Consider the following 144,179-nt stretch of genomic DNA (forward strand, 5'->3'; position numbering starts at 1 on the left):
AATCCCAGATCAATATTTTTAGAATTATTTCTATTTTTGTTTTTCAAAACAATTAGATATTATTTTTGTATCACTAACTTATCAGAAAAACATATTCTGTCCAAAAAATAATTAGGATTAAGAATAGTTTGTGAGAATCAACTTAACGTATTTTGTTCCCATACAAGTTGCCTTCCTCTAATCACTAAGATAGGATTTATTTCTAAGTTAGGGCAAAGGAGGCAAATAAGGCTGTCAGTCTCATGAGTTGCGTGTGTGTGTTTTTTAAAAATGATTGGGTCATTGTAGCTAAAAGTAGTGTGAATCACATATACATATGTGGATGGTATCTGTAGAATGTTTTTGTTGGCATTACTGTGTTTCTAAAGAGAAAAATAACAGGTTTTAATTTGCATTTTAAATTCATAATTTGATTTTATAAATTATTATGGGAAATAATAATGCAGCCACTGGCACACAGGAGCTGTTCTGGCCTGGACAGCGGGTCTGGGTGTTCTTCTGTTGAACACAACCAGTCTTACATCAGACAAGCTTCAGCTGTGGCCTAGATGGGTCAAGACAAAACAGTTTCAAAACAAGACACAAACATGAATATTGTACAAACCACAGAATGATTAAATGTCCTTATCCTGGCTGACACAAGTGACTTCCACCTCTTTATCAGTTATAGCTTTAGATTTTCTTTATTCCTTCCACCTGGGTGAGGGTATAGCTCAGTGGTAGAGTGCCTGCCTAGCATGCATGAAGTCCTAGGTTCAATCCCCAGTACCCCCAACAAACAAATAAATAATCCTAATTACATCCCCCTAATAAAGTCACGTCTTCATTCTTTCTATCCCATAGATAAAATTTATCAAGATACAAAAACATAGAATGGTCTCCATTTTCTGACAGCATACTATATCATGCAAACTCTGATTCTTTGAACTCTTCCTCAAATTCCCTAACTCCTATAATGAATACTTTCTAATATCCTGTGATCTTAGACCATGATCTACTTCATTGCAATGAGTTATAAACCCAGCTTCTACAACGACAGATGTGTACTTGATAGTCTTTGAGTGGAGAGCAATGACAAATTCAATTAAACTTTTTTCTCTGGTGCTTTACTAATCTCCCACCCCCGTCTCCAAACGCCGGTTGCTATGGCAGCAGTGTGTCATGTTTGGCAGTGAAAAGAGCATCAGGCTAACAATAATTTTGAAGAGTTATTTGATCTCTTCCTAAGCCTATTTTTACCCTCTGTCTTAATTTTAGTAAATGTACTTGATACTGTGGAACATACATACATTTATATTTAACTGTGTTTATTTATTTACTCCTAAAAGGATTAATATAGTCACCACATGATACATTAATATTGATTTCATAGTAGCCATTATAAGTTAATATAAGCCCTTGGTGTATAAATGCCATTGTAATTTTCAGTAAATATTAAAAGTTTCTTTATAAATATTTGGCTCATACTTTGCTTCCACTCCATTAAGGTTAAAACTTCTTAACATTCTATTCCACTGATCTTTGAATTTTTAAAGCACTGGACTATTTTGTTTGTACTGGGCACACTATCTTACCAATTGAGATAAGGTCTATTGTAACCTCCATTCATTAAAATAATATGACTGTTGTCTTCTCATATCTTATTTAGTCAGCTTATGTCTACCAAAATATAAATTAGTTGATCTATTTATTTTTCTTTCTATAATCTCGTCTATCTTATTATAATAATTTCAGTAATTAAAGCAATCATTGTCTCCAGCCCTTTTTAGTACCACCATTAATTTCTCATTATTCAAAGATGAACATTTTTATTTGCACATGTCTATTAACCAAACATATTATTCGTATTTGCTTAATCTACAATATAGCACATATTTTTCTAATTAAATATATTAAGGTCATTACCTCTTTAATCATTTTTTATTCCATATTTTTCAATACTTTAAAGTGTGTTCAATGGAAAGAAATTAAACAAATATTTACAACCTAATATAATTTTGGAGTTAATAAGAAAAAGACACTGTTCTTTTTCTAAAAACAACATTAAACAAAAACATGTGACGTTATTAGTGACCTGTCCTAATTCTTGCTTCACTCTTTTTTAACTATTAAATGTTTTCTTTGATAAAGAACACTAGTGTTTAAGAATGCTAGCATGCAAAGATATCCACTCTCATTGAATTATAGTGATAAAATATCTCATCACTGGAGGCAAAAAAAAGGTTATATTTACTTCTCAGAAAAGATATATGTATATTCTCAAACGGAATATGTTGTAAATGGGGTATGGTGTATGCATTTCTCAGTGTGGAAATGTGGGTGTGGTTGTCCAGGACTGAGTATGCTCTGCAGTTCTAGAAGAGATTCAGAAGTGGAGACACTGAGTCGAAGGAGAACGTTTCCCTCTGGGGTCACTCCGGTAAAGTAGACCGATCGTCCGCAAGGAAACCCTGTCATCTCTCCTTCATAATCCTGGGAAGATCACATTAAACAGCGGTACAAACTAATTAAAGCTGTAAATGGGATAGCCACCTTTTTTTTTCTTCTCTGAGTTTAACTCCAAATTGTACATGACATCAGATGGCGTGCTTTTTAGCATCTCTGAAATTTCCCTTTCATAAAATGTCATATTCATTTTTACAGTCATAACTGAGTAGAAGTAAATAAATATCTTTCTACTAGACTTCAGAAAGCCTAGCAAAATGGTACCACCTGAAAACAGCTTACTTAAATCTAAAAACATAGAGTTCAGAACGGGTGAAATGACCCTCTGTTAGCTGAATGATGGCGACATAAAGCTGGGAAGGAGCCAGATCGAAAAGCATCGGTGATACACACGCAGCGCACTTGTTCCATTTCCAGTCTCAGAAATGATTTGTCTGATTCCTGTCTGATTTCCCCTGGCAGTCTGAGGGGGGAGAGCGTGCTGGTCACACCAGCAAAAGCATCTGGTTCAGCTGAATGTGATGTGTCGTCATGCATTGCTATCTGGTCATTACAGTTTATGCAGCCTTCTCCCGTCAGATTATATGCTTTGAGCTTAGACCCAAGACTCTTCTCTTAGTCTGTTTTCTGATCATGTACAATTCAGGGACTCATTCAGGATCATGATGATTTTATCCTCAGAGACATCATCTGATAAACATTTATTGTGTGCCCTGTCTGTGCCAAATATTATACAAGGGACAGAGCAAAAGAGCATTGAAGAAAACATACCACAATTCCTGCCATCATAGAAAGGAATGTATCTTCACGCTTTTGAGCGTGAAGATACACCTTCCAGGAAGTGTACGTGGTAGTTTTGTTTCTGCCTAAGTCCCATATGCAAGACAACATGTGAGACAATACTTTGAAGAGAGTAAGGGACGGAAAAACCCGTATGTTCTGGGGAGGAGCATTGCAGACAGCAAGGGCAGCTTGCTGAGGAGCTATGGTGGCAAGAGGCGAGGTGTGTCCAAGGCACAGGAGAGGGACTGAGGTGGCTTCAGAGAGTCAGCAAGGGGAGAAGAGGAGGTCGAAGAGGAGAGGGAGGTAACACACATCACATGCCACCGTGAGCGCTTTGGTTTTTATGCTGAGGGAGAAGGGGTGCTGTTGGAGGGTGTTGAGAAGAGGAGGGATATGCTTTAGAAATGTCACTCTACCAGTTTGTGGCGGATATTGTAACAGGACAAGTGGGCAAGCAGAACAGCTAAGAAACAGTATAATGACAGAGGGAAAATGGTAGCTAGACCCTAATCGCTAGAGAGCCTCTTGGGGACCTGCCTAATGGCAGCCACAGAGACCTGCAAATATGACAACATATCTTTTTAATATTACTAATCCAATCTTTTAAAATTTTTAGTCACATCTGGTCATTTTTCTCTTTCATTTCTTTCCTCAAGTTTTCACTGTGAAACCTGACTTTCTCAGGTTTTCTGTGTTCTGGAGATGTTTCATTCTTTGAGCAGCACTGTCCAGTAGGACTGACTCCAGTGATGGGAATACTGTCTTTTTTGCCCAGTGCAGCAGCTACTAAGCACGTACAAGCACTTGGAATGTGGTTGGGGTGACTGAAAAGCTAACTTTTAGACTTATTTTAGTTCATATTAATTTAAATTTAAGTCCATTTACGGGGTTCATGGCATCTATTGGACGGTGCGTTTCCTAGAACATAACAGCTAGCTCCAGGGTCGGGGAGGTCATCACCGAAGAGTTAGGTGTTAGAGGAGGAATTTGGGAGACCTAGCAACTATCAATTTTCAATCTGAATGATGATTGCAAGAGGTTAACATTGTAATTATTGGTCAAATATACCTTTATGTTTCATAGATTTTTCTTTATTTTATTCTCTCTCTCTTTCTCTCTCTCTCTCACACACACACACACACACACACACACACACACACACATAAACCAAGTTAATAAAAAGAATGAATAGGTAAGAGCACATTAATTCTATCCATCCATTAACCAAAGGAAACCAAAAGCTCTACAATTACATTTTTGGTTTTTTTGCCTTGGGAAAGACATAGCATGGTTTTTAAATCAATGTAAACTGAAAGGGCTCAGCAATATGTGTGGCTAAACATATTTGATTTTTTTTTATTTTTGTCTTTATGTGGGAATCAAGTTTGCCCACAGCTGTCTTACTGACATCTAAATTACAAACTCTTATATTAGACTATCGACCCAGAAAGCAGACAGTAGGAAAAAGAACTAATGTTAACCACAGGTGGAAAATATATTTTGATGAAAAGGCCATGAATTAATAGAAAAGTATAGAGAACTCTGTTACTGAAAGATTTTCTGCTTTTAATTTGGTAGAATGTCTTTTGAAAATTATTTTGCTTTTTTGCCTCTTTTGTTCTCCAACTTTTAATTTATTGCTCCTATATTCCTCCTTTGGAATAATAAACTTGGAAGGGCCCCAGGTTTGGAGGTACCTGTGTAGTTCACCCCCAAACACACACTGAGTCTACACTCAGTTTGAGAAAATATCAGCGCTCTCTCTCGCACAAAAAGCCGTAGTTTTATAAGTCTTAGGATGTGCAAAGAAGGTATTTTGGGAGATCATTTAAATCAGTATGCAGATTATCGGTCAATGGAGCTCAAAGTGATTAATCAGACACTTTTATATCAAAATGTTTTTATAGTCTAGAAAAAGAATTGTTTTCAATCTTAGGAGTTAAATATTACTTTACTTAGACACAAATGAAACTAAAGGAATGAACAATAACAAAAACCACACAAAATTGCTTTAGCCTGCTCATAGCACATTGGAATTTCTTTCCTTCATTTAATAACTGATTTTGTAAAAATATTTTTATTTACATTATACTTTTTATATTTATACTATAAAACTTAGTAGCTACCCATGTCAGCTGGAAAATTTTTATCTTAGCAGGTGAAATTCATATTCATATTCACTGATGCCCCGTTTGCTTTGCAACAGTAACACGTGTTTCTGTGTGTTGCACCTTATGGTGTTGCCAACACAGCGTTGAACGGAATTAGCCACTGCTCTGAGATCAGTAGGGGATGACGCTCGTAAGCATCTTGCACTCGAATACAATATTATCTGAAGTAAAGCAGTCAAGGTCCAGATTTGCTTTGGTCTTCTGTTTTTTTTTTTTTTGGTTACTGTTGTTTGTCTTTCCTCGGCAAATAAGAGATCATTTTAATTAAAGAAGCAATCACATTCCTATGTGCAATAATATTCTCTAAAAAAATTCATTTAGTTTCAGAAGAGCTGTTACGGCTCATACAGCAAGTCAGTGCTATGCAAGTAAATTACCTAAATATAAACAGGGAAAATGCCTAGTTATCAGACTGTGAGTATATGGGTTATACGGTGTGTTTAATCTCGAGATCATATTGAGTATAATTCTTAGTCGGGATGTAATAAGGTGAGATTAATAAAAAAGAAGGAAGAAAGAATGCCTCTCCCCTAAAACAACTTACAGCATCTGAGAATCTCTATGATTAATATCTTGATTACTGCTTATGATATGAGGACTCAGTGATGTGTGAAGACAGTGTTAACTTAAATCAATGAAATGCAAGAGTGAATTTAATTGTCACATGGTATTTGCTATTACTAGCATATTGATATGGCACATTTGCATAATAACTCCTTTAAGCAAACACACCTTTCTTTTTTAATTGAATGGAGCGGCTTCATTATTTTCCTAACCTCTGCAGACTTTTAAAGGATGTACCTTTATTTAGCATGAGAACAAGTTGGGAAGATGGTTGCCTACGGTTGCTTTAAGCAGTCCAGGAGAAGCCAGAATAGTTTACTATGTTTCGCATTGATTTTACTTATTTATTCAACCAATATGCTGCATTGTGACAGCAGTGGGGAAAGAGAAGTGAGCAAGACAATCTGGTTGCTGAATTTACAAGCACCGGGTCAAGTGCTACAACAGAGAGTGACGAGGTGCAATGAACCCACGTGCAGGGAGACCTGAAGGAGGCTTTTTTGGGGAGTGATATTTAACATGAGCTAAGGAAAGAGATGGTATCCGGGTTTGGCTGCAGAAGACAAATCAGATGACACAAAAGATCTACACTGATGAGGCAAATGTCAGGTGTAGCTGAAGCTTAGGGAGCAGGGAAGAACTCTGATGCTGAGGGCAAGGGAGAAGGCACGGGAGGGTTTACACTTCTGGAGCAGGAAAGGGCATTAAATAAAAACTAAGCGAGTTTGGACTTCAGGCATTTATTTGTGTTGGTTTATTCATTGTAACAAATGTTCCAAACTAATATAAGATGTTAGTAACAGGGGACACTGGATGTGCAATATATAGAAACTCTATATTTATCCTCACAAGTTTTCTGTAAATCTAAAATTGTTCTAAAATTTAAAAAAATTTTAAAAGAAAACAAGAATAACCATCTAAAATGTAAATCGTATATGATCCTCCCACAATGAGAACTTTGCAATGTGACTTGTCTTCTCTGTATCTTTCCATTCTCCCCCTATGGTTTTGCTCTCCCTCATTCTGTTGATTCTTCAGGCCTCCGTTGTATCTCAGGATCTTGGCCTCTTTCTCATCTCTTTGCCTAAGGAAAATACTTTCCACATCGAATTTCATGACTGTCTGTCTTTACTCAAAACACCACTTAGGTGCCATCTTCTCTTAGAGCTTCTCTGAAATAAATTAAATTGCGTCTATCTCTTTATTTCTTCCTTTCCTTGAATAAGTGGAGCCAGAAATTAGAAGTTCATTAAAGTTCACATCTAGTTATTTCCAGTAAAATGTTGACTCAGCTGTGAGCGTTGGAAAGAACAAGACACCAGCTCCTACCCCAGATTACTGACATGAATAACAAACTTAATGAATAAGTCATGAAATACTGAGATGAAAAGTCTGGAAATTAATGGTGTTTATAGATTATGCAGAAGTCATGAGCACAGCTTTAATATATTCACTTAGATATTGAAAGTGGACATATCAAATAAATATTTGAGTATGCAGATGAAGAGATAAAAAGATGATATTTGAAGCCATAGTGATGGGATGAAATGGTCTGTGGTTAGAGTGTCGTTCAAGATTAAAAATATGAAAGACCCAGGATCAAACTTGAGTAGCACAAATGATTCAAGGCCCTACAGAAAAGGAGACACCGAAAATAACTGAGATACAGGAGCTGAAAAGTCAGAGGGGAAAAGCAGTGAATGCAATGTCCCGTGAAAGGAATTTTTTGAGGAGGGTGTGGTCAAGTCTGTTGATAGGTTAAATTAAGAAGAAAAGAGGTCTGAAAAAGCAATTGGAGTTAGGAACTGTCATGTGATTTGAGCAAGAATAGGTTGATAACGCGTGAAATAGTGAGGGCTAAACTCCTACAGATTAAGGTGATCAGAAAACGGAGCCAGAGTGTTTTGTCTTATAAAATCTGACCACTAAAAACTTTATTCGAGAAGAATGAGATCCAGAGGAAATATATTTATTTTTGAAATGGAAGAAACGAGAGTATGTTCTCCACACTGATTGGAGAGATCTAACAAAGAGGAGGAGGTCTAGAAATGGGAAAGGAGGAATTTTTGGAGAAAGTACCGAGCATGAACATGAGGGGTTTAAAATTTTCTTGTCCGCATTTGCAAATGAGGAGTGTGTCTTTTTCAGTGTTCAGATTCAATCCTTCTTTCCTGGGAATGTTTGAAATGCTCTTTCCCCCATGCACACCTCTGGGTCTCAGGACATTTAAGAGAGAGATTCTGGGTATGAAGTCTATTTTTCAGATCCAGTCTCTCTATGGGACAGGTTTTCCTAGGAGAGGAAATAGGCAAGCAAATTGTGGTCACTTCAAATTTGTATTTTTCGGCATCACTTTGTCATTACTAGAGGTACTTTGAATTCTGTCATTTAAATTCTTGCATCTTGCATCTCAATTTATTATTGGTCTCTGCAATACTTCTAGCTATAACATTACTTGATTGTTAATTCCATTCATACAATGTTTGTAAATTTCATCTGTTCAAGGTGTATATATATATATATATATATACATACATACATATGACTATTGCAAAATATTTTTAATAATTAAAGTGGAGTGTCTTATGTTTAGATTAAACCCTAATCAGCTATTATTGACTATTTTTTTTTTTTTTGTAGTGACCACAAATGTAAGCAGACATTTATTAGTGAGAGATGGCTAGGTCACCTGTTTGCCACTCTGTGTTCATTCTCCAGCCTTCTGTGCTGTGTGCACTCTTTGTCCTGGGGCCTGGTGGATGTAGACAGCGTCAGTGGGCTCTTTTGTCCTGTGTCTTCTCCTTGGTTCAGCCAATGGCCAGCACAAGCAGGAACTGGAAAAGAGGAAAGACAGTGTGGTTGGGGTGCTTATTCCCCAGTTTCGTTTCTGTAGGATTGCTCCAGAATGGCGAAATCCCTAGACTGATGGTCCAGCTCCTGCCAGACGGCTTTCTCTAAACAGACTCCTTCTTGGTTCTAGTGACGGCTCCCTTCCCTCACCGGTTCACACCTGGTTCCCAGCTTTTGCCCTTCCTAGTCACAGGGCACTGTACCATTCATTGTGGATTCCTCGCACGTCAGTCATCTCGTTCACATCTTACACAAAATCTTATTTTTAAAAAGCCTTCAAATTACCCAATTTTGCCATATGGGCAAATCAGAAGATATAGCTAAGGGTCAATGTGAAGAAGAAAAGTTAAGGAAATTGGCAGATCAGTTGAGTACACTGTGATTCTTTCTTGTTCATTTAACAAATATTTATGGAAAAACTACTATATGTCAAGAACTCTTCACGGTGCGAGATACACATTACTGAACCAAAAGGTCATGGGATATTTGCCCCTCATGGAACTTCTGTTCTCAATCTTTTACCAGCCTATACCATCGGTTTTTGTTTTAGTTTTTTTTTTTGTTTTGTTGGGTTTTTTGTTTATTTGTTTTTCTTTTCCTAATAGCTGGTTTTATTCACAAACTTCTAAGGTTTGCTATTTAATACCATGAACAAGTTGGGATATACTAAACGCTATAGCAAGTTGTTCCAAAACTACACGGTATCTAAAATAGCGCAGAAGTTTGCATTTCCTCGCACAGCAGTACGATGACGTCAACAAGCCCACAGGGCAGCACTGTGCCGTGTGATCCATCTTTAACTCATGGCTTCAGATTTACTCCAGAAGTTGTCTTCAGTTGAGCCAGCTAGAAAGGGGAAGGAGCCCTGAGGAGGTGTCCACGGGCCATTTGTGAATGTGGCATATGACACTTGCCATGTTTCACTGACAGGCGGGCACTCAGTCCCATGGGCCCTGCCAGCCTCAAGGGAAACTAGGAAGTGTGGTCTAGCTGTGTGTCCAGGAAAGAGAAGAGAATTTAGATTTCAGAGATCTAGCCATCTCTGTTGTCTTGCATATGGTGTAAACGCACCCACACACATTTGTGTTCTACATTCACGCATGCATGTCAAAACATACATACGTGGAGTTATTTCTATTTATTTATTTTTATGTCTATATGGAGAAGTTGTTATTTTGTACACTATGACTGCAGGAAAAAAAAACATGGAAATATTTTAATTTCTTTTATGATTTATCCCTGTAAGAAGATTGTACTCTACAATGTTATTATTAATCAACCTAAATGAAGCTAGACATTTATTGACCGTTTCTAAACCTGCTTTGAGTGGAGATGAGATCATAAGAGTAATAATGCCCTGTTCCTTGAGCCTCCATATTTAAACAGTTTTTTCCTTGATTTTGATGTCAGCTTTATGTTCTACGTGAACTGTATTATGGTCAGGCTCACCTAAGCTGATTGAAAAGAAGAGAAACTCCCTCAGATGTGGGATTTTATTGTGATAATACGCCAGAGGAATGAGCCGTGGCTTGAAACAGCATGTAATCAAGGCTCAGGACCTCCGAGGTCTTAGACTCTGACCGCGGGCGCCTGCTGCTCCCTCGGGGGCCGGCCGGCTTCCCCAGCACCTCCTCCTGCACGGGCGAAACTGAGATAGTTAACCACCGGCAGGGCACAGCCTCAGTCGGTCAGGACAAAGGCTCCAGGCTTTAGGACCTTAGCTCCTGGATGTTGGAGTAGCCAGGGCAGCTGGTGGTGAGGGATGGATGAGCAAAAGCCTCAGAGAGACAGCTATTTTCCAAGCATTTTGAACTTATTTCGATATTTAAGTGACAACATGGCCACGCCAGCGTGTGCCAGCCGGGCGGCAGCCCTGCGCCGCTCACCGGGCTGCTCTCGTGATGTGGCTTTTCTGTTTCTCTTCTCTGACTCCATCTGATAACACTTCCAGTGGCTCCTCCTTCCTGCGCTTTTCCTGCTTCAGGATATTTTGTTGCTCACAGCTCCTATAACCTCATGCCTCCTATGGTTTTTATTTACGCCCTTTATATGTGTTTCTGCACATTTCGTGTCCAAACTCCCTGAAGATCAGGTTGTTCTAATTAGTCACAATCAAAATAGGGTGTATCTTCTGGCCAGAGGGTCACATCACCTTATTTCGGCTTCTGAAGACTGCCCTTTAAAGACCTATCATGGTTCCCCGTGACCCAAGTATTCTGGTCACATGATTTAAAGGACTGCACCCTATGTGTAAATAATCTCTGGTGGCTGCTCTCTTTAGCAGGGGAGCTGAACACATCAGGCACAACGAGTACCAGTTTCTTGTCCAGATCAAAAATGGTGCAGTGCTCTGTGGAGCTCAGAACCTTACATTCTTACAATATTACTTATTATTTTCCTTCTGAGAAATCAGCTACAAAAAGAAAATAATATTCAGGGATTTCAGCAAAAAAAAAAAAATTATTAAGTGCCCTCAAATTTCCTCCCCTAAATTACTACCACGGGCATGCCTAGGCAGAGATGACTGTGGAGGGACAGGAAAAGCCAACAACAGCCACAACCAAAACAAGAATGTCACCTCCATAATGCTAAGCAGGAAACTCTGTTAGCTATTTTTAAATGAATGATTCACTTGGGAACTTCCTGAAAAAAATTAATTTACTGTGACTATGAACAGTCATCACTGCTTTTCCTACAACACAGACAGATTCATCCTTGTCTGCAACATCCAACGTTGTTGGAAAACTAACAGACAAGAAGGCATTAAAACAAACCCCAAAGGATCACTGAAATGAATTTATAGTTTATGGCCTCATGCCTACATTTTCAGACTGTCGCTAATGGGACAATTACACTCTAATGACCTTCCGCTAAGTAGAAGCCAAAAATATAATTCAGTTTTGTATAAATTAAAAGAAATGAAATGGCTTTCAATTTAGTACTGCTGACATCTCTCTTCAGAGACCCATTTTTAGAGTAAAAATATTAAGATTATTTAAGGGAAAAAGTATATGCAAACTTAATTTATTATCTGTCAGATTGCAAGGGCCATAAATTCCAAACAGAGAGATCCACGTAAGATTCTTAAAAAAAAAAAGTGGACTCTATTTCAAAGACAAGAGCTATGAGATTCACTTTCTGTTACTAACTAGCAGTTGTCTGAAGCCAACCTTCTTTAAATTAATTTAATTATATTTTCTCCTTTAAAATAAAGTATCTTTGTATATTTATATATTAACCTTACATAAATGAGTATTTATATTAGGTTTTTATAACCAGAACACCTAGATTTTCTCAATGATCTTATAAAGAAATAATGGTTTGAAGTTTCCAGGAATCATCTTGGCCATACTTCCAAGGGCTGAGAAGCCTCTGAGTGACACGTATGTTACATGAAGAAGAGCTTTCCATTTCTTTAGCCAAATTTTTTGCTATGGCACTCATGAGGTGGTGACATTTGTATCCTTCACCCTGTGCTGACTCTATTTACTTAAATATGCGTGATGATTTTTTTCCAGGCACTTGCTACCAAAGAGTTTTTTTCACTCTCCTCCTGAAGGTCTCATCCGGCTCCTGTCATGTGGTGGTTTGATGTGACTTCAAATCCCCTTGTTCATGGCAAAAATGAAGTCGTTTCATAAGTAAAGTTGTTTGGATATAAAAGGCAGACTGTCGTCAGAACCTGGTCCCGGATGCCTGTGGTTGCCGACAAGCACTCGTAGCTCAGCTGCTGAGGTCACCTCTGGGGGCTTCGCGATAAAAACATATGAAGAAGCAGCTATGACCAGGGGACCTTTGAGCTATAAATACCCAGTTTGTGGGGACGATCAGAGAGGGTTCGGTCTGGGCAAAGCAACTCTCTGCCGAACTAAGTAGCTCTTGGAAGGCCTTGGGGCATTAGCTCCTGCCCAGGCGAGGAGGCTTTGTACCGGGTGGTGGTGAAGACCATCCAGTGGCCTCGTGAAGGAGATCTTCTTGCTCATCAAACCACTGCCTTCCTGCCCTAGCAACCTGCTCCAGCATCGAGGGGCCCTCACTCTTGCTCTGGCAGCTCTGGGTTGGCTGAGCTGTCTCTCTGGAGAACCAGCTCCTGGAAAGGTTCACCTCGAAAAAAACCTGGACTTTATTCCTTTCATCCTCCCTGGCCTGGAACTGTAGTGTGATGAATCTATCATCGGTTTGTCGTCTGCCATGTCTGTATTGCTTACTAAGAGGCATTAGCCTGGGTAGTCTTGGCTTGTGAAATTATTGTCATTCCTGCAGTGAACCTGTGTTCAGTGAAACTCTGGCAAAGACGATCTCAGTCTCCGAGCCACTTTCTTAACTGTCAGGCTGATCTCTCTTCTCACACCTTCTCCAACAGCCTTCTTTTCTTCCAAGTCTTGACTTCTTTGAGGGCTGTTCACAGCTCACAGTGCCCAGCGTCTCAGGTCTTTCTCACTCTGGTATAAAGACAGTGTACGTATCAAAGAGACATTTAACCAGCAATTCGCCTCAATGAATTTCCCTCAGTTGTTTTCACAGGATTGGCACATGTTCTTGTTCTAAGTTTCTGGGTATCTACTTACACTCTGTGATACTATACTGTACTATTTAATACTGTTCCTCCCGGTTAAGCTTAATTATGGAACGGACTTACTTCCAGTAAAAATATTTTGCTTTACAATAAAACTTTTCTTCTGCTTATAAATGTAGTCCCATCTGGTAGGGGAAAAAAAAAAAAGACAGCATGCGAGTTGCCTAGTAAAAAATGTCACCAACCTTTAAAATAGTTATTATATTTTGTATCTTTTTGTTCACACATATGGGCTACAAATTTGAGATCACTGTCATCTTTAACCTGAATACAGAAGCCTCGATTCACTTATTATTACTGATTCTTCAAAAACATTGATGAAGTACCACAATGGTTGAGAAGACCAAGGCAAAGTGAAGTTGATGTTATAATCAGAGCAGGGCCTCTGTGTCTGTAAACAGCAAGAACAGCAAGAGAAAAAACTATATTAAAAGTCCTGTTTACCCTTGGCCGTTTCCACATGTCAAGAAGTCCATCATCTGTGAACACGTGGAGTTGGTACATTGTCACGAGGGAAACATGGTGCATCAAGACCGATGATACCCTGATTTCTTGAGAAATTTTCTGTTGTCATACAGGGAGGACAGGAAAACCTGCAATGTTCTATCATGAGAATTTTTGGGTGCGTACTGTCTTGTTATACAAAACTGTGAGAAAACAATGAAGCAATCCTCTCAGTGCCCCAGATAAGAAAGAAAAGTTTGTAAAATATCAATCTTCTTAGGCATAGAAGAGAGAGGCAGGTCAATGAAGGGAGGAACAGCAGTGGCTCGGCATTGCTCTGCAGGCTGGGTAATTGGCAAATCGTTTTCGTCTAGTCTCAGCAGGCAGGAGAGATGCGGTTGAGGAGGGAGGAGGGGCTCCTGTCCTTCAGTAGTTCTGAGGGAGATGCCTCCTCAGTGGAGGAGGACCATCTCTACTTGATTCTTTATTTTTGTACCTAGTATTATCTGATTGCTCCTTATGTCATCAAGGGTAGGAAAACATGGACTCTATTGAAAATTCCCTCAGGTTGATATCTGTGACTCAGAGTTCTGAACCTTTCCTTTAGCTACTCTTAAGAATATAATTAAAAACTAATAATTAATGTGGGATCTGTTAAGAAGAAGCTGAATCTCCCCTGATATCTACACCAGATTCTCCTGAAACATGTGGAAAAAGTGGTATTTTGGCTGATATATACAGATTAAATGAACTCTCTATATTATTCAAACAAATTGAGTAATTTAAGGAAAAATGAAGGCAAAGTTCCAACTGTGAAACATATATATATATATAAAAATCACATTTTATTTGTATTATACATGTATATATTATACATATATATTTCTATATTGTGTATATTCATATTATATATATTTATTGTGTGTGTTTTATAAATAATTTCAGAAGACAAGAAGAGTCTCATTCACCATCAAATCTGCAGGATTATTTTTATCCTCTTCCTGTGTAGTATAGAAAGTGACCCACATCTAATTAGTGTCTCGCTGTTTCTTTTATACGGGGTCCAACCCATTCCATCTTTTCAGGGGCCTATTTCTATTGCTTATTCTTTCCTTCATTGTCAGCTTTCTTTTTCTATTGTCTCTTTCCCACAAGCATTTACTGCAGCTTTTATAACTCAACATCCTTTTAAGTCCAGCCCCTGATCCCGAACCCCCCTAGCATGCCCATCCACCTCTCTAACTCTTTCCACTTGTAACTCCTTTCTTTCCTTCCTCACTTCCCCTTCTTCTTCAAACTGCTCCATTCTACTTTTTATTCCAACATCCCCACCAAAACTCTTCTTGCTTTCTTTACTAATTACATCCATAGTGCCAAACTCAATAAGCAAGTTTTAGGCCTCATTTTTATTTGAATTCTCAGGATCACACCACGTAATTATTAAAGGATTACTTGAAACACGCTAGTTCTTGGCTTCCATGTCAATGCGGACTGATACTTTCTGGCTCTTTCGACTCTTTTCTGATTTTTCCTCATTCCTTCTGCTCCACTGAATGATAATAATGGAGCTTTCAAAACCAGGTTTTGGTCTCTGTCTTCTCTTCCCTACCATTCTCTTCATTTGTTTAAATACCACCTGTATTCCAATTGATATTTCCGTATGTAACTGCCAAACTGACAACACTATTTATGTATCTCAAAGGGCATTCCAAGCTAATGTGGCCAGAATGAAACTCTTGATCTTGCTTCTTAAGTCTCTTTCAGTTTCGCCCAGTGAAGTACATTTCAATTTCATCCTCCTAAGTGTCTGTGATCTGGAACTCGCCATCTTCTTCATCCTGAGCTCACTCTCACCTCCTGGCACTGCCTCTCCCTGCCCTCAATGTCTAATCCATAAACAAGTCCGAAAATGTATACAGTTAAGATTTACCATGAATCTTTCATTTTCATCTGTATCAACTGCATTGTCCTTGTTCAAGCCAACATCATCCACCTAGACTTCCATAATAGCAACTCTACTGGTGTTTCCAGCTTCAGTCTTGCCTCACCTCTGCTCCTTTGTCTTAAACTATCTTTCCAGAGAACCTAAAGCAAGGTGCTTAGTGTAAAAAATAAATCATAAAACTCCCCTCTTGAAACCCTTTAGTCACTTATTTTTTTTTCTTAGAATAATATGCAAAGTTATTAACATGGTCAACAGGATCCTATACCCTCCATTCCTGTGCAGTTTGCATTTCCAGCATCCTATCGGGCCACCCAAAGCCCAGCAGCCACGCTGACATCCCTTCCCTTCCTTAAATAATTTTGCACCCTCGTGGGTTTTGAACATGCTATTTTGTCTCCTTGAAAATTATTTTCATAGATATTTGCTGTTTCAATTCTACTTGATTCTGTGTTTCATGAATTTCACTCAATGGGACCTCCAGTAGTTTTCACCTAATTTCAGTGTTCCTGTTGAGAGTATCTATCCTAAAATGTCCTTTCACAGTGTCCATCATTCACACTTTTTCTTCTTTTCCTAATTACCTAATTTTGTGGCTATGTTAAAAAAAAAGCCCTGTACTTTCTCTTATTTCTTCAGTTTCAGATATCTGGGGCTGTTGTTTTTTGCTGTTGTTCACCATGGTATAGTCTCAGCAAGTGATTCAGAACCTTGATTCATAAAAGGAGCTTAGTCACCAAAAAATGCATGCATATGTAAATAATCAGATGGATATATTTATGAGGTTAATTCTAATATAACTCAATAGTTAGTTAAGACAGGTTCTTAAGTAGTTAAATGGGATGGTTCTCCATGGAAAAGATGAGCCTAGAACATTTTAGTCATTCAATATCACAAGGCATTTTTTTCCACATAAATGCCAGCAATAGTTTTCCTGAAATAGCTCTAAGTGTACTGTTGTAAGATATAAGCAGCAAAGAACAAATTCAACATTAGAATATGTTTAGTTTATGCTTAACATTAATAGTTTTCCTTTTCTGCAAACTAACATAATTACCAAAATATTTCAATATTCATCACAATCTTAATCATTATTGTTAGAACACAGACCATATCAAGCCCCTTAAGACAAGAAGGCGGCAAAAAACCGTTTTCTCTCTTATTAGAATTTCTGCTTTCAGATTCTCAAATCCTGTGTTTAATAATAATCCTTCAATGCACATAAAAGCTATGCCCCCTAATTTTTGTTATCAGAATTTACATTGTGAAAAATGATGGTTTAGGGGGATATGTATATATATATATATACACACGCATATAGCTGGCCCTAAGCTCCTCCTGGACCCACAGGGACAGCTGTAGCGTTGGGGCCAGCCAGGTGCGGGGAGGGGCTCTGGCAGGAACGCTGCGCGGGGCGGAACCACCCTAGACTCGCACGGGGAGGGGACTGCGCATGCGCATGGCGCAAATCTGCGGCCGTCCGGAAGCCCCAGGGTAGCTGCGCAGGCTTCTGGCACAGAACACCGGGGGCCCGGTCTGACCTCCGCCAAGTCCAAGGCCACAGCAGCCCTCGCGGCCTTCCATTGCACATCCCCGGGGCCAGTTCCTCCTGGCAGCTTTAAGGTATCTAGAACTCGTCCCGGAGCCCGTGAGCTCTTCCTTGGGGGACCAGCCCGCCCAGGACACTGCTCTCCCCTTCTGACCCAGCCCAGCGGCCCCACCCTGCGTCGGGGGAAGCTGTGCCCCTCACCGAGGCCCCTCCACCGGGAGATGTCCCAAACACCACGCGGGACGCCCAGGCCCCGGGGCGGGGCCTGTTCCGGTGGGTGGAACGTGGAGTTTTCTAGAAAGGCCGGCGGGGTGCAACTGGGGCCCACAGCTGGCTTGAGTGTGTGGGGCTGATAAGTGTGGGTCCAGGTGGAGGAGCGGGGAGAGGATGGGCTGGGGTGTGGTGCAGGTCGGGGCAGCTCAGGGAATCGCTGAAAGGGCGCAAGTCTCTGTTGCCAGCGACAGCTTGGAGTGAGAAAGGAGTGAAAATGATGCGGGTACCCCAGGTGCCCCTCGCCGCACACTTGGCTGCAAGGACCCATCATGCAGACCCCATTCCCGGTCGACATCCCCGCCCCACCCCCAGACGTGTATATATATATATATATATATATATATATATATATATATATATATATATATATATAAATTTAGCTGATAAACGTAAAATATATTTTAAATTATTTATAGTAAAATGTATTAAAGTATTAAGTCTCTAAATTAATAGTAAAGTGAATCAAAATTAAAAGACAGCATATTTTCATCTACTATAACAGAGGATATGTGTTTTATATGTGCCGGTAACAAGATGTTATATTGGCTTTGCGAATTCTGTTGCTCCGTCCCTTTTCTCTTAAATGGTGCCCTATGTATTGATTGAGCTCCTTCCCTATACTGGTAGATCATGGGCTCACTGAGACGTGTTCCTGCCCTTAAGTATTACAGATTGCCGCTTTAGGAAAGGAACTTGGCAATAGGTAGAATGAACTTCGAAAGTGGTCACTAATAATTCCATTTGCAACGGTACTCTGTGAAAGGATGTGAAAATAATTTAAATATGTTGATAATGCCTTTATGTGAGAGGAATTTTGAAAAAAAAATTTAAAAACGGTTTATAAGAAGATGGATTAATGACATTTGATTAAGTACTCTGCCAGAGCAACCACAGCATTTAATGGGGCTGCAGGTCAGATCATCCACACCGTGAGGGTAGTTATGTAGACATCATGATGTTTATGGACAGTGTTAATGTTGCAGGAAAATACTTATGAAATAAATATATTTGATCCAGAATTAACACAAAAAATAAAAACTATAGGAAAATGCTGGAGGGCTATCAACTCAGCAGGCTATCTTCTGATTTTAGAAGTGAGTGATGTATTTATTAGATTTTCTGTGTTAAAATAAGATAGTATTTCTAAAATTTCTAAATTATGAAAGTAAAAGTTTGCTTATATTTTCTACTATGAGAATATGTAACATTTCTCTGTTTTAAATATTTCTCTTTTTTTTTCATTTAATAAAATATTACTTGGATAATAAAGTAGTAACAAGGTCAAGACAAAGAAGTCAGTTGGAAAATAACAATTACATATCCACCACATACAGTGCACAGTGTAAAACTTAAAGAATTAGGGATACTTTTGATATGGTTTTTATTTTTAAGAAAAATTTTATAAACAAAAACCTCACCCATTCTCAAAGCATTGTTTGGCTTAGTAAGGTACTTCACAATGGGCTTTTATTGTTAAGTATATTTGCTCATTGTGTACCTGAAGTTAGTTTCAAGGAATATTAAAGAATTTTACAAGGACAGCATAAAATGTGATTTTTCTTGAGTAACCTTTTCTGGGAAATAAAAAAAAAAAGAATGGTATGCTAATTACTATAATTTTGATGTCAGTCACAGTAATTTTATATTTCTTAATTTTTTTTCCATCCATTTATTTATTGTTGGTCATAACAGAATTTATTCTTAAGCAATGAAAGAATGTTTTCATCTTTAAACATACAAAACTAATGGAAGTGTGTTAGAATTTCCTACCTATTTTGTATTTACACTTTTATGTTTTACTGAAAGCTCCCTACTCCTTTTATAAACATTTATCAAAACTGTATAAGACATCATACTCCTTTCATAACACATCCTAAATCTTGATCAATAATACTTTTCTTTCCTGTTAGTAAATGTTCCTAGACTGAAAGAACCTGAATGCATCCAGGCCCCTGTAACTCCTAGATTCCCACAGTTTGAAATGCTAAATTATCCCTGAAGGCTCTGCCCAGTTCCCCCCATGATGGGCTCTGGCTGGTGCCTGTCCAGTACAGCCATGCAGCAAGTCTTTGTCCAGTGGTCTGGCTGTGGTTACTACTGGACCACATGCCATATCTGTTGTGACTGACTTCTTAGGTAAATCCTTGTTGTTTTATCTTATCCCCACTTTTCCCTGCAGTTGCGATAACAACACCTCCTTTGGGTTTTCTTTTATTTTTGTTGATAGAAAAATGCAGATGCTAAGACCCCTGCCTGATAACCTCTGATGGACACCAGAGTTTGAAAGTCACTGCTTTATCTTCACTCTGATGAAAGAAAATACATTTGACAAAATGAGTGCATTCTCTTCCAGGAAAGGTAGGTAAAAGTTTTTGTGATTAAAATCCTACCTCATTTCAGAGTTGATGTGATTGCCAGCGAGCTGACCATTAGAACATAGTTTTTATTAAACGATTTTTGTTTTTTTTTTAAATGTTATTTATACTGGTGTTCTAAAAGATTATTCAACGACAGAGATTTGATTACTGACACAGCCATTAGAGAAATGAGGTTTATTGCCCAGGAACCAACATGAGGAAATAATAATACAAAATTGTGACACAGGTTCTGTTTTTCAACAATCTATATAGTCAGTGGAATTTAATATTCCATGTGTTAAAAATATTTCATGTACTGAAAATATTCTGCATTTTAACTAAACCACCTAAAACCTAAGCAAAAACCACACCCTGGCATTTAGTTACTGGGACTAAGAAAATTAAATGCAATAAAGATTCAGAACAAAGCATAGACTGGTATTTTCCCAGTCTGTGTAGATAAGCAGCAGTCACAGAGTTCTTGCACACTAGGGCTTGAATGACTCCTTTATGATTTTTTAAAAATTTGTATCGAATTAACCAATTATAAGATGATTCCAGAGTTGTCTACTTGATATTGCTAAAATAATGACTTTTGAATATTGCAGTGATAAATCAGTGTTTTATGAAAGATACTTACTTGACAGATACAAAACCCAAACTACTATTCTTACGAATTTTTTTGTCAAAAAACTCTAGTCCAAAAATGTAGTGAGTAGGCTGTAATTGAGGTAATAATATTTAAAAGTTGTCTACGGGAAGTAAATGTTTCCAACATGATTCTTGATAAGCATGCTGCCATGTTTTTATACACACACAGAAACACACACTTCCCTCTAGTTGTATAGTGGACCTGTTTGTGTAATAATTGTATCCATTAGTATACTTTTCTGTATTAATAGTAGTTCAGAAGCATGACATTTTTTAACATCATGTCCATAAATTATTATTAATGCTCCTGTTTTGGCATAATCACATAATTTGGGGGATGTTATTTAAGGGAATTCATTATGACCTTGATATTTTACTATCCAGTAAATCTTAGCTTTGTAAAATCTCAATTATTATAAATTCTCTTTTTAATTAAAAACACCAAAATATGACTAGTTATGTCCATAGGAAACATCATTTACACAGCTTCTTGAAGGTAAAAGTAAGTTTATTGACACCTTTAGCATTGTTTCTATATGCTAAATTCATAATGCTGATAAACATGTTATCCTATTTCATGATGAGTATGTTCTAACCACACACACATGTATATGCCTAGATGGTTGGCAGGATGGATAATAGATAAATTGGTAAATAGATGACTATAGATAGATATTCTGGAGCAGAATCTTTTTTTTTTTTTGGTGGTTTAAGGAATCTATTTTGCAAAATTTTCAATAATGACAATTTCATGATAATCAACAGGAAGCTTCAGCATAAAGGGCAATAATATAATCTGTCCATTAACAAAAAAAAATGCCATATGCCATTTATATTTTATCAGAATGATGTTTTTGAGAGAGAAAAGCCATTTTAAAATTTACATATATGTGCTGTTCATTGTTAAAAACAGTTGAGAAAGAGCTTTAGCTTTTTAAACATACATGGTTATCAAAGGAATAAAGCCAACCACAAAATAAGAATCAACAGAAGGCAGTAATCCATCATAAGGGACAGTCAAATGTGCTTACACATGTTCAAGAAGTCAGTCATCTGAATGATAAATAGTAAGTAGTTTGTGTCCTTTTTTTTTTTTAGATTCCACATATAAGTGATATCATATGACATTTTACTTTCATTTTTCTTTCTATTTCTGGCTTACTTCACTTAGAATAATGATCTTCAGGCCCATCCATGTTGCTTCAAATGGCATTATTTTATTCTTTTTTATGGCTGAGTGGTATTCCATTGTGTACATATACCACAAGTTCTTTATTCAGTATCTGTTGATAGACATTTGGGTTGTTTCCCTGTCTTGGGTGTTGTAAATAGCACTGCTGTGACATTGGGGTGCATGTATCTTTTTGAATGGTATTTTTCTCTGGGTATGTGCCCAAGACTGGCATTGTTGGATCATATGGTAAGTCTACTTTTAATTGTTTAGGGAACCCCCATACTGCCCTCCATAGTGGCTGCACCAATTTACATTCCCACCAACAGTGCAGGAAGGTTCCTTTTTCTCCACACTCTCTCCAGCATTTATCATTTGTAGACTTTTTAATGATGGCCATTCTGGCTGGGTGTGAGGTGATACCTCATGGTAGTTTTGATTTGCATTTCTCTAACAGTTAGTGATGTTGAGCATCTTTTCATGTGTTTGTTAGCCATCTGTCTGTCTTTGGAGAGATATCTATTTAGGTCTTCTGCCCATTGTTTAATTGGGTTGCTTGTTTTTTTTTTAATATTAAGGTGTATGAGCTGTTTGTATATTTTGGAAATTAGTCCTTTGTTGGTCACATCATTTGCAAATATTTTATCCCATTCTGTAGGTTGTCCTTTCATTTTGTTGATGATATCCTTAGCTGTCCAAAAGCTTTTAAGTTTTATTAGATCCCATTTGTTCATTTTTGCTTTTATTTCTGTTACTTCAGGAGCTGGTTCAAAAAATATATTGCTATGATTTATGTTCAAGAGTGTTCTGCCTGTTTTCCTGTAGGAGTTTTATAGTATCTGGTCTTAACATTCAAGTCTTTAATCTGTTTTATTTTTGTATATGGTGTTAGAGAATGTCCTAGTTTCATTCTTTTACAGGTACCTGTCCAGTTTTCCCTGCACCACTTTTGTAGAGACTCTTTTCTCCATTGTATGTTCTTGCCTCATTTATCATAGATTAATTAACCATAAGTGTGTGGGTTTATTTCTGGACTTCCTATCCTGTTCCATTGAACTGTGTGTCTGTTTTTGTGACAGTACCATACTTTTTTGATTACTGTAGCTTGTAGTATAATCTGAAGTCAGGGTGCGTGGTTCCTCCAGCTCTGTTCTCCTTTTTCAAGACTGTTACGGCTATTCAGGGTTTTTTGTGTTTCCATACAGATTTTCACAGTTTTTTGCAGCTCTGTGGAAAAATGTCATTGGTAATTTGATAGGGATTGCATTGAATCTGTATATTGCCTTGGGTAGTATGGCCATTTTAACAATATTGATTCTTCCAATCCAAGAACAGAGTATATTTTTCCATTTGTTTATGTCATCTTCAGTTTCTTTCATCGACGTCATATAGTTTTTGGAGTACAGGTCTCTTGCCCTCTCGGGTAGGTTTATTCCTAGATATTTTATTCTTTTTGGTGCAATGGTAGATGGTACTGTTTTCTTAATCTCTTCTAAGTAGAATCTTGAGTATTTTTGAAAATTCCACATTAATCATATGATTTCATTACGTGTTGCTTTTCTTTTAGCCACATGCACAGGCACTATTTGAAATAGATTTTAAAGAGGAGTTGAACATGATAAATGATGTTGGTACGTGATGACCAGAGGAAGAAGTTGCTGCTATTCCTAGTTAACAAAATACTGAATATTTCAACAGCAGTTGACATGCTCTTTTGTATTATGTAGCAGCTTGCTCACTTTGTCTTTCGTACGTAAGTTAATTCAGTAACCTAAAATGCATTTATTAAAAAGCAACAATTTATATAGGTATTTGATTAGTTTTAGTCGACTTAAAAGTCATACGAGAACCTAAACTAAAATCAGAAATAAAGAGACCATAAACTTTAACAAACTAAGGGATACATGGAATGTTCAAACTTACAGAGAGATGTAGAAATAATTGTTTAAGAGAATTACTAATGACTGTCGGATAAGACTAACCAAAAAATTACATAATGATTTCAGTGTTTAAAGATCATAATGAAATTGTTTTCTTTGATGAATCAGACTGAATTATGCCATACTTTTTATCATTGTGTGAATTGCTATCAATTTCCTGCTGGATATTATACATATACGTCTTTAGAAAGAACACTCCTATAATTTATTGAGTAGTATAAAGCATGCTGCTTTCTTTATCTTGAGATATAAGATTATTGTTTATACAATTACTGTTTTTCCTAATTTCTAAATAAGTTTCAAAATTACTAGAAGTTCTTTGATTTCAAATTATTTTCTACTTACCATCCCCCTAAAAAAACCCGTACATATATATATGCATGTGAACACAAGCTGAGAGATTTTTCTGAGTTCAAACGTAGGGAATGTCATAGTCACTATATTTGGGGAATATTACAATATTTTAATAAAAAAATTCAGTGTTCAAAAGCTTTAGGTATAAGCCATCATGATAAATTGTAACGAGATAGTTTAACCAAAAGCTAATAAAAGTTACAGTAATTTTAATTGCAAAATACCAAGTTTTAATGAATACTAATGCATTAGATCACTACAAATGCTAACAAAAATTAAGATTTTTAAAATGAGTATTTATGTGGTATGACATGTATTTAAAATCTACTTAGATGTACTATTAATAATACTTAAAGCTGAGCTGAGTTTCTGGAGGGCTGTTTTATTACTGAGAGTATACTTAATAACTGCTATCAGAAAACCCTGCTGCCTGTGAGATATTATTCACCGTGTCTCATTTATCGCTATCTGTTTTAATTACAATTTGGAGAAACCTAATCAAGTGTTTTCCCTAACTAAACAAACCACTTCGATCAAACTGCATTTCTCCTTCTCAACAATTTACTATCCTTCCAAAAGCTGCAAATGGATCTTTAAACTTCAAATAGAGTTTATGCGGGAAGGTCGATCCTTATTGATTTACCCTGATCTTCCAGATGGTCCTCTTACTTACCAGATAGGCCTTCTAAATTAGTAAAGATGGGTCTTAAACATTCTGTGAACTCTCTGTAACGTGTGTATTTCTTAAGCGAAATAAAGTCTGTGTTGTGCGTCACAGAGAAAAATCAATTTGATCCAACTATATTTTAGTTTCCTTACACTAATTGGATCTAATCAGGAAGTTTTGTTTTTCAGACCACAGTCAATAAGAATCCACTTACCCTGGGCTTGAGAAGTAGAAAATCTGCATAATTTTTTTTTCCTCCAGAGTGAAGTTGTGGTGAAAGACATTCTAAAGAGTCTAGCACTGTTAACACATTTTCTTTTTTTCTCTGAATACAGTTTCGTTCCCTTTAGACCTCTTCATTATGCCCAATATTAGCCAGTATTTCGTATGGGAATTGCCTGTGCTTACATATCTAGTCTTTTTTTGGCTGTAATAAATACAGGAATGGTGCTTTAGGAATAAATGACTTATGTTGTTACATTAAAATGTGTTGAAGAGGACCCTTTGTGGGTTTCACGATAATTCATCATTCTGTCATTGCTGTAGGAATTTACTGTCACCCTTGGATTACGTGTAAATGCTCCACTTACTCTGCTGTTACTGTTCTTCAGTTCACTTAAGAGCACATATTTTACTCCACAAACTATCTGAGAACAGGAAGCCCGGAGCCAGTCCTGGATAGTGAGACTTCAGTTGGCTCTGGGATTACTTTCTGATGCAGAGCCGCACCTCTGTGTGTCTGTTCAAAGAATGACTCAGAGAAACAGTGTGGAACCTGGAGAGGTCGCTTGGTTTGGAGAAGGATGAAATCTTCCACCCTGACTCATTTAGGCCATAACAAAGTTCTCTTTTTCCACGTAGTTGGAGAGCTTTAGAACTGCGAGGAGAGCACACAGCCAGTAGGTCATGTGGTGCGTAGCATCTGCAGAGTGCAAAAATATTTTATCCCGGGAAACGTTGCCCTGAGGATTGAAGTGGTGTTTGGGATTCCCATGGCACAGAAATCACTAGAAACAAGTTGTTCAAAGAGTAAACCTTTCTCCATGTTTATGAAAACGTGGTCAGGGTTTTACTCTCCTGAGGGACGAAATGTTTCCTCCATCTTGCAGTACCGGCAATTTCAGATAATTTATATGACACCACTTAGAGGAAGCGGACAATAAATTCTGAGGCTGGGAATTCAGGAGATGGGAATATTTGGAAGTACCTGGAGCAGAAAATGAAAATTGAAAGAGAAATGATGAGTGTTCTGAAGATGGCTTGCAGTGTACCTTATTTTCCTTTTCTCTCTTATGAATACGAATTTGTTACCAGAAGCCTACCTGTATGTGAAATTGAAGACAGAGAGCATACTTCTGAAAACTCACAAACAGTTTTAGCAGGAACCAAAGGTGAAATAGCCTGTTGAACTTCAAATAAACCAGAGAACGAGGACCAATCATCCAATCAGAAAAGCAGGGCAAAGAAGGACAATTTCTTGCCTCCACATTTGAGATAACTGACACACAAAAACGTTTTAGTGTTAGGAGTCCTGTTTTCAGATTCAGTTTGCTATCTAATCTATTTTTGTGTGTGTGTCAATCAAATCTTAATATATAGAATATAACAAAAGTTTTTTTTTTTTATTCAAGAGTAGAACATTACATTTCAACGTTCAGTGTGGATAATGTGATTGAGGTGGTGGACCTTCTGTTTAAGTTATGGTTCATGTGGCAGAGGGGGAGGGAACCTGAGAACAGAAGTGTCCGAAAAGGGGTGATGTCAAGAATGAGTCTTCAATACAACTTTTTCATAAGTCTTGAAAAATCTGTTTTGATATATCCTGGATAAAGGGTTTTTTTTAAATGTTTCTTTTCTGCAACTGTCATTTCCAATGAGAAAATCTGATTCTTGAAATATGAACAGTGATTTTTCTGTTAATAGTGGAACGCTTTGCGTTCATCAAGACTGTAGCCTTAGCTGTTTCAACTTTCCTCAGTCACCTGAAGATTAATCCTTGGGATTATCATTTAAGGTTTCTGTTACCAGTACTTTTTTCTCCTAGATTATCCCATTTGTGTTTATTGAAGGCCTAAGTGTTACCTCTTCTACTTGAATCTGTCTAACTGCTATCTGCTAAAGAAAAGACATGGCTTTTGAATTTCTCTGAATTCTGTCTAAATCATTTATACCCATTGTTTCAAAATTGCAGAACTAATTTTGATGTATATGGTGGACTTCGCTTAACATCCAGTCACATATTTATAAGACAGAGTCAAAAGTTATGTTTGCTAATTGTTTTAAATATTTTGTCATTTGTAATTCTCATAAAATCAGATATACATAATGTAAATTACTCAACAAGATTGAGTTTCTTTTTTTTTAATAGTGCTCATTCCGTTCAGGAAGGAGTGAGAAGATAATTAACAAAATAATTCTGCTCTTTTAATTATTGCAATAAAGAGTCAAGAATAGTTCTTTCAGTAATTGGTTTGAGCAGTAAGTATTTTCTTTTTATCACTATGATTAAAGTACATATTGGAAAAACAAACCTTTTGCCAGTTTCTTAAAAACACTGAGGAGTGGAACACAGTATTATTCAATGCTGGGAGGTTTTTATGATCACTATATAACCCTTACATATAAAATATTAATGAAATTTAAAATAACTAAAACATGATCATCTACATTGCTATGAAATTCCTTTTGACAAATCTGTCCTCAGATTGACACAGTTTCTCAAAGAAAAGAAACAGATTATAATTAAATTCATCTGCTGTATTCTATTTGATATATTAATGTAGATATGTCTGCTTTACAGATATGAGAATTAAGTATTCTCATATACAACCTCTGTATATGAGGTTGTATTGAGAAATATTTTCCTATGAACTATAAGATAAAAATATCTACTTATGTAAGTTAATTTTCAGAACTTGATTATTAAGTAGCATATTCTTTGGTTATTAATTATGACAAAGACCAAAATGCAGTTATGTAACCTTTCTATTAAATATGTTTTTGAAAATAAGTCAATGCTATAGGCTGACTGTTTATGTCCCCCCCAAATTCATATGCTGAAACCAAATCCCCGGTGTGATGGTATTGGGAGATGGGGCCTTTGGGAGAAGATTAGGCCATGGGGGTGGAGCTCCTCTGAGTAGGATTAGTTCCCTTATGAAAGAGACCCCAGGGAGCTCCCACCCCTCTTCTGCAGAAGCTCCCTCCCCACTTCTGCCACGTGAGGACACAGCATGAAGACAGCTGACTGTGAACCAGGAAGCAAACCCTCACCAAACAGTGAATCTTCCTGCACCTTGATTTTGAACCTCCCAGCGCCTAGAACTGTGAGAAATTAATTTCTGTTGTTTATAAGCCACCCTATGGTATTCTTTTAGAGCAGCCCAGGAATAAAAACATTTAAATGATTTTATTTCTTAATTTATCTCTGAGACTGCTAACTGAAAGTTAGACTAGTTTTACTAATTGGAGATTCTACTGAGCATCGATGTTTCCCGTGGGAAATTTGAGATACTTCTTTAATGGTAATTTAGAGTTTTTCCAAAAGTAAATTCCACACATGGCCATGGGCACAAGTGGTAAATTTGAGGGGTGATCCCTGAGTGCAGGTGTCTGGGAGAGAGAGACAGAGAAGGGGGGACAGAATAAAGGGTTATTGAACTCGTTACCATTGAGCAACTAACACACAATATAATGCTTCTGAATTTTACCCCAAATGAACCTTGGAATTGCTTCTCCAAAGAGTAGAAGGCTGGAAATTTATTCACATTCTCCTGCCCCTCACTGTTTGAGAATTGACCTAAGGAATATTAAGCTCTGTGCACTTCATAACTTGAAAAAGCTTGTGAAAACTCTGTGGCAGAAAGCTGAGTGATGCAGCATGTGTGTACTGTGGGAAGCAGTCTGTGTTTACAGGAAGCGTCCGCCCAGCTGTGGCTGAAGCCCCGGCGTGGGCACGGGGTAGAGAGCTGCACACACAGTGGGCTACTGGGCTGAATTTGGGGCGTGATTAAAGTAGTAAAAAGATGGCAGGAAGGAAAGAAAAATAGATTATAGATTTTTATATGTACTTCCTTGGAAAGATGGGCTTTTAAAATTATTCCTCACTAGAAGAAAAGTGTATGTTACATATTCCCTTTATTCTCATAGTTTACTTTTTAAAATGTAAAAATGTACCTTTTAAAATGTATTGTATGCTTTGGAGTGTACCCTTTTGTTTTAAGTCACCCTCAATTTTTTAACGTGGATTCTTCTTTATGGATTGTTTTTGCGAATTCAGTCGTTGTCTTCTCCCTCGTGATGGTAGCAAGAATTTTATCATACAGTTGGCTATTGAGCACTACTCCCCTTTAATTATTGCAAAGTTTTAACTTTTTGTTTTCAGTCGTGGTTATTATTGTGTTAGTCATTGCTGCGTTAAAAAATGCCCCTAGACTTAGTGACTTAAAGGAAAAACATTATCTCAGAGTTTCTGTGGATCAAGAATGTGGGGGTGGCTTAGGTGCATGCCTTTGGTCCAAGGTCTTTGAGGCTGTTATTCTTGGCTGTGGCCTCATCTGAAGGCTTGGCTGAGACTTACCTGCTTCCAAGCTCTCTTGACAGTTGGATCCATACGTGGGGCAGCCTTATAGCACAACAGCTGGCTTTGTCCAGCGTGAGATGCAGCCGAGGGCAAGGGAAAGAGGCCGCGGAAGACAGCAACCAGTCATTTCTGTAGCCTAATCTCAGAAGTCACATTCCATCTGTCATGTTAGAAATGAGTGAAAAATTCCAGCCCACACCAAAGAAGAGGGAATAGCACAAAAAACCATAAATACTGGGAGGAGGAGACCCTTGGGGGCTATGTTAGGGACTGCCTATCTCAATAATTTTAACTAGATATCATCCAGATTTTAACTTAGTTGCCTCACAATTTTATCCCTTTTTTGTGTATTTTGTATGTTTTATCTAAGTATACATTGCTACCTTCTGAATATCCTCCTGAAATAGTTTATGAGTTGTAAAACACTGTACCTTAATGTGTCTGGAAATACCTTTATCTCTACTGTTGGTAGTAGTTTGGCTTAATTAAATTTAGTTACCATCTCTTAAAAGTATTCGATCTACTGTCATGGAATGGGAATCTGATGTCAATCTACCTGAACCTTTTTTTCCCCCAGATATTTTGTCTTTCCTCTGGTTATTTAAAAAATATTTTTGTTATCCCTAAGGACCTGTAATTTCATTGTGGTGTATTTAGTTGTTCGCTTTTAACTTATCTTGCTCATTACTAGGGAGTCATCTTTCAGGAAGACTCATATTTGCATATCTTTTGGAGAATATTTCAGAGATCATTCCTCATTTTTGATAGTATTTTGTTTTTCCTTCACAATCTCTCACCCTTTCAAACTTCACACTTTTGTTCGAAAAGTATTCATTGAGTGCTTATTCACTAGTTACCAGGAACACTGAAATTAAAAACAAACGAAAAAATAGACACAATCTTTACCTTTAGTTTAATTAAAGCTATTCTTTCATTAATTTCTATGAACATCTTACACATGGTTATTAATAAAATTATTTAAAAATTTTCCTGTAAAATTTGTTTTCTCTGGATTGACTTCAAGTCCACTAAAATGAAATTTGCACAAAGCCTGATTCCTTGTGTGATGTTTTAACTGTAGTTTCTGGAACAATCTCTGGCACATTTAGATTCACAATGAAGAATTGTTAATGACTGTTGATTTTGTTGATCCTCTTCCGTACTAAACTCTCTCTTCTTGTGTTCTGAAATTTGGGCTTGCTAGACCATTTTTTAAAGATTTTATTTTATTGATGTATAGATGACTTACAATGCTATGTTAATTTCTGGTGTATAGCATAATAATTCAGTTATATAAATATGTATATATCTCTCTATATTTCTCCTTCTTTTTCATTATAGGCTATTATAAGGTACTGAATATAGCCCCCTGTGCTGTACAGTGGGACCTTGTTGTCTGTCTGGTTTTGTGAAGATTTTCCCTGTAGCTCCACTTGTACAAGACCTTCTGGCAGCGTTCAGTAGGTCTCCTGTGAGAACCGTTCCTCATGTAGATGTAGTTCTGATGTGTTTGTGGGAGAGGGTGAGCTCCGCGTCCTTCTATTCTGCCATCTTAAAGCCCCTCCCTCAAGATTTTATTTTTTTTTTAAAGCAGTTTTAGACTCACAGCAAATGTGAGAACAAGGTACAAAAATATCCTCTATCGCCTTTGCCTTCGCACATGAATAGCCTCCCCCATTTTCAGCATCCCCCACCAGAGTGGTACATTTGTTACAACTGATGAACCTACACTGATACATCATTGTCACCCAGAGTCCACAGTTTACGTTGTGATTCACTCTATGAACATGGACAGATGTGTGATGACATTTCCATCATGCCAGCCTCATACAGATACTGCCATAAAAATCCTCCGTGCTATTCACCCCTCTCCCCACCGGCAGGATCAGTTTTCTTTGGAAATTTTTTTATCTTAATTTCCTTTATGTGTCCACTTTCAAATCTCCTTTCCTGCCTGCTCATTTACTGCTTTCCTCATTTAGCACCCTGAGCTTCCTCTATAGAGTAGCATCTCATCTTTCTGCGCCAGAATGATACTGGGGATGTCACAGATCCAGGTGTCCAACCGCAAGTGGCTTGATTCGGTTCCTGAACGGCAGTACGAAGCCTTTGTTCTCTGCTCACTACAATCGTGGCTGATTGTTGAGCCAGATCCCAAGGACTGACTAGTAGTAGGTTTTTCGTCCCCATACAGCGCCTGCTTTCAAGGTGTGAGTCAGTCCTAGCCGCGTTTCTGGAGAAGAACAGCCCCCCCCCCCCCCCCCCGGCCGGCTGCCTGTGTCTTCACCCAGCGGCTTGGGCCGTGAATTTGCATTTCTTCTGCTCTCTGTCCTGCACATCCGTATCTCCTTCTTCTTCTGGGTTTAACTTCGCATTTCTGGTTATTTCTTTTTTTTATAAATGTACTTCACCTGTTTTTGCAGTGTGTGTTAAGAAAACGTTTCCCAAACTGTGATTCACTGTGTAGATGTGTTGTGAATCAAGAAAGTTGTGTCCGGTGCGGTGTGTCACAGACTGATGACCTCGGAACACGGAGAGGCGTCCTGGGCTGAACGTGTTTTCACATGGCTGCTGTTGGCGCCGAGGAACCACTGACGGGTTAGAAGCAGGTAACCACGGTAACACGAGAGTGTTCTGCTGCAGACAGAGACTATATTAAAGGGAAAGAACAGTCGGCGGTAAGAGAACGCGGAGGCCGACACAGCCAGCAACACAGCAGCTGATACGGCGCCCAGTCAGGGGGTGGTGCGGGTAGCTGGTAGAGTGTGGACTTGAGGGTGCTTAGGAGGAAGAGAGGAACCTCAGGAGAATATTCAAGTTGATGGGAATAAAAAAACCCCAAAAAACTGTGTCATGTTCGCTTTCAGTCATGATGAGTTGAGAGAGAACACTAGCCAGTTGGTGTCAGAAGCCTTGGAATGTGTGTCACTTCCATAGGAACCTTTGAAAAGCCCCTTTTAATTAAATGCTTAAGTTTATTTGGAATAAAAAATGCAACTTCTACTCTCTGGCCATTTTCACTATTAGAAAAATAATTGGAAACTTTTTTATTACATCAAAACACTTTCTAAACTTTATAATTCCATAATGAAAGGGTTTTTAGAGGGCGCTGAAGATACAGCAGGGAATTTGGCTGATTGGAGATTTTCATATTATTTTGGCTCAACATTTGTTGCACCTCCCCGTGGTCATCTTTAAAACTATGGGTTAACATCCAGGGGTTTCTATTTTACTTCGGCTTCACAAAGAAAATTAAGTTACGAAGTCTTATATAGTAGAGTTTCCTTTGAAATACAATTCTTGATTCACAAAAAGATCAACTTTATTTTAGGTTATTTCGGATATACACGTGAACTCCAGAAATGTATACCTGTTCATTTTTTATCCTCTACCTAATTATTTTCTCACTTAGATACTGGTTCTTTTACATGCTGGTTTTAGGAAGCTGAAACTAAACTGTTATTTATGATCCTTACTAATAACACGTTTTATTGCACATCAGAAAAGGTTTCCTCTATTTATGTTTAATTTTTGGATGTGAGGCAATTTCAATTTCTTTTGATCTTTCTTTCCTTAAAAGTAGAACAGTGATACCTACTCACCATGGAAAAATGCATCTAAACCACTAGAGGATCGTTTTAAGAAGGGGGAGGGGAGGCAGAGTGTACTTTTACATTCTGTTGAGAAGAATGTTGAAATTCAGATGAGAAATTTCCTAATTTCAGAAGGCTTTTTTATGAAATTTGATATGTCCCTTCCCATTCAGTTTTACTGAGAGCCCCTTTATAAAGCTCTGTGGCCTTTTATTCTTACTTTCCCCTGTTCAAGCCTCCAGGAGTTTGACATCCTCAAATGCAGATCATTTGGATACCAATCATTTAAAGAAATATTTTTTAATCTAAAATTTTTTTTTATTCCATGTTAAAAAAATAATTCCTAAGTGTTGTATTAAGATATTTGCTGTAGTTAAGAGACCTTAGATACTCAAAGGAGATTTTCTTTATGAAGATTTTTTTTAATTTATCAGATAACAACAGAAGTAAGTTTTAAAATGGCAGTTCTAAAATGCTTGATTAGTTTATCCTTTTACAGTTGACTCTCTATGACATTTCATTAACACTAATAAGCAATATAATATATTGCGTGTGATGTGTGTTATAACATTTGTAAAGGATGCCTCTTGCTGCATTTTAATAGGGGTGAATCTTAATATGTTTACTATACGTGAAAGTAGCAAACAGGATTTCCCACTGCAAATGTTCCTTTGCCTATAAACGTGTTTTCTTTGAGTATAGCTATAAACATTTATTTTTCCTTCAAGCATATGGCTACATTGCCTAATAGAGTTAGTTAAATACCACTATAAACTAAAGTTGTAAAGTTGTTTGGACGGTACTGAAAAATTCTAGAATATGTTGATAAGGAATGGAGTGAACTGAAAGCCACTTAGAAAACCTGTCAAACTTGATAGATGGGTACAGTGTGCATACGTGCACACATGCATGTAAACATACGTGTGTGACCCGTCAGAGCATGCTCGGTGCAACACGAGGCACACCAGACATGCCCAGTTTCGCCAATTAGTAAAAAAGGCCTGACCTGCCAGGAAACATCAAGCATCGACGCTGCATTTTTCTGGCACGCCCTGAGTTTTTTGCAGACCTCGACTGGTTCAGTTTAGGGATTCCAGCCCTCTGTTCGTATGGGAGTGAAGACATGTGTAAGGGGAGGCCACGCAGCAGGCCGGTGGAGGGTCGGTGCTGGCTGAGCGCGCGCGTGAGTCGGGCTGATCCCTGGGTGGGTAGCCTGGCCACGCCCACCCACCCCGCTCCTTGTCAGCTTGCTAGCTCACTGCTGCTGTCTCCTCTGTTGAAGAAAATAAGTGAAAATTGTTTGAACTAAGTGGCGATTGTGTGCCATTCCTCTTGTGCATGTATTAGCTGCGTGTCAACACCGGGTTCTTGTTTTAATCTTAGGACAGGATTTGGATCATTTAGTGATTCACTCATTGAAGCAGTTTTGATCCTGTGACTTTCTGAACTTGTCTGACTTTGAGTTTGTAATACATTTTGCCAAAATCTAATAGGAAAATAAATTCTAAAAATTATATTCGGGTCTGATTATATGAGCAAAGTGAATCTTGAACTGTGTAATCAACAAAACTGAATCTTTAATATGACAGAACGTTCTAGTCAGGTTCTTCCCCCACCTAGCTGAATTCCTAGAGGTTTTCTATCTTTATCGCAAATCCAGTTTCCAAATTCCTGAAACAAAACAAAAATATAATAGAAGGTGCATCACTTTTTACACTAGAAATTGCTTAGCTTATTTCATCTGCATTATCTCATTCTTGTTCACATCACTATTTAATGCATCAGACAGAGAACCAGCTCCTAAATATGGTTTTGTGTAGGGTACTAAACTAAATCAAGAAAGTGAAAAGAAAAATCACCAAAGTTAATTCCTTATCTACAGGTAAGAACTATACAAAGAAAATGAGAAAATGACCTTCCAACAAACCAGTGTAAAATTTAAAAATATTTTATTTGAGTTGAATAAAAGTTTGAAGGATGAAGAACATGGTAAGCCACAAATTATTTGAGGAGGTAATGGACTGAAAAACAAGAGGCCGTGAACTGAAGCTAAAGCTAAGAAAAGACAGCAACCCCAAGGGAGTTCAAGAAAAATGTCCCCGGGCAGAGGGTGATTAGTGTGTGGAACAATAAGCAATTAGAGGCAAAGAACGTTGTTATAAAATCTGACCACTGCTCCTCACAGGGATGGATATAACTGGGCAGCCGAGCCCTTAATCCTCAGACTCTCCTGTGCAAGCAGAAAAGCATAAAGAAGAGATGCTTAAAAAGAAAAAATATATATATATATATATATAGTACCTGCTTTTAGTGAGTGATAAACTCACAAATGTTACTTGAGAAAGACCAGAAAACATTGGGTGCAATTAGAGTGTAAACCCATTAAGACTTAGACAAAAGATAAATATGATATGTTAACTGAGATGGAAAAAAAATCACCATTCTCAGTCACCATAAAATACATGTAGTTGAAGATTATAAATTCACAAGAAAAAGATGACTCTTCAAACATGTACCTTGTAAATACTGAGAGCAGTGTTGATCTGAAGTCATTCAATAAAATGAACTCTCACTGTTCTGTAACCATGGCTATGTCAGAATTTGATCAGAGAAGAACACTAAGTATGATATATAAAAAGGGATTTATCAAATGATTAGAGCTTATGCAATTGTAGGAACTGGGTAAACTGTCTGTGTCAGACTGTTGCTTCTGCACCTGGTGCTGGTGACTGCAGGCAGGGAAGGGCGGAAGGACTGTGAAGTGGGGAAGAGGCAAGCCGGGACCCACAGCGAAGGGCGCAGAGCCCAAGCGCTGGCTGGCATCCACATCCATCCCTCACTGCCTCGAGTCCACCTGTTGGCATAGATTACTGGGATTCTATTAAGTTTGTAAACTGCCTTGGGGAGACTGACCTATCAATGGTGCTGAGCCATCCTGTTCAAAACCTAGGCATGTCTTTCTAGTTGTTCAACACTACTTTTGTCTGTCAGTAGTATTTTAAAATGTTCCTCCTATAGGTTTTGTACATTTCTCCTTAAATTTATTCCTAAGTATTTGTCTTTGTTTCTACTTAAAATGGGGTTGTTCTATCATGATCTTCTCTAACTGGTTACCACTTATGTACGTAAAGACTTGGTCTCTGTATATTAATTTATATCCTGTCAGCTCAGTATTTTTCTAAGTGAAGTATATCCACAAAAGGAGGTAGTTTTATTTCTTCTTTTCAAAACCTCGTATCACTAATTGATTTGTCTTGTCTAATCCCATTGCTAACATCTCTAAACAACATTCAACTGTAGTGTAGATAGCGGAAATAGTTTAGTTGTTCCAGACCTCGGTGGACATCTACTGTATTTCTATTAAGAAAAACGCTGGCTTTGGGACATTCTTTAGCATCTGTGGAAACAAATCATATATTTTGTTTTCTTAGGTTTCTCAGTATAGTGTATTCTATTAGTAGATTTCTTCTTACTAAATCAGTTTTACATTTCTGGAATTCATTTCATCTTTTTACTTGGAAGGCATGGAAAAATTTCCCCTCATATTTAAAGTTAAATTGTTTTACAGTCATTGTATTGAGAACACTAAATGTTCTGAGATAGTACCCCATTTGCATGCAGCTAAATCAGCCAGGCACAGGTACTTGCAGAAGACACAGGATTCCCAGGTTGGATATGAAGGATATGCAGGAATAGCAGTAGGCACGATATCAACATTTTGACACTGGTTCCTGTGGCCACAGTTCCCGCAGGGAGATGGGTGCTAAGGGGCCAGGTTTATAATTGTGAATATTAATAAGATGTGATAGTTTCAGTGTCTTTGAGTACTCCATTTATTATATCCTCCTATTTACCTTCAATTTCAACTGTTTTCTTCTCAAATATTTTAGTTCTTTAGTTTCCTCGTTTTCACTTCCTTCCTTTTTGGTTTTCCTCCCAGGCTCCCATTTTAAATCTGCAGTTAATTCTCATTTCCCTTGGGCACCCTGTAAATTGTCTTAATTTTTGAAATTATTTTTTTTCTTTTCTGCCTTATAGTTCCTCAATTTATTTAATTCTCATTTCATCTTTCTCTTTTATTTTACACTTTTATTCTCAATTTGAAAGTTCTAAGCCAAGGTTTCTTTCATATCTCAGACTGCTTGTTTAGGACAGTTAATTAAAGTTTTCAACTTGTGTTGCAGTTTTCGTCTCTGTTTTCTGTTGGTTTTGGGGTTTTGTAGGGGTTTGCTGGGGTTTTTTGGTTGTGGGGGAAAAAGCAATTTTACTGGCTCAAATGCTTTGATTCACATTTTCTATTTTCTTCTCATAGTAGTTTTCTATAAAGACCATTCATGCGTCTGTATGTTTATGTCTGCTTTTTGCAGAGAGGAATTGGCTGCACCAGATTCTTTATTCAAGAAGATTCTCTTCTCTTGGTGTGGCAGCGTTCAGGTTTTTAAAATTTTTGGCTTTTCATGGAAGGTAGGCGGGGTGTTGTGCCACCTTCAGTGTTTGTCTCCTTTTCCATATTCCTGTTTAGGCTTCTCTTTCCAAGAACTGATGCCTTTGTAAGACTGCCTCTTTGATTCTTGTCTGCTGTTAAATTCTTTCCGCTTAAGTAATGTTCTGACCACCAGGACTCTTCCGGTATTTTCACACTTGAAGTAGACTTTCTCTTTCTGGAGATGATTTTAGTAAAATCACAGGATTTCCGTTCTTTTCTCCTTTTGTTCGGGTTACCTTGACTTCCCCTCACTCTCTGTAGAAGCTGACAGTAGGGGATCAAGTGGTAGCTCTGCTGGAAATTGATGTTTGTTTTTTATTTTACTAACAGGTAATTTAAAGTTGTTTGTATTCTCTGTCTTCTGACTGCAAATACTTTGGCAAGTACAGAAGTTACAAGTCAGTGATGAGGTGCACTTTAAATGCTATTTCTCATTAGCACAACTCCATGAAAGACTCATATAGTGAATTTTTAAAAGCCTCTGCAATTTTTCAACATTTTTTCTAAGTTGAGAGCCTTAATTCTCCATTCCTATTCCCCTTAAACAAATTTTTCACGTTAACTACTAATTTGTCCCTAAGTGATACATACATAAAACAAGATCTGGTATTCCCTGACAGTCAGGTGTCCTTTCTGGTAAATATGTACTGAGAGATTTTCTCCCCTTAGGTGGCCATTAATTTTATGTGAAATAACTGTCATCACCTATCTAAACCAGTAACTCTTCCTTATTCTGTTTTGGATTTTGAGATATTATTTTCTATAAAAATAACCTGATACTATATTTAGATTCAGGAAGTTAATAACCAAATAAGTATTTTTTATATTATTTGATAATTATTTTTTTCTTGGTTTCTTTTTTAATATGTGCGTGCGTGTGTGTGTATTTTCCCAATAACACAGTCTTAAAAATCTTCCTTCCAAAATGTCTTTCAAATATAATATTTTACTAGTAAGGAACAGTTAATGCTTTTTAAAATTTCAGAGACAAATTCTGAATCTCAGTTTTTTACTCCCTATGGCAGCATTTTTCACTGAAAACATGTCAAGCGATTCTCAGTACACCCAAATATCCCAGTTGCTAAGCAACTGCTAATGAATTTTCCACCAAAAAGGTTTCAGACCAGTCCTCTGAGATACCAAATACTCACACAGCCCTTGATGCTTTTGCAAATGTTCCTCTCCTGTAGCATGGAAAAGTTACTGCAGATAATAAGCATCTACTGATATTGCATAATACTGAAAAAAAAAAAGCAAATAGAAATCATTTTAGTTTGCTATTCCTGAGTCATGGTCTCTTTTATTACTTTTTTTTTCCTAAGAACATATTAACATTTGTAAATGCATGTTGTAAAAATTAATATACCCTAATGACTTTGAATTTTCAAGTATTATGATTAAAATTTTGAATTTCTGTTACTTTTTATTTAATAATTTAATTCAAATAACTTAAATGTAGTGACTTTATGTTTACTGTAATTATAATTGTATCATTAAAAATGAATAATACACCTAATATAAAAGAGTCTTTCCTTAAGGGAGATTCGGAATTATATATACTGTGGCACCATGTGGGTTAATTATTTCTCTGTTGTAGAGTGGATATGCACGCTTTCTGGAAACTGAAACTTACAAAAGAATTTTCAATTGCTTTTATTTTCTCAGTGATACAGGAAGTGGGTCATCAGCTGAGAGGCAAGATGGGGGAGAAGGTGTGGGATATTTAAAAAAGAGAAGCGACACAGTTGGCTTGCAAGAGCTGAGGGCAGACTGGACGACGGGACGTGTGTTAGTGCTGGGGCTACTGTGCGAGCCCTCTTGATGTTGATACCCGTGAATTAATTACGATCGCAGTTAGCACAGTTTTTTGTTTTTCTCCAACTACACGTGCAGGAATGGGATAATAAATTTTAGATTTTCCAGGGCTGTGTCTATGGAACTTAATGTGATGGAGAGAAAACAGCCCTCACTGGAGAAGGCTGCACGGGAAGCAGTGGTTTTCATGAAGAGCCAGATGAGAAAAGAGAAGATGAAAGTTTAGATCAGAATAGAGGTGCAGAGTTTATAGAGGATTTCACTGATAAGTGACTGTGATGGATTTTTTTCAACTCTGTTCCTGCATCAGTTTTCAGTTGCTATGTGGTAATTTACCATGCACTTAGAGACTTACAACAACACACTTTTATTATGTCACAGTTTCCATGAAGTGGAAGTCCAAGCATGGCTTGTCTAAGTCCTTTGCTTAGAATCACAAGGCTGCAGTCAAGGTATCAGCCAGCTGTGTTCTCCTCCGGAGTCTGCTTATAGGGAAGGTCTCCTTCCAAGCTTGTTCAGTTTGTTGGAAGAAGTCATGTCCTTGAGGTTGTATGGCTGAGATTCCTGGATCCAGCCTCAGGTTCCAGAGGCCATCCGTAGTTTCTTGCTCTGTGACCCTTGATGTAGGGGTTTGCTTCTTCCGGGCCAGCAAGACAATATTTCTCTTCAGTTGGATAAGGTACAATGACATGATCCTGGCATCATGGCATCCTATCGCCTTTGTCATACATGCAGACTAATCAAGGGCGTGGCATTCTGTAACCTTTTCCACATTCTCTAGGGTAAGAAGCAAGTCACTTGTCCTCAGGTGATGAATTACACTGGGTGTGATTCACTGGGTTTCATTTAGGGTGTGTCTGCTGCAGGTTCCATTTGGTTTTCACCTCTTAATCTGCTCCCTTGGCTTGATTCTGGCTTCCATCCCGTTACTTTGCTTTGGCCAATGGAATAACAGCAAATGTCATGCAAGCAGAGGCTTGAAAAGTGCTTGCACTTTAAGGCTTGTTTTCTCTTGGAACCCTCCTACTGCTGGAAGAAGCCAGCCTAGCCTGCTGGAGAGTGACCATGTGTCACATGTGAGAGTGAGGCCATTGCGGGCCGTGCAGCCCGGCCTGTATCAGCTGATCACAAGTGCATGAGTGCCTGGTACAGACCAGATGAGCCTGCCCAGAGCAGCTGGCTTGCATCTGTGGTTGCACATCTCCACTTAGATTTTGTCTAAGTACTCTGTATTCTTTTACGAAGGTGGAATTTTAATATTTTATCCTTCAAATGTCTTCGAACTGTTTCCTGTAGAATGGTGTCAGTGCAGATACCTGTCATGGGCTGAATTCTGCCCTTCCCAAAAATGTATGTTGTTGTCCTAACTCACAGGACACAGACTGTGACCTTATTTGGAAATAGGGTTCTTGCAGGTGCAACTGTCTATTTTTAATGCATTTATATAAGCTTAGTATTAAATCTTCTTTAAGTATTTTATATAATTCATTAGTGATGTCATTGCAGCCTGTAATTTTCTCTGTGGGAAGGCGTTCATTAGAAACTCAATTTCTTGAAGATACAGAGACATACAGAGTTTTGTTTCTTCTTGTGTCAGTTTAAAATTTTGGGCTATGTAAAAGAATTTTTTCTACTTCCTCTAAGTTGTTGAAATTATTATCATAAAGCCGTTCATTATTTCCCTTATTAAGATTTAATGATTATAGGATGTTTGGTCATGTCCTCTTTTCTCTCCTAATATCGACATTATTTTTAAAACCCTTCATCCAGTAAATATTTATCAATTTTTCTGTAGAAACAGCTTTTGAGTACATTAATTCTGTTGTTTCTCCTTTATTTTAAGGATTTCTATTCCTTTAATGTCTATTCCTTTTACACTCTACTTTGTACTTTGGGTATAATTTTCTCTTATTTGCTTAGCTTCTAAGGTAAAAATGTAGATAATAAATTTTTGAGGTTTCTTCTTTTCAAATATAAGTATTGGCTTGGCCTGTTTCTCTGCAGTCACTGATTTAGCTGCATTCCATGAATTTTGATGTGTTTCTATTCTCATTTAATTAAAATATTTCTAATTTACTGAGTGACTTTCTCTTTTGTTCATGTGTTATTTAAAGTTATAATATTAAATTCTTAAGTATTTGATTGTTTTTACACGTTTCATTATTTATTTCTAATTTGATTCCATGTGGTCAAAGACCTTACTGTCAGTGATTTTAATCTATTTAAATACTCTGGGACTTGTTTTCATAGCGTATGTTCTCTTCGTGAATGGCGTATGTGAATATCCTCTGTGCACTTGAAAGTTCCTGATTTCAAAACTCGTTTGACTTCTCACATTTCCCTCTGATCCTCTAATAACTGTTTTTTTGGGTTCACTCACCAAGCATCTACACGGAGCGTTTCAAGCCTTCCCTAATCTCCTCAAATTTCTAAACCTTCTCATCTGTTTTTTGCAGAAAACGGCCACACGTCTCACTGCATAGAGGAAATAGATGGTCCAGACAGGAGAGCTCTCACTTTCCAATGCCAAATATAGATACCTGTTTCCTTTCCACCTGATAGTGACGGAGTTTTTCTTCCCAGCAGACGCTAATCCCTTTGCCCAAGAATTTGTGCTTCTCTCTCTTTCATAAACCTTACCCCGAAGTACAACCCTTATCTCTCATATAGTTTAAGCCTTTCCAGTAGTTCTTTCCCACTTGTTATTAAATTTGCTGCAACTAAGGGGAGAATGAAAAGCAACAGGACAACTAAATCCAATGAAAAGCAACAGGACAACTAAATCCTTTTCTTAACCCCTCATCCCCCTGCTGTTACCTTCCCTCACAGCAAACTTTCTCAAACATTTTTTTCTGCTGTCTTTTATTTATTTTCCGACCTTCTGTTCACTTCTCTCCGTACAATGATTCTGCTGTTTTCCTTTCAGATACTGTTAGTTTTTCTAATAAATTAACTAGAACCATCTATTTTATTAGCACATGGCATTTATTTTCTCCCAAGTGGGAAAGAAAGGATGATCACGGAGAGGAGTGTCAAGGACCACACACAGTGCTTGCGGTTCTGAGCTGCAGGGAACAGACCCGTGATGCAGGCTGTTCAGTCTGAGCTGAGCAGTAGATAGTGGTCAGAATTGTTCAGGGGATGGAGTGAAGATTTTCACGATTCTTTTTTCATCCCAAATAGAAGACATAATGAGAGCTGACTGAATCCAAGACCTTACAGAAAAATAGATAACAACATGGATTAAAATAACATTAACAGTAGTGAGAGCATATAATCTCGGTTGTCTGTTTTGGAACCTGGCTGTTACTGTGCCACTGTCTGTGTTCTGATAGGCATATGAGGAAATCTCGTACCTTCTTCCTAACCGATTTCTCATTTCAGTGCACTGTGATTATGTAAACAGAAGTGAAGCACTGCTGGATTGGTGTGTGTTCTCACTGACCCCACAGAAATACTTCTACCAAGTAACTTTGCTTTTCTTAGCAATATAGTTATTTGCACGCATTCAGAAAGAATCTGTTCTCTTTTTTGCCAGGTTGTAGTTATACAAATCAAATACACAATAAACATTGTATCTTGAGGATTATACATGAAAATAAACATCATTTGAAAAGTAAGCTATTACGCAACGTTACTGTAAATCCTTTGTGAGACCAGTGTCTTCCCAAGAAACTGGTATAGTGTCTCTTCTGTGGCTTGAAGCGTTCGCAGTAGCGAAAGCCCCTTCCTGGCATGACAGAAACCTTAGCAAATTTAAGGAAATGCAAAATGAGAATAATTCACCCGCGTTAAAATTTCTGTCGGCAAATCCTGGTAAAGATAAATTTCTTGTTTTTGATTTCCTATCCTTGGAATATACAAATAATTATACAAAGTAGAAACTATTGAAAATGCAACCCTAGTGTTCGTAGCTAGTATCTAATGTGAAGTCTTAGCATGGCGCACTGAGTATTTGCACTAGGGCTGTATTTTTAACATTTTTAGGCTTATCCTGTGTCAACTTATCTGATTGGAATTAATGATGGAGATCAGTGCCTTGACTGTAGTTCTGCTAACCAGACTAGTCCCTCTGAACTGGCCAGATTCCAGAAAGAGAAAAAGGCAGCTATAAGGGACCTGACTCAGGAAGGAATAAGACATGATTTAGAAGCATATTTTACCAGAAAATTTGCCATATGCAAAAGATAAAAAAATTACATAGTTAAAAAAGTAACAAAATCAATAATTTAATATAAATATGAGCAGATCTCAAAAAAGTTAATGTCAAGTAAAAAAATGTAAAATTAATGCAAAGTGTAATATATAAGGGATGGGGGTGTGTTAGAGGAGAGCCACACAGAGTAGGAACAGGGTAACGAAAGCAGGGAACAGAAAATAAAATACAACAAAACAAATTTTAAATGGTGACATATGTACAGCAGACTGTGATTTGCTATAAATGAGAAGATGATCAAAATGAAAGGGAAAGAGAAGAGATGAAAATTTATGCAGAGACCGGGTTGTGCAGGGCTTTATAAGCTTTTAGAAAAGTTAAGACAGAGTAGAGACATCAGCTGATTAGTATTTCAAACTGATGATTTGAATTGCTCTGTAGACTGGCTGAAAAAGGGACGAAGGGGTGCGTATGGTTCAGGTGGAGATGTGGGCTATCAAGAGATCAGAAGTGAGATATTAGATTGGGCTGGGAAAGTGGGAGTGCAGGAGGAAATAAATGATGAGATTCAGATAAATTTCGGAGTTAAATCACTAAGCTTCCTGATTTTCTGCAGTGGCGATTGGAATGTGTGAGGATTTAGAGAACAGAGTTCAATTTTGACTTTTTATTTAGGAAGCAGACTGGATGGCCATGCTGCAGGGATCATAGGTGTGATAAAGACATGATGATGAGCAAAGTAAATTCAGAAGCATTTTTGTTATTTCTTTGTGCTGCTGCTTTTTTTTTTTTTTTTTTTTTTTTTTTTTTTTTTTGAGTCACATAGCCCCTGAAGGTCCTTTGTTGGAGGAGATGGGACGGCTGTTCTCAGGTTGGAAGGAGGCTTTTGGTTTCGATGTAAGGAGTGGACTACACCAAGTAGGACAGGAGATGGATTAACCAATTCATAATTTTCAAAATCAAGAGTGGATAAAAATTATGAATGCATGTTTATAAAATGCGAATTTTATCAGTGTATTTACAGAGAGAACACCTTTATCTTCCTGGCTAGTGCTGATTGTGCTACACAAACAAACAATATGTTAGACCCATTCTAGCAAGATGAAAAGTAAGGACTGCGGTTCAGAGGAGCGTAACCTAATAGGTCTGAATTTCTGAGGCAGAAGTGGGGAAAGTATTAAGTGAACCTACGTTGGAGGTAAATACTATCTAGAATACGTGGATCTGCCATAGAATGCCATTCTCATGTAAGGAACTCAAAATGGACCTACTAATAAGATATTGTTCAAATTGGGTATTCATTTCTGATTAAACAAAGAAAGAGCTCTTAATTTTCTATAGATGGAAAGATACTCTCTCAACCTGCTGAAAATTATCTACCAGAAATTGCTGTAAACAAAATACTTAATGATGAAATATTAGAAGAAACTTCATTAAAGTCAAGAATAATTATGATACACACTGTCTCTATAATTATCCAACACACTAGTAGCGTACTGGAATAAATCACCCCTCTCATCAACAGAACTCATGCAGACGACGGAATAAGCAGAATGCATCACACAGACACTCCTGGAGAACATTCAGATTAAAGAAATGCAGAGCTGAAGTCGATGGAATGAAGGGATCTTCTGATGAGTAATAGGAATGCTTGAAACAATGTATAGCACTAACTAGGCATAATTCTTATTTTTTGAACATATTTTAATACTTCTTAACCCTCTCAACAACCTTATGAAATTAGTACAGTTGTTATCCTTATTCTATAAATTTAATAAAATGAGATATGGAGGTACTAATTAAGTTATCCAAGGTCGACTTAATAGCAAAAATCCAAATGCAAGCAGTCTGGCTCAAAAGCCTGTAAGTTTAATCACTAAGCTTTCTCACTGGCTTGACACAGCTGCCTTAACATGTATCCGTATCATGAGCAATTCTTGCTTCTACTGCTTAATCATTCCATGCGTTGGACTTCTTAGACCACTCTAACTAAGTGTTTTGAGTGTGTAATGTAACATGAAAGAAATCTACCAAAATATCTCTTGCTGTATTAGTGTGTATATTTCAAAGTGTATCAATCTAATGGTCAATCAATTAAGAAAATGTTGGCAAATAATCCCCTACAGGCCCAGATTTTAGGACTCTTGTCCTTGCAGCTTTCCTCCTGAGAACTCTTCCAGTTAATTCCTCCTCCATTGGTTTAATAATACTTATTTTCGTCATTAAGCTAGAGTGTATGGTCAGACTCAAGGACATCTGTCTACTCTTTATATAATTGTTTATTTTTGTTAATAAATGACCCTGTTAAATTAAAACTAATATCAGAAAGATTAGTACTTAGGAATAATGCCTTCAATATCATGCCTTTTCTAATGGAGCAAGTAATTACCTTCATGTGTGCACAGACTGGAAATTTTCATTGTTAACTGTAAATGGAATATTCTTGTCCAAAACAAACATTGCTAATAACACTGCAGTTAAATTCAGTTGCATTAAATTTTAGGACTGGGTTTCTAATATTTTCAGGCTAATGAAATAATTAGAAAAAAATATCATATCTATAGTACAAAGTGTTTAAGAATTTCTTGATGTTAATTTGCTTTAAGTAAGCAACAACCACCAATTTTGCTGAGCACGGGATTTTTCAGACAGTGAAAAGAAATAAGATAATTCACCTAAGATCACAATAACTAAATAATAACTAAATATAATAACTAAAGTTAAGGCTGTTTTTATAATATGAGCAAAAACCTAAATAAACAAGGAAAAATTATATGAGGTTTGCATATTATTTGTATTATATCTTAAGCTTTATTGAAGTGTAAGTGACAAATAAAATTGGAATCTGTTTAAAGTATACAGTGTGATCCACAGTCAGTTTAGTGAACACATCTATTACCTGACATATTTACCTTCCCCAGAAAGCAATTAGCACAATAACAATAGGCTGTCTATAAGATGTCTGTAACTATCAATAATTACTTTAAGTATAAATGGACTAAATTCTCCAGTCAAAGATGTAGAGTGCCTGAGTGGATTAAAAAACAAAAGCAGGTCCAACTATGTGTCCCTTCAGCTTTAACAGAGACAGACTGAAAGTGAAGGAAGGCATAGAAAAAGATACTTGTATCATAATTTTATCTAATGAGGAGGCATATCTAAAAGAGAATTTTCTGATGAAAAAATAATAATTACTTTTCCATATAAAAACCATTTTATGTATGTTTGAAGGAAAATGATGCATACTGTAATAATACAAAAATTATGTAAGTGATTCATTTTATTAGTATGTGCCACCTCTTAACTCTACAGCATTATAAAATACATATACGTTGTTACAGGGCAAGTGTATCTTAAAAGTAACTACTTCTCAACTTCCTCTTGCTACTCCTTCCAGTGCCTTCATTATATATCTGCAAAAGAGATCTTAAATCTGTATCAGGGGTTACTACTGCCTTGCTTAAGTTATTGAATGCCCATTCATTGCTTTTAGAATCAAATCCAAACTACTTGAAGTACCTCCATGAGTCTGCACGTTTGTTCTCCTGGTCAGTCTCTTTGACCTCTTTCTTGTGCATCCCTGTGCCCTGTTCAATACAGACAGGTCACACTGGTTTTCTTTTAGGTCTTGATCATTCTCAGTTTTGTACACACTGTTTCTTCTGCCTAAAATACTGTTATCCTCACAATTTACATGGCTAGTTTCTTCTCATTAGTTACTTCTCAACCAAATGCCATCTCAATAAATAACAAGGAGGTCTCCTTTAAAATCCCCAGTAAAGAATGCCCCCTCCCGTACTACTTGTCAGACCCTTGTTTTTTTCTCCGCATTGTTTTATTCATTCGTGTTTACCTCTTTTTGCTGAGTCTCCTATTAGAACATAAATGCTGTGAAGGCAGGAACCATGTGTGTCTTGCTCAAAGTTCTTAGCTCCTGGCCAGGTAGATGAACTGTACGTAGTGGTCGAATGTGTAAAGCAGTGATGACTAATTGAAAAACAGCATTTTTTGTAAAATAAATCTGACAGATGACAGATGAGAAAGGGCGGCATTATACTGTATTCTTACAAGCTGTATAGCTGTAGGTGTAGATTTAGGATTGGGGATTTGATTGATAATAATACTGAAATTCTCCACTTGAATGAATTTTGTTCAGGTTAAATTCTAAAGCTTGTTTGCTTATTATGTAAATCTTTTTCCCCCCACATATCTTTTCTCAGTTCGGTGTATGTCAGGCATGTCAGGTGTACTCTGTGTAAACTAAAACCCATAATGCCACCCTCTCACCCTGCTTACCGCCTAGCTCTCCCAATTCAGTAAATGGCCCCACTGTCCACAGAATCCACAGGTCCTCCTTAGCCTTGATCTTAAGTCTTCCTTAATCCTTCCTTCACCTCTTAGAGCCAGTCTGCCAGCAGGTCCTGAAACCCCAACTCTAAAAACATACCACGACTCACCCTGCTTCTTTTCAGCTACTCACTCTCCACCTCAGATCAGGAGGTTAGCAAGGGCCCACCCTTTGCCAGAATGTCTAGCTTTGTTGTGTGATGGTGTGGAAATCACTGTGTAAAAGGAGACAGGACCATGGTGATGAGAATGAGAAGATACGTTTGTAACGCATCCTGTGTTATGCTTAAGAGACACTTTGTTCTGAAACACCAGAAGGACTGGCGTAATGACGGAAATCCGTGTGCACGTAAGGGGAAACGGGGTGGGAGGGTGAGGGAGCCGCGTGAGCGCACTGCATTGCAGAAACGGCATCAGAGAAGTGCATGGTGTTAGACTGCAGAGGAGTTGTCTTTCAGGACCGTATATATATTGTGCCAACTGGACTCCCGGTTTACTTGGTCCTGTGGCCCAGGTTCAGATTCTTCTATGTCTCTCCTAAGATCTTGGGCACCTGGACCGTTTGTACAGTGGTTTTATCATAATTGTTTTCTGTTTCTTACAGATTAGGGAATTCAACATCAGACAGGATAAACAACTGTGTTACAGGACAAAGTAACTAAGCCTCAAATTAAAACAAAACTGTTCTCAGTTTGGGGTCTGCATCCTTTACACTGGGCCACAGTGACCGGCCTGTGTCTTTTCACGTCCACATTGACAGCGCTATTCATTGTAGCTAACGTTTGTTGGAGCCTGTTAAATTTAATTTATAAGCCGATCTACCACTTGAATATGAATAACATTCTTTTTTTTTTTTTTTACAAAAATATTTATTTTATATTTCTCGCTGAATAAGGACTCATTTAGTTGATTGATCAGTAGTTGGCATGAATGACTGAGCGAACGTTTTAGCCCAAGCTCAGCCCAGGGTTTCTGTAACATCCCCACAAATGCTCCATGGTTCATTCATACATGATTCACTTATACTTAGTCTGCCTTCCATAAAAGTAATCTGAAATAATTTTTCATCGAATTAAAAACCTTTCCATTTATAGCACTTTGATGGCTATTAAATTACAATGTCAGCATACAGATGTGAAACCGAACTATATTTAGAGAAATGGCACCACTCTGAAATAAATGAGTTCAGGTGACTAATAACTTTCTAGCTCTAGACTGGAAATTTCTAATATATCATCTGCCTGTTCCAACAATGCAGAAAGGGAGAGTTAGTTCTTTGTGGACTGTTGATTATAACCCTTAATAACTGACTGCAAACTCTCACTAGAGTGTATCTTACTTCATTGTAAATTGCAGTATGGAAACATGCCATTTTTAAGGAAATATAGTATGAGATTTGCTTGTAAAAGATTGCCTAGATATAAATCTATAGTTAAATTATTTTTAAAATTCCGTACTTAGGTCCACAATATCTGTATAGGTACCTATAAAGTCATTCATGAGAATTTCAGGGATGTTGACTTCAAAAGTCCTTGTATTTCCACTTGGTAAATAAATGAAATTTCTGTGCATTATCCTCTACAAAGTTTATTATGGAGAACTACTCTTCTAGACGCTAGTTATTAAAATACATGACACCAGCGGTTCATGAGACTATTCAGAGAAGCCTTGTGTGGTTCTAAGAACGTCTCCAGGGAGGTGGGAGTGAGCATCAGAGCTGATAGGTTCCTGGAGTGGCAAACCTCTCCCCTGGTGTTCAAGACAGACTGACTTCTGCCCCAATGTGATCTTTCAAGTTTATCTCGGTCAGAGTGTGGCGTGGTATTTGGAGGATACAGATTGCTCAGGTCTAGTCTAGCAGTGTGCTGCTCCTGGAAGGTGATTCTAACTTTAGAACTAGATCAGACACAATCCTTCATATTGTTTTGCTAGGACATTTCCCAGATAACATTTTTTGGAGTTCTTACTCTTGTATCTGATACTAAATATTTTAACTGCACTATTTTGATTAATACCGTCAAAGATTGCATAAGGGAAGTACTGTGATACCCTCATTTGCAGAGGCAAAACCCAAGGTTCAGGGAGGCTTTGTGACTTGATCTAGGACATGTAACATGTGAAGGCCGTGACCGTGAAAGCAGACTGCATTCTCGGAGGGAGCTGACTTTTTTTCCAAGAGATTTTATGTGCCTTATTCACTGTTATCATTCACCTGAATTAAATTATATATTCCATGGTAAGAGTTGTAATTTCAACATTCAGTGATTTTAATTTGTTTTAAATATAAAATGCTCAGAACTAGTGAACTCAGTCATCTGTATTTGGTATCATAAAAGCTTTAAAGATACAGAGTGTTCATCTTACCATGGTAGCAATTAGAGTGGGTTGAAATGGAAGCACAAAAAATGTGTTAAGTCCCTCATTAAAGGTGAGGAATATTATCCTTGCCGTACCCGTTTGTCTAAAATGCAGCTGATAAGCTGTTTAAATATGAAATGTGTTTTAGCTGATAAAATGTCAGTAAAACCAAAATGAGTGGATGCCATGTAAGAGCCAGGTTAATTAGGAAGTGATCCCTGGGGTACCATCTGGCATACAGTGGAATTAGTGATTTCAACACTTTACATTGATGCAAAGCCAAGGAGCCATGAAGAGAGAGTTTTATTCTGATAATTAGAGAATGAAGAGTTCCAAGGCATTGGGACGTTATGAGGTCAGGCTCTCTTTTATGTTTGAATCGTCTCCAGAACACCATTTACTAGTTTTGTGCAGCTCATTTTTGAAGCTCTTGGAGGTTTGGAAGATTTCGCTATCATTCAATACCTCAAGAATCCTGAATTTTAGCATTTGATGGGTATTTTTCTTTTTGTGCTAGGAAGATTATCCTTACATCAAGCTGAATCTGTATCCATAAAAGAACAGTTGGGAGAGTTGAGTATTTTTAAGTATTTGAAGGTACTTTTTAAATATTAATGTGCTTTATCATACTCACTTTTACTTGGCAGTTAAAATAGGGATGTAGATGTATGTGCATGTGTGTGTGTGTGTGTGTATATATATATATATATAACATATATTCCAAATATTCTTAATATGTGGTTAAATATTGTAAACTACCCAATTTAAAAAGAAATGAGATACATATGTTCTACATAAATGCATCCCTGTGTAAATGTTATTTGTAACTAACATAAAAAGAGAGTGTCTGTGAACCCTTCTTCCCCTCCTCTTTTCATTACAGTGTTACTTATTCTTTTCCCTGTATCCCCCCTTCCTTGTTAATTTTACTAGTCTATGGTCAACTTACTTACATATCACTGATGCTGTTCCAGACCTCATTATTTTTCTGAAGGTCCCATCTTAATTCTCAGCACCTCACTTCCAGCAGAAAGTCTTGCTCCTGTGTCATTGGAAAATATGAAAGATGAAAGTTACAGATGATATGCCCTGGGCTCTATTCATATCCAGTGACTCAGAGTATTTCCAATGGATCAGTACAGTTTTTAATTCCCTGTATAATGTGATCCTTATGGTCAGACTGTCTCAGAGCCTTTTTTTTAAAGTGCATTCTTTAAAAACTCAGGAAAAGACAAATTAGTCATAATCATAATCTGGATTGTTACACAGTTTATTAGAGAGTGAATGGAAACTGGACATTGCCGGCGGTCACTAGGAAGACAGTTCTTCCTGGAAAAAAAAAAAAGAATGAGTGAGTCACCACCTGAGGTTATTACCCAAGTCTGATCAAAGCTTCACCATATTCCCTAAGATGTAAGACCTCGAATAGTATCAGGCATGAGTGATAAAATAATATCCAAATTGTCAAAACCATGATAATTAAGATTTTAAAAAAACTTAAAAGTGTAAAAGTGACTGATTGTCATCTGGATGACTTTAAGTGAGGGAAAAAAATACGAAAAAAAAACCCAGGAAGGGTGAGTTTATCACTATGGGAGAAACACTTAAGGGTTTAATCTCACACTAAAAAAAGCTCAAAATAAATTAAAGACTTAAATATAAGAATTGAAACTGTATAACTTCTAGAAGAAAACATAAGGAAAAAGCTGCTTGATGTTGGTCTGAGCAAGGAATTTTTGGATATGACTCTGGAAGCACAGACAACAAAGCAAAAGTCGGCAAGTGGGATTACATCAAATTAAGTTTTTGCACAGCAAAGGCAATAACAGAGCGGTAGCCTTTGGAATGAGAAAATGCTGACAAGTCATATATCCGATAAGGGGTCAATATCCAAAATATATGAGAAACCCACACAACTCTAAAGCAAAAACTAGTAACACAATTTAAAAGTGGGCAAAGGATCTGAATAGAAATTTCTCAAAAGAACACATACTAACAATGTAGAAATCCTCGGTTAAGATGCTGCCCCCTTTTAAGTGAGTCTAATATCTGTCACATGGGCTCATCACATGGCCTGAAAGTGTGTTTCACTCACATTGCTTCAAATTTTAATGGCAATTGCAGCACGCTCAAATTAATGGCTTTTTTTTTTTTAAAAATACAGCAACCATTCTCCAAAATCTGATTTTAGTCAGTGTACATGGACATATGTTTCTGTGTCTTTATTGATAAAGCAAATCTTCATCTTAAAACCAAGAATAACACCATGGAAGTCAAATTCCTTCTCCTGTCAAAATTGGTAGAAAATGTTCTGACAAAATGATAATTTTCACTGAATGCTGCAGCAGCTCTGCTGAACTTATCATTATAGATTTGGTGACAGTGATTCTGTTTGACTTTATATAAATTTGGGCATAATGAGTTAAATTACTGTCCCAGCAGAAGATGTAAGTCTGAAAGAACAAACGCTGAGAATCTTGAGTATCAGATAATCAGAAGAGGTAAATTATTGGAGGTCAGTTAGTAAATTTTGTATTTATTTCCCTTATCAATGACATATATAAAATAGATATTTTGCATTCTAATTCAAGGATTTTAAAATATAAAGGCTAAATAAAATTGCAGTGAACTGACTCACCACTAGACTGACTATGATTAACTCTGGTTTCTTAACATATTTAGCTGACAAGAAAAATTCAGAAAAGGGGAACTTTGGGGTCCCTGTTTCCTTTGTAAAAAGGAGAAATATTTTATTTGCATTGTTGCTGATATTAAAAGAGTGGATATATTTTCTGACATGACTTACATACTGTTATATTTATTGGCACTTTTAAAATAAGCAAGAAGAGCTTAAGAAATTATATTTCAGTAATTGGAGAACATGTTTCCCCTGGAATTCTTGGAACCAAGTTTCTCAACTTGTTTTGCAGTTTGTCTTCTGGCCAGATCAAAATATTTTGTATCTGTGAAGGCCCCACTGAGGTCGTATGAATGTAGTTGGACTAATTAGGTGTGTTGGACTGAATTGAACTGAGTACTCAGAGAGTGCTTAAGTGACATAGGCCATTTTCTTTAGTTTTTGCAATAGAACCTTTTAATCTCTTCTCTTATGTAAGTACATGCTTCCTTTGTACATTATGGGGCTTTGGAAACCTACTCTCGTGGTTGGCCTGGGGATTTAAGAGTGAACTTCCTGGCAGTAGAACACTGTCAGGACTCAGGAGTCCAAAGTTAATGAAGGGCTAACATACACCCAAAGGCAGACACCATCAGAATCTAGAAGCATCGCGCTAGGTACTTCCGCTCTGTGTAGTGACATATGCACGGGGTGTGTTTAGCAAAATGTTGTTAGCCTACTGAATGTCGAGTTATCATTTGGCTTGGATGTAGTTTGTCTCTGGATCACAGAGAGAGGCAGAGAATGTCAGCTCTGACTCTTACGACACTTCTTTCCCTGGAGGACTGGCACCATTTCATGTTTTCACAGTCAGGCACACTGACAGAGATCTTCCTGGGGCTTTCTGAAGCTAGAAGGCAAAATATTTCATGTGAACTCAGTTGATATTTCTTGAAACAGCTGTTTTGGAAAATGACATGGAATCTAATAAAAGTATGTCAGCTTTTTTTTTTAATGTCAGGAAAATCCCTTTGAGACACAGAAAGATCTGTTTTTTCCATGGCTTATTGTAAAACCTGACGTGAATTGGAAAAGGACTATTCTGACTAAAGAATATGTCTTTAATTTTGAATTTGTAAATATGTCTACAGTTTGAAAGGATAAGTTAAATGTCAGTAAAACAAAAGACTTTGTCTCAGTGATGAAATTGCTCTAAAAGTAATTTCTAAAATGAATTGTTTTATTTTCAGTGTAAATGCCTACAATTTACAGAGTGATACTAAATTAATTCCTAGCTTAACATGATAACTGCTTGTTTTTCAACCTTTAAGGGTTCATTTTTAATATAACTCTTAATGGCAGTATTTGCAAAGAAGCTGTTATTAAATATATAGCACAGTTGGGAGTTGTGTCGTGTTTTTTCAGTACAGCTGATTTAATCTATTCTTTGAACACATAAAAGTGATCACAAATGACCTTTACATGCAATAGAAAAATGTGCTCATTACTGTGATAGACGGTTGTCTGAAATCTACAGTGCTTACAGTGCTACAGTTTTTCTTCTACACTTTTTTTTTTTTTCTTTCTGCTCTCTTCTGGTTTCTCTGCCTCTGATACTGCTGTCTGCAAGGACTCTGCCCAGTCTTCCATAAAGGTTAACCCTAGTGGAAATCTTCCACATCTGGCTCGAACACTGTCCCAGTAGGTGCTCTTTGTATCTTCACAGTATTTCTTCCCAAGGTTAAATTCATGGCTTACTTCAGATCTCATGACCCCATGTCCATATGCATTATTTTTGAATGAATATAACTATTCAATATTTTCAAATCTATTGAGTTTTTTAATTGAACTATAATTGATTTACAACATTGTATTAGTTCCAGGTGTACAGCAAAGTGATTATATATGTATTTATATATATATTCTTGTTCAGATTATTTTCCATTGTATCTATTGAGAATCATAACCAAGAGACAGAATCAAGGTAGAGATTTATTTTTAAAAAATAAACAGGAACAAGTAGAAAATATAAATAATCAAGGTCCATCTCTATCACCTTTGCAAGATAAAAACATGATTTAAAACTATATATCAAGAGAGGAGTACCTGGCAGTTCCTCATCTGTCATAGCTTTCATTTATTTTTGACCAAATCAAGTTTTCACATAAGTTGTGAAGCTACCGAATTTGCCATTCTGTTTCATTCATGGTGGACTTTGCTCTCAAAAGCCTTGGGACAACTTCAGGACACTACAGCGAAGTCACTGAGTATTATGCGGTAATTTAAAGATATACTTCTGTGCCCATTGGGTCAGTTAACATGTCTACAGGTGCTCACTCAGTACTTTTTGGTGGAATGAAGTGTTGTTTTATATCTGATCAGTGAGAGACATCTTGTCAAGTGAGATTCTGGAGACTGCTGAAAAAATGTGAGAGGAAGAACGAGATGTATTTTATCAGACAAATGCTTTTTTAATATGTAAATACTTCTTGATATAATGGAAATAGAGAACCTTTTTTGGTGTACAGATCATGTAAAGAGATCTCATCTGTTCTTTATTTTCTGAAACTTTAATAACTCAATAATTGGAAAATGTTATGCTAAATATTTTAACTTTCCCCTAGATAAATTGTGCATGGAGAGAAGATGAAAAGCGCATTATCACTCCTTTCAAATAACGCAGCCTCCAAGTAGTTTCAGAATTCCCCTCGTCTTAAGCAGTGATGGCATCACCACACAGTTCTGATGGGTAGACTAAACCCTTAACCCGTGTCTACATGTTTGATTAGATTAATTTCAAATAATTAGACATCAGTTGAAGTAGATTAAAGATTCATGTCAGCTTTAATAATAAAGCTAAGCATGCATTTGTTTCTTCTGGTCTTTCTCAGTGAGTTACTCTGCGAGGTTGGTTATTACGTGAGGTTGGTTGTGTTTCGCCTTTGTTATATTCCTGATTCGCTTTTTAGGAATACTCTTACATCATGTGAGAGAGGCTGAGTTTTGGTGAGATTTTCGCTCATTTTTTTCTGAACTATCGTAACCTAAATCTCATTAGACACACTGTTACTGTGTGACTAGGTGAATATTCAGAATTTGTCCATAGACGTTTGCATGTCTTCCTTGATACGCTTATCAATTTGCTGGAGTACCTGTGGGTGGGGGCTCAGGGAATCCGCTGTAGGCCTGACCACGTAGTGAAAATATAATGCAGATACATGCGGCTGAGATGCCACGCGTAGCCGGGGACACCTGCCTCCTCTCTCACCTAGTGCTTTAAAGACAGCACATTGTGTGCTACAGACTCTTCTGAATAAGTAGGTGCTTCTCTTCGCAATGTTTCTTAGCCACAGAAATTAAAGCAGTTTTCCTTAAGGAACTTGGAGAGACTCAGGGACCCATTCACTTGCAGCTCAAGCTCATGCACGAGTTACTGTGGATTCACTGGTTCAGTAACAAAATAAAGTCAGAGCAACTCAGACAAGCTAACCATCCTTCCTTCCCATCCAGGACCCGTGGTTCGTGTTCCAACCTGACTCAGTTTAAGACTCCAGACCATAGGCTATGCTCAGGTCTTGTAACCTCCTTCAGTCTGAGATAATGAATACATGTTTGATAGCAATAGATGGATTGCATTTTTTTCAGAATGGTCAAAATAGTGCAACTCTCAGTCCATGTGTTTTCCCTCTTCTTCTGTCTCTGTAGACTGTTTCTGTGTTCCTGTCACTTGCTAGTTTCACTAGATTCTTTGGCCACTTGGTGAACTGTTGACAAAGCAATAGTCAGATTGGTATGAGAGTTTGTGGTGGATTTTGGAACATACCTACCTTGTCAAAGGACTCATTTGTTAAATCATTAATTTGGTGAACCCTGTAATGATTTGGACATGTCTTCCAAGAATTTGCATTTTATTCCTAAAACTTTTATAAAGTCAAGCTTTAAAAATTTTACTACAGAAGGGTTTTGATAAATGATGAGAAGCACTGCAGTCAAAATTTTTTTGTTTTGCCCACCAGTCATTTATCAAACTTTAACTTAAAAGCGGATTTTTGTTTTCTGCGTTACAATAAATTATAGTCAGCTCATAATTTATTTTAAAAGGTGATCTTTTTTCATGCTAAAGATTTGCATTAATTTATATTTTTAAAAGTTGCATTTAAATATCATTAACCATGGCTACTGAGATTTTTAGTGCCCCCTCAATTTTTGTACCAAGCTGACTACCCTTCTCCCCTCACCCTCTTCCTAGCCCTACAGTTGGTAGCCATTTCCAGTGTGGAAACAATTTATTTCTATTTTAAAAGAAGCTTGATTGCTGCCAGAAGAGTGCTTGATTTAGGCTGCAGGTGGCGTAAATCAGAATTTGATGGAATCTAAGTTTAAATGGGAATAAGCAGCGTAATTGGCACTTAATTAACATCAGCGAGAAGACGAAGTAGCATGTCTAACTTTGAGTACATAAAATCCCTGAATTTGTACAAAACTCTGGTGCTGTTTGCTTCTAATCCAAGTATCCTTGAATAAAAGTTTTATGATATATTCAATTTCTATTGACCTACTGGTTTTTTAGCCGGATTCTAACATTGTATTCCCTCAAATCTATGATACTGCTTAGATACAAATTATTGTTTTATATTCGACTGTTACCCTGTTTATCTGAAACGATGTTCACTGTGCATGTTATATTACCTATAATTCTGTTGTAACTACTATACCTCAAATTCTGTTGACAAAATATGGTCATTAAGAGTAAAAGTGATGGTGGATTTTTTCTGTTGATATTAACACTTTGCCAAACTTTCATAATTCAGTTTTTTTCTGAAATTTTCTCAAATACCAAACAGCATCTCTGAATCATAGATACTCCTTTTTAGTTAGTATCAGTTCTTTTATGAGTACCTAAAACTTCACTTCATGTGACCTCACATAGCTCCTCAATATATAAGACAAATAAAACTACTTTTAATCGTAAACAGCACAATTTATAATACAAAAGCCATACATGTTTACTTTAAGGGAAAATATTGGCAGATCAAGAAACAGAAATGATAGAAAACCCTGCACATATAATGTGTACCCAGAGAGAATGGTGTTTTCTATGTGAGCACATCTTGACCTTACAAAAAAAAGAGTAATTTACATACTGCTGGTAGCCTGTTTCTTTTCCTAACACCTCATAAATATATTTCACAATAAACATCATGATGAATCATCTTCCCCTTACCCTTGTATCACAGCTGCTGACTTCCTTCACCTGTTAACACGTACTGAAGATTCCTCAGTGTCTTTTCGTGGCTTGAGAGCTCATTTCTTTTTGCACTGCATGATAGTTCATCCTCTGGAATATTACACCAGTATTTATTTACCCGCTCACCTACTGAAAGACATCTTGGCTGCTTCCAGTTTTTGGCAACTGTGCATAAAGCTGCTGTAAACAGCCATGTACAAGCTTTTGTGTGGACATGAGTTTTCAGCTCCTTTGTGTGAATACCAAGGAGTGTGACTGCCTGATCTAATGGTAAGAGTATACTTGGTTTTGTTTACAAAATAACCCACAAGCCATCTTCCAAAGTCACTGTACCATTTTACATTCCTACCAACGATGAATGACAGTTACAGTTGCTTTACATTCCTCTCCAGCACTTGGTGTTATCAGAGTTTTGGCTTTTGGCCATTCTAATAAGTGTGTAGTGGTCTCATTTTTAATTTAAAAATATTTTTGAGTTGTTTTTAATTACATTATGTCAATTCATTTATTCAAGCCTCGTGTTAAGTTTGCTTTAGGTATTTTTATATGTTTCTAGCATGAATGAAGTATTTTGTTCTGTTTTTTTTTTTTTTACTGACTTTTGAAAAATACGGCAAAAATGCTTGCTTATTTATTTACTTATTTTTTATTAATAAGTGACTACTAAACTCTCTCTAGTTCTAATAGTTTTTACATTATTGCTCATAGATCTTTCCGTAAACAATTTTATAATCTGATGATAGCAGATTTCTGTTTTATAGTGGGAGTCAAGGAGTCTGATTGTATTTTTTTGTCAACAGCAATTTTAATGACTTTGGGTTCCTCACTAAATTCCACTCTTTCTCAATTTCCTCACCTCGGTAGTGATAATTGACCCACGTGACAGGTAAGATTGCTTCTTGTCTGAAACCGTGGTCCAGGCATCCTTATTCTCACCCAGACATAGCACATCGAGTTCTGAGCTCCCCCTTCTGTGGCCAGCCCACAGCTCCTTAGTTGCCTGAAACACCGTCCCTGTCTGGAGTGCTTGTCTCGTCCCTGCCCAGTGCCTGAAACGGACATTTCCGCTCTGATTGAGGAGTGCTTAAAATGTGTTTAGCAGATGAGAGCTCATAACTTAGAATATGAAATTTTACTGCAGTAAGTGGATAATTTACTAAGATGTTCTGTTTTATTTGCTAAATTAGAGAACAGTCTGTGAAGTAGACATGTGTAAGTTGCCCTCTGTTGAGTCAGATGCCTGAAAACAAATCCGTGTCTCCAGGAGATAAACAGTCTTCAGGCTACGGCCTTTCTAGCACTCACCCCGTGACCAGTGGGGAAATATGTCTAGAAAAAGATTACTTCAGAACAGCATGAAGACATTCAAATTTCTGCTAAATGTCCAAATATTGTTTAACTGTGGTGGCATCCAATCTTTTATTATCATAAGCAGAAAATAGTAGAATGCCCCAAGATGTACTTGTAATAGTCATTCTTAGTAAGTTTTTAAAAACAATTTCCCATTTTAAAACGGCGAATCTGTAGCAAATAATGAGGACACTGATGTCTACTAACTGTAGGAGCAAGTCCATATTTCTGATTTAAGCCACAATTTTAAGGTAATTATTAATTGTTTTGAATTTTCTTTTAAGCAAATGGTCATTTTGCTCACATAAGGAGTTAACGATGACACTGAAGGAAGAGAAGCTGCTGTCACAGTAACCAATAATTGTGAATAAGTCATCAGCGTTAATATAGAAATTGACAGCTGTGAGATAGCTACCACTTTAGAATGTTCTGTGGATTGTCTGAACATTCCCAGGTGTGACCTTTAATCATTTAAACATAGGCAGTCCTTCACTTTCAGCGGTAGTTTGGCTTATGATTTTTTTTTTTTGACTTTAAGATGATGGGAAAGTGACGCACATTCAGTACTTCGAATTTTGAATTTCGCTCCTTTCCTGGGCTGAGGTCCTCTCGTGATGCAGGGCGGCGGCAGTGACCGAGCCCCCCGTCAGCCAGGCCATCACGAGGGTCCACAGCCGGACACTGACAACCACTCTGTGCCGACAGCCGTTCTGTTTCTCACTTTCAGTGCGGTGTTCAGTAAACTATGTGCTGTTCAACACTTTATTATAAAACAGGTTTTGTGTTGGATGATTTTCCTCAACTCTAGGCTTATGTAGCTGTACTGAGCACATGTCAGGTAGGCGAGGCTAGGCTATGATGCTTGGGAGGTAAGCTTTATTAAATGTAGTTTTGACTTAATGATATTTTCAACTTACTATGGGTTTATCAAGACATTGCCCCGTCATAAGTTGAGGAAGATCTGTATGTTATTAAAGAAAATGTTCTGAGATAGTCTGTCTTCCATATTTTATTATCTTTGAGATAGTGAGTACGGGGGGTACTCTTACTATGGGGTTCTTACTTTCCGGAGTGCGGAGGTCTCTTCCGCCATCAAGCGCTTCGCCCCCTCTCCCCTCCTAAAATAAGAATCTTTGGCTTAGGAGGCGGTGAGCAGCGGGGGAACACGCGACCGCCTCTTCCCCTCACCGCACAGTCTCGTCCTAACTCTGCGTGTTTTGACTTTGCAGGGGAAGAACATCACCGCCCTCAGTCTTTCAGGAAGAACAACGGGAAAAGGTGAGAAGCTTTACTATCTTTTTTCATGACTTTGTATCATAATTCACTTAGATTAAAAACCTATGGATTTCTAAGGCTCCATCCAGGAAAGAGATTCTCTGTATCAGAGAACAGCTGAAACATGAATACGCTACAGGTGCACCATGTCAGTTTCAAGGCGGTTGCCAAGCAACCGAGAACCATCAAGGACACTTAGATTTTACAAATCTCCAACTGCCGGAGTGGACCACTGCTTTCCTCCCGGACGCACTGACAGGACTGTTGAATTTTGTTCTTATTATTTTGTGTGTGTTTTTCGTTTGAGGCAGCAGCAGCAGCAGTAATTCCTCACTGGGGAGTAGGATGTATGCTGTTTGGAATAGAGGAACAGGTCTTATGGTTGGACATGAAAATTTAATTAGTAAGATAATCATTTCAAGGTTGAAATGAACAATAAAAAGTGCTCTTACCTCTGCTTTTATGTGCATCTCAGAGCTGAAACTGTCTCAACTCTGAATAAGAGTTTGAATTAGCCATACTGTTGAACAAAATTTAGAGTGAAAATGATGAGTGTGATTAAAATTCTCAACTTAGAAGTCTCTGGTTGAGAATGATAGCATATTATATTACCAGTTGGGACAGAGGTCCTCTTAGGGGAAATAAAAGTGTTTGCTGAGGAGCATAATTTAATAATAGCTTTAGGTTGAATTTGAGCACCTGTCAGTCCTTGTGTGGTTTGTAGCATTGAGAGGAGACATTTTTCTACATAATTGAGGTAGGAGAGTGTAGAACCCCGACCTGGAGGGAGGTGATTAAAAGTTGGGAGGGAGGGGAAAGTTAGGGCAGGCAGGGGGTGTCCTGGAGACATTGCTATGAAAAAGTGAACTTTCTTCAGGACCATTAAAAATGCTCTGTGTAAAGTCTATAAAATCCCAAAATGCCTTATGTGAGTAATTTTTGTAGCTGATGTGGAAGTTGACTCAGGACTAAGATTCATATTGTTTTACTCTTGATGGAAGCAAGATAAAGAATCTACAGAGCTAGCTTTTTTTTTTTAATGTAACCTGTATTCTTCCATAGAATTAGGCAAGTAATAAAAAATTATACCCGAAAACAGCCAGGCTCTGTCCAAGAGGATATGCCTGCATAGGTGGTAAACTTGCTGTAGTAGATTGTAGGGAGGGGGACGAGAGATAAGACCATAATGCTGTTCCTTTCTTTTCCTTACTGTTCACACACCCAGATCAGAGGGACATTTTTCCTGTCTTTTTCATGTCTGGTATTCCGTTTTTTTAAGACAATTGAAACACATAAGTAGCCTAGGCAACATTTAAATAAATCATTTTCTTATTATTCAATTTTTCCCATGAACTGTTTTGTAATAGTGGTAGCAAACATTTCTCCTAGGGGAGATGTGCCACCAGATTGCAGTTTTCTCTCATAGTTTAGATGTATCATTCTAAGATAGACTCAGCATCAGTATATTTCCCAAGGTCTGCTATTCACTCTTACTCATTTTCATCTTGTTAGAAAGGTGTGAAACAGATGGGGGGATATTTTTCTCATTCTACTCAGTACATTGAGTTTACCTCTTTTGAAATACTCCCTGCAAATGTTCCGATTTTGTTTTTGCATTAAAACATAAACTATATCATATGCTCTCATTAAAAGTTCAAAACTGAATGTATATTTATGAATAACAGAATAGAGTACACTTTATATTTCAAAATTCCTATTTGAGAGAAAACTATGGTTTTGGAAGAAATACTGTGACAAAATGCTGTGGTTGTCTGTAATGCCACGAGACTGATATGATACTAATGGCCTCTCAGCTATCTTCTGAGAAGACTCTAGAAACACGTCTGGCTGATTAGAATTTTGCTAAATAAATATTGAGATTAGGAATTGAACAAGTACTGAATGGTCCTAAATATCAAAGAGAAATGCATGAAAGATTTAAGTGAACAATCTATGGCAGAGCTAAGAATGTCCAAGTGAGGTTACAAGTTGGAAAGAAAACAGGAAGAGAAAGAAAAAAACCTTCATGGCTATGGAAACACAAGGGACTTAGGAAAAAATAATGTTTAACTGGGAATTTTTTACACGTATGCTGTATCAAGTATGTGATGTTAATAAACAGATTCACCCAACTCCTCTTCAGTGCCCCCAGTAAAATCTTTAGTAAAACAATTTCAGTTACAGTGTCAGGCAAAGCAAGTTAATTCCATGGTATCCATCAATGTTAGGGTCTTTTTTAAAAAAAATAAGAAATATCAGCCCCATTATGGAATCAAATCCAAGTCAGATTAACTTAAAGTGTCTTGTTAACTAGATGGCTGGCCATTTTTGTTCCATAGCTAAATATATCTTTTTCAAAACAAAATAAAAGCCAACCCCTCAAATCTGTTGTACAATAGAGGTCTTCAGATTTCCTGCTAGTTTATAATATAGCCAATTAGGTTATAAAATATAGTTGATCAGTCAATAAGCAATCAGTAATTATAAAATAATGGAGAGGAGACACAGGTTCCTAGGGGGTAACTTATTTAGGTAGCTGCTGTGCTGGCAAAGCTCACGATCACTGTAAATGTAACATCGCTTACTGTGGGAAGCTTTCCTTTCCTCACCATGGAAGTCAGTACCCTTCCTCGGTACTCATGTTTGCTCCTGTTTAAGAATTTATTCCTCTGTCTGGTGATGGCCTTTCTTTTTAAACAAACAGTTGGCTTCTTAAAGGCAGGAACTTCATCATAATACTTTATATTTTGCCAGACATTCAGACAAAGCGTAGCACATGGCAAGCCGTTCTTTATTTTTTTTCTGGAGAATACGAAAATAAACACATATGTTAGGAAGAATATATTCTAAACCACCTTGAAAAAAAATCATTTGCCAAAGTAGTAGCACTACTGTTCCCTTACAGTCTATTAAATCAATATTAGGTGGGTTCCTGTATCTAGGCAAATATCTCATATATATGCTAATACCAAAAAACAGCTATATTCCAAAAGCATATTAACAGCAAGCTTGACTTTTTGAAAATAAATGTAATAAAAATGCAGTAGGTTTGTTTGGACTTGCCTCTGTGGAAAAAAAAATCTGTTTTGCTGTCAGTAAAAATGATGTTCTGCACGTCTTTGTGGACCACGTGGCTGAGCCTTTTCTTGTTACATTTTGAAGTAGGAAGCTTGCTCCTTGTCACCTTCAATTTGACATTTTACAGGAACTAGAAACATAAGTCAGGTAGAGAAACATGTTACATATTGTTTTTCCCCTCTAGCTGACTACCAGTAATCTTAAAAGGCAACAATGTCAGATTTCAGTTTTGTTCACTGAATTACATGCCGTGCATTGAAAGTTAAACAATCACCCTGCTTTTATGGTTCTAAATCCTTCCTACGTGATGATTAAAAAGAAAGGAAAAAATAACCCTTGATTTGCTTGACAGATGGTTTTATTTTACCTCTGTTTAAACATAATAACTTTAAACTTCTTATTGAATTGGCCAGATGGAGCAGTCACCTGCCTAATGCAATCGTGTAAACTAAGAAGGAAATCAGGTCTGTCCACTGGCCTTGAGAATTTATTCAGCAATGTTTGTTGTTGTTGTTAGGTGTCTGCTTCTATGAGAGGTACTATATGAGCTGTGGATTGGTTACAGAAAGGAACGTCACAAATACCGGTTCAAAAGGATTTTAATGGTCTCCATGTTTGGGGAAATAGTTATTGTATTATTTATTGTTCATGGTAAAAAAAAATTCTTTTTCCCCAAAACATGTTGATTTTTACTATGGGAACACATTTCTATTTATAAACTCATAAGGCAAAATACAGGTGTCTTTTTCTATGCATTTAATTTGCATGCTTTACCTTAATCATATGCTGGATTAAATTATGAGTATCAACAGTGACTTAGTAAATTTCTATAAATGTTCACACATTATATCCGATTAACTCAGATGCGTAGATTTAGATGTGATATAATGCCTTGTTGATTCGCTGAAGCAGAAATGGTGAATTCTCTTGAGAAATTACTATGGCCCAAACCCCCCACCCAGGATGTTTGCCTGTAATTCACTGTATCACCACCAGGTAGCAGTAGAGTCCTGATAGAGAGCCCTCAACAGAAATGCCAAGCAAACAAGAAATGTATTATCATTTAGAAAAACCAAAGTCTTGTATTGAGTGCGGTGATTAGTTATAGCTAGATTAACGAATTTGAGAACCAAACTACCAAACTGCTTTGCAAGGTAATCGGTGTTAAAATTGAAAAATATTCTGAAGATACTGCACTCATTTAGTTTTTCAGATAGATTTTCAGGTAACTCCCTTGGGTATGGGAGAACAAAGGACAGACAGACAGAGATGGTCCTTGTTCTCCTGGGGCTTACATTTCAAGTGTGCAGGGTCATTCATTTATGGTTATTAACATAAATAGTTAAGAGGAACTAAGCAGAGTACTCGGGTAGCGCGTAGAACGAGGCACTGAGGGGCTTGGATCTCCCCGGGCGGTGTTTAATCTGAGACCCCAAAAGAAGAGGAAAAGACAGCCAGGAAAGGGCGACGAAAGAGCATCTCACCGAGAATATTTCATGAACAAAGAGCAACGGGCCTTGTACTCAGAAAATAATTTGATATTTATTAAGGGAGTTGCCTGCTTTGCCAAGAATCTGATTATTTTCCATTATGAGTTCACCCCTAACTTATCTCAGCCTTTAGACAGTTTCTTCACCACGGCAACAAAATGTCATTTCCAGATTGATAGCAGAGGGTATAAAAATGATTTATTCAGTATTAGATGTGATGTTTCTGGCTGTCCTGGCCTCTTGGGAGTACATAACTAACACATGCCCTTAGCAAGGGGCCGTCCTGTCCCCTGTCGTTTCCAAGCCCATGGATGTCATTGTGGGATCCCATCAAGTGTGACAAGCCACCCCATCACTTAGGATAGTCATGTCACCGCTGCCCTATTGCTCATCTGGACCCAGTAGATAAAAATGGTAGCAGTCACCATGTGCAGGCTCCTCTCTGTGTTAGATGTTTCCTTTTCCCACTTGGGGATTTATTGACTGTCACTCACAGCTGTGAGAAGGCATCTTTCCACGACTGCGCTAAGGCCTCTCAGTGTCCAGACTCTCCTGTTTGCCCTGCACTGCGGCACTCAGGCATTGCTTGATAACTTGGAATATGGACTCTGTTGTGTTTTTTCACTAAAGTATTAAAAAGCAGCAAGTGCTAAATGCTCCACTTTAGGTTAAAAAAATTTACACTCTATTTATCCTCCTACTAGATGGCAGTACCAAAATAAGAAAATTTAATCAGGAATAAAACTAAAGGGAAAAAAATAAAGGAAAAAAGTGTTATGTTAATTCATGAGATAAAAGTTTTGCAGTCAACAGAGTATAGAGCACCAGAAAAACTCTGTGATTTGTATCACTTGTTCATTGTCTTGTCACCTGTGTACAGATATGTTTCCGTGGTATTAGCACCCACATGAGTTAAAATATCAGCATTTTTGTGCCACCACACAGTCCCTTGAGGCCTTGGAGAGATCAGGGTGGGGCTAAGTTAGGTTTAAGAGCTGTTGACCCCTCAGGGCATCTGAGGATGGAGGCGTGTGTGCGCTAGGTGTGCCGTCTGTCCCTGAGTCCACTGGGGACATCATCGTGGAGGGGAAACTGTATGTATGACATACTTACGTAAGTGTGTGTGTGTTTTTCTCTAACCAATCTATGTGCTGATTGAATTGAACATTTTTATTCCCAAGATCATCTGAGCAAGAAAAAGGAGCCTAGTTGGAGAGAGAAAAAAAAAAAAGAACAAACTAGTGACGTCATCTGCCCAGACTTTTGTCTCCCCTTGGTTCCAGTGTCAGGTGTATGCTCTAAGTACTTGATAAGATGTTAGTATAATATCTCTAGGACCAAAGCTTTAATGGTTATTCAAAATGGAAAAGAGAAACAGTTTAGTTAGTTCTCAGTCTCATGCAAACAATCAGGGTGGTCATGGCAGCAAACGTCACTGTGTCATCAGAGTTCCACCCCCACCGCAGTCTCCTGTTTTCAGTAGCACCTGCTAAAACACACAGTTACATCTCCAAGCAGTTTTACAACAGAAACAGGTGTACAAGTTCTCATTGACTTGTTTGCTCCTAAAATCCTCATTTTAGAAACATGACACTAATTAGGCTCAACAGTGTTGTCTATCCGAGGGAGATGAAGTTGCGTGACATTGAGAACAAAGCAATTTGTGATTAGATCCCAAATAATTTGTACTGGACTGTAATGTCTCCTTTTCTATCATAACTGAAATTCAGATTCAGATTCTAATTTATTCTTTTATTGTTTATCAGAGTAGAGTAACACAAACAGAACTTTAAGAAATTCTCAATCTGTCACTTATGAATTTTTGGTTAAAAGCAATTTAAAATCAATGTGGTCAACTTAATTAAAAAAAAGAAATGGGGAAGGGAGACAGCTCATATTTATTGGACTAATAATAGGATTCTCTTACTGAACAGATAAAGCTGACCCGGCGGGTCCCAGAAGGGCCAGGAATGGAAGGATTATTCTAGATTTGTATTTTGGCATAAGGAGCAATTTCTCAGGAGCAATAGGTAGTGAGTTCCCTCAGCAGGGCACCATCCAGATGAATTAGCTTGGTTCTTGAATCATTAAGCTGATAACATAAATTTCAGAAAGACAATCCAGTGAACATTTCTACCAAAATTTAAAGTAACGTGGGAAAATTGTCCTGAGGAGAAACCCAGGGATTCGGCGGCTGCTCAGCCAAGTCGGTGCCTTGCCTCCTTGCTGCAACTGCAAAAGCAGCTGTATCCTGACGCTTAAAGATTAAACCTTAATGTTTAACCAGGCCCCAGATTTAAAGTGGGGAAAAGAAAGCAATTTATGCACACTCTATTTTTCAGTGTATAATACAATACTAGTAGTAGTAGATAGGGTTCAATTGGCATTTTTGACGTCCAGATTGAAGAATGTCGGGATTTGAGAGTCTGTGCCCCATTATGAAGGGTCTGAGTGTTTGCTAGTTTCAAGCTCATCAGTTAGATGCCACCGGTCCCTGGATGCTGACGGAAGTCACGAAACCCCGGTGTCAGAGATGAAGGGCAGTGTCGGATTCACAAGCAATACACGTAGGCAGGATATCAGCATTTGTGCTCTTCCCCTGAGTTTCACTTCTGACAAAGTGAAACGAACGTGGTCAGATTATGCTTCACACACACAGTGAGTTGTGTTACAGGGCAAGAACCCAGGGCCTAGAGAACCGGATCTTTTATAGTCAGCAGTAAGCCTGCCTGATCGTCACCGTAGAGAGAAACTGTGTCTTTGTGATACTGGACAGCAGACAAGCCTTCTTCCCTTTACTCCAGAGGGAGACGCTGACTCTCACTTCCAAGGCTGTTTGCTGCACAAATAATCCCTGAAAAGTTAGTCCAGAACCAAGGCAGTCATTGCTTCTGTTTGCAAGATGTACAGACACTTGCAATCCACAGAGAACAGGTTCCCGATGTACTTTTCCCCCAAACTTCCCCTGGTCTTCAGAGTCTGACCCCCTGCCATTTCCCGGTCGGGTAGACCTTCTACACTGGGTTGCAATTTCCTGTGTATTTGGCTTTGCTCCCTACGTGTACCACTCATCTCTGCCCCCCTTATCGTCAGCACAAACCCTTACAAATTGGCCTTAGTCAATATCGTTTAACAACTTAATTTAAAGATGAGTGATGGGTTAATACTTGGCAAAAAAAAAAAAAAAAAAAACCAGTGAATAAACTTTGCATTCTTCACCAGGGTGGGGGGATCCCGATTTTTTAAAAAGAAATCCAGGTTACTAATGAGAATTTTAAACTGTAAGCTATGTATAGTCTCAATAAAATTGAATTTCCAGTAGAAAGTTTTCGATGATGAAAAACAACCAACACTTTCAATTCTCTTTTGATTACAAATATATTAGCAAGGGCTAAGTTCAAAGATGCAAAAGTCTTCAAAGGCAAAATCCAACTTCAAAGAAGCATCCAATGAATGCATAGAGGATGTCTTCTTTAAGAGTTTTTCAATTCTTGGATGAATTTTGTAAAATAAAATCAGTCTTTTAAAGTTAGTGAATTAAAAAAAAGACAAAGTCTTCGAAAAGAATATGTGCTTTGAAATGCCCCGCAGGGGTATCATAATGCAATGCCAGGAAAGTGCAAAATAGGACATATCTGCAATTTTTAAGTAAAAAATTTCAAGCGATTTGATGAAGTTTAGAAACATCATTTTTCCTTCTTTGTCTTTTTTTAAATACCCCAGCGGAAATAATAAGGCAACTAACACCAGACAGTTTCTGTAAGACTTTGTAAGTAGTAGCTACCGATTTGCCAAATTAGGCCTTTCAGCACATGCCCTGTGTTTGCTAAGACAAGCTGAGCCACGTGTTTATAGGTAAAAGTTACCATCGGTATATTAGTCCAGTTTTGAAGATTTATTAATTGACTTTTAAATGGTCAGACACATCCATCACCTACCATACTTTATTTCCTTATCAGTGGCACTTGTCAGAATGCCTCCCCCATTGGGGTTAAAGGTAGATCGGTAGCTTTGACCTGGGTGGGCGGAATTCTGTTCCAGTGTCAGTTGCTATTGGAATGTATAAAAGCTGAGCATGGTAGTTTAAAGAACGATACTCCTAAAACTCCATCCTCTAATGAATAGGACAGAAAACAAAGGGGAGGTCATTTTTAAACACGTCCAGGCTTCCGTGCAGCAGCGTTTAGAGAGGACGCCCGCCCGCTTGCTCACTGTGCGCTCTTCCTCTTCACGGACCCCTGAGCGGATGCAGACGTCTCTGAGTGGGGAGAACTCGAGAGGAGGTTTCACTTTTCACTTTGCCCTTAAGGAGAAAATACAGGCAACTCAAAAGCAACCCTCCATGCCAAAAAAAAAAAAAATACACACACACACACACACACACACACACACATTGTTCACTGTGTATTCTGGCGCCTGGTTTGGTCAATTCACAGGACAAGCTAAGGAGAGGGAGATCTGAGCTCTATTAAAGGAATAATCACACTGTCCAAAACGTTCTTAACCAAATTTAAGTCATACTTTGTGATAAAGTTTCCTGAGAAATCAGAAGGATGTAACTGTAGGAGAAACCTCAACCCCTACAGACGTGAGCGTCCTTGGATGACGCTGTGAACTCCAGGACTGGACGTAGCCAATGACTGATGTCATGACTCCTCCAGACACTCCCACAGCTCGTCCTCGGGATCCGTCCCACGTGTCCTTACCGCTAACCTAGTATCCTCGGTTTTAGTAACTCCTACCGCTCTCCTCTCTGCTCTCCACAGGCTGTTCCTCCAAGCGTGCTCGGCTCACGTGCCCCACTGTTCTCCTGGGCTGCTCCCTCCTAGTGTTCGGAGAGGACCAGTAGTCAGGTGTTCCCTCTGCGTTAGGGTGTAAGGGGTCTTAACAATGTCAGCCAGATCTTTCGTGCTGATTTTTCAAGGTTGAAAAAGTCTAATCCTGAGTATTGGCGGTAAGTGTACAATAGAGGCTTGCTTTTTGTTCAGGTTTAAATATGTCATTTTTTCACAATTCAGTTGTCTATTTAGATGACCATTAGCTTAAAGATAAGGAATAAAATACAAACATGTGAGGATGACTGGTGATGGAAAATAGTTCCCATTACTTGAGTTGGGGAATTAAAGCTTCATCCTCGTCAATTTTTTTCTGTAAATTCTTCAATACAGTTGGAAGCTTTTGTTCCACCCAGAGTCATTATAACTATCATTACTGTCATACAGTCACCTGCACTAGCCACTTGGTTCCCCAAGGCATTTGATTCAGTAGGTAATTTATCAAAATTGACTGATGATTGTTAACCATGATTCCACACCATTCCACAAAGTACCGGTATCCCATTTCCAGTTTGCGAGCATCACTGTGTTCAAGTCCAAAGGCACAGCCTAATTCATCCCAGAATCACAGCCTTTAGGATTGAGTTTCTTGGACAAATTTGGCACTTGGTACCGTAGCAGTCACTGTCAAATCAGGAAAATAGAATCTGCATCAATTATTGAATTAGAGTGAATTTGATCCATGGAATTGTTTGGACAATATTGGAGGACTTGAAAGGCAAAAAGGAAATCCTGCAGATAAAAGAGACAATAGCCATAGGAAGGAGCTACGACGTTGGGAATGGGGACGCAGAAGGGCGAGGCTGGGACTGTTCCCATCTCCCAGTTGTGAGGATAAGGGACCCCAGAGTCTTAGAACTGAGACTCGAGGAGGAGACGCAGCCCAGATGGTTCTGACAGGTCACAAGCTCAGAGGTGATGCCCGGCAGAGCTGAGACTTACACCTCTCAGGAGGGGGAACTGCCCGCCTGGCGCTAGTGCCTCTGAGAGGGAAGCATGAGGACAGTTCTGGGAGTGTGAGCGAAAACCCGGACACTGGAACGACTTGCTACTCATCAGCCGGTGCTCCTAGGCATGGGGCTGGGGGAGAGCTGCTCGGAGAACTGCTCAGAGAAACAGCAAGTGCAACAGCAAGAACCAAGTCCCACCTCCACCCTCCTGCCTTCCTGTCCCCCGCCGCATCCCCGCTGACAGATTGTAACAGGGAGTCCAGCTGGCCCCCGTGGAGTCCCAGCACCAGTATGGTGATAAAGAAGTATAGAACCTAGAAGAGTCGGTGTCTTAAAGTGGGCGACTTTTTAATAGAAGATAATCTGAGGTCTTGATGAGAAGGAAAATGTCAATGGTGTTGCCAATAACCAAGGTTTTTTTGCTCCTCTTAACTTCCTATAATTTTATGTGCCAGGACTGATTCTAAGTATTTGTCTGAGCAACACACACAAAAAAAGATGCACTTAAATGAGACTGGGAAATGTGGAAGCAAAAACATTCTGCGCAAGCAGCATAGCCTGCAGTGGCCAGGACTGGCTCTCGGAAAAGCAGATTCCATGTGACCTGACGCCCAGCCTGTGCCCGGTGACGTCTGTAAGGCACCTCTGACTTCAGGGCTAGCCGAGTGTGTGGAGAGACACACTATCATTTACCACTTTGGTGTAAGTGGCGAGTTTTGCGTGGGGACTGTGCTCACCTAACTCAGTCATACATTCAGGTGCAGAGCTGCACTGCCTTTTTCCCAGGACCCTGAGTGTACACCATGGCCGACTAGACTTCTCCAGACTAATACACTGCAGTGTCACGCAGCTGGGAAAATTGCTTTAATAACCAGAAAATCAATCAGCAGTTACAATTGTTGCTACCTTTTACAATCAATGGGAGAATCTAAAACTTCATGCTTAAGTGTCAGCAGCTCGGCAAGTCATCTTCCCTCCCTAGGCTTCCCTCCTCGTCTCCAGCATCAGGTATGTGAAATTCAGAGAGTTGTTGGATTAATTAAATCAGTTAAAACATGAAATGTACACGTGTCTGGTGACCTAAGAAGTACTCAAGGTGTGTTATTTATACTAGATCTTAGCCAGAAGATCAAGAAGCAGCTTACGTCTTATTCATAAAAATTATGAAATGATTAGGAAATTGCAAGGATTGTACATTGCTTTCAGTGCATCAGAATGCCACTGTCATTAATGGTATTGAGCTTCTATGTCCACGTCATGTGCATCATGAGAGGAACACAGGACCACACAGAAGAGAACACGCCCCGTGTCATTCAGCAAATCCTCACAGAAAACAGAAGAGAGGCGCAGGCATTTTCTAGGTGTCTCCGACACTCCCAGTGTGAGCTAGAAGTTTCGTGTGGATTATGTCCTTTAAACGTAATGACATTCTCATAAGGATACAATCATCACTTTTTAAATATCAAGGTAAAATGAGTACAATTAAATAATTGGTTCGAGATCAATCTACTTTTCACTGTTGAGGATTATGTTGGCTGTGGGTTTTGTCATAAAATAGCTTTTATTATGTTGAGATATGTTCCCTCTGTACCCACTTTGGTAAGACTTTTTTATCGTGAATGGATGTTGAATTTTGTCAAATGCCTTTTCCGCATCTGTTGAGATGATCATGTGGTTTTTGTCCAGAGGAATAGATCCATAAACAAAAGTAGCGATGGAAGGCCAGAGTTGTGACTGGGACACACTTGTGAAAATGGAGGAGCAAAGTGACAGAAGCCAGATTTTTCAGAAAAGGTTTTATTATAAAACAAGAAACTGGTTGCCATGGAGAAAGGGTCAGCAGCAAAGCTAGTGAAGCGCAGGGCAGTCTGATGTGTTGACAGCCTGGCTGCTGCCGCTTGAGCCCTTTCCAGCACCGCCACCTCAGAAGTGCGTGCGCATCCGGGCCAGGGCGGATGAAAGCAGATGGAAGAGAGCCGTGGCTCTGAGCTGAATGCCACCTGCTCCTTTTCAATAGGGAGACACAGAAGAAGAATCATTCACCTCCTCAATTAGTGGAGCTCTGGTCCACCTCAGCACTGAACGTCTTGGTAGGCATAATGACCAGCAGGGATCTGACCCTATATTTTATATTTTTTGTGTGTCAGATCTGTGGACTCAAAGAATAGCCAGGTCTGGGGAGTTAAACAGCAGACTGGCAGCCATAAGGAGTAGCTACTCTGATTCTAAAGCTCATATTGGAACCGGAAGTGCTAGAATGAAAAACCTTGCAAATTGCAGTTACCCGGTACAATCGGCTTATTGATTCCGATTGGATTGCATGAGTTCCTGGAGACAAGGAAAGCCTGAGCGTCCAGGCACACGCATTTATAACAGTGCCAAAAACCACAAGTTAGTCCAAAGTTGAATCATTGCCCCTCAGAAATCACTGTCTTTGAGACGGAAATTGTGAAATGAAAAAGTATTGTAGCAGCATGGATGTAGAATGCTTCAAAGTTTTTTCAGTGTCACTTTTTTTGATGTAAATTTTAGTAATTTAGTAGTCTATTATTAAAAAAAGAAACGATGTTAGGAAGTTGTGTAGGAACCTAACTGGGAGCTTCTAAGAAGAGGTTTAGTACTGAAGCCTCACTGTTAGTGGGTTTGTGATCTAAAAACCCTTTATGTTTTGAGAAAAACACTGCCTAAAACCTAGATGAACAAATTATGAAAGTATAACTTGCCAAAAAACAATGTGATCGTAGGCTTTAGATGGGCATTAAAAAGATCTCTAATGAGGAAATCAGCCACTTGTAAACCATGTTTTTACTTTCTTCTTTCCTAAGGTCTCAAAAGTCAGGACTTACAGAAACTCCCTGACAAAAATGTTTATGTCTAAGGAGACTGGAAAAGTGTGTGTATGGAAACAATTTTTAAAAATTAAAAAATTAAAATTTTCCTAAGCCACAGGAAGAAATACAGAATTTTGCTGCAGAATTCAGGATTTTATTAGACATTTATTATTTTGTATTACAGATATGTAGCAACAAGTATAGTTCTGACACTCTTAGAGTTAAAGGTGTTACAAAGTAACACAGTAGAAATGCGATCTGAATGATCTAATTATGTAAAAAAGAATTTTTTGCCCTTTGTGGGCAAAAAAAAAATCACCACATAATGCAATCACCACAAATGCAATAAAGCTTTTATTTTTCACAAAGACCAACCAATGATTCAAAAATATAAACTAAATAAAGATGAGAAATAGACTTTAGGTAGACTCAAACTTCAAGTAGCCTTAACAGTTTAAATAAAAGGATTCATGGACTCTTTTCACAGATGGAAGTGTGAAAAATTTAGTCAGAAAAATATAAAATTGAAGTAAGAAATTTACAATTTGGAAAACAACCAGAATTTTAGAGATCCATGTAAAAAAAAATAAACAATTTGAACTCTGGAGAAAAACAACTAGCTCATGAAAGAAATATGCGAACAAATTTCCTCTGTTTTCTAAGAATTAAGAGCCAGTAGGTGAGGATGTATATAAACTTATTGTGAGTGAAAGGGCTTTTGGAAGATTCCATTTACTATATTGATAGGAAACAAGAACAACTATGAAAACCTGTTCAGTTATGTCCCTTTAAGGAAAAAAATAGTATTACAAAAACTTACTGTCATTTTCCTTAACTCCCAAGTGGCATTGTCTACAGTTATAGGTAAACGGTAACACCCTCGTATATTTACAGCTAGTCTACCCATAATTAATTTGAGCTTCATAGTACACTGTATTCTTTAGAGAAAATGCTAAGATTGTTTGGAAAAAAACAAAGAATGAAGACAAATTGTAATATGAATAAAAAGAAAAAAAGTAATTTTGTTTTAAAGTAAAACATCTGGTTGTCCCATAAAATGAAATAAAACAGGACAGACTTGTGTGTGTAGTCAGTTGTAGAAAGCTTGAGAGGAAATTAACTTTATTTTCTCTGCTTTACTAGAACCACTCAAGCAGTGGAACTTTGTAACAATCCTAAATACTTTTCAAATTCTAACATGAACCTTCAATTTGGAGACTGTTACCATAGAATATTCCTTTCTTCCTTTTGATATACCCTGTAAAAATTTAATAAGCAGGATTTATTCTGCAAATAGAACTGTTAGATAAAATATATTAAAGTTTCCTTTAACTTACATGCACATAATCAGATTATAGCTGATCTAGAAATTAGATACTACATTATGCATGAGACAAGAAATGAACAAAGATTTACCAAAAGTCCCAGAATCCCTACGGAGAAAAGACTAATGGGGCACAGATAGAATAACTGGAGTAAAACCCATAAGAATCCAGATCGATTCTACGTAGATTAACGTAGATCTTTATTTCTGTATAGATACGAAGAGGTTTGGATTATGCTCTTAGGGCATTAACTCAGGGTCCATTGTCCATGAAAACTGATCCTCTGATCCAGTAGCCAAAATTTACCCTTCTTGCCTCAGCGCAGTCAGAGTGCTGACTAAATTAGTCAGAGCATCTTCACCTCTTGAACGAGGATCATCTGTAACTTCAGTGCTACTACACCAAATGAATTCCTGTGGCTAATGGAAAACACAACTTTTTTTTCTAGTTAATTATTTTTGAAGAACGTTTGCTTTTTTCTTCTCCTACTGCCATTCATTTTTGTGATGTTCTTAATCAAGCGACTCCATAAACCTTACACAGTGAAAAACTCTCACGATTGTGATTTTTGTAGTTGGAGAAGTATCTGAGCTCAGGGAAGATTTTTGTTCATTCTCATTCCAAAATGAGTCTTAATATTTTCCTTCAGGGCAGTTATTTTCAAAAGAGCTGGTACTAGCCTGGCTATGCACAGTCAGGCTCCTGCGGAATCCCACTCCTAACTAGGTGCAAGACAGGTTCAAAAGCTTAAAAGCTGGCCCTTTCTAGGGCATGTCAGTTTGCCATAAATAAAAGGAGAAGTGTATACACTGAAAGTAAACATATTTGGAGTAATAATTACGTGATGCCTTTTGTCATTAATGCAAAAGTCAATAATAAAAAAGATAATATAGTGTCTAGAGAAAATATGTTGGCAGATTATCACGCTAAATAGGCTGCACTGGCAAAATCTTTATGTAAGAATCTTTTATAAAACATAAACACGGATGCAGGAGGAAGATCAAAAATTCCATCATAGATGTGGAAGTGTGGCCCCTCAATTCAAAAAAAAAATGAACACTGGAAAATACTGGGTTGTAAAATCCATGGGGGTGAGATTTGGAAATGTTAGAATAGCCATCAGATTGCTTCTATGGTGACATAAATAATAACCCATGGAACAGATTTCTCGGATTATCAATTTCATCCATAGTAATGACCACGGGACATTAGCATTTAAAAGGAGAGGGGAGAACTTATTTTTCTAAAAATTGTTAGTATATGAAGACTCGTAGACAGACTTGGTGGATCCGCTCTGTGCGCACACTCAGGTTGTGCATCACGTATCAGCGACAGTGTCTGCGGTAAACGGTGATCCCTTGGCTTCTAATTACCTACCCGGTCTTAGCAGCCATCAGGACAGGAGGCTGTGTTCTGATGCCTGCTTGATTGACACAACTCTGCAAAGTAGTCAACTATTTACCCTAAAATGAATTTCTAATTTTTTTCTGATAATAGTTATCCATGTTGGCTCCTGACTTAGCAAAGAAAATCTTGCCTCTGGCCTTAAACTAGACTTCTAAAATATGTTTTTGTGGGAAAGAAAAAAAAGAAATTGTCACAAGGAAGAGCCCACAAGTTTTGCTTTTATGAAGATTCAGAATGTCACTGGGAAAAGAAATTTGTTTAATTGCTTCCTATCAAATTTGGTAATTTAAATACTTACATAGCGGACGCTGTTTTAAGGTATGCCAAAGTTTTCTCCTGGTGTAGTTTGATGATCATTATTTTTATGTGTGGAAAAAAAGCAATTATAGTGGAAGAAAATTTAGTTATCCTTGTGGAAGGATTTCATTGTTACCAGTTTTGCTTGAAGTTTCCTCTAGACAGTGTTAAACTTTTAAAGTAGAAAATTATTGCTAATTAACTATAATAATATTCTTCGACCGTGTTTTATAACTGGAAAGAGCTTTGGAGGAATAGAATGGTTACCATTTCAGTGGTATCAATTACATATGCACGGCCATCAGTGCACGTTAAAAGTTGAATTGTGACATTCACTGTAGGGCTTCGTGGCAGTATTAGCAGCTTAGATATAAGGACTCTGAAACTATCCATGGCATCGTGATTACCTATGAAATAGAGGTTAGAGAGATGCAAAAGAAATTGTGCCTCACTTTCTTCTATGGAATATGCCTTTATCTTTAATATGGTTTGCAGTTTCTTTTGTTGTTTAATGAAACTCAGAAATATATTTAAAAATTTGGAGCATACTCTATGGTCAAAAATCCCTGTCTCTTCCAGAGTTCAGTAGCATGCCAGGAGCTAATTTTTCCAAAGGGTATATAATTCTGTCTTGCAGGTGGCATGTTCTAGATCAGAAAACCGTCATGGTCAACGCTGTGATGATTCCATTAGGTCTTACTACTTATGGGGTCTTTTCTCATCACTGGTAACATTACACATGGACTCAGCCGTGTGGTCCAGGCAGCTGTGTAGACCTGCCGTCTGGGTCTCCGCTCCACTGAAAGCTGGCAGTCTTTCCTGTCACCTGCCATGTAGGTCAGGACACGCTCCTAAGTGTGCAGCATGCTGTCTCCAGAAGTTTTGGTCTCACCCCCTGATTTCAGGGGAAGGGGAAGGAGCTGGAGGTTGACTCAATCACCAAAGGCAAGGAGTTAGTCAGTCATGTCTGTATAATGAAGCCTCCATAAAAATCCAAAAAGAAGGGGTTCAGAGAGCTTCCAGGCCGGGGAGCAAGAACACTCGCACACACTACCACCCTGGGCCCAAAGTCCACGGGGGCGGAAGAGCCATCGTTCAGGGCCTCGGCCTGTGTTCCTCTTCGTCTGGCTGTTCATTCATATCCTTCAGTATCTTTTGTAACAAACCTGTAATCTAGTGAGTAAACAGGTTTCTTGACTTCCGTGAACCACTGAGCAAATTAGTCAAACCCAAGAAGAGAGCCTCTGATTTATAGCCAATGGTCAGAAGTGCAGGCAGTAAGCACCGGGACTTTGCACTGGCCTTCTGAGCTTCAGGGAGGTGTTTGAGCCTCCAATTTGTAGTATTTGGTCAGAAGCACAAGTAACAACATGAGCTTGTGATCGGCAGCTGAGTAGGTAGGGGAGGTCTGGTGGGACTGAGCCGTTTACCTGTGGAATCTGATGTTACCTCTGTGGGTAGCTGGTGTCAGAATTGAGTTGAGTTGAGTTTCTCAGTGGTGTGGGGAATCCCTTCCACACACGTTGGAAATTGGGTCCAGAACCTAAATAATACCAAAACATAATATTGACTAAAAAAAGAAGAAAAAATGAGTAATTCATAGCGGTAATTGCTTCTGGGAAGATGGTTGAGAGTTGGAGCATGAAGCTGGTGTCATGTTTAGGAAAGACATTAGTTCTTGACACTTTAAATCTTAAAAAAAATCAGAAAAGGATATAGGAAAAAGTTTAATTTTAAAATTTAGATGGGAAAAGGTGACTGTTCATTTAAATATATATGTTTAATTTCTTTTTCTTTCTATACTTTGTTTGAATATGGTCCCGTTCTATCATGGAAGTATGAAAGATCCAAACTCTTATGTGGGCTGTAAATAAACTGAACAAATATTTACTTCTTTCTGTATTCCAGGTTCCAGGGATAAATGGAAGTCTCTGGCTGGGAGGCAGGCGTAGATCATAGAGGTAAGCAATAAGTGCCAAGAAGGCATGTTCAGGTTGTTTTAATAGCCCAATGGAGAGAGCAGACAGCACTGCTTAAGGAAAATCAGGAATCAGAAATGCTTCATGCAGAAGATGCAGCTACTCCGGGACTTGGAGGATAACTAAGAAATCTCCAGGGGGTGAAGGGGAGAAAGAGCACTTGTCCTTTTAACCAAATTCAAAAATAAAAAGGGAACAAGTAAGAAACCTGGAAAGCCTAGGTGTGACACCTTAGAGATAGTCGCTTTATTTAGCGAGTTGCCCCAGAACAATTCACTTTTATCAGGCTTGCCCCGCCCCCAGGGGAACTGGTTGCCATGGAAGAACTCAGCTTCTGTCCAGTCGGACTACCTCTGATGGTAGACTAATTTTTTTTTTATTTGATGAACAGTCTTTAAATAATATTTATTTCTTGATTATGTCAAGACTGTGTGGTTAAATCTATTTGCAATTACCTGACAGTCTGATATATTGTGTCTAGTAATTGTAAAAGAGATTTTTCCTTCCTTCTCTAATGAAAAAAACTGTCTAATCTTGACGGTTACCAAGTTATTTAAGAGATTTGCCCATCTACTTCAGTTGTTACCTCCTGAGGAGTCCTTATGAAGACATTAATTATACCACAAAGAGCTGTATTCAATTTTAATTACATCAGCCCGTATTTCTTCCCCTGTCATTTTGCTGATAGTAACCCCTGAACAGCAAGCAATCACCCAGTTATCTGGACATTCAGGAAAAACTAAACATGAGAAGATGCCTTTTATATTAAAGGGCGTAAGGAGCACCGGCTGCTGCTGCAAACACCCCTCCCCCACGTTGCACAGAGACGAATGCAGGTCAGTGGCTCTCCCCCAGTGACAGGGATCCAGTGCCCTTTCATTCTCCAGCCCTGCCATCTTGAAGTCCTTCACCTTCAGTTACAAGGATGAGAGAGAGAGAGAGAGAGCATGAAGATTTGGCAAGACATTTGTTTTCTCTGTATTTCATGGTCCAAAACCCAGTCACATTGTTCACACCTTATTCTGTGAAAACTTGGGGATGTGGAGAGAGGTAGTCTGATCAGATAAAGGAAATAGACTTGGTGGACATCTATCCAGTCTCCACCATACCTGCCGAAAGGATAAAAGGAATAATCTCTCTGCTTCTCTGTCTCTCTCTCTCTCACACACACACACATAGAGACAGAGATTTTGACAGTGGACAGAATGGAATAGGGGCATTAGTGGTTCCAGAATTTATATTAGAAGGGCTTAGAATATGCATGTTGCATGGAAACAGAATCCAGAGCTTTGGATCACATTATTTATTTAACAAAATTTAAAAAAATTGTTGATGTGTCTTGAGGATAGGGGGTGGGTGCTAGGGTAAACATTTTTGGCTGGCTAATCTAGCATCCTCTCTTAATCCTTCTTCTCCTTGCCTGCCTCCCTAAGGAGATAAAAATAAATTCTCATGACTCTCATAACTATGAATAGTCACATGTTATATTTCTGTCCAATGAGACATAATAAAATTTCTGCTAGAATTTTCTTGGGAAGACTTTGCTTTCCTGGTAAAGAGATTGAAGCATCTGTTGCCAGCATTTCCCCCATCCCTTCTGTCCTGAGAGTGGATGTAATGTCTTGATGCTGGCAGCCATTTTGTTACTGTGAGTATATCAGAGCTACCACCCTGATATCACGGAACCACTGAATCACTATTAGCATCTGCCTTCATCAAGACATTTTATTACCTTGAAAAAATAAATGCATACTTATTAAACCCATTGCTTGGAATGTCTGTTCCTTGAATCTGGAAACATTCCTAGCTCTGGAAAGCTCATTCCTAGCTGAGAAAGCAAAGCTCAAGTACTGTGAGCTATGCCTTTGGTTCTCCCATTCATTATGGAAAGAAATGATGGCATGACTTCAGGCCTGATCTTGGGAAGTTATGAAAGACTAGGCATGGGGTTAAAGAAAAAAATATAAATAAAATAGAAATGTTCTTTTGGTTTTCCTATTTCTTTCTTCCTACACAAATGCATGCAGATAACATTGTGATGTTTGGATATTTGAATGGTCTAAATTCTGCAGTATTAAAATTTTGTTACAAATCATAAGTATATTAAAATTTAATTCACCTATGGTGAAAACGTTTCTGAGACATAGTGAGTATTTTGCAATTTCTGCTATCCAGTGTTGCTTTATATATAAAACATTTCCAAGTGCTCATCAATTTGGATCTTAGGTAACTAATTGTATGTTTATCTCTAAATTATCTTAATTGACTGACTCTCCAAAGCTGTTCTTCCCCTCTGAGATATCACTGAGAGTCCCTCAAAGAGGGAAATTAACACAGACACTTTGTACTGCAGCTAAGCCCCCCCTTCCTCCGGTCTGTGCTGCTCTCCCTGTGCCCTTCGGCAGCTCGGCTGCCCTTTTCCCCAGTGGTTTATAATCCTTCAGTGAGCCAAACCCACTCCGCTGTGGCCAGCCGTGCAATGTCACTTGGCCCTTTAATTTTTCTGCCCATTAGTGAATTTGCTTGTTTCATCATTGTTGTCTTTAATTGACATTAATTATTTCTCTCAAACCTTCCTCTGAAATTCAAGTGTTTACTTCCTTCAAAAGTTGATGGGAAACATTTTCCATTCCTATACCCAGCTCTTCTATGAAGAAAAACCCAGACCAGGAATGTTGGGCCTTACGGATGCAGTTGTTCAGAGCCCTCTTTTCCCCAGATAACTCAGGAAAAGTAAGCTTTATTCCAGGCCAAATTATACCCACAATGACTGTTCCCCACTCCCTGCTGTAGTTGGCACGGGGTGGCCACGCTGATTCGTCTCGTGGGGCCCTGTTGTCTTTTCCTGGAATATGACTTCTGTCAGCAACCTTGTCATTTATCCATCCCGACCCCACACCTCGGGCCTTCAGGCATGTTGGCCATGTAGCTACCCTAACTGAAGAGGGATTGATGCATTTCTCATGACCTCCCTTAGGTCCACATTGCTGAAGGATTTGGGTTGGATGTTACAGGAGATGTCACGAAACTCTGCCTGGTGGTGTATCCAGTTCTTAGTGCTGATGGAGTGTGGAGGACCACTTTCCTACTTAGGTTTTTAGAATCTCAGAAGTGCAAAACGAGCTTCATTATCTCTGTTTTTAGGTAATGAAACTTAAATTCATAGAAGTTAGGTGACTAGATCAAGATGACATGATAAATGAGTAGAAGGCCCCATACCTGGCTTTCTGCCTCAAATCCCTGCTTCATTAAGTCACATTCTATCTCTCTCTCTCTCACTCTTTGTCTGTCTCTCTGTCTCCCTGTCTCTCTCCCTCTCCTCTTTTCCGTTCCTTCTCTCTGTTTTTCTGTCTCACTTCCTCTCCTCTCTCCACCTCTTCCTCTTTCCTTCATTCCCTCTTCATATGTGTAAAACTGGCCCCAAACTATTACTAATAAACTCAAAATCTCTAGATTAGATTCAGATGCACAGATATGCATCCTTTCAACTCTTTAATTGTCTTAGAGTCTCAAGAATATACCTTTACTGAAAATCTAATCTCTCATCCTTAATAGATTGTTGCTACTATAATTTATTTGCTTAACAACAAACGTAGAAAAATTGAGAATTAACCTAGACAAAAAATAGTTGAAATTTCAAGAGAAATAAGATTATTTCAGAAGTTACTTTATTATAAGTTAAATAAAGAGCATTGCAGTATATTTATTTCATTGTACAAAGAACGTCACATTAATTTGTGATTATACCCTGGGTACTTGATTATGTATGGGATTACACTTGCCAGAGAGTATTCTTAATTATAAACAAACAAATAAATCCTATCAGCTCAGACCTAACTTCTTCAGAATATGTAATACAATATAAACCTGAACAAGCCAAAATTTAACTTACAGCCACTGGTAAATAAGAGGCCCTTTCTGAGCTAGTGGAAAATATTTTTTAAAAAATGATTCTCTAGAACTACGTAAATTCAGTGCCTAAGACGTAGAATTTTAACATAAGCAAACGCTGATTATACTGGTGATTTAAAATTCTCATTACAGATGTCTTCATAGAACATCAAAATTGCTTAACCTAGTTCAAATTACTACCATGGTTCCCAGTTTTCCCTTCAAAATGTCACCCCAAACAGCAGGAGGCAGATGTTGGATGGGAGGGTGGAGGTCGGAGGGCCTCTTACTGGCATGTGCTCTGTGTATTGTAATTGTACTGTTGTGTGGTACCAGATGGTGTTCCTTCATTGATAAAAGGAAACTTGAAGGAACAAAGGAAATCACTACTAACGAGTGAATTAAGGTGGAAAAAGTGAACTGTAGGCGCCTCTAAGGCACTTTTACATTAATACAATTGGCATGAAAGAAGCTGTTTTCTGTGTGTCATTTAAAACTGTCCTGCTGTAAGACCATCGTTATCCTAGAAGAAAATTACCATGCTTTTAAAGACTTGCCTTGAAGAGGAAAAAAAAAATGAGCACATATTTACAAAGAAAATACAAATATATTATGGAACTTAAATTTGTATTTGATTGAGAACTCAAATACTCCCTCACTAAATTTTTAGAAGTTCAGAAAAGGGGAGTTTCAATAAGACAAATGTTTATGGAAGAGAGAAGGGCAATATGTGTGTTGAACATGAGAAAGTGACTTGGTTTTTGAACAAAGACTAAGTATTGAAAAGATGTAAGTACCCTGCACTTGGAATTGATAATACTAAGGTTAGTTCAACAAACTTTATACTTTCACTTTCTAAATGATTTAGACTGGCCTTGCTTCATAATTGCCCCAAATGTGTGTAGAGGGAACCTGTCCTTTTTTTAAGTGGACTAGTTGGCAAAATTATGTTTTGAAAAATAAATAAAATAACAATTGCTTCATTGAACTGTGTGGGGGAAAAAAAGTAAGTTCATATATGGAAAGGATCAATAATTTGTGAACTTCATTAAAATAAATTGTTAGAAAGTATACATTTCCTAACACATGGGACCACATACACACACACAATTTAACGTGTCCTTTGTATCAGTCATCCTTAGAAGAAAACTTCATAGTAGATATTCGTATTCCCATTTTACAGATGAGGAAACTGTGGCTCATAATGGTTAAGTAACTTGCCCCAAGTCATACTACAAATAAACCAAGTGTTCAGATTTAGGAATGCCTGACTCCTGAGACCCAGCCCCCTCCTCTGCACAGTGACGCCCAAGTGTCACCCACACCGACTTGGGCTACATTGCACCTCCGTGTTAGTCACAGCCTTTCTTTCTGCACCAAGACCCATTGTTGTATTACAGCTTCTTTTCCTCGTTGCCTCTCACCAGACTATGAGCTCTTTGTGTCTTCTTGAAGATCTTTGCCTAGTGTATAGCATCTCAATAAATATTTCCATGATGGTTGTTAAAAAAAGGCAAAGGTCCCGGTTGTAGGGGTGGGATCTTGATTTTGAGCCTGAGCTGCGTGGGCTTTGCCCCCGCCAGCCCCTCACTGGCTTTATGAGATGGCATAAGTTGTTCAGATTTTCCGAGGCACTCTCCTAATTTTTGAAAACAGATTAACAATACTTACCTCACTGAATTTATGAAGCTTAAATCATCTAATGTATGTAAAACACCATACCCGCAAATGTGCCAATAAGCCTGATTTTGGTGCTAAAAGAGAAGGACCCGAGGTCTGCAGAGCCGTTTAGGTTACACGAAAATATCTATGAGAATTTTTGTCTGGTTAGATCCAAGTAGTATTAATACACAATTCAATGTGATTGTAATTAAGAGTTTAGGGAAGCAGTTTAGCTTTAACAGGTATGTGTGTACATGTGTGTGGTGTCGTTACAGGAAGGCGTAGAATTTCTCCTACCCACATAGAAAAAAAAAGATATATAAGATATATAATGTTTTTTTATATTTAAAAATATATAGCTATAACTTATTCACACATACTTACTAGATAGTTCAGTTTGTCTATTTGTAAATCAAATCACCACGGACATACGTTGTTCTCAGGTTCAAAATTCTGGCCTCAAGTTTCAGGCAGATAACTGTCTTCAATTTGCTAGAGAAGATAAAACAATCTTCTGGACATATCTTTCAATCTGAGAAAGATTAATAATTAAATATAAAAAGAATGTAAAATTAAATAAACTCATATTTAAATTTTAATGGTAAGATTAGGAATACAGTTTTAATCATTGGAACAATATACATACCTGTGGCATTGAAATGCCTATAATGTTTTAAAAAAGTCATCATCATAGAGATTCTGAAAAATTGGCCTTGAGACCTCAGTGTTAAAATGTCCAGTTAAGTAACTGATCCAGAGTTGTTACAGCAAGTTGAACAGTATCACAGCATCTGACAGTGTTTTAAAGACTATTGCCCTGGTTAAAAGAACTGTGGATTCACTATGCTTAAATTACTTTATTTATTAGATTATAAGATTTGTTTAAATTTAGGAAAAGTTTTGCTTTTGTGTCAGTCTTTGAAATGTTTAAAAGTAAAATTAAACATACTGTATTTGAAAATTCAACTTTAATTATCTGAGGGAATATAATTACTAAGTTTAAATGAAATGAATAGAATAATGATATTTTGACTTGAATTTAAAGCTCAGCTGAAGCATTTTTATGATGTGTCACTTTAATAAAACAATGGTAATTTATCTCTCAAATAATTGCAGATCATCTTTTTCTGTACATAAAAGCTTGTCTTGGAGAAAAATCACACTACTGGAAAACTCGTTTGATAAATATTAGTTTCTTTCCATTTCTTTTCTATCATACAATCAAGATTTGACTATTTCATATTTTTTAAAATTTCGTATTATTCTATAACTAGATAGATAAATGGTCAGTATCTTACAAAAAAAAACCCCATGAACAGTAGAAATAATATAAATTTCAAAATTTGTTTCCATGGAGGCAGAGAGACTGTCTCTAACATGATATGGTCCCAAATCTAGTTTAATTAATTAATATAAAATGGCATTAACAATTGTTTTCTCTACTGACCCATGATGTGAAGTGTCGGTCCTGAAGTTAGCTGATTCTGCCTTCTGTTTGGCATGCAAAACAGAATTTGGAGCTTTTTAGCACACCAGGGAGAGAGGAGATAGGAAATTTTCTGTAAGGAGACAGCAGACTGGGGCCAGCAAAAGAATCCCATATTCAATTTTAGCTTCTTACAGGCACCATGCTGAACTTCCCCCTGAAATACACCCTCCAAAGAGTCTATCCCATATTGATCTTTTGTTAATGGTGCATTAGAGGATTGAGATCAGATTCTGTCCAAGTTTAGGACAAATGAAGCAGAGAGAAAATACCAGGCTGCAGACAAGCAGGTCAGATTACCAGCTGATATCAAGGGAAGCCAGGGGAGGTGACAAATCACAGCCCAAACAACAGATAAGAACCCCAGTGGAATCCTGTGAAATCCTGAGAAAATTGTCAGATGTTTTCGGAGGTCACTGAGATCATAACGTATGTCATCAGAAGTCAGAGCAATGTACTTGTGCTTAAAAAATTGGCAAACCCAAGAATGGTGGATAAGAACATTTCATTTCATTATAGAAACCCTCATGCAAGCTCAAACATGTAGCTTTAAACGTGAAATGCTTCAATCCTAGGAATATTTTATCTTGAAGATAGTTCTGACATAGACTGGGGTTTAAGAATCAGAATGCTGAGCTCAAGTCCTGGAGTTTTCTAATTACATGACATGAAAAAAACTCTCTGAGCCTTTATTTATTTTCCTAGGAAGGTGTAATAGCTTAAAACATCCTGCCTGTGTTCTGAGAGCTTTACGTGTTCAACTCAACTGACCTGTGCAGTGACCTCCTGGTAGGTTTTACTGTTGTAATCCTTTTACCACTCGAGGAAACTGAGGCACAGAGATACTAAGTAACTGGTCTGAAGTCATGCACTGTAGAGGCAGGATTTGAACTCAGGAAGTTTGGTCCAACCAAATGGAAATCACTTATCTTGGTGTGAAGGTTCATTTATTCGTTAAACCTCCACAAACCTTTGCTTAGGTCCTGAGATGTGCATGGTGATACATTTTACAAAAATCAGTGTGGCCCCATCCCTGGTCTCAAAGGGCATGTTGTTCCAGAGAAGAAAGGTCTTCTGACTCATACCTTCTACAGAGATGCTTCTTTGTACTGGGAACATGCTTTGCCACGTGTAGATTCTGGTGGAAAGGAAAACAGGTATTATTTATAATTATCTCTATTATAAATCCTGAGATAATTATTTTTAATTGCTCCTCTCAGCATTATTCATAGTTTAGACCAACATTGTATTTATTTATTCCCCCCCAAAAAAGTAAGGAAGCTGTTACCAAAATAAATAGCTTGAAACTGAAAATTATTTGAACAAGTGATAGAACAGATTATTTAGAAAATTACTTCTTACAGTTCACTTCGTACTGGTGTATGCCCTGCCTAGTTCCTCCCATATTTCAAAGAGTTAAAATATTATACAATGTTACTAACTTTTATAACTAATAGGTTTCTAAAAATTTGTATTTATAGTCAAATATAACTGCTAGTTTGTCTTTATCCACAACTGGTTTTGACCTTTCGAGTGAACAGACTGATCAGTATTTCTAATGAAATGACTAGTCTTTGGGCAGCAGAGGGGATGCTTCCAACGTCCTGCGCGGTCCCCCCACGAGGGGTTTCTCTGTGCACCGGTCACTAGTTCTATTCTTCCTTCTCCCCGCGGGGTGAGGTCACGTGATCGTGAATCTGAGAGGGGGACTGACACATGGCCACACTCTGTTGCCCCCAGAGTAAACGCTCTCATCTGTTCCTCTGTGCCAGGCATGCTTCCATGAGAGGCTTCCAGCACCTCTTGGGACTGGACGGGAAACTTTGCCTACATCTGGTCATGAGGATTAGGGAGCCTGTTTTTTTTCTTTTTTTCCTGTACTCATCCAGTGTAGTCATTCTCACTAATAAAGTTTCCATTTCAATCTCTAGCCCCCCGTTCCTCTATTGCCTCCTTCTTTCCCTTTCTCTCTCTCTCTCTCTGTTTCTCTGTCTCTGTGTCTTTTCCTCTCTTCTCAGTAAATCCAAACTTCAGCAGGGAAGTAGAAATGCAAACTATTTCCCTCCTCAAAACTTGCCAGTCTCGTCAGTAAAGTTGCCTCCATGTAGACTAAACCTCTGAGTTTTCACTAGACTGTTACCAAACCACACTTGGGTCCTCTCGCCCGCACGCAGCAAAGCCAGTCCGCTGACACCGGGTTGTGGGAAGGAAAGTACGGCGTTTATTGCAGGGCACCAGGCAAGGAGTCCGGGGCAGCTGGTACTTAAAAGACCCGAATTCCTCCATTGCTTTCAGGGAAAAGTGTTTAAAAACAGAGTGAGGGAGAGGGTTGTGGGGTGCACGATCAGCTCCCGGACATGCTTCTGATTGGTTGGTGATGAGGTAACTGGGAGTCAGCAACCTGCTAGTTCTGCCTGGTCTGGGTGTCCGTGCTTGTGCGCAGCACACCGTGAACTTCTCCCACCTGGTGAGGGTTTCCGTATCTGCAAAACAGCTCAAAGACATGGCTCAGAATATTAACTACAGCCCTGGAGGAGGGATTAAAGTTCCTTGACTTTGTTTAATGGCTAAACTATGAATATTTTGTCTTATTTGACTCTTCCTCTGCTTCTGCATTTTCTTACTTCTCTGATAAATTTAAATTCTTTGAAACTTGAGGAAGGCCTAGGAAGCTAAAGTTTTTCTACAGAAAAGAGACAGTTGGAAGAAAGGGGGTATCTGTCCCAGGAAGGCCCCACTGGGTCCTGTTCAGTTACAAGACTTTATAAACGCATTTATATATGTATACATGTAACATACATATATGCATGTATGTAAGACACAAACTGTGATGTGGAACATCGACAGACTTTTGAAAACATTTGCTAAGCTACAAACAGTGCTGCGTATTAGAACAAAGTGGCAGGAGAGTCCCGACTATCAAGAATCTAATCATTCGTCAGCAATGACAGTGCTTGTGAAATGGTATCACATACAGAATAAAATGCATGGTAGTAGACAGGGTAATGCCAACCCCAAACGTCCACGTACTAACTCCATAACCTGTGAATGTGTTAGGCATACAACAAAAGGAAACCAAGGTTTCATGTAGGATGAATGTTGCTGATCAGCTGATTTTGAGATGAGGGGATTGTTCTGCATCATCTGGGTGGGCTCAGTGTAATCCCAGCGATCATCAAAAGGAGAAGAGGCTGACAGAGGAGGGAGAATTAGAGTGACTGTAGTGTGACATGATGGCCCAATGTTGGTATCTTTGAAGATGAAGAAATGGGGATAAGAACCAAAGAAAATGAGTGGCCTCTAGGAGCTTGAAAAGGCACAGAAACAGATTTCTTCCTTTGAAACACGAGGAGAAAACACAGATCTACCTATACCTTTAATTTTAGCCCAGGGAGAGCCATGTCGGACTTCTGCCTTTATTTGAAAGATAATAAATTTGTGTTGTTTTAAGCCACCAAATTGATGGTAATTTGTTACAGCAGCAACGATAACCTTCTACATACACATATGGTCAAAATTCTGTGGAAGTACAGAAAAGGGGGTACCTAGTTCTGCTTGGATGCTTAATGAATGCTGGCTATAATCAAAATCAACCATGAGCAGAAATTTTCTATCATTTTAGATATGATTTTTATTAAGATATTCATAATTATAAGCCTCATTGCTCATTATAGATTAGAAGATTTCAATTCAAGTGGCAACAATTTATAGACGGATAATTTGTATAACTCATGTATCCTCTGGTTTCCTACATGAGATGATTTTAGGTATAAACCACCTGAAAATAAAAGCAATTTTGGCACATTTTTAAAAAGTGTTTAAATAAGCATTATGATTTAACAAACTCTGCTTAGAACTGTCGAAAGAAGCCGGAAGCATGAACACTTGTTAGCATCAGGTGTGAAGTACTTCACCCAGCGTGGCGTCCGAGCGTGTCAGTGACTCAGCGCTGTGACAGCTGGCGCCCTGGAGATGAGCTCTTTAATGCGCAGAGACAGCCTGAGGGAATTAATGCTATGTTTGCCTGAGATTCAGCCTAAAAGTCTGCATATAAAACGCTGGAATAATATTTCCAAGCAGATAGTCACATTTTCAAATTTGCTATGATAATATGGTAAAGAATGCTAATTTTACTTTTGGGTCTCCTATCTAGCATTGCCAACTGAGGAAGGCACCAAATACAGTTTTGCCCTGTGCCAGAGTGTTTGAATTTTTCAAATCATCCTAATACTTCGATGCCTGAAAGCAAACACACTCACACTTACTTGAGTGCATCTTGATTTTACACATTTGTGAAAGATTACCACCAAACCCAAATTTAACAGACGATTTTGAATTTTATTTTTCCCTCAAAGATCCACAGAGGAAAGATGGGTTCCGTTTCTTTTATCAAAGTGTAACTTTAATTAAATTTAAAAGATTAATGGCTGGAACACATGACTGATGAAGGACTGAAGATAAATTTTAAAAATACAAAGTCCCTTACTTTATATAAAGTACAAATGGATTCAGTAAGCTTAGCGAATTTACTTCAGATTCTTGTCTTCCAGTCCAGTCAGCTTACCTATCTCTGAGACTGGCTTCTCTGCTGTGCTATGAAATCAAAACACTGAGGGCAAGATACGTGTTAACATCTCTGAATAGTGATGTCATTTATCCGTCTAACTGGGGTAAATCAACAAGCAAAATTCAGGTTCATCTGTCATATTAAAAACATTATTGGGAAACACAGAATTGATTTGAAAAGTGCATACAGGGGTTTAGTATGGGGATGGTTACTTTAATAATGGCCTTTGTGTGGTTAAAGCTGGGGAACAACAAAAATTTACAACTGTACAATATTCCTATATTAATTATATGCATGCACAATTTCAGTGAATAATGTGTATAGTTTTTGCAACAATTCTTTTTTCCTATCATATATTTGATCTGATTATTGAATTGTGATTTAAGGTCTGTTCCTTAAATCTGATTTATGGTCCTGGTTCCATTTCCCTTTTATATATCATTTTCCTAGTGATTTTATTTTTTATATTTCATTTTTTATTGTATTTTACAAAAGCATAGATCACCGACAACTGGAAATTAAAAAACAAAACTGTCCCTTGCCACAGATAATTTGAGAAACACTGGTATAAAATCCACCCCATATTAAAGATAAGGAAAAGAAGCCAAAAGAAGATTAACAGTTTTTCAGAGAAAAGAAATCAAGTTGTATTGTAGCTAGATGCACAAGGAATGTTAATAAATATCAAACTACACGGTGAAATAGTCTTTATCAAAGTCATACGATATGTGTTGGCTCTTAGCCCTGTCTTGTTAAAATTTTAATTAATAACCAGGAGGAAGACAGACAAAGGGCAGGGCTCTAAGATGTGTAGGTGGCAGCAAGCTGAAAATGATAACTAAAGCAATAGAAACAAAATCAAGAGAGAAAAAAAGATTTTGACCATCTGGTATGCTGTGTAGAAACTCAGACAAAATTTTGTAGAAATTGAGCAGAAGTCTGGTACTTTTCAAAACTCAGTGGTATAATTTCAGAGAAGAGGAAACCTCTTTTGCAGTAATTCCTTTAAAAACATCTGGAGATTTGAATTGGATGTATATGTATATTTTAATTAGCGGGATAGGGTTCCTAAAAACTAACAGAGAGATGCTTGGTTTGCGAAACAGAAGGCTAGTTGACATCGGATGTTATATTCCGCCGCCCTCCTGGGTTAAAGGGCAATTTCAAACTATATTTTCATTCCTGCCTTTGTCGGATGAAAAGGATATTTCTTCCCATCACTATCAGCTCTCAGTTTGTCCAAGTCCTAAACCTAATGGCCGAGGGGGCAGCATTTAAAGCCACACAACAAGGATGCTCTATTTTTTGGCTTCTCAATTTTAAGTGAAAATGTTTGCAGAGAAATTATCTCTTGATTATATTAATATTAATAATAATTCAGTAATTTCACTATGAAGACGTAACAGCCTATGACATTTTTCCTTCCTGTTTGAATGGGGTTTTAAAGAAATCCGGTGTGCAGGAGGCGACTCCAGGCAATCCCCTCGCCCAAGCCTCCACGTCGCATCTCACAAGTGAGGGCCATCACAGTACCACACGCCCTTTTTATGTCTGCGTGATTGGCTTTGTTTTCATTCCTTCTTGAATACACACGTTTCTGGGGGGCTCTCTTAATGCTGCTTTGTGCCAGCCTTGGGGACAGGCAGCCTGGTCGGAGAGCAGCCTCCCCGCTTACCCTTTTGATGCTGTCCTTCTCAGTCCTGGAGTCCAGAGCGATGCTTCAGCCTCACCCGCGAGGGTCTGGGATTTTCACGATGGTATCTTGTCTATGAATCATCGCTAGTTGCTGATCTTGTGAGAGGGACTGAAGTTGGGAACGACCTGTGTCGCCATCTGCTTTGAGGACTGGCTTGTGTTGTGCTGTGGCTGAGTCTCTGGGCAGACATCGAGGAGACGGTCTTCCCGTGCTGTGCGGCCTGCTGCCGGGTGGGCTGAAGCAGCTCAGCACGAGGAGGGGCTGAACTCCTGCAGCAGAGGCTGGTGGCAGCTCCGCTGGCCGAGCCAAAGCTGGAGCCGGGGCCAGAAGGCGTGGCTCTGGTGTGGCAGCTGCTACCAGAGGCCACCGTAATCTCTCATTAACTTTTAGTACAAAACCAATTTCATTCAATTAAGGGGACAAAAAAACACATGAATGCTTTCGCTGCTAGTTGCAGAAGTTCAACCTTGTTTTAACAGCCCTATGTTAATACCTGAAAAGTTACTTACTGCAAGTGCCTTATAAAGTAACACTTCAGTGACTCTAGAAGACGTCCTAACCACCACTAGCAAGTAACTTAGGCTCGTCTTTATGGAAAAAATAGTATTTGGTCAATAATCATCCATTCTCAGGAGGGTATGCACACATCATGAAGCCTTTAAATTATTCAGTTTGGGAGTTACTTTTTCATTTATATGAAAGATGAAAAAAGAACCTTAGGAAACAACAGTGGCAGTTAACGATGAGGCTTGGGATTCACGGCGCCAGTTCTTCAGTGAAAGGGAGACAGGACTTTCAAGGCCGCTTGTTTGACTGGAGTCTGTTTGAACAGGTGTGAGTCTCCACGCGGAGCGGTCCCCCAATGCTGTGACTGGTTATCGCTGGAGAATCAGCAGCCTCCCAAAGGGTTGGGCAGATTTTTTTTTTTTCCTTTTATCTGCAGGTTTCCTCTGGAAGAGGCTGGGAAGGAGTGTATCCTGGGATATGAGTTTCATTTCATGGTTGCTGAAGTATCACAGGAGAGCAGTCAAATGAAAAACTTCTGAATAATATCCAGAGGGCACTGTTAGCAAGGGAACTCTGTAGTTTCGGGGAACTTGAGCAACAATGATAAACATACACTTCACATCTAGTTTGTTGTTAGTGAGAGTAAAACTATATTTTGACAGACAACCAACACTTTTGTCCAAGTTTAACTGTAAGGTGTAGACTTGTAACCGTCCAATTCACAATGAATACCTATCATTTTGCAGTAATAAGGTCTCATGCCGAACAGATATTTAGTCTTTAAGACAAAGATTTGTTGTCTAAAATAAAGTACTATAAAATGCAATGCAGTCAAGACCCTTTAGGATATCCATGTGATTTTCTTTAATAGGTAGTGCTGGGTGCCTTTGAGGGCACTTTCATTTACGAGTCTTGTCATTAACAGTGCACCGGCTAGAAAGCTCCCGCGTGTTACCTAGGCATCATTTTCTGCACAGCCAGACTAGGTGATCGTAAAGATTCCTTCCAATTCTACAATTCTTTCTTTTTACTTGAAGACTGTCCACTATTTACTGTTTTCTAGTAAATTGAAAACTCCTCACCAGATAGAACAGCCTTAAGATATCCTAATTAATTACATAATCACAAAAGAAGATGAGTGGAAAAGTGAACACATGCTGTCATCACCCAGCTTAAGAAAATAAATATTATTTTATCTTTAGAAACCGTTGTGTGGCTTTAAGCAAGTTAGCCTTATATGCAGTGGCTAAAACTGAGCCAGAAGCCTACACCCTTACTCTCTTGAGAATGAGAAGACTGATGTCGTGGGTACACTGAAGACAACAAAAGGCAGGGGGAACACAGAAACGGAAACCATCAAAGGGCAAGACCAAATTTTGCACATAAACTCTGGCCAAATTTCTGGCAGATCCAGAAACTAGGATGGCACGTAACTGACTCCATGCCTTCCAAATACGGCTGAAAGAACTGAAGACGTGCTTCAGCTTCTGTCAACAGCAGGGAGGCAGAATTTTCGGTTTGAGTTTGGCCAAGTTAACCTTTTAAGAAAAGGTCATGTACTCCCTGTAAATTTAATCCTAGAAGAAATAGGAGGGAAAATATATTTGAAGAAATAATGGACAGAATTTTCCTCAATTTGATGAAAGACAAAAATTTACAGATTTAAGAAGTTTGTTAATCTGAAGCAGAACAAACGCAGAGGAAAGAACCTGTAGGGACATTATCAGCAAACTGTTGACAGTCAAGTGTAAGGAGAAAGATCTTCAAAGCTGAGATTAAAAAGGAACACTTTAAAGTACATATGAACAGACTTTTCATCGAAAACAGTGTAATAACATTTCAAAAGTCTAGAATATTTTTAACCTAGATTTTTATGTCCAGTGAAAATAACTTTCAAAAAGCAAAGCAAAATGAAAATATTATCCAATGAGAAAGTGATAGAGAGAATGCTTTGTTAGTGTATCTGTACTGCAAGAAACTCTAAAGAAGTCCCTCAAGCTGAAGGGAAATTAGTAATAATATACATATTATGATATACATATTATGAACTAACTTGACCCAAACAACTATAAAATATTTCACCCAATAGTATCAATGTATTCATTTTCTCCAAGGGCACAGAGTACATTTACCAAGATAGACCATATTCTAGGCATAAAATAATTCTCAGTAAATATAAAATGACTGGAATCGTACAAAGCATCTTCCCTAATCACAATGAAATTAAATTATGAAATAAAAGAAGGATAGAAATGAAAACTCTTCTTAAGAACTTGAAAACTAAACACACTTCTAAATATCCTATGGCCTAATAGTGAATAATAAGGAAAGAATCAAAAGAACTCTTAAGTGCTTAAGAGCGCTGAGTCCTAGCCTTGTACTGGTCCACTACAGTGCACCCCTCTTAGAAGCATCCCACAGGGAGCACCCAGAATAAAAAGCTCTTCTGAAGAGAATTCACCGCCGTCACATTGATTGTCACCACCATCCGTTCTAAATGGGAAGCTGGGACAGTCAGAGAATCCTGCCCTAAGAGCAGAATACAAGATACAGAATCAGGACTGACAGTGTTTGTCAACTGCATTCTTGATGTACTACTTCCTTTTTCATTCATAATACCTCAGAAAAAGAAAAAGAAAAAACAATATCAACACAACAGCAACAACAATGAACATGCAGCTTGTTTTCCGAGTTTGGTGCTGAGGGCTTACTTTGCTTGTTTGTGACCACTGGGTGGGCTAGGAGTTGGGTTGGCTGGTTTTCTGGCCATTTTATTTTCCTAGTTATTTCCTGGAATAATGTGGCTCAGTGGATCCTTATCAGGCTTTCCTTTTATGCAGGCATCGTTATTGTTTCATAAATGTTTATTGAAGGAGGGCAAAAAGGAAAAAGAAAGGAAAAAAAGGAGGTAAAGAAGAAATTAAACACCTCTTTCTATAATTCATGAAAAGAAAACTTTACAAAATAAATCTAATTATCTAAGCTCTGCATGACTTCCTCTGAAATATATGTTTTATATTAATGAAGTAGATTTATTTGGGATTTAGTTTGAATTGGAAGTGCTGAATAAAAGGGCATTCACATCTTTAAGCTCTTAACATTTATTGCTATTTGTTATTCATGAAAGTTCTGTGAAGAGCAGCAGTATTTCAAAGCACCTATTTTTAAAATAGAGAATTTCCTAGTTTTGGGCAAAAAAAAAATCTCGTTTCAAGTTATTTTTATACTTTTTGAGATTGAATAGTTGCTTATTTGTTTAAGAGCAGTTTTAACTGTTTCTAAATTTTGTATTTAATCTCTAGAGTACTTTACTGATACGTTGTTTCTTTACATTTTCAATTTGTTCCTTTTATTATTTTTAAACAATTATTTAAACTAATGGATAGCACAGCTAAGCATAAGGAAGAATAAAAGGACTCACCTGAAATTTTGATACCCCAAGATAACCACTATTAACATTTGACCCATAATAATCCAGAAGTGTGCATATATGTATGTGTATAAAATGTTACTGTGTAAGTAGATATTAGTGTATGTCTAGATAGAAATACTAGATTGAATAATTTGAAATTACTGATAGTTGATCACCATTGACTTATTAAAAAGACCATTGACAATAGTTTAGCATAAAAGGTGGATATAAATTTTATTTAATATAAAATAAGATTATTTTGTAATTGTTTTGTAATCAATTAATTTTTAAAAATTGTCACAAGGACTTTTCTAATAAGCTACTACACATCTTTACTGATTTTTTTTTCTGCACCTTTAGGAAGCTTTCTTGTCCTGATACTGTAAATGATGCTTTAATGCACATCCTTTTATATACATCTTTCCAACATTTTTTTTCTCTTTTGTTCTCCTGTGTGTTAAGATGCCTAAAATGGAAGTGCTGGGCCAAAAGGCAGGCTTTGCTGGGGGAAGAGCGGATCTTTAAAATATCTGGCAAACAGCCAACTTGCTTTTAATGAAAAGAGACACTTACATTACCAAAGCAATAGCCAATAATTTACTTATTGGTATATTCACCAAAATTGGCTTTCTTTTTATTGGTTTACAAACTAAGATGCAGTCCTGATCTCTTTTTAATTTGAATTTATATAACCAGTCATAAGATCAGTGGTGTTCCTATTTCTTGGTCAGTTGGACTTCTCTGACTTTCCCAGCTGTGTTTTATCCAGGCAGGTGCTGCTTTCTAAGTCCCATCCTGTGTGAGCTAAGAAATAAACAAAAGAAACACCATTTTGACATAACCTTAGTGTTAAGCCAAGTCGTGCCTACTGGACTGAGAGAAGGAAGCTTTTGTGGGTTGAAAAAAGCCCCGCCACTTGGTCTCACTGTGGTGACTGCTTATTTCCTGACGGAAGGAGCCCTGGACATTTGTGAAAGTGAAGGGACCTGTAACCAGTCCCTCTTTTTCAAAATTTAAAAGTAGAGAACCTGAAAGCTGTTTCAACATGATCCCAAAAACAATTATGTGTGCAAGAAAGGACAAGAAAATTCCTGAAATAGCATTCCCCTGAGAGGACTTTAGGCTGATAATTCAGGCTCAACGGTAGTGTCTAACGGTTTTTGCAGGGGAGGGGTGTGGGAGGCGTGAGTTCTGCATAATATATACATAATGTAGGCAGCTTTTCTAGACCCAGTAACAGTGGTCCAGTAGGTTGTGCTTTTGAGAATAAAATTAAGCAAAAACTAAGGGGCAGGGGAGGTGAACTAAAATGAACTGGCCTTTCATGCACAGGTTCACCGATGTGAACTGTGCAGAAACAGTATAAGCGTGTGATTCTAGCCCCTGTTGGAAATGTCATTGTTGAGTTGGGCAGCACGGGTCACCCACAGTGACACTTTATACCGGTGAGAAGCAGCAAACGTTTCGATCACATGGGATTATGTTTCTTCATTTATGTTTGGAAGTAGTCCTAAACCTTTTGATTAAATCCCAAGGAGTTCTAGACTTTTTTTTTCCCCTCTGTATTTCTTTTTCCACCCATTTATTTAGTAGTGGGAGGACAGGCCTTAAGCAGAAATAATTTGGAGGCTAAGATATGAATTGTAAAATTAAAGGAAAGTGACAGTATTTGGACTTGGAATTGGGGAAGCAGATTACCTACATTATGCTTGTGTTACTGCTTTCAACTGCTCTCTCTTTTAAATTGTAATTTCTTTTTTTGCTTACAGTACAAAATTTTTTCTACATTAAAGATATTAAATCTTTACTCATTTATAGTAAAATCATATTTTCTAATTGGTGCTCTTTTTAATGCTGTTATTGTTATTCATTTTTTGATATAAAGCAGAGCAAAGCTGTACTGTTACAAACAGTAAATTCAGTTTGTTCTTGGTGGTTTTTGGCTGGTGGATGTTGAAAAAGTATAATGGGCCATATAATTAAAGATAAAAGAGAAAAAACATCAACAGAAATTAGAGAAAATAAAATAAAATGAAGGAAATATGTAAGATCAGGAGCCAGTTATGCAATACAAATAAACATAAAATAGTAGGTAGGAACAACAACAAAAAAACCCTATAAATTAGTCTTTGAAAAGGCAATTTTATTTATATAATGTATAAAAGGTAATTTAACTATATGGCCTATTATGGTCAATATCCAGCAGCCAAAAACCACCAGGAACAGAAAGAAATAAGGTGCACATACTCAAAGTTAGGGATGGAAAAAATGCATGTAGGGGATGGATAATTAGAGAGGCAGCAAAAATGTATTTTGAGCAAATTTAGGTCGATAAATCTTATTAAAAATTAAAAGAATAGGACAAATGCTTTAAAAACATAACTTGCCAAAATAGGCTTCAAAATAAATACATAAGTTAAATAAAATAAGCCTATAACCACCAAATAAAATTTTATATTTAGTTAAAATGTTCCCACAAAGGAAACAGGGTAGTCAGAAGATTTCACAAATGAGTCCTAACATTCTAGTATTAGATCATTTAGATCCTGTGCATCCTCTTCTAGAGAATATGAAAACAGAACATCCTCAGCTTATTTTGTACGACAAGTATGTTAACTTCAAAATTAGACAAGTATGTTTTGAGAAAACCACAATCAGAAATGTTGATATAAATATCTTAATTATTAACAAACTCAATCCAGCAACAAATACAAGTATAATGAATCATTCCCAGGCTGGTTTTATTATGGCAAGCCAAGTTTGGTTTAATCTCAAAGGAAAAAAATATATTTTCACATAATACACTACGTTAACAGATAAAGGCAAAGAAACATATGGTTATCACAATAAATGCAGCAAAAGCATTGAATAAATCTCATCATGCATTGATGATAAAAAGTCACTTATCAACTGGGAGTAGAAAGGAACACCACATCCTGATAAAGTGAATCTATGAAATACACACAGCATCCATTCATTTGCTCTGTGGTGAAATGCAGACGCACTCCGTTCACATTAGAAACAGTGCAAGAACATTCACATTAACAAACCCATTCAGTATTCTGCAGGGAGCCCTAACAAGTCCAGTAAGAACATTAAAAAGTTGTAAGATTAAAAGGAAGGAAATATATTCTCATTAATTACAAATTACAAAACTATCTGTGTAAGTATTTTGAAAGAATTTACAGGTAAATTACTAAACTAGTAAGAGGACTTTATAAGTTCCCTGATACAATATAAATACACAAAAATCAACTATATTTTCTATATACTAGTATCAGAACATATAATTAAAAATAAATATCCACTGTAATAGCAATATATAAAGTGCTCATACATAAATCTATCAAAGGATTAACAAAGGTTATATGAAAGGAGAGACATACCATGCTTATGAATGGGGTTTAATTAATGTAAGGAGGTGGATTCTCCCAAAACTGATGTAATGCATTTACAGTTAACACTTGTTGTTCTTTGTTTGTTTTGAGGAGCTATGCAAACTAATTCTAAAATGCATGAGGAAGAACAAAGGCTTAAGAAATGAGGAAAAAGAAAGTAAAAAGACTTGCCAGATTTCAAGGCTAACAAAAAGCTACAGTAATTAAGACTGGGATATTGTCACTGGGTAATGAAATTTGCCAGCGAAATACAGTAGAAAGCTCAGAAATCAGCTCACACCAAATGTAAGGACCTGATAGGTGGTAGAGATGGCAGTGACGGTTAATGGAAAAGAAAAGGTTACTGAATCTGTTCAATCTAGGACAACAGGTTATTCATACAGGAAAGAAAACTCAGAATACACACAATTAATGTAAGCAGATTAAATATTTAAATGTAAAAGACAAAAAATCTGTGGCAGGTAGACTCTAAAATAACCCCTAGTTAATCCATCTCCTGGTGTTCATGTCCTTGTCCTGGCCAGGACTTCCTTGCAGCCGCATACAAGACCCCGACCAGAGGTCAGGCCCAGGTCAGCTACACCTGGATTCCTGACCCTCAGAAATCGTGAGATAATAAACATGTGCTGTTCTGAGCTGTTACGTTTCTGGTAATATTGTTTTGCAGCAATAGATAATGATAAGAAAATTTAAATGCTTTGAAGAAAATGGAGAACATTTTCAGTGCCAAGAACTTAAGAACAATTCTTTAATAAGATGCAAAAAACCCAGCATAAACAATAAAGACAAACACATACTTGTTTACATTCAAATTGAGAACACCTATGTATCAAAATACATCACAAAAGTCACAGTACAAATATCATGAAAATATAAGCCAAGAAGTTATTTACAGTGAATATAATCAAAGTATTAGTAGTATTAATATATTGTAAACTTTAGTGAATCAGTGAGAAAAAATGAATGCAATGGAAAAATGGATAAAAGGCATGAAGATGGATTTCATTTCACAAAAGAAGAAACACAAATGGAAAAAATAAGGACTACTGTGTGTGTGTGCGTGCCCTCTGTGTCATTAATAATCAGAGGACTGCGGGGGGAAAAAAAAAAAAGAAGGAAAAACCTAACTGTCTTTCATCCCACCAGACAGGAAAATACTTCAAAGTATGGAAATGTCAAGTGCAGGGAAATTCTGGAGCAGCAAAAACTTTTCTGTAATGGCTAGAGTGTCAGTTTGTACAATCTGTAAAAATAATAATTTGGTATCACAAACAGTTGAGGATGTGCTTTGAGCCCTTAGTCTATATACTGGGCTAAAGTGAAGCTGGGTGGGGAGGTCCTGGGTACAATCAAAACACGGTGGCAGCATTCTTGTATGTGTGCATTATGCAACATACTTCAATAGTTTTATATATAATGTTTGAATTTGCAAAAATTAAACACATTCCCAAAATCCAACAAGATAAAAGATAAAGTATGGTATTTCAGATACTAGCATATTCCTATAATGGAACACTGCCACATTGAAAATAAGTGAGCTCCAGACATCAACATGCATTAGACATAATGTTCAGTGAAGAAAAGCAAGCTGCACAAGAATATATGCAGTATGTTACTGTTTACATAAAGTATAAAAAAGCATGCAAAACTATACAATATGTTGGTAAGGATGGAGACATATGTGGTGGAGCGATAATGAAAAGCAAGGGAATGGTGAACACAAAGTCCAGAATAGACTTTACCTCTGGGATCGCTGGTGGGGGCAGGAGCATGTGGTAATGGAGTCAGATGTATACCATGTTGTGGCGAGTTTGAGTCTAGGAATTCTGGCTCCCATGTCCCAGCTCTGGCCACAGAAACTTACACTGTCCTAGAGGAGGGCCTCTGATAGGGTCGGCACAGCCCTTCAGTGTCAGCAGGTCGGTGCAGCCTGTCCTGCGTATCCGTAATACCTACGGCTTGATACGGGCTGGGGGTGGGGGGGCAGCAGAGCTGGCATGTGCAAGGATCCACAAAATAGCGTCTTCTAATCTGCATACAGCGAACCTTAGCAAGGGTGTGGACAGCAACATCCAAAGCAAACTGTCACAGGAAGGGAGTTCCTCTCCTCAGCGGCATGAACCTTACTGTCGTAGGTCTGTGGCACTTGGTCCCAGCGCAGAGGTGCGTGCTCTCCTGCACTCCTCGCTGGAAGGCTGAGTTTCTGGCCGGAGGCTCTGGAATTTGCTCCTGGGTTGTAATCTACAGCCGTGGAGGAGAGAAAGCATCCAAACTTACAAAGCACTTATTAGCAGAGGATCAAGTACGCTGACCCAAAGAATATGTGTGCATGACACGTGAATTAACAGAAAACAATTATTTTATAAAGATGAGCTAGAATCATTTGTTATGTATGGTGTCAAGGTAAATAATCCTTATGTGAGTAAGGTGGATATGGTACCTCAGATTGGTTTCACTTACTCCATCGTAGATGGTGGAGCAAATGCCATGTTCACACACAGTCCTAGACACCCCCAGCTCCAGCTTTTATGCACATCTCATAATAAATAAGGGGAAAAACTAAAATAGGAAAAGTGCAGTGATTACAATGTAGACAATCCCAATTATGTATCAACTGAATGAAGGCATGAACATTAAGTTATGATTAATGTTACACAAATGGCATTTATAACATCAAATAAAATTTCAAGTAGTAGCATCATACTTAAATTTTTAAAAGTCTCTATTTCAGTAAAACTCAGAAAGAAAGATATTCTCTGGAAGAACTCAGAACATGACTCTGGAAATGAAGAAGACATTGAAGTAAAAATGAATACATTTTTTTCTTGACATTTGATGAAAAGCAGTATTTACAAATTAATACATTAACTGCATAATTATAATTTTACATGTTTGTGCAACTCAGTTGGTATATGAAATACTAAAATAGGTGTCTGGTCTATACACCAACTATGTATGTTCAAATTCTCTGAAAACATTTTTGTTACGTTCTTACTCGAAAAATGGTGCATCACATTATATATGGGTTTGATATGTAATGAATTGGAGGTGATCACAAAGAAGAAACAAGTATTGTTCTGTGAATTTTCACACGTGATTTTATTTAATCCTTAACATCAACTCTGGGGGAGTTTTACAGATGGGGAAATGGAGATTTAAAATCAAGAAAGTTGTCCAAGACTTCACAGCTGGTCATTATTTGCTGACCTAGGGATTTGTATTCAGTTTTCTCTAATTTCAGAGTTCATATAATATATATAAGTGTTGTGAATATAACATTTTTAATAGGAATTCCCCCCTTCTAAGTAAGCAAGGAAGTGGGGGAATGGTACAAGGCTTGTGAAAACCCCCAGTGCGACCTGTTGGTTATACAGAAAACCTCGCACCTCCTGTGGTAATGGAAACCTGCCAAGGTTTCATGTATGTATACAAGCAAGGACCTTTCTGCTCATGTGTTCAGTAACAGGCTTTTTTTGAGACTTTTAGAATTAATGTTGGGTAAAAGATAAAGTATAACTGCATGTGTGTGTTTTTCACTTTGCTTTGGTAAATCTAGAGAAATAACACAAGTCCGTTGGTGCACGTAAGCCCACTGCTGTGTGGTGCACTTCTGGTTAGCACCGGATTAGCCAGAGCGCCCAGGCTGATGTCTGAAAATGAAGAGTAAGACCACCTCTTTTGTTCGTGTAGGGTTAACTTGTATTCACTGCGCTCTATACACATTTGTCCTCCTGGGTAGTTTGTGGGTACAGTTTCATCACTTCTCGGTTGTACTATGTTCTTATAAATCCCCCTTCAAAGTTTTATGAAATACTGCATTAAGGTGTCAAATTAAACTGGCTCAATATAGTTTTTAAAAACCTTATTTTAGAAGTTCAAGAACTGTAAACAAATCTACAACAAAATTAATCTTTTGGAAGGAATAAATGAATACATAATTAAAACAATGAATACATGCAAATAAAATAGGGCAGTAATTTTTCCTTGTAGAGTAACAAGGTTGAGAGCATTATTTGCACTGTACAGTGGATGAGGCAAGAAGTGCCTTATGCATTGTTTGTAGAAGGGTATCAGGTTTTAATGCAGGGATTAGAGATTTTACATTGTTCATCCACTAAATGAGAAAAGTGACAGTTATGGGAGCTGAACTGACTTCCAAAAAGTGGAATGGAGAGCATCACAGATGTCACATGGGCTTGAACATTTGCTTCCCTAAATCAAGAACAATGTAATATCCCACAGTCAGAAACAGAGAGGAAGACAGGATGTGGGAGAACACCCCATACTAGGACGTCTGAAAACCCGAGACACAGGTGAAATTGAACATCAGTGTTAATGCACTTGAAAGGAAAATTTCATTTCATCTCAAGAGAGTCAGAGCAATACAGAGATAGTTTAAAGGAATAAAACCGAGCAATTGCAATGTACTGTAGAAATGATCTGCTCAGATTACAATTTATCCTTTTTTTCTGAAGTTTTAACTACAGTAAGATCTCAGAGAGATTCTGAAATAGGTCATTCAGTAATTACAAAACACAGTTGTTACAGCTTACTCCTTGTGCAGCTTACTTGCTGTGTTCAGATTTAGGCTCAGCGGTAGTTCCTCCCTTCTATCCTTCCTTCATTCCTCCTTTCCTTCCCCCTCCCTTCCCCACCTTCCTTTCCTCCTCCTGGTATTATTTACATGGTAGAGAAAAGAACGGGCTGTTTTTTCTTCCTAAAATGAATTCTTTTTTTTAATATATTTGATTGACTGTCAGCTCTGTAAGTTCTGTTCACTACTGTGTTCCTGAAATTGGTAGCTGTGCCTGATAATGTGTGTGTGGAGGTCCTTGGGTGGGGGGAGGGGGGACAAGAAGATGCTGTTTGCCAGCTGGAGTCTGGATGAGACACAGTCATCCTTCCTACTATTACCACCAGCAGTGATCCACATGTACCCCAGTCGGGCCACACTCACATGTCCTCTTTTCTTCAGGGCATCTCTTGATACTCAGTTGTGGACCACGTTTCTCTGTGGTAAATGGGATAGTTGGTGACAGTTGGGATAGTCGTGAAGGAGAGAGAGCAAGTGGCAGTGGTTTAGTTTTGTCTGCACTTCGCCTCTGGAAAGGCTGCGCGCTGACGGGACGTGCTGTGCCTGCTGCAGACTCGAGCCTGATCGGGAAGAGCGCAGGCGGTGATACCAGTCTGTCCAGATGTACCAATAACTCGATAAACACCTCCCGTTCCTCATAACCACCATTTCAGAAGTAAACCATATCTGCTACAGACCAGAGAACTTTTCTGTGCTTTTCCCCGGGGGGTGATCGCTACCTGCACGCCCTCCTCTCCTTCTCCTCTTGAGGAGTTCCTACCAGTTCTCAGGTCCCCACAGGCTGGCACCTCCACAGAGAAGGGTCACACAGCCAGCCAGCTTTTGTATTCTTCCCTCATGCTGATCAATAACTTGACAGTAAATACCCAAAAAGTACAGCGAATAAGTGAACTGAATGAATTGTAAATCTGCTCAAAATTCTTTCACAAAAACAGATTCCCTTCAGAGATCCCATGGGTTTCAGATTTACCTGTAAAGTAGGTCCCAGGCAGTTGCCGGGGGGGTTGAAACGGTACATGAAAACTGTATGGCTCAGTGTGTAGCACACAGAGAGCCAAATTCATGGCAGATGCTTACCTCTATTAAAAAAAAACCCTTCACTGCGCCCACCATGTGCACCACCCACGTAGAATGTCTCAAGTGATCCGCAGGGACCTTGCTTTTAAAGGTCTCATGCTTGAATGAAGACCCTACCAGGGGCAGGAGGGGCAGACGTGGAGACAGGTGCACAGCACCGGGGTGTTCCTGCTGCTTTGTGAGTTGGGATGATGTACATAGAAGAGTGAAATGGATTGAGGGCAAGTCCAAGACAGGACTTGGAATGGAGTTAAGGGAGCAGAGGCAGGCTTGCCCAGCACTGAAGGGTGCGGTGTTAGTGGCTGAAACTGTGAGACTGCATTTCCCAACTTCTGCCTTCTCAGCTCCAGACAAAATTGCCCTAACAGTTACCCCGAGACCTGAAGAAGAGGGCTCTTACAAATCACCCCAACCGTGGCCGATCTGCTTTTAGCTTTTTGTTTATTAGTAGAGGAGTCGTGGTATACATACAGTTCCGATAACTAGTCTGTGATCTTCAGCGTAGGTTTTCTTTGCTGCGTAACTGGGTAGGTGTGAAATAAAAATGAAAAACAAAAACAGAAAGATCCCATGGTTTAGAAGCCTCAGCCGAACCTATCTTTGGAAACAGAATCAATTAAACATGTCACTTGGACTAAGTACAGCACAAGCTCACAAACATTACAGGTCAAGCATGTAGACGTTAACCTCAGAATGTCAGCATCTCTGAAGTTCCTGTCATCCTTTGTGCAAAGGAAAAAAATCAGTCTAGTTCTTAAAATATTATTTGGAATTTTCTGCCAACTTGAAGGGAAATGATACTAGTCAAGTACTGGAAAAAAAATTGCCTTGGCAGCTATTTTTAGGTATGTTAGACAGACTCTGGTCTACATGTAAATAAGCAGTAAAGTAGCCCACATATTAAACTCATTGACAAATCTTAGAATATTAGGCTCCCTGACCCCTGGAAGCGCTGTTATAACACACTGCCTGCCTTCTATTCACATTTTCCCCTAAACTAATTATGATCAGAGTTAAGCCAACCAAATAGCAATTTTTAAAACCAATGTTAATCTTTACTTATGCATAACTGAATGTGATACACTTTATCTCAAGAAGGTCTGGGATCCACGAAGATGCACCAAAAACTCTGATTAGTGACGCCAATCAAAAGTCAGAGGCAGACAGCAGGGGTGGCATTTACACAGAAGGGAAAAGAATGTTTTAAATACTAGCGTGTGAGGAGAGAGGTTCTTCTTGGAGCATTTTTGTGGCAGATCCTCTGCTGATCCTGGGCATTTGACATAATCATCCTGTTCTTTGCCAGGCATTTACTAATTCTTCTCTGCTTGTCTAAAAGCCAGCCAATCAGATGCTCAGTGTTTGGGGTCTAGGCCTAATATGTGTGTGATACTGTGTCATCTGCCTAAAACTTGTGCCTCTCTCTGTTTCTACAGATTCAACTGAAGCATCATCATAGATTTATCTTCTTTCTCCTAGACAGAGTCTCCGTTTCCTTCCTTTCTGGAACTTTCACTACAGTAAATTCAGCTTTGGAGATGGCCTGTTCCTTCCTAAGTGAGTAATTTGCATTACTTCAAACTTTTGAAACCAGATCAACATGACCATCACATTGGTTATCTTTGTCAGCAAAACAAACACATTCTTTCAAAACTTAAAATTTAAATGGTATTATTTTAATTAAAGCTTTCATCCCAATCGGGTCTAAGTTTGGGGAAATTAATGAAGAAAGGGATTGATTTTTATGGAAAAGACATTTTATAAGTGTTTCCATTGAGAGTGCCGCGTAGTGATAATCATTGTCTTATTTACTTTCAAGATGGTAAGAATAAAAGTAAGTGTAGAGTCTATTCACATTTTTCCTAGACCACCGCCTAGGCGTGCAGGACCCGGGTGTTCTGAGAGTCGGTCTGTCACCTTAGGTATTGAGACTATGAGGCGGGGGGTCCCAAGCATGAGCAACTGCACACACATCCAGTGGCTGGGCCACCCCTCACCCACGCACAGCATCCCTCAGAAACAGAATCTGCAGACGGAAGTCTCTTCCTCCGCACACTTCCCCGTGGGGTGGGAGTGGGTGGGCAGACAAGGAAGTTCATTGCTGTGTGGTGAAGGGCAGGACGCATGGTGCCCATCCCTGTGTTAAGCCTGTCCCTTTCTTGCGCTATGAAGAACACATTCCCACATCGTCCCCACATTCCCTCCCAGCACTGCTCTTTCGTTTCTCTTGTCTCCGTCTCCCCCCCCCACCCCGATTCCCCCACATACTCAGCCTGGCTCTCCTCTGCCTGGGGGTGTGTTTCTGTACAAAGCTAAAGGGAAGGCAGTGGTACAGCTTCTGCTTTCTTTGCTGTTACCTGCACACCTTTGCAATTCTTAACCTTCACCGGACCTAACATTACTGCCAACCTGAAGCCATTTGACTTGATCTGGTTCATGATCTCACATCCTGGGATCTGAAAGCAAACACCAAGACTTCGACCAGTCATGGAAATAGCGCCCTAACCCTCATCCATGCAGCGATGGCACGTGCTCGTCGGTAACCCTGAGGTGGGAAGAATAATCTTCCCCGAGAACAAGAGTGTGGGTTCAGGTGTTCCCTCGCCCTCTCGGCCTGCATTAGTGCCGTGTGCTCTTCATTCGTCCTGACACTAGCGAGAAGGCAGGGAGAGTTGCGCAAGGACTCGGACACGGGGGCTGGGGGTGGGGAGGGCGGTCTGCTTTCACGCTGTAATGGAAGAAACATGACAGCCAGGTTGGCTCTACCTGGAATGTAACATATCCACAGCTTTATCACTGTGGAGCCACATTCTGACATAATAACAAACTACTGAGAGAGAACCACTTCTATCCAGGTCAGAGTGGCAGACTCCCAAGTGTTAGAGCCTGGCGGGGGGGAGCGGGGGACAGTTTAAAACATCAGGAAGAAGACTGCAGGCTGCACAGAGATTTTCATCAAGTCTCCGCACTGCCTAATGGTTTTCATCCAGTACGTTGTAATTACTCCAGCATCTAATGGCATAGCATTTTGATTTCAGAGCCGACCAAAATAAAATGAACCACATTTCATGACGACTCCGTGTATAATAAGATGCAGATGGCAAAGGAAACAGATGCCTCTGACATCATCGCCCATCCGCCTTCAACTTTTGCAGACACTGGCAGTCTGTAGACTCATTCAGAGGGATGCGAGATAAGTCAGGCAGTTTTCCAATTCTGTTTCCAGGCTAAAAAAACACTGGCAGCAGGGGCACGGCTTTCTTCGAGTCACACAGTTGTAATTCCACAAGAAGAAATCTGACTCTAAGGCTGTGTCAGGCTCCCATGCGAAATCAATCATCAGGACAGAAAAAAAAAAATCCCCATGAATATTGGGGGGGGTTAGCTGTTAGTAACTAGTGACTGTTGTGCATGACAGCGACAGACAGGACAGGGAGTGTGTGAGCATGATGCGAGTATGGGGGTGCACAGTGCACCTTTCAGGAGACAAACAAAATAGACCAGCAGGTCTGAAACACTGTACCAGGACTCAGCACCCAGTCTTCCGAGACTGATTCCTTATTACTTCTAAGTAAAAACTTTAAGGAGGATTTTCAGGTCACTGTTTCTGACCTCAAAAAAAAAACAAACAAACAAAAAAAAACCCATCCTGTACTTCCCTCCATATTTTCCAGAAGGGATCCTATCATTCTGATAGGAGCTTCCACCATTTCCCCAGTGGTATCACTGAACACTGTACAGGAAAAGGATTTTGTGTGTGTGTGTGTGTGTATGTGTGTGTGTGTGCAAGATAAATGTGTTAGGACATTTTTTAAAAAAGATAAGGAACTTCTGTAGTCCAAGAGATGCTTGGGTAAAGCAGCGGCTGCCAGGCCTTTAGCAGTATGCAAGGTTCCAGGACAGAACAGCACAGTTATAGATGAACGAGGGAGTTAGACAAAAACCTTTGAAATCTTCCCATCTCCCCTGACCACCATAACAGAACTTCACCGACACCCTCTGCAGCAGAAACATTTTAGCAGAAAAAAATTCAGAAACAAAGGCAAGGGAAGTGGTGACATAAAAATAAATCCTGCTAGGCCAAATATGGTGCCTATTTTTAAAATAATCTCTCTGTGCAAGTAACAAACTGATCACACACACGCGCACGCACACGCACACGCACAGGCACACAGTACAAGAATAAACAGACTCTTCTAATTCATATCCACAAAGTGGGTTGGAAAGTATTAGTGCAAACTTCTGCTGACCTGCAGCATTCAGTCCGTAAACTTTGGATATCCTAGACGAGCCATCAGTGTCCAGCAGATGTTTTCAATCAATTTAATTTCATCTCGAGGCAAGTTCTGTCTCCAGACATTAGTATTAGTTGGTGATATCTCCCCTTCATAGGGAAGATAGAAAAGGTTCGTGGAGGTGGCAAACAATATTTGGTTTAAACTAGCGGGAGACAAAGGGATTCCAAGAAAAGCAAAAATCCTTTCCGTGGTTTTCTGAGGAAAATGCACAATATCCTCAAACTTGATCAGCCGGTAGCCGGTGGGCAGCAGGTCTGTGTTTATCCTCAGGGCCGCCGCAGTGTTCGCGCGCCAAAGGTGAGCCAGCAGGGACACTGCGTGGGGCTTGGGTTTTGATAATTCTTTCCTCAACGATTCATACTCGAAAGCATAGCCTGAATTTAAGCTGCACTGGCCTTTACCTCCCTCTATTCTAAACAGTTTAGCTAAATGCTCTGGTACATTCTTCAAAGAGTAAAGACTTGGTTTACTGCTGTACAGCATCGAATAAATCCATGCGCGCGGGTCCCTCACTACATACAAGGCCCTCATCGAAGCTCCTAAAACCTCTTGAAAGAAATGCAGCTTTAAGGTCCAGCTTCCGCTGCTTAAGCTGAGCACGGGCCGCGCGCTGGGGTAAGAGACCAGATGTCTCCTCAGGGCCCTGATGTATTCAGCGTCTCTGTCAAAGGCGCCTTTCATTCTATTTCTTTGTTCTGGCAAAGACTCTCTCCTTTTCAGTTTCCTTTTCTTGTCCTTATTCGTGGCAAAATATTGGGCCAGTTTACCCCTACTGGGTTCATGCAGATGGATGTTTTGCAAATGGAGTTTTGTGTCTTGGACCAAAGACTGCAACCAGCCTCGGAGTAAACGGAAATGCACACTGTGGACATCTGACGCCTTCCATTCACAGGCGTCTACAAAGGAGTCGATTTCAAACTCCGTTTCGGGGATGTCAATGTAGGCCGTGGGAACCCGGATGTAGAGGAAGTCACTACTGTTGAAGAAAAGTTGTTTGAGAATTTCGGCTCCCGAACCAGGAAGTGAGGTAATGACGACGTCGGGAAGGCGGATGTGGTAGCCCTCGGGAGACAGAGGCTTGGCGCTGGCCTCGGCCCCCGTCCTTGCCCACGTCGCACAGATGGGCTGCGTGCAGGCGCTCCACACATCCAGCAGCTCAACAAACCACAAGGCAACAACCAGGAGCAGGATCCACCGCATTAGCTTTCTAAAAGAAAGGTAAAACCGCCACTGAAACGCTAAGATCACCAAGCTGATGCACAGAATCAACCCAACTGCTACATTAAATTTAAATCCAAAGGGGAAAATAACTCTGTCTCGTCTTACGGGCTTTACTGTTGCTTGAGTGCCCAAACCAAACCGGGTTACTTGGGTCTGATCTGCCACACTGGCAAAGCCGCCAAATCCCAGGTAATCGAACCTGGTCTTCAAGTTGTGGTAGTCAGTTACAATGGAAACAACGTGCTCGGTATTATTGACATTGAGAGAAATCTGAAGTCCCGAATTAGAATTATCAATAAATCTGCAACTGGAAACATTGACATACGGCCCATAAAAGACATAGGCAATTCTTGTGATCGTGGATTCCATCTGAAACGTAACATTAACAAATTGAGTCCACCGTTTCTTAAATTCAGCAGCTTGCTCTGCTTCCTGTATACTAGCAACGGGGCTGCCGCCACGGTGATCAAACCAAAACATCTTGTAGTGTGCGTCCCACACGTCCATCATGGCGCCATTATACCTGTTCATGAACCTGTATGGGATGTACTTAAAGTCAATATCCAGATTATGAAAGAAGGCACTGACAGATTTTATCGGGGAATCGTCTTGCCTCGAGACGTGATCAACAACTAGCAGAGTTTGAGAATTTAAGAGAAGCAAAGCACGATACACGCTCTTCAGCTTCATTGCCGAGGAGTAAGCAGACGCGGCTTCCCCACTCACAAACACCATCTCCCCATGCTGGGAGGCAGTGATGATCTCCCCTGCCGCATCTCCAGCCTCCTCCCCGGTCCACCTGAGCCACTGCGCACACTCCCCCAGCTGGCCTTCCCAGGGCTGATTACACTGGCTCGTGGGTGATGGAGCAAACACCAGGACATTGTTAAGGTGGCTCAGCTTGGGTCCGTAGAGCGCTTCGGAGACAAATACCTGCCCGTTGGGGGCAAAGGTAAATGAGTTCTGATCTGGATGTTCATGTCCTGGGTTAAAGCTTCTCCACCCGTCAATCCAGGAGTATGGCTGGAAGTGAACTATGTCATACACAGCTCGCCCTCCGAGCTTCCCAGACTTAAAAGACACAAACGTATTGGTCTGTGTATTTGGCAGCCCAGCCCCGTAAGTGACAACACCCCAGTTAGGGAACGTGTGCATCTTTGCGGTGCCGTATTCCGCAGGAGGCTGTGGGGTGAGCTGGGGGTCGTACCAGATGTATTCAGTGTGCAGAGTACTCCACCTCTGGGCAGTAGAGGGGACCATTGGTCCATCTTTAGGTCGGTGCCTTCTGATTTGTTGAGCTAACCAATTTCCAGCCCCATTCTTTAAGATGAATTTATCCAAAAAAACTAACTGGCTCTCTGGACCATAAAACCAGTTATAATTGGAGTCTGCTATACCCACAGTTCTTTGGAAGCCTGGTAAAAGAGTGGCATAATAGAACCAAAAGTGCATCTTTAACCAGTTGTTATCCAAGTTATTGATGTTAAAATGGCGCTGGGCCAGATAAACATACTGTGTGACTGATTTAGCTGTGTAGCTGCCATAGGCCACACCTTCATCCAGAGAACCATCAACAATGTGATTCAACAGAAACATCGTCTTTTCCATCACATCTACTACAACCTGTTTCCATATATTTACTTTAGATCCTTTATCTACCCCAGTCACCAAGGCCCCGGTAAGTAATGCTATCATGTTAGTAGCCTGGTGGTTATGAAGAAGCTGTTTGCCCCAGGAGCGGACCTTGGAATACTCATACATTTCCTCCGTAATGACCCATATTTTTTCTAGGTATTTCTGTCTCCGGTGGTCATCTAGTAAGTTATATAAAAAGTCAAAGGCAGTGGCAAAACCTGTCAAGGAATGGCCCACCGGAACCTCATCGCCTGGTGCGTTCTCAACCAGCCAGTCTTTGTAGCCAACCATCCTGTCCATATACTCCAAGACAAACTCAAAGGCAACTTTGTCTTCCGGGCATAACAAACAGTACAGTGCTAAAGGAGGCAGATTGTTACCATAAATTTCATTCCACTTGGCAGCAAAGTCAGCGTGCTTGGGGGGAGGTAGGTAGTATGTCGGGTTGGACAGCATAACTGTCACCGCACTTCTAATAGCTCTGAAAAGATGCAGATGGCTTGTGCGAGACTTTTGTCTCATTGCCTGGATTTCTCCAGCATCAAAATACAAACGCGGATGAAGCATACTTTTCTTCAGCTTTTGGTTGGGTCTCGTATCTTGGACTTTCTGTGTCTTAAACTGATCGATGTCATCTGTGAAAACTGCCCAGTCGGAGTAATTGCTCACAGACTCCTCAAAAGTAGAGAAAGCAAACATCACTAATGCTAAAAGTAAGAAATGTCCTGTAAACACTAACGCCATGATCCATTGGGGAGTTCCTTTCCTCAGGCATACGTGTCAGACACAGTGCTCAATGTGTTTCCCATCTGCTGAGTATAAAACATACATTTAAGGCCTTGATAAAACAAAGACTGTAAGTCGTGTATGCTGTGAAATCCAGCTGACATTTGTCTCATTCAAAACAAGTCCAGTTGCCAAAAAGAGAAAACTTACACTGTAGTCTGTGTCCCTGACACAATCTTACTTCCAGTAAAACTTCAAGAAGTGTTAAAACCTCTAATTTTCCTGTATCATACAGCAAATGGGGGGAGATAGTCAAACATACTGCGAATTCATGATTCACTTCGTTGACATAAATCTACCTAACAGGAAGAGTCAAAAAACACACATGGTTAAAAAAAAAGAAAAGAAAAGAAAGAGAAAGAACTATCCGAAATCTAAATTAAGAAGTCATTTCTGGCATCAGCAACCATCACTGGTGATAAGGTCATCACACAGGTCTGATGCGTTGCCTCTGTGTGCAAAAGGAAGCCGAGGAAGTACTGAAATTCTTGGTGCGGACTGGTTTGTATTCCTCCTCTCAGCTTCTGACACTTCTTGCTTTGAGAATTTTTTCTTCCTCCATTTTTGGGAGAAAAACATCCTCAACAAGTGCTCAAAGTCCTACTTGGTTTTAAAACTTTCAAAATTCCTGTCCTCATTTCAGATCTGTCCCTTTCAGGCTTACTTACTCATCAGCCTATTATGACCCAGAGAAAGCATTTTCCCGTCTTCTTTTTATCAGCTTCATCTGTAACAACTATGAGAATCTAATCTCTTCAGCCACCTAGGTACTTCTCTTCCAATCATGAAGTACCACCAACTGGGAAAGAAAATTCCCCTTTCAGCAACAGGGACGTCTCTTTTCTGTTCCTTTTTCATGACACTCCTTTCTGGGGGAAAAACAAAACAAAGAAATTCTCTGAGGCTGCAGATATGCTGGGAGAGGACATAGAAGCTTTAAATGTTCTACCATCTCTCGACAGAAATTTTAAAATCACAGTAAGATCTGTTAACTAAGTGAGCTCAAATGCGTCTTTTTTCTTACACTTTTCAAAACACATATTAGGATAAAAATGAATGGTGTCAGAAGACAAGCAGCTACAAGATATAACTTTCCCAAGAGTATTTATTTCAACTGCGGCTTGCTTTAGTCATTTAAAATGTGTTTATTCAAACGCAGTTAACAGAGATGAGTCCTGCTCTTATTTTTGTTTTGATCACAAAGGACTCAAGAGACAAAAAGCAAAAGCTGAAAGGACCACGCTGACTCCGGATGAGGGTTTATTTAGCTTTTAAGGGATCAGAAGGTGTCTCTGCAAGGGGAACTATTCAGACCGCTTTTCTCGAAGGAGAAATCATGACAGTGTGTGGAAGCAGATCTGCTCCAGTCTCTCTCCTGCAGCCTCGTTTTCCATCTTTACAAGAAGCCAGCAGAGGGAGCTCAGACCCAGACGTAAGGAGCTGCTTCGCCGCTGCCCGTCTTGGGTTTGGAAGAACCTAACCAAGTTTCAGTCTTGGACAAGTCTCCTCTCCGTAGGAAACATTAACGCTAGGAGTTTCCTGATCCGCCCCGCCTGTTGCATTTTTTAATTAGCCTCCTACGAACATGCCAAGTCCATCTGCTCCCCACCCCCGACCTCTGGCTGTGGTCTGGGGACAAGAGACCCCGAAGTGGCCAAGTCCGCTTACCTTGGCAGGTCCGGACGGGGGTCTCCCGGCGGCGGTGGGCCCCAGTGAGACGGAGGCGGAGAGTTCGCGAAAACTGCTCCGCACCGGGAGCCCGGCTGCGCGGTCCCCCGCGGGGCACCCCGAGCCCCCGGCCCGGCGCCCCGCGCGCTCCAATAGGCTGCGGCCCCGCGGTCGTCCCCCACCGGGCGCCGCGCGGACACGCCCGCCTTCGGGGAACGCCGGACGCCCCGGGGCAGCCCCGGACCCCGGGAAGCAGGTCCGCGCGTGGCGGGCGCTCTCGGGGACGCCGTGTCCAGCGGAGCGCGGGCGTCCCCAGGCCGCGATGCCGCTGCGGCCGCGGCTCCTCGGTGCCAGCTCCGGCCGTGCGGCCCGGGGAGGGCAAGAGACGGCGACGCGGGCCGGGGGCGGGGCGGGAACGGAGCGGGGGCGGGGGCGGGGCGGGGCCTTGGAGCGGGCTGTGGGCGGGGCGGGAACAGGCGGGGGCGGAGGGCTGGGGCGGGGCTTCGGGGCTGGGGGAGAGAGAGAGTGGGCGACGCGAGCGCGGTCGAGGGGCGGGGCTGGAAGGAGGCGGGGGCAGGCCGGGGGCGGGGCCCAGGACCCCCGGGATCTGAACCCGAAGGGGCTACGGCTTCCTGCTGCGGTGGCGACCGCGCTCTCTCCTCCAAGCGGAGCCCAAGGAGGGAGAAATTTGGGAGTGCGCCTGTCTGAGCACCTCGCCCGGCCGGCCGAGTCCTGCGGATAGTTCCCCTTTTTTGTGGGGAGAGGACCAATCTAACAGGGCTAGGAGTGGGAGGAAGATAGAGGAGGCTCTGGGCATGGTTACAAATGATGGGGGAAGCGGGGGCGGGAGGATGACGCGGTGGGATGTCAGGGTTCACCCTTTAGGAAGAGCTAGGGCTGAGAAGGGAAGGACTGTGAGGCATCCTGGCTCAGGTTGCTGTCATTTAGAAATGCAAAATCAATATGCCAGATTAATATGAGACTAACTTCAGAAGCACAGATGCTAGAGATCAGGAGAAAACAAAAAAAGACTAATCGGCTTTATTGATGGAAATACTTTCTCCAGCAGTATGAATATGGGAAGGTATGGGACAAAACAGGTGGAAGGAACCTCTTTCTTATTAAAGAAATGAAACCTGGAATTCGGTAAAGACCCACAGGCAGCAAAGACTGGCTCCTTTACTATGACACGTGTGTGCAGTTCCAGACTTTGGAAATCCTAGAGCATTCCTGTGGTAGTGACATGTGGAACTTCTCATAGATATCTCAGATCACACTTCAGTGTGAGTCAGCCTAAGGTCTGACCTCTACTATCACAAATAACTTAGTAATAAGAGGAATATTGTGAAATATCAGTTGTTGCAAATGAACATGCCCATCCCCAGTTGGAGACTGATGATGCCTTCAGTTTCTTCCTACTCCACCCCATTTCAGTAAAATGGGCAGGTATGTCTATTAAAAAGTGAGTGTCTTGCTTAGATCACTTCCTGGTAAAATCAAACAGTAGACCGTTGCCAGCAGAATAAATTTCAAAGTAATTTACCTTGGGGGTGAAATGTGACCTCTACTTCCTCTACAGTCTTCTATTTTATCCCCTTGGGAACCCCACCCCATTCCAAATAGCCATGCTTGCTTTTGCTTTGGCACTTCCCTAACTGTGCTCATCCCATTCCTTCCTGCACAGCGTCCTCTGCCCAATGCCCCTATTTATTAGTTGGAATTTTTACTGACTGTTGAAGTTCTCTTATCATACTTGCCTCAGCTCACTTACATTCCTCTGTAAATACACATTAGATTTTCCCTAACCAGAATGAATTACTCCAGCACTGGATGATTTGTATCTATATTCAGCCCTTAGATCATTTGTTTTATGCTTAGTATTTTCCTTGGCTGACTCCTGAGCTCTATTCAAAGCTCCTTCAAGTCATGATCAGTCACTCAGTTCCTCTCGTAAAGGCTGTATCTGTGTTTGAAATGAGTTGAACCTTTACCTGTTGGGCCCCCACAGAACGTTGTCTCCTTCACCAAGGTTCATTCTGAACAAGGACCCTCCTCCAAACTCCAGAGACTGAACCTCCTGCCAACATTTGGATTGGCCCATGTTACGCACAATGGAGAAAAGTGACCCTTGGCTTCCAGCCTCGCTTACGGGAGAGAGTGGAGTTGGGGGAAAGAAGAGCCCAAATGCAGAGGGTCTTAGAATTTTCTGCAAAGACGTGCTTTGGAAACAGCCTAGGGATTCGTGTTGGTAAGCACAGAGAGTAAACAGGCAGACCGTTTCTGAGAACAGAATGTGTGGATGGGGTTCTTTCATTCTGCGGATCCAAAGTGCTCATGGTGCTAGGGCAAAGTGAATCATGGGGAATTATTATGAGCACTGATGTCTGCCAGGTGAATATTTTAACTTCCATCCAGTCTTTTTCTTTCCTTTTTTTTTTCATTTTTAACATCAACATGATCATTTTTACCTTGCAGACGGATGAATTCAGGTAGCGACAGTGTGGCTTCTCAGTTTTGCGCCATGTGTCTGCACTGAAGCTGTGGGCACAGCTGACCTTTCAGCACTTCCAGATGAGCTTTCAGGCTAATTCACTTTGAACAGGCGTTGTCTCCCAGTTGTGAATGCGTTGAAATAAAACAGGAGCTACAGCTGAACAATTCAGATCATTGGCAGAAAGGGTTTTAGGTAAATGGCACAATGGAAAAATGAAAAACGTCTCGTTTCCTGTGAACTAAAAATGGATAGCTCCAATTATTGCTCCTTCCACACATGAAGATGGTACAAAGTTAGTTAATTATAAATAATGCATCCAACCATAGAAAGGATGGGCTGTATGTTCTGTTATTATGCATTAAAAATCTTTATGAGTGTGGCAAGAGACACATATACCAACAGCTGCTAAATTCAGAATCCTGGAGCAGTATCTTATTTTAATATAAGTGAGGAACAGTACAGTCTATCGCTCTGGGGATTTCCTGCTGTATAAAAAGATCTTAAATCTACATAAGATTTTACTCATGATTTCAAAGCACTTATAAAGATTTTTTTTTTTTTAAATATCTTTTAACCCCACCCCCAGCCACCCTGCTTACAACAGAGCTAATGCTATCTGGATGAGGTTCCGCAAGGCAGGAGGCTTCCTTTCTTCCTCCTTTCTTCTTTCTTTCTTTGCTTTTTTTTCTCTTTACTTTTCTCTTTTTCTTTTCCTTTTTAAAATTCTTCAACACCTAGCTTGGAGCCCTGCACTTTGTGTTGAGTGTGTGTTGAATGTTGACTGTGAATTATCACCCTTGTTTTTTGGCAGAAGAGGAAGAAGTCATAAAGCTCTGAAGTGGGTTGCTGAGTTCCGAGCAGAATCAGAGGCTCTTATTCTCCCAGCCGTGCCGAGGAACTTGCTACCGCACAATCCGGGGGAGCAGGAGCTATGTCTTGGGGCGACTTAATTCACATGAAACCTTAGACTGGGAAGTTGGCCAGCATTTTAAGGAGAATTTCTGCAAGGGTTTTATGTCTTAAGATAAATAAATTCAAGTTTTGAGCCTTAGAACATAAGGTAAATACTACATCACCTTATAGAAGGATAAAGTGCAAGTAATAAAACAAGCCAAGACACTACATGAAGTCCCTTGACTGAAGCCCTGTTTGTCCATAAGCTGTTATTCTGATGGACTCTTAATAATGGGGGCAAAGGAATCTAAGAGCTAATTGCTGTGCCTCCAGCAGTTGACTGGGCTCGGCTCCTGTAGGCTTGTGTGGAGCCCAGGCATTTGCATCTAGGGGACACTGTGTTACTCTTAGTGTAGTCCTTCCTTGATGGGGTTTTCTCCGTGAGAGCCCGGATGCAGATTTCCAGAACCGCTTACCGAGGCCGGCTGTGTATTACATTGATCCACGAGCGCTGTTAGGACTAGTTTTGCCCCAGAGTTTGGGGAGATGGCCACTGTGATTGTACAGAAACAGACACCAGACTTAAGCTGCAGATTTTATTGCACAATTGGCCAGCAGTAATAGGCCATACCGATAATAAAGACAAAACCACAGATTTAAAGCAGGCTGTAGGATCTGGAAATGCTCTTTGTGCAATTGCTTTGAATATAAAACGTCTCAGAATGACAGGGATTTTGCCTGCAGAGTTGCTAATGAAGATGTGGCTGTGAGTGTTCCTTGAGTGTGTTTATCCAGCTGCACGAGAGTCTGTGTGACAGTAACTGGATTTATAAAAATTTAAAAATACCAAAGCCAGCTTCTGAGGAAAGAGGTTTCCCTGTAAGTCCACTAAAACCTTGTGTTTATAAATGGGAAGCTTTATTGCTGCCACATCTGCTTGTGTATAGTTGTGCTTTTACCATGAAAGAAAATTTTAGATAAGATGAAACTTACAAGGGGGGCACAACATGGGGTTCCCCCCACCGTCTTGCACTAGCGGTCCTCTACAGGGGGCAGTTTTGCCCCTCAGGGGACCTTTGGCAATGTCTGGAGAAATTTTTGATTATCGCAACCGGGGATGAGGAACTGCTGGCATCCAGAGAGGAGAGACCAGGAATGCTGTTCAGTATCCTACGGTGCACAGGACAGCCCTTCCCCTGACCCCAGACAAAGAATTATCCCGCCCAGAGTGTTAACCCTACTGAGTTTGAGAAACTCTGCCTTAGCCCACTGACTCTAAAAATTGATTACGTGCAAATTGTTGGTAGTTGATCAAATCAAGTTTTGAATTATCCTCTGGGTTTCAATTAGCTCTTTTTTTGTTCGTTCCAGAGCCAGCTGTTAATAGAGTTTGTTCACACATGGCTTTCTTTTCAGCAGGTACCAGGCGCATTTGTTTTCTCTTGACCAAAGACACCACCAAACCCAGCTGTTTCACCTCACATGAAGGCCCAGGCTAGGCTGCCAGGCACAACTGGCAGTAAATCAATGACTCCAAAACAGTGAGGGAAAGACGTGACTTCAGGGTTATCAGAAATCTTTGGAGGTTAAAAATTCATACCCCTTCACACACATACGGTGTGCGCACATGCGCACCCCAAACATCTTTGTAAGTATCTGAATTTTTTTTTTTCCTCTAGGATAGTGTTTTTCAGATTAAAATTCTTGAACTCCCAGAGTCAGGAAGAGCAAGATGTGATTAAAAATGCCAGTCTCTCAAGTCTGTCCCAGTCCTATGGGTTAAGAATCCTTGAGTGTATAATTCGGTAATCTGCACCTTTAAAATACTCCTGGGCTGCACACCAAATTTCAGGTTACTGTTCTGAGACTAGGATTCTCAGTCTTTTCCCCACACGGCTGTGGGTGTGTCTCTGGGGGTTTACCTGGATACGTAACCGAAAAAGTCCCAGGCTGACAGGAGCATGGGGGCCGACTAGGGCTAGAACCCAGAGGCACGTGGGTAACTATTTTGCAGCTGGTTTAATTATTTTACATGATAATTGATTATTTACACATGGGAAAGTGAGATAAACAGGATTTCTAAGAGAGGAGAGAAGAATTAAGATAATATGGGAACAGTGGAACTTGAATTGCACATTTTGGGGGCAAATTGATTAAGTGAAAGGTAGCAGAAAAGTTTGTCTCGGGTCCTTGAGTGGCCGACTTGCAATTCTGTGTGGATTCCCCAGAGAGCAGTGAGAGTTTAGCTGTGAGCAGGTGTGACCGGCTGTCCCTGTCTGATGTCAGCCAGTGGCCTCCTCCCAGTGCCGTCACTTTAGTGAGATCCAGCCTGCACACATCCTTACCCAGAAGCCATGAGGAAGCAAGGGTCCTCTCCCTATCCGTCCAAGGCTGGGAGATATCTCTCTGCTTCTGAGCATTTGCTTCATTTTTCTCTTTTTCTGAGGATCCGCTTTCCTAGACCCTTTATGGAGATATGGCAAAACATGGCTGCCCCTCAGCCCAAGTTTATATCATCTTGATTCTACCATCAGGCAGAAATAATTTCTCCTTTTTGGACTCCAAATTCAAAGGTCTCAAGAGAGAAAAGATGATTGCACAGCACGATCAGGGTCCCATCATGACCCCCGCGCTGATGGAAAGCAGTTCAGGGTCAGGTGGTTCCATCACTGCTACAGGGCTGACGCTTGTGGCTTCAGGGCCTCAGCCATAGTAAGAGAGTAGAGCTGGCTCATAGCTAAAAAGTCTCCACTAGAAAATGACCTACCGGGCGCCATGCTCCTGCTTCGGGGCATGTAGAAAGGAGTGGATTTCAAGTGGGTAGTTGAACTGGTAGGAGGTAGAGGTGGCGATGGGATGGTGGACGGGAGGGTAGGGGGTTGGCATTTGTTGTTCAAAAATGCCCACGGATTGCATAATACAAGCTGACTCTTCTTCCCTATCCCTCTTTGAAAATGACACTTTTGATAGAATTTATTAAATTTACCTGCTTATTAGAATCACCTAAAAGTGCTTGTTAAAAATACACAATATGAGATCTGAGGCCCTTCTCTGGAATCACGAGGGTAGAATGGGGAAGGGGACCCCAGGAATTGATATTTTTAAATGCCATTTTGATCATGCAAAACTTAAAGAGACGACCTTTTTCAAATATTGCCAGGTACTTACAATAGGACATAAATGAGTTTCAGACTGAGAGAGCAGAGTTTGATAGGCAGAGAGGGGAAGAAAAACAAGGTGTGTTTGAGTGAAGCTTAGAACTGTGCTGTCCAATACAGTAGCTGCTAGCCACGTGTGGTTAGTTACATTAAAATGAATTAAAGTTAAATAAAATTAAAAATTCAGTTCCTTAATTGTACTGTCTACATTTCCAATGTTCAGTAGCCACTTGTGGTTAGTAGCTATAGGGTTGAACAGCACAGATACAGAACCCTTCCTCTGCTGCAGAAAGTTCTACTGGATAAAGATACAGAGGAGGAGCCAAGGACGGAGAAGGATGGAATAATATTTATTTCGGGGGCCCCCAGTCATAGGCCTGTGCAGGGCTGAGAGGCAAGTGTCATAATGTTGATGATGATGATAATGTTGATGTGCTATTGCTGATGATAATAATGACCCCTACTGAGCACGTGTTTCACGCAGAAGACTTTCTGTTACCATCCTCCCAACAGCCTAAACACTATCCATGATACCACGTTGTCTCACTAGGTAACATATGTGGGTAATAGTTGATTGTTGTCATGTGGTATTTAGGACCCTACGTAGCCAGATAATCTGATTTTGCAAGGAAAACCAGAAACCTAGATTTTTTAAGTGAAACTGATTTTTTTAAATGGCTTAATTTTTTTTTAATGCCATGAAATCCAAATAAAATATGTCTGTGAGATGAATTTAGTTCATAAAATGCAAGAGTTTGACTATTTAGAAGCTGGATGCACTGAAAATTAATTTCCTGATTTTGCCTATGTTAACCCAACTCTGCCCCAGGAATTCAACTTCCGTTTGAATTCTGGAGAGAAAACTACCATTCTTTCTCTTAAGTTACCTACTACTACAACCCCTCTCAATCTGGAAGAGTCCAAGACTAATGATGTATTCAGATAATCTTATTTATATGTGCAGAAATGTGTTAAACTTTTATTATTTTCATTTATTCAATAAATATTCACTAAGTGCCCAATAAGGTATTCCACCAGGCATTATTTGGGCAACCTCTAGGGGAAAAAAAAAAAAATCCTAGTCAAGTGGAGTTTATCTAATCTTATGGACAGAAAAGGCATAATAAAAAGTCATAATAGATATGAATTGTTACTTCATTTTCTGTATTTTAATCAATACTTCATGAGATTTAAATGTCTTTTGAAGGATCCTTTATAGCTTGCTCTCCATTATTTTGAAAAGCACATTTGAATTGGCAAGGATGGAAGATTAGTAATGACTCAGGAACTGGGAAAATGGTTAAAAACCTTAATTTTGTTAGACATCTCTGGGCTGTTTGTGTTTTTTCAGAGCTGCACCCCTTCTGTTATAATGCCTGGAGTCCAGCCAGGCACAGAGCTAGCCGGCTGACTACTGCAGAAAGGAATCCTGGAACCTCTCTTGCTGACCTGTTTCCAGACTTCCCAGCACAGCTAGCCAGAGACTTCCTATAGACAATGAGGGAATTCAAAAACAGTGAACGTGGTACTTCGGCTGTTTATCTGGGGACCGCTGGGGATGAGACTGTGCGGTTTCCCCTGCAGCTGGCTGCGAAGCAGGCCATTGAGAGGGCTCAGTATGAAAGGACAGGGCCACGCTGTTGGCATACGCCTCATACTGGGCTGGAGCTTTTTATCAGAGGATTCAGTCAAACCTAAAACGCAAGATGAAAATCATCTCTCTTGTTGGTAATCTCCATAAATAGAAAAGAGATGGACAGAACCGTGTTTTCCAAAAGTCCTTGATGATAAGAATCACCACAGCACTTAATAATTCCCTGTGCTCAAAATGCAAATTCGGGGCAGGGATGGAATCAGGAGTTTGGCGTTCTTAGCAGATACATTATGGTGGTGGTTATTAACAGAGAAGTTCAGAAGACACCAAAGGGGAAGGATGACGGAGTCTCTCGTTGTAGTGGTATCATTCCCAGTCAGCTATTGTCTGCGGCTTTCACCTGCTTAGGGCTACGTGCCCAGACTTTGGAGTGAGGTGGTTCTGAGGTTGAATCCAGGCCATGAAGCTTTACTGTAAGTTGCCATGAGACACTGGGCCACTTACATGACTTTTCTGAGTATAGATGACCTCGTCTGCAAAAGTGGGGTCACATGTCACTAACCACATCATGGAGACATGGGAAATTCAAATGAGAAGAGGCAAGTAAAGTCCTGAGTACAGAGTTTTGGGGCTTGTTCACCGAGCATCCGTTACAGTTAAAAAACAATTTTATGACAATTTTACATACTTTGTCTCATTTAATTCTCTTCACAATCATGTGGCTGATGTATGATTAACTCAATTTTGTAAACTAAAAACTGAGGAAGAGAAATTCAGGATAAAAACCCATCACATCTTGGGATAGTGTGACAAAAATAGTGCACTGGTGTCTAGCAACTTGCTTTCTGAATTTGTCTAATTTTAAAGACTGAGAATATTTTAAGGAACCATTTAATTCTTTTGCCTCGCTTTATAGGTGAAGAATCAGACAGTGAAGTAAACTAATTTGTACAATGTGAGAGACACAGATGGATACCAGGGACCAGAACTCAGGCTGGCTTTTTCTTTCTTTTTTTAATTGAAGTCTAGTTGATTTGCAATGTTGTGCTAGTGTCACGTGTACAGCGAAGTGATTCAGTTATACATATATACATATATATTGTTTTTCAGGTTCTTTTCCCTGATAGGTTATTACAAGATATTGAATATAGTTCCCTGTGCTATACAGTAGGTTCTTGTTGTTTATCTCTTTTATATACAATAGTGTGTATATATAAATCCCAAACTTCTAATTTATCCCTCCCCCTCCCACCCCCTTCCCCTTTGGTAACCATAGTTTATTTTCTATGTCTGTGAGTCTGTTTATGGTTTGTAGATAAGTTCATTTGTATCATTTTTTTAGATTCCACATGTGAGTAATATGATATTTGTCTTTCTCTGTTTGACTCACATCACTTAATATGATAATCCCTAGGTCCATCCATATTGTGGCATTATTTCATTCTCTTTTATGACTGAGTAATTCCGTTCCATTGTGTATGGACATTTAGGTTGCTTTCAGGTCTTGGCTATTGTGAATAGTGCTCTTAGTGGGTTGCGTGTATGTTTACAAATTAGAGTTTTCTCTGGATGTATGCACAAGAGTGGGATTGCTGGATCATACGGCAACTCTATCTTCAGTTTTTTAAGGAACCTCCATACTGCTCTCCATAGTGGCTGCACCAATTTACATCCCCACCAAAGTGTAGGAGGGCAGAACTCGGGTTTTTTAATGTCCATCTGCAACCTAGCCATTGTGTTCCTGAGGATGTGATTTACCTTTAAGCATATCCAGTGGTACGTATTTTAGGTTTGCTTCTTCAATATTAAAAAAATTTGACTCCTAAATAACTGTTCTATCTGCATCTTAAAAAAGAGCAGTTTTACAAGAGATTACCTCATGTACATTGTACCAAAATTCTTTCAGAAACGTATTAAAATCATAGGTTTCTGTGTCCACCAGAGATCATTTCTGAATCAGAATCTTGATGGGGAATGAGAATTTGCCTTTTTATCAAGTTTACTAATTAAAGTTTGAGAACTAGCTAATTAAACTATTACTTCCTTGAGACCAGAAATTGCATATTTTCCATCTTCTGTATTCCCATCAGCTCCAGCCAGAATTTTAGGCAGACACTTTGCACACAGTTAACTCTTATTGAATTGAACTGTGATAGAATCAAATTATGGTAAAATGTTTTGATTATATAAAAATCTGTGAAGCATGTGTATGGATGAATCATTTCCAAAGATATTTATAAAATTTGATCTGAATTAGGAGCATAATTCTCTTGCCAGATGTATTTGTCTTTCTGGAGAGAGTGTGTGTGTGTGTGTGTGTGTGTGTATGTATGTATTCTTTCTTTCATAATGAAAGAGAGAGAGGGACAGAGAGAGATTGGAGAAAATTAGCCTTTAGAAAAATGGAATCTGGTTTAATAGGAAGGGGAAAAAAAGCTCAAATATCATGCCAATTTTGAGGAATGTTAGCTTGGATATTAGTTATGTATTGCTGCATAACAAATTATCCCAAAATTTGTCAGCCATTTGTTTAGCCTTTTCCTTCTGAGGATTGACAGCTGGTAGCTGCCCAGGGTCTCTGGGGGGGCTGGAGTCAACAGCTCTTGTTTTAACCACGTTACCTTGGGTGAGGTGTAGTGAGGCCAGACTTGCATCAAGAGAGAAAAACTGGAAAGAGTACATTTCTGTTCCTCCCGTCTCCCTGGGGAGAACAGTGTGCCACACAGGGCCGCGTGGGGAGAGCCCTGGAGGGGGGGGCATCCCAGGGCAGCGGGAGAAAGACCGTGGGCACGAGCTTTCTTGTAGCTTCTCGGGGAAGGAACGGGTGAGGCAGGGATCGTAAGGACGTTTAGGACTGCCTAGTTGAAGGAATTTTTGTGGGCTCTGGGCACCGGGGCTGTCTCTGGTACCTGGCCCTGGGGGGATTCAGGGAGGTGTACAGTGGCACTGAGTGTGACAGCCCCGTAAGGCAAGTGGTTGGAATGTGGACTTGAGCTACTGCGTAAGGGAGACCGACTGCCTCTGGCCAAGACCTCAAAATGAGTCAGGACAGTATGTCAGAAGACGCGGTTACAGCTGGCCAGAGCTTCAGTCTTCTGGCGGCTTGAATGGGGCTGAAGGGTCTGCTTTCAAGAAAGCTCAGCTGCGTGGCTGTGGACATGAAGTTTCAGTGCCTCATCGGCTGGTGCAGGCGGCCTCAGCTCCTCATTCCGTGGACGCCTTCCCAACACGGCAGCTGACGTCCCCCAGGACTGGGCAGCCCGAAGCGAGAGGTGTGAGGAGGAACGGGCGTTACCCCGTCAGGTGGACACGATGGGGTGTGACTTCTGAAGCTAGGTCATAAAAGGAACTAACTAGGAGCAAGGCAGTTAGTCTGGCACACACATTTTAAACCGCCATAGCTCAGTTGGCAGAATTCTTTAGGGGAAAAAAAAAAACCAAAAAACCAAAAAACTAACATTTTGGGGGAAGAAAAAATGGTCAATTTATTTTGCATGTATTTTGGATAGTATTATGATTCTGGGGATTTTTTTGTTGTTTTATTTTGTTTTGGGGTCTTTTTCTTTTTCTTTTTCTTTTTTTTTTTTTTTGGTGTAAAAAGTCATGGCTGCAGAAAACAAGTCATTTCTTTCCATGATTTTAGTTTGTGATCCTAAGGTAGACTCTAGGATAACAGTATGGGTTGTCATATCAAAACAGCCATTTTAAAAAGCCAAATGTAAAATGATTTGCTCAAGAAAACCATGAATAAATCATTTTTGTTCACTCACTTATTCAGCAAGTTTTAACAGAGTTCCTGTTCTGAGCCATCTCTGACAAGCATCAGCTGGATGGTGACAGGACTGGAAGGTGACAGGACCAGGCACTTGTGGCTCCAGTGCTCACTGAGGTTGTGTTCTGCTGCAGGAGGAAAAGTTCTTTTGGGCTATTCAGACTAATGTGTGTATCATTAAAAACAGTGAAAAATGCGCACGATGCTATGAAAGTGGACAGAGAAAGGAGAACAACGGTTAGGGAAGGCCTCCTGGGGAAAGTGGTAGTTAGTCCTTGGGCTGGCGTCTTAGCAACGAGCTGTGAAGGGGTGAGGAAGTCAACTGACCTGTGCATCGTATGTTCTAAAAGTGTCATCATCTCAACTGACAGAGAGACCCTGAGGGTTTACTGTCTTAGACAAATGACACTACCCCTCTAAAGATCTTCAGTAGTTAGTCTTCTGTACCATGTATAATATGTTTATAAATCTAAAGATTTTACTGGGCAAACACCATGGCCTTTTTCAGTGTATGCTGTCACAATTTCTCACCTTGCTTCCTGAGCATCAGGGAGCGCATCCTGTTGAGATGGCCACAAGGAGCGTGCCGGGGATCTTGGTTATAGTTACATAGTCAGGAACACCTGTCACTTCTCTGGGTTAGTAGACTTGGGTGTGGCGGTCTGGTCCCCGCCTGGTGAACACTCACCTGTCCCTACCCTGCACTACAGCTGCTGGACATGATAGCACCTTTTTTTTTTTTTAAGTAACACTGAAAGTACGCTGTGCTCCCACAGCAGTGAGTGGGGAGAGGGACACACTTCTTGTGCCTGGAAGAGCAAGTGGGAACGCCTGTAGTGGGGGTAAGGTGGGCGTAGAAGAAAAACAAAAGGAATTGTGTATTTGGAAAGGAGAAAACGTAGGGTAATGTGATGTGAAAGGAGACTGGAGATGTATGAAGTAGCTAAACCAGGCGCGATCTAATGTATGGAGTGACACTCAACCCTGCTTTGCCCAGGGCAGTCCTACGTTACGTGAGCTTTCCTGGCATCGTTATAAATAGTGCACCCTATCAACCTTGAAAGGCTCCTGGTTTGGATGATACATTTTATGGTCACACTTTATCTTTATAATGAGAGGAAGCCATTAAGGGTTTTGACCATAGAATAAGACGAACATCAGATCTGTGTTTTTCTGGCGTGTGTCTGACTGTAGATGAGTTAGCAGTGGACCGTGGAGCATGCGGGGAGGCAGTCTCTCGCTGTAGTTCCGGCCAGACATAAGCTTGGACCAGATTGGTGGCGACAGAGATGGACAGAGGGTCCTGATTCAAGAAATGGGCTATCACTCTGCGTTAGAGTCCTCCTGTGCACCTCTGGTCGACTGACTTTGTCTCTTTCCATGACAGGTACACGCCATTTTCATCCTATTACAAACTAGGACTCCACCCCACTTCCAAACATCTTTCACCTTCCTTTTGGCTAAAGAACTTGTTCCCTTTTCCTTGAAAACTGAAACCAATAGACAGAATCTCCCTAAGCCCTGCGAATCTGCTGACAGCTGCACAGAAACCCCTTTATTCTTGGATTATACTGTGGAAGGCAGTAAATCCACCTCTGGTTTAAATCCTGGAAGTGATTCTCTGTCCTCTGCACAGCACCTGATGTCTTGCTTTTCGCACGGCTCAGTCACTTTTTAACCCTCTCTGTTCTGCCTTCTTCCCTGGCCGTTCCCGGGGAGCACCCTCTCAGGACAGCAGTGGCGTCTGCAGGTCTTCTCCAGGTCTCCTCTCCCTTGTCTCTCAGCAGCATCCCATGTTGTTGTTCCCTCTCTTCTTGAAGCCATTCCTCACGCTGGCAGCTTTCCTAATGTGTCCCTCTACCTCTTTGCAGTCATCATGTGTTGGAGGACCTCCAGGCTCCAGGACCATCTTCTCACTCTCTCCACCCCTCGACCTTATACATGTTCATATATTTAATAGCTATTCATAGATTGTCAGTTTCCTACATTTGTATATTCAGATCAAGGAAATCAAATGTCGTCTTAATAGTACCAACTGAATGTCTTAAAAGTGAAATAAATATTCACATAGCCAAGCTCTGATTTGCGATTTCCTCCTATCCCAAACCTGATCATCTTCATCACTGGTGTTTTAGAGAGTGTCACGCACATCTAGTCCTGTAAGTTAGCACACCAGTCGGCTTTTACCCCTCCACCTCCCATAATGTCTCTTTACCAAGTACCGTCTATTTTATCTGCCAAATACCTCAACTAAGGATGCTTGCTCCATTTTCTCATCTCTGCAGGAACAGTGAGCTGTGGGGGTACACTTATGGAGAAAACAGATTATAGAGTCCGTCATACAAGGTTAGGTTTTGCCTTGATCACGGTGCAGGGAGACTGGTGTTTGCGGCGGTGCTGCTGAAATCGTGCCTGCATCGTAAATCCAGCAGCATCAGGGCGGATGTGGTACTGAAGCTGAGACGTGGCTGACAAGTGGCCTTAGGAAAGTAGCCGTACAGGTGAGCTGGAAGAAGAGGGGTTTTCAGAAAGGAGGATCTTTCCTGTCCTTTCCGTTTTTTAGGGGTTGTCGTGGGGTTTTTTGTTTTTGTTTTTTGCATTCACATTTTTCATTTGTTCTAGCTAGGTTCCTTGCTGGAGGTTGGCCAGTGATTCAGATAAAGAAAGCCGCTGCCCCCATGCTTATTGTACCTTCGAGTGGGACAATAAACGTACTTGCAAATAAACATAAAATGTAATGTAGTCATAAATGCTAAGAAGGAAAAAGATTATAAGGAGTAACAAACATCGGAATGCTAATTCAAAGCTGTCACCCCCTCCCCCCTGAGGAGTGACATTTGAGCAGAGACCAACAGAAGTGACAGAACAAGAAAAGAGAATTCCAGGCCTGGGGTGGGTGTGTGTGGGGGGGTGACAGTGAGACTGAGGAGCAGCCAGGGAGCTGGTGCGGCCGGAGCGCATTGGGACGATGTGGGCCGAGGAGATCTGAAGACGTAACTGAGCACCAGACAGAATCTGTGGCCCCCGGGAAGGCCCCCGGATTGTGTTCTCGGTGTGGTGGGAGCCTGTGAGAGTATTTTGAGCGGGGACTGGGAGGACTGGAACTATGTCTCAAAGGAATGTCTCTGACAACCGTTGGGAGAATAGGCTTTTATGAAGCAAGAATGACACCAGGAAAACCAGAGGAAGGATGTAGAAATTAGTAATTTTGGATGGTGAGAAGGTCCCAGTCGTGACCATAGGTGAAGATGAGAGGATAAGTTCATTAGAACTTGATGCTCAAGGAGCTGAGAGACCATGGGAGTTTCATCCATTTGGATATGTGCAGGAAATGGGCTAGAATATTCCACAGATGAGGAGGAATCACGGAGGGCCTTGGTGACAGTAGGGAGGGACAGAGCGTGATGGAGGTGAGTAGCGTGATTTCAAAAGGAATAGTGCTTTTCAGGAACAAGGGACACGATCCTAGAGCCATTCATAGCTCATACGTGACGCTGGACCAGGAGACCAGGTGCGTGCTCAGTACGATATTTTGGAACTAAACAAAAAAGAGGAGACATTTCAATGACAGATACTGTGGAAATGTGACGAGATCCATCTCTTTAGAAGACAGTAGTCCCTGCTAGAAGGAGGAAGAGAGAGGAAGTTAGGACCATTTATTTAGACGCTAAGAGCTGAGCCACAGGTTAAAAATAATTCCAGTTATGTTACTATTTTGTCAAGTACATTTACTAAATTTTTACATCAAATAGTACAGTTAGATTATATTTTAGATTTTTCTTTTCCTTTAAAAGGGGAAAAACAATCTTTATGTAAAAAAATCTTTGACAAAGGACTTGGCAAAATACTAGAAAAATATTAGACTCAGAATATCAAAAAATTAATTCAACTCTGTTTACTCTAAAAAAGATAAATATTTAGGTTTAATGACTATTTTTGTTCTATAATTAATGCTACTTTAAAAAAAATGAAATTCAACCTCATGTAGATTAGTATTTATTGTTTCCCTTAAAATCAATTTTAATGCTATCCTAAATGTCATTTAAGTCAGCATTTTTACTATTTGCACTAGATTTAATATTACGCCTCTGTCATTCATTAGTACTCTGTCTAAAGGGAGAGGAATAACACATTTGACAGAAAATATGATTACCACCAAAGTTTCTTAACTCGTGGCAAGGAAGTTGCCTTGCCCTGCGATAAATTATCATTAGAGCTGTGACCAGAACCTAGCGCCCCATGTTACGGGAGGCAGCCTGCGTTACGATTCAGAGCACGTGCTAATGAGGACCTCTCCACACTGAGGTCAGCCGGGTGGAACAAAAGGTCATGTGTGAATCCTAAATTTTGAAAGTATTTTCCCCCTATCTCTTATTTATATTCTCCTTTTGGCAACTTTAGAAACCTCTCTCATTTTTTGTGAAGGAGTAAAGAACAGTTTTCTTGGCAGGAACTTGACCTAATAGGAAGTTAGTTCTTTTGAACTTCGCTGTTAGTTGCAGTGTTCCTGCAGCTCATGGAAAGCAATGCACTTCTTGGAATGAGGATGTATTCTTATCCTGCTACCCCTGAATGGTTCTTCTGTGCTATAAAGTCATTTAAATCAGAAATTAAAAACTTCTTATATTCATAATTGAGAAAGACAATCTTAGGGAATTTAAAGATGGATCTAAATGGTGACTTTTCCCCCATTCACTTAGTTAATTAGTTTCTTCTATTCTTTCCAGATGCCATTATCTTTGCACTTCATCCTTGTGCTATGAATAGCATTGTTCAATGTGCATTTAATTTGGACTAATTTTTGCTTCTTGAGTACATATTATTTTTTAAAGCATGAAACCCAGTATAGTTCAATAGCTTCAGATATTTCATTTCAGTTTTTTCTAATTACTGTTTAAAATTTTGAAACCTTTTAGATAATCAAAAGACTGCAACAAAAGAAAAAAACATAATTTCCTCATTTTCTACTCATGTTTTTCTTTTTCTATATAAAAGACTTGTTAATCTGTAATTGAACTGAATCACATGACCTTTATATGGCTGATTTAAATACCTTTGTGAGGATCTAAGAGTTTGGGATCTAGTGGAATTAAATACACTGAAAAAAATTCAAGTGAATTAGAAACAAATCAAATAATTTTCAGAGACCTTGAAGAAAATGATGCGCATATACACACACATGTTTAATTAAACAAAAACTCTGTGCTTGTAAGACTATGAGCTTATTTAACAACCATATAGGTTATTTGGAAGCTAAAGGAGTGAGATTTGTATAAATAGATTTAATTTGTTTATAGTACCTCTGTACAGTTCCACTATTTGGTTGGCATAATATGACTGTTTCTTTCAAAACTTTACACAAATAGTGAACTTAGTTAGTCTAGAATTTAAAGTTTAAAATTAAATTTATAATGCACCATGGAAATGTTACATTTTGCTTCATCAAAAATAAAATTAAACTTCTATAAATATTTTGCATTCAACCTATTGTTAAATAATATAAGGATATTTTAAAAATAGTTTTATATCACTGTCCTTGAGAATCTTCTACTTTACAAAAAAACGTTGGCTTATTCAAGTTTCTGCAAGTGCTGAGACCTTACTTGTAGGGTATGTCTAAAAATACAGAAGTATAGAAAGTATTTTGTGAGCCTTCTACGAAACTAGAATTTTGTGCCTGATCCTGTGAAGATCTGAAACTTAGATACATTGGCAGTGCTGATCTCTGTTTACTGATTCTCTGCCGTTGTTTTTCTGTGTCTGCGTCTGTGGCTCTTGACGCAGCAGCTGACTCAGTCCTCGGTGACGGCTCACCTGAGTGAACTCCCCAATCGCTGGATTTCAAGGAGTTATTCTGTCTGGGGATCTCATCAAAGTCCTATTTTGCCGATGTTGGCCGGTGGGCTGTGCCGAGGTGGACAGCGTTCTGTGGTCAAAGCCGTGATGACTTGTTTGCGGGCCCCTTGGAGGACAAGGGGTCTGCACGTGCAAGCTTCCTGCATGGCTGTGTCATACACCAGCCCCAGCACTTTTGCTGATTCTTGAGCCCCCAAATTTTAGAACAGGTCGAGGCTGTGGTGATAATATAAGCTAACCCCTTATTTTGTACTGTAGGGGCCCTGATCACTGTTCCACTTGCTGATCTTACCATCTTTGCAGAATTCAGAAGTTCTAAACTATCATTATTTCAAAGGCTGCCCTTGCAATGTAAAGAATGAAAGAGAAATTATACAGAATGGAGAACTTCAGGAATAATGGCAGCAGGAGGCTTTTAACTAAGCAATTGTTAGAGATTAAGGAGGATCAGTGCCTGTGATGTAGACCCCACATCGCAGTTATACACTGGGGTGAGAAGGGCAGCACGAGGAAGGGCCCAGCCCCCTGATACCCTGTGATTCAGCTCAGGGCACGTGTGCTTCTGGGCACAGCACTGGACTCTCCCAAAATGCCATCTACAGCCTCGCCCTGCTAATGCTGTTAGGGATAATAGAGGTGAATCTATTGTAGAAAATTGTTCCTTTGGAGCTGATAGAATTACAAAGAAGGGTCATGCTAATTATTACGATTTATGGGGTTCTAGAATCATTGTGAAGTTGGTAATATTTTTTTATAGCAGATCCATTTCTGAGCAAGGCAAATCCATTTGGTGAGGGAGATTAAAGAAGGAATGAGAAAGGAGACGAACTGTCATCTGATGTACATGGGGCAGTCCTGTGCGTGGGTGTCTCAGTGATCCGACCTGTCTAGAGGAGAGACTAAAGTGAGGCGAAGGCTTCGTTTGTTAAAGAAGCAGCAGTCGGTGATTTTGGCCAAGAGGGGATATTTGGTATTTTGCAAGTGTCAGCATCTTGTCTTTGAGTGCTTAGACAAGATGATGGAATGGCCATTTTCCAACTCACTTTTGTCATGATCTCAGAGCAACTGCATCTAAAGTTTGTATTGTGAGATTATGTCTAATAGCAGAATAATGTGGTCTATCCCAGGGAGAAAGAAGTGGAATACACTCTCCAAACCTCAGAATAAGATGAACAAAGGTTGATATTTGAGTAAATCCCAAGTATGGTTAGAAGCATGGGTTTGGGGTAGGTGTGAGTGGGAAGTGCTCTGCACAGGTAGCTTGACGTATGACTGAGAAGGTCTTTGGATCCCAGATCAGAGTTTGTAATTCTGTACACAATCAGGAGTCCAGGCAAAGCAGAAGGACTCGGTGTATTCTATCCGTGCAGTTTATATAAAGAGGAGATATATAAAAAAATACTTAATCACAAAACATGCAATTTAGGAGTAATGTAAATGCACCTTTAGTATTCAATAGGCTTTCTATGTTTGCATGCTGCAACTGTGTACTCATGGAGTATATCTTAATTTTTGAAGATAACAGTGCTAAGATTCTGATATTTTATCCAATATCAGTTGATATATGGTTCACCTGAAATTTGCTATTTCAAGATAGAAAGGCTATTTTTGTTTAGGCAAAATCTTAGCTATGTGAAAGTGTCTTCTGTAGATCTGTGTAAAATTAATTTCTATTAAACATTTTGACATCAAGTATGTCTTTGGTTCACACAACAATACCACGGGTAAAAAGAGCAGGACTTTTTCTTCCCATTTCATGGGTGAAGAGCTTGGGACCTGGCACCTGAGCAGTTGCCCAAAGTCGCATCTGTTGTGCACAACAGCGTCAGAACAGGGCCTGGGTCTTGAGACTAGTGCTGCGAGCTTGGCACAGCTTAACACTACCTTTCTCTTAGGGGCCAGACTGTTGTAAACACTGAGTGCCATCTTTGCTCACTACCTGAAAAAAGCATACTGTCTTTCCAGCAATCTTTCAGATTTGCTCTTCGTGCTTAAATTTAGGTGAACAGACACACATTCAACATAACAATTGCAGTCAAACCCCCGGAGATGAGAAACAGGGTAGTGTGAGGCAGTCAGAGATGGCTTCCTGGAGGAAGTGAGATAGTCCTGAGCCGGGAGGAGTGTATGGGAACCAGCCAGAGGAAACACCGGAGGGGGCCATGCAGACAGAGGAACAAGTATGTGCAGTGTTCCTGAGCCGAGAAGTCAGCTGTGGTTTTCAGGAGGCACAGGTCGGTTGCTGAGGCCAGATTCCCAACTGTGCCAAGAGGAGCAGCTCAGGAGGCTGGAAAGGAAGAAATCGGCCGAGCCACGGAGGGCCCTGCAGCTTCTCAAGCTTCAGTGTGCATCGTCCCCACCGAAGAGCTCGCTAGGACACCGGCCCCGCTTCCCGAGCCGGGGTCTCAGTAATTCCATGTAAGCACAGCGTGCCAGTTGTCAACAAGCTGGCCCAGAATGGACCAAGAACTGGCATTTCTGACGTGTCCCTGTTGACTCCTGCCCCCTCTCCGCAACAGCACTACTGTATGTCCCGCTGAGAGACAGAGATCTTGTCCCCGTAGATCAGTGGTTGTCAAACTTCACTCGCTTCAGGATGGCCTGTGGGCTTTTAAAAACACGGATGACTGGGCCCCCAGGGGCTGCTTCGGGAGCCCTGGGGCGAGGCCCAGTAAATGGCATTTCTGACGGGTTCTCAGGTGATGCTAATACTGCTGGTCTCAGAAACAGCCCCTGAGAACTACTGCAGGAGATGGGGGGGAGGGGGGCAGGGCTTTGGATGACTTTAAGCAGATTAATGTTTTAGATATCTCTCTGGCTTCAGGGTGGTCAGTGTTGAAAAGAAAAAGAATGTGCTGACTGGGGGATTTGAGGAGGCCCAGGTGGCCCACGGGAGCTGGTGTCCTGTCATTAGCGGTGGAGGGGACAGCCTGCACTGGAACCGGTGGTTTCAGGGGCAGCAAGCTCCCAGCGTGATGGCGCCTCCATCACGGACTTCCTTCCCGCAGATGCTGCTCTCATTGTCTCTTCCAGACCAGAGGCCTCAAGGGTGAGAGCAGCTAAGCTGCATTTCTTTTCAACAGTTGCCTTCCAACTGGTTAGTGTGGTCACTGCTGTCCAAAGCAAAGATTAAACTTCCCAGAACCGTGCTGATCATATTTGAAAGTTAAAAAATAAAATGTAAAAAGAGAACTCAGATACTTAAAAGATGCAAACGTCATGGTATTTTACAGCGCAAGGGGAAGGGAATGGCCACATATGACCTTGTGTGAGTTATTTAACTTCCCTCACCCGCAGTTCTCTCAACCGTGGAGACAAATGGAACCATCAATAAATACTTAAATAATTATGTATGGTGAAGCCCAGATCGAGCTGCTTAACAATGATCTTGGCAAAGAGCTCACATCCTGTAAATGTTAGTTCCTCTATCTCACCCTTAGGGTCAATTAATAGTTTATACATCCGTTACAGAAGATTAATTGACATAAATGATAGGACAACAGGAAAAGTACATGAGTGAAAAAGAGCGTGCCATTTCTTCTGACCTCACGAGAAAGGGAAAAGGCTACAGTCTGGTCAAGTCCTGGTCTCCCTATCACTGAGCTGTACCATTTTTGGCAAGTCATACATTTCACAGGCCCTTCATTTCCTCTTCTGAGAAGTGAAGCGTTTGGACATCATCTGATGTCCGAGTCTCTTTCGGCGTTATGAAATTTTATTGATTAATAATAAAGATAAATTTCTCCATAGTTACTTGGATTTCTTTCTTAGAATAGGAGGGTATAATTTAATTCTTCTGTTTGCTTTGTATGGTTTAAAACCTGATTTTTGTTTTTATGAGATTTAAAAAATCAAATTTACATAATGTAGCTTAGAAATAGGTAATCCATCAATGCTGTGTTATTCTGAGCTGGCCTCAATTTTTAAAAGGTTCCTCATTTTTCCTGCTTTTTATGTAGAGTGATATCACCATATGGTCATTTTGTAATGATTTTTTTTCAGGTTTCTTGCACAGTGAAATCATTTGAATTATGATCAAAGTTACTGTTCTTTCCTCACACATTCAAGTAACTATTCCTTTGGCAAGGGTTTTAAGAGTAACTCCTCAGTATTCACCCTTTAGAATCTGGGGGACAACCTTTCTGTCTTCTTCATTAATAAAAAATGCTAGCAGATGTTAAGTACCTTAACTTCTTATCTGATCTCTTATAAAATGCTATCAGCCTCTCCCCTCCCTTTATGTCTTTTCCTCTGGTCTCAGAGAGTCTTCCTTTCAGGATGAACCTGTATCTGCCCTCCAGCTCAATCACATCTCCACTGGGACTTTTCATTATCTGCCCCCCACCCCTAGTGGGACACAGTTGTGAGTTTGTTAAGAACCCAGATTCAGGGTCAGCCTCTACCGCTATGAGCTGTTGGGACTTGAGCGTATTACTGAGAATTTTGTGCCTCTGTTTCCTCAGCTGTAAAATATGACAAAAACAACTTTCCTGATACGATGTTTGGTGAACATTCAATGAGATACGTGTGAGTACTTAGAAGGAGGCACAATAAATACTGGTTATCATTTGATCTTTGACCTCTCCCTCCCATGCCACCTGACCATGTAAGCACACAGTCTCTTCCACCATATAAATTATATCTCTTGGCTTTTGCTGTTTGGTTTTATTAACCAGGATACTGCCTTAAGTTGCTCCTTTCATTCACATCTAAGGTTATCAAGAGTTTACATTTGCTGACTTGACCCAATGGATCACAAAGTCCTACTGATTTTGCCCCCCTATTTCTGAAAGGGATCCCCTCCTCTCTGTGTCGCTGCCCTAATGAATGCTTTTGTCATCTCTCCCCTCTTCTAAGCAAAGAGCCTTGTACCCACTTTAAAATAGAAGCACAGTTTTGTCCTAAAGAAATATACAGTCAAATGAAAGAATGAAGAGTCGTAAGAAAATGAAGATAGGGTCATAGGCATCTGCAGTGTTACCATTTGTTAAATTCATTACAGGCTTGATGCCCTTCTATTACTAGGTCATTTGGGGGAAAAAAACATGATAGATTCAATGAAATGCTGACAACCATTCCATCTAAATTCTTTATTGAGCCAGGAGGCAAACATAGACTGTCTGGTAATACCCTTTCCTGAGGGACACTTCGTTTCCAAACATTTTAATGCAATCTGCCCTTGGAATTAGCAACATTTTATTTTATTTTATTTTATTTTATTTTATTTATTTATTTATTTATTTATTTATTTATTTATTTATTTATTTTTATGTTATTTTATTTATTTATGTTATTTATTTATTTAATAAACAGACCATTTCCTCAATAACAGAATTCGCTTACTCTCGTGACTCTTCTCCATGATATATGGCAGTGAAGACAAAAGTGGCTAGCCTTCACCAGAGGAAGATTAGTAAACCATAATCCTATTAATAATTCTGATATAAAGGATAACTTTTATTTATTTTAAAGAGAAAACTTCGCATCTTTGATAACATTATGGCTGCTTCAATGTGAGCTGTATAGTTAGTTTTTCAGGTCTTACATTTTATTCAAATGTGTTATTAGAATCATCATTTTATTTCTAGTTACTGCTTCATAAAAAAATTCCTAAAATGAGTGTTCCACATTCACTGCCTCTATTTTCCCCTGCCCATGTGTTAAGCCTTTGAAATATGAGTTTATCTTCCGATGTCTTAGTGACATGGCTCTCTTGTAGTAATTCAAGTCATTTAAGCTATTCTGTTTGTCTCCGGTGAGATGAGGCCCCCTTTTCTTGATCTTGTCCTACCTGCCCTCCTATTTCTGCTTCATTTCTTGATGTTGGCTTATTTTCTCCCTTATGTTCTCACTATCAGGGCCAAAGAGGAGACTAACCAATTATTTTCTAACACAAAATTCAACATTTCTAAAATTTAATTCACAGTGAGTCCAACCAAACGCCATAACTTTCCAGTTTTTCAATAAAGAAGAGGCAGTCTTGGAAATGCACACTACAGCCAAATGGATATAAGATGATTAAATAATAAATTCCCGGTAGCTTCAGGCAAGGATGGGGAGGGAATGAGCCATTTGAATATGTAGGAGTGCATGGACTTCGGCTCCGAGCAGTCAAGGTCAGGCCCGTTTTGGAAACGGTTCCTGACAAAAGAAAAAAAAAAAAAAAACCAGGAACCATAAAATCATCCCAGCAACGAAGTACCACTCAAGGACATTTCTGAGGTGACTGAAGCGAGGACAATAAACAATGTGCAGGTGCAAATGGAGGCACGTCCCAGGCACTGGGACGTGATGGACCTCTGAGGAGGGTGCAGAGCAGAAATTGGAAGCGCACGACGAGTCCGAAGCAGCTATTCCTTGGTCGTGAGTAACTGGCAGCTGTCGCTGACAGCGTGAGGATCCCACTACTGTGCTTTGGGGGAAAGAAGCACCGAGAACGTAAAAATACAGCTATGCCAACTGCAAAGCGCATCTGCCAACTACAGCCAAAGACGCGGAGAAGTTTCGGTAGTTAATCACAAATATTCTGCCCGTTCCATTTGGTATTCTTAGTTAGAAACTACAGAGCCTTCTCTAGCAAAACTGAAATGCAAGTTTTTATTAAAGGAAATTAGAGAAATAAAAGAATTATCCAGGAGGGGCAGAAAACCAGGCTTGGTGCTTCTCAGTCCAGATTAACAGAGCCAGGACCTCTGCCCAACCACGTAAGGAGACTCTTCTGATAAAAACACCATCACGACTGCTTTGCATTGACAGGTGACAGGCCGAACATCAGAAGCTCAGGCACAGCTCCTGAAGAGCCAGACGTCGCACCGCTGCGCTTGCCCCAAAGATCACCCTGCCTGTTTGTGGCCATCACGTCCATCACTTCCTGCCGCCCCGCCCACATCCATCTGAGTGCATCTAGGTCACATGCCTTCTCACCTCTAGTTGGAAACTTAGTATTCGGACATCTACTTTGGGAGGGTGGGACACACAATGCTTGAAGCTATCAAAGTATTAAATGGAGTTTCAAAAACTGCTGGACATTCAAGTATCACAGATGGTCCCACACAGAGAAATGACCATTCTTGTGAAAGGTGACCATAAGGGGACACTGAGTGGACAGAACACAACTTAGAAGTGAGTGGTGAGAGAAGCTGAGATAAACTAGACCAGTGGCCCTTAACATTAGCGTGCTCGGAGATCCTCCCAAGGGTTTGTTAAAACACAGATTTCTCAGCCTCACCCCACAGTTTTTGGTTCAGTCCTGGGCTGGGGCAGGAGGTTCTACGCTTTTAATAGACTCCTAGGCAGTCTTGGTCATGATAATCCCAGGACCACACCCTGAAAACCACTGGACTAGGAGACCATAAACATGTCCTTCAGTAACAGCTGGTTAAAGTCTTCACAAATTCAGTCCTGATGTTCAACTGAGAGTCGGCAGCAAAAGTTATTCATAATTAAATAAATATACTTAAAATTAACTGTGCTTTTTTAAGACAGTTTTTTTTTTTTTGAGCAGTTTTAGGTTCCCAGTCAAATTGAGAAGAAGGTACAGAGATTTCTCGTGTATCCAGCGCCTCCAACATGGGTAGCTTCCCGCGTTATCAGTCTCTCTCGCCATAGTGCACATTCGTTACAGCTGGTAAACCTACATTGGCATGTATTGTCACCCAAAGCTTACCTTAGGGTTCACGATGCTGTATGCTCTGTGGGTTGGGACAAGTGTATAGTGGCATGTAAGCATCACTATAGTATCCTACAGGGTGGTTTCAGTGCTTTAAAAATCTGTGCTCCACCAATTCATCCTCCGTCCAACCCCACCTTAGTAAACAATGATCTTTCACTGTCTCCATAGTTTTGCCTTTTCCGGAATGTCATTAGGAATCATACAGTGTTTAGCCTTTTGGGATTGGCTTCTCTCACTTAGTAATATTCATTTAAGTTTCCTCCATGTCTTTTCATTGTTTGATAGCTCATTTCTTTTTAGTATTGAATATTACACTATCTGGATGTACCACAGTTTATTTTTCCATTCACCTGCTGAAGGACATCTTGGTTGCTTCTAAGTTTTGGCAATTATGAATAAGGCTGTTATAAAGATCCACGTTCAGGTTTGTGTGTGGACATAAGTCTTCAGTTCCTTGAAGTAAATGCCGAGGATCATGATTGCTGGATCATATAATAAGGCTGTGTTTCATTTTGTAAGGAACCGCCAAGCTGTCCTCCGAAGTGGCTGCTCCACTTGGCATTCCAACCAGCAACGAGAGACTTCCTGCTGCTCCACATCCCTGGCAGCACTTGGTGTGGGCATCGCCCCAGACTTTGGCCTTCCTGATAGGTGCACAGAGGTGTCTGAGTGTTGTTTTAATTTGCATTTTCTTGATGATGTCTGATGTGGAGCCTACATTATTTTTCAATCAAAACTATTATCATCTATGTAAATTCTAGGACTAGAGAGTTCCTTCAGGGAGTGCTAAAGGTGTATCTCAGAACTCCATGTGTCGAACCCGACAGCATCTCTCAGAATTTAAGAGCAGAACAAAAGCAGGCCTGCGATGTGTTCCTACTGGTTACATTACGTGTCACAGTGTGAAACTTTGAAATAATTTGTTATTTAGTGTAGGTTTTAGTAACTCATAAGAGAAGAAATTGGAGGCAGCGTGCCCAAGTGTTAATTTTACAGATCTTATGAATTTTGGAAACCATGTTATTGAGGGAGCAGGAATATTTAAAGACAGTGTACCAGCTGGAAATGAATATGCCCTATTTGCATTTGTATATTTTGTAAATAAAAGCTGATGTATCTGAGATTTCCTCATGAAAATGAAACATCTCTATTGACACACAATTTGCCTAATAGACACAGAAATCTGTATCCAGGGACTCAAATGAGGATATAATATAACAGAAAATATCCTCAGTAGTTAACTATCATTTTTATTGTTTTTTCTTCCCTCTAGCTTATGCAGTTCAGTAGGAAAAAACAAAACATTATGGTGAGGATCGGTGCCTAGGTTTTGGTTGGCATTGTCACATATAATTATTGCCCTTTCTGTGGTCCTAAGCAGTAATAAAGCTTCAAAGTCACATAAGGCTATATGCCAATAATTATTAAAATATTTTTTCTTTTTTCATAGACATTATTTTTCTGCCTTTAATTTCTCCAAATCTAGTTAATTGTTTCAAGGCCAAGAAATCCCTCATTTAAAAACAAAAATTGCACTTTAAATTTGAGGTTTATGAGTTATTTTGTTCACACGTTTTAGATAAAAATGCCATTTTTCAAAGCACAAAATTCTTGATCCAGTATAGTTCTAACTGGATACATTCATGTTTTCAATTAGATACACAGGCATAATAAATTACGCATTCATATTACCTATAATGCTGAATTTCTGCACCTTGAGATAATGGTTAGCCCCTGGTGATAATTACACAACAGATGGTTCTTCTTGAAGCAGAACAACACATATCATGCAATTTAACCATGAAGAAAATGAAGAGAGGAGTTATAAAAATAAATGGAGATGGGCGTCTGATGAAGTGACAGTGCAGAGCAGCATGTTGAGTCAGACACGGCGAACGTTTACTTTCCCCCATAAATTTGGCTGATTTTCATAGTACCATCCTAGGTAAGGGTTTAAACAAACCTATCCTAATTGTATCTGTCATCGTATGCAATCTGTGCTTGTGAACATCAGATACTTTTCAATCAGCTTTTACCACAGTTTTTAAAATATGATCCTAGCGGTTTTAGGTTACTGAAGCACGAACAATACCTTTGGGATGGAGGGGACTCAAAAGATATTTGTTGTGTTTTTCTGGAAAAGTCAAATGCCCTCTCTTTAACAGCTTTATCCAGATATAATTTATATACCATAAAATTCACTCTTTAAGTGTCCAATTCAGTGGTTTTTAGTGGATTTATATTTACAGTGTTTGAGCAGCTGTCACTACTATCCAGCATTTCAATACCCCAAACTGTGTCCCCATTCATAGTCTCTCATGTCCCCCTGTCCATTCAATACGTCACCCCTCCCCCATCCCCTAGCTGTAGACAAAGGGTCATAGACTTTCTACCTCTACAGATTTGCTTGTTTTGGATACAGCATAAAGATGGAGTGATACCGGGGGGGAAGGGGGTGGTAGAGGTGGTGGTCTAGCTCCGTGGTAGAGTGCATGCTTAGCATGCAAGAGATCCTGGGTTCAGTCCCCTGTACCTCCGTTAAATAATAAATAAATAAATAAATAAACCTAATTACCTCCCCTCAACAACAACAACAAAGACATTTTTTAATGGAATGATACAATCTGAACTCGTTTTTGACTAACTTCTTTCACTTAGCATAATATTTTCAAGGTTCATCCATGCTATAGCATGTCAAAGCCTCATTTATTTTTATGGCTGAATAATACTCCTTTGTATAAGTCAAATTTGGTTCATCTGTTCCTTAGTTGACGGACAGCTCTGGCTGTTACGAAATGAACAGCTCTACTGTGAACATCGGGCACAGGCTTTTGTGTGCACATGGGGTTTCAGGTATCCTGGATTCACAGCTAGGAGTAGAATTGCTGGATCCTGTGGTAACTCCAATATAAAATTTTGAGGAAATGCCAAATCTGTTTCTTCAAAACCTTCTGCACCATTTTATATTCTCACCAGCAATGCATGAGGGTTCCAGTTTCTCCACATCCTTGCCAACATTTGTTACTGAATTTTTTTTTAAATTTTAGTCATCCTAGTGGGTGTGAAGTGGTATCCCCTTGTGGTTTTAAGTGGCATTTCTTTGAGGACTAGTGATATTGAGCATCTTTTCATGTGCTCATTGTACGTCATGCTTATATGCTGTACATTGTACTTACTGTGTAACTTCTTTGGACAACTGTCTCTTCAGGTGCTTTGTCCACGTCTTTATTGGGCTATTTGTCTTTCTGTTGCTGAGTTGTAAGAGTTCTTTATATACTCTAGATACAAATCTCTTAGATACATGATTGCAATTATTTTCTTTTGTTCTTTGTGCTGTCTGCACTTTCCTGATGGTATTCTTGGAAGCAAAACGTTTTAATTTTGATGAGGCCAAATCATCTACTTTTTTTCTTTTGTTGCTTCTGCCTTTTGCTGCTGTTGCTAAGAAACCATTGTCTAACACAAAGCCACAAAGATTGACTCCTGTGTTTTCTTCTAAGGATCGCATAATTTTAACTCTTTTGCTTAAGTCAGGGATCCATTTTGAGTTAATTTTATGGACCTAGGAGGTAGAGATCCATCTTAATTTTTCTGCATGTGGCTATCCTATTGTCTCAACATGCTTTGCTAAAAGGCTATTAACATTCGCTGTTGGATTGACAGTTACATCATGAGAGATGGAAGTTTGAGGCTCTTATGCAAAAGTTGATATGTAGAGAATAGTCAGAATGGGAGCTCAGTAGAAAATAACACAGAGGTGCACAATCTTGGCCTTTTTGTTCCCGGAGCTAGTTCTTTTCTCGCCCCTATTTCTTTTGTGCTTCCCAGGCTCCCATGGTTTATTACAGTCAGAGGCACCCACAGAAGACCATGAGATGGGAGAAAGGGGCACGCTTCATCCCGGGCAGCATCTCCAGCAGCTAGTTACATCGCCTGCACCTTCCAGGTCTTGATGAACAGAAGTGCCCTGATTCCAGTTTCTTGGTTCTGATAACACTGGAATCCTTACTTCCTGTAGTAGCTTTGTCTTTCTAGATCAGGGACAGCAGCAGCTTCTTGCTTTTGTTAATAACCTAAGTCACCTC

At 39.4% G+C, this 144,179-nt stretch overlaps 1 protein-coding gene and 1 long non-coding RNA gene across 3 annotated transcripts; one reads left to right on the plus strand and one right to left on the minus strand.

Annotated features, from left to right (window-relative positions):
* The first annotated feature begins 17,263 nt into the window (after positions 1 to 17,263).
* On the plus strand, positions 17,264 to 79,574 carry LOC123614553 (uncharacterized). The gene is made up of 5 exons (XR_006721985.2): positions 17,264 to 17,398; positions 19,825 to 19,955; positions 60,519 to 60,567; positions 78,686 to 78,738; positions 79,445 to 79,574. It is a non-coding gene; the product is annotated as an uncharacterized LOC123614553 (long non-coding RNA).
* Positions 79,575 to 98,691: 19,117 nt separating this feature from the next.
* Positions 98,692 to 115,057, minus strand: DSEL (dermatan sulfate epimerase like). 2 transcript variants are annotated; one of them, XM_010947047.3, is made up of 3 exons: positions 114,655 to 115,057; positions 109,297 to 113,855; positions 98,692 to 101,616 (listed from the first exon to the last, which is right to left on the minus strand). In XM_010947047.3, exon 2 carries the CDS (start codon positions 112,942 to 112,944, stop codon positions 109,306 to 109,308), a length of 3,639 nt encoding a protein of 1,212 aa, XP_010945349.1. In that variant the 5' UTR covers positions 112,945 to 113,855; positions 114,655 to 115,057; the 3' UTR covers positions 98,692 to 101,616; positions 109,297 to 109,305. The 2 variants fall into 2 exon arrangements, with proteins under 2 accessions (XP_010945349.1, XP_045366555.1); XM_045510599.2 differs by having other exon boundaries at positions 98,692 to 113,855.
* Between the last annotated feature and the right edge of the window lie 29,122 nt (positions 115,058 to 144,179).

Source organism: Camelus bactrianus, chromosome 30 (genome assembly GCF_048773025.1).
Source record: "Camelus bactrianus isolate YW-2024 breed Bactrian camel chromosome 30, ASM4877302v1, whole genome shotgun sequence".
Classification (NCBI taxonomy): Eukaryota; Metazoa; Chordata; class Mammalia; order Artiodactyla; family Camelidae; genus Camelus; species Camelus bactrianus.

Bases quoted from the DNA above. Each gene is read 5' to 3' on its own strand.
- DSEL (XM_010947047.3), bottom strand. From the start codon at position 112,944: ATGGCGTTAGTGTTTACAGGACATTTCTTACTTTTAGCATTAGTGATG.